The 139,630-nt window shown below is 37.1% G+C and overlaps 17 protein-coding genes and 1 pseudogene across 21 annotated transcripts in view; 9 read left to right on the forward strand and 9 right to left on the reverse strand.

Moving 5' to 3' along the window:
• LOC137743441 (protein transport protein SFT2-like) overlaps positions 1-558 on the reverse strand; it is a 2,654-nt gene extending 2,096 nt beyond the window's left edge. The window contains exon 1 of the mRNA XM_068483331.1: positions 150-558. Within this exon, the coding sequence (XP_068339432.1) occupies positions 150-355 (206 nt within the window). The 5' untranslated portion in view covers positions 356-558. The remainder of the gene's footprint in view (positions 1-149) is intronic.
• A 10,174-nt stretch (positions 559-10,732) lies between these two features.
• On the forward strand, positions 10,733-39,790 carry LOC137741502 (DEAD-box ATP-dependent RNA helicase 20-like). Of its 2 annotated transcripts, XM_068481206.1 has the most exons (16): positions 10,733-11,224; positions 13,470-13,522; positions 13,711-13,803; positions 34,310-34,544; positions 34,672-34,851; positions 35,002-35,160; positions 35,403-35,557; positions 35,789-35,881; positions 36,063-36,148; positions 36,227-36,462; positions 36,789-37,016; positions 38,447-38,493; positions 38,689-38,781; positions 38,904-39,144; positions 39,242-39,362; positions 39,469-39,790. In XM_068481206.1, the coding sequence occupies exons 2-15, from the start codon at positions 13,514-13,516 to the stop codon at positions 39,331-39,333; spliced, it is 1,947 nt and encodes a 648-aa protein (XP_068337307.1). In that variant the 5' UTR covers positions 10,733-11,224; positions 13,470-13,513; the 3' UTR covers positions 39,334-39,362; positions 39,469-39,790. The 2 variants fall into 2 exon arrangements, with proteins under 2 accessions (XP_068337307.1, XP_068337306.1); XM_068481205.1 differs by lacking the exon at positions 10,733-11,224 and having other exon boundaries at positions 13,390-13,522.
• On the forward strand, positions 39,712-43,205 carry LOC137743220 (DEAD-box ATP-dependent RNA helicase 14-like; annotated as a pseudogene).
• A 4,135-nt stretch (positions 43,206-47,340) lies between these two features.
• Positions 47,341-50,430, forward strand: LOC137741501 (heat shock protein 90-2). The gene is made up of 3 exons (XM_068481204.1): positions 47,341-47,560; positions 48,165-48,306; positions 48,427-50,430. The coding sequence occupies exons 1-3, from the start codon at positions 47,438-47,440 to the stop codon at positions 50,259-50,261; spliced, it is 2,100 nt and encodes a 699-aa protein (XP_068337305.1). The 5' UTR covers positions 47,341-47,437; the 3' UTR covers positions 50,262-50,430.
• Positions 50,431-52,121: 1,691 nt separating this feature from the next.
• LOC137741503 (calcineurin B-like protein 3) lies at positions 52,122-55,839 on the reverse strand. 2 transcript variants are annotated; one of them, XM_068481208.1, is made up of 10 exons: positions 55,633-55,839; positions 54,636-54,734; positions 54,385-54,539; positions 54,182-54,264; positions 53,952-54,023; positions 53,698-53,806; positions 53,441-53,493; positions 53,250-53,330; positions 52,996-53,108; positions 52,122-52,590 (listed from the first exon to the last, which is right to left on the reverse strand). In XM_068481208.1, exons 3-10 carry the CDS (start codon positions 54,506-54,508, stop codon positions 52,533-52,535), a joined length of 693 nt encoding a protein of 230 aa, XP_068337309.1. In that variant the 5' UTR covers positions 54,509-54,539; positions 54,636-54,734; positions 55,633-55,839; the 3' UTR covers positions 52,122-52,532. The 2 variants fall into 2 exon arrangements, with proteins under 2 accessions (XP_068337309.1, XP_068337310.1); XM_068481209.1 differs by having other exon boundaries at positions 53,964-54,023; positions 55,633-55,833.
• Positions 55,840-57,457: 1,618 nt separating this feature from the next.
• On the forward strand, positions 57,458-62,963 carry LOC137742165 (uncharacterized). Of its 3 annotated transcripts, none has more exons than XM_068481948.1 (10): positions 57,458-57,788; positions 58,290-58,382; positions 58,979-59,097; positions 59,326-60,005; positions 60,167-61,521; positions 61,682-61,761; positions 61,843-61,935; positions 62,020-62,093; positions 62,258-62,402; positions 62,672-62,963. In XM_068481948.1, exons 1-10 carry the CDS (start codon positions 57,704-57,706, stop codon positions 62,753-62,755), a joined length of 2,808 nt encoding a protein of 935 aa, XP_068338049.1. In that variant the 5' UTR covers positions 57,458-57,703; the 3' UTR covers positions 62,756-62,963. The 3 variants fall into 3 exon arrangements, with proteins under 3 accessions (XP_068338049.1, XP_068338051.1, XP_068338050.1); XM_068481950.1 differs by having other exon boundaries at positions 57,733-57,788; positions 58,290-58,882; XM_068481949.1 differs by having other exon boundaries at positions 57,733-57,788; positions 58,290-58,671.
• Positions 62,964-63,273: 310 nt separating this feature from the next.
• On the reverse strand, positions 63,274-65,068 carry LOC137742166 (protein FERTILITY RESTORER RF2, mitochondrial-like). Its single transcript, XM_068481951.1, has 4 exons — positions 64,957-65,068; positions 64,533-64,717; positions 63,904-63,973; positions 63,274-63,679 (listed from the first exon to the last, which is right to left on the reverse strand). The coding sequence occupies exons 1-4, from the start codon at positions 65,039-65,041 to the stop codon at positions 63,483-63,485; spliced, it is 537 nt and encodes a 178-aa protein (XP_068338052.1). The 5' UTR covers positions 65,042-65,068; the 3' UTR covers positions 63,274-63,482.
• Positions 65,069-70,399: 5,331 nt separating this feature from the next.
• LOC137742655 (farnesyl pyrophosphate synthase-like) lies at positions 70,400-74,801 on the reverse strand. Its single transcript, XM_068482576.1, has 11 exons — positions 74,486-74,801; positions 72,992-73,016; positions 72,794-72,909; positions 72,595-72,681; positions 72,297-72,502; positions 72,142-72,193; positions 71,610-71,705; positions 71,372-71,416; positions 71,189-71,278; positions 71,023-71,094; positions 70,400-70,853 (listed from the first exon to the last, which is right to left on the reverse strand). The coding sequence occupies exons 1-11, from the start codon at positions 74,594-74,596 to the stop codon at positions 70,725-70,727; spliced, it is 1,029 nt and encodes a 342-aa protein (XP_068338677.1). The 5' UTR covers positions 74,597-74,801; the 3' UTR covers positions 70,400-70,724.
• A 1,475-nt stretch (positions 74,802-76,276) lies between these two features.
• Positions 76,277-79,137, reverse strand: LOC137742793 (E3 ubiquitin-protein ligase At1g63170-like). Its single transcript, XM_068482745.1, has 3 exons — positions 77,690-79,137; positions 77,182-77,557; positions 76,277-76,810 (listed from the first exon to the last, which is right to left on the reverse strand). The coding sequence occupies exons 1-3, from the start codon at positions 78,190-78,192 to the stop codon at positions 76,664-76,666; spliced, it is 1,026 nt and encodes a 341-aa protein (XP_068338846.1). The 5' UTR covers positions 78,193-79,137; the 3' UTR covers positions 76,277-76,663.
• Positions 79,138-83,594: 4,457 nt separating this feature from the next.
• LOC137741591 (mediator of RNA polymerase II transcription subunit 15a-like) lies at positions 83,595-92,659 on the forward strand. The gene is made up of 12 exons (XM_068481286.1): positions 83,595-83,809; positions 84,150-84,279; positions 84,478-84,589; positions 84,769-84,889; positions 85,179-86,582; positions 88,348-88,418; positions 88,831-88,905; positions 89,163-90,506; positions 90,627-90,971; positions 91,383-91,577; positions 91,666-91,754; positions 92,100-92,659. The coding sequence occupies exons 2-12, from the start codon at positions 84,173-84,175 to the stop codon at positions 92,305-92,307; spliced, it is 4,071 nt and encodes a 1,356-aa protein (XP_068337387.1). The 5' UTR covers positions 83,595-83,809; positions 84,150-84,172; the 3' UTR covers positions 92,308-92,659.
• A 1,022-nt stretch (positions 92,660-93,681) lies between these two features.
• On the reverse strand, positions 93,682-98,136 carry LOC137743611 (novel plant SNARE 11-like). Its single transcript, XM_068483536.1, has 11 exons — positions 98,042-98,136; positions 97,645-97,834; positions 97,453-97,545; positions 96,745-96,838; positions 96,558-96,595; positions 96,222-96,310; positions 95,253-95,332; positions 95,078-95,134; positions 94,878-94,970; positions 94,710-94,784; positions 93,682-94,102 (listed from the first exon to the last, which is right to left on the reverse strand). The coding sequence occupies exons 2-11, from the start codon at positions 97,719-97,721 to the stop codon at positions 94,013-94,015; spliced, it is 786 nt and encodes a 261-aa protein (XP_068339637.1). The 5' UTR covers positions 97,722-97,834; positions 98,042-98,136; the 3' UTR covers positions 93,682-94,012.
• A 1,091-nt stretch (positions 98,137-99,227) lies between these two features.
• On the forward strand, positions 99,228-102,089 carry LOC137742460 (uncharacterized). Its single transcript, XM_068482334.1, has 8 exons — positions 99,228-99,318; positions 99,946-100,100; positions 100,308-100,414; positions 100,549-100,590; positions 100,685-100,766; positions 101,366-101,462; positions 101,551-101,657; positions 101,769-102,089. The coding sequence occupies exons 2-8, from the start codon at positions 99,970-99,972 to the stop codon at positions 101,890-101,892; spliced, it is 690 nt and encodes a 229-aa protein (XP_068338435.1). The 5' UTR covers positions 99,228-99,318; positions 99,946-99,969; the 3' UTR covers positions 101,893-102,089.
• A 459-nt stretch (positions 102,090-102,548) lies between these two features.
• Positions 102,549-105,334, reverse strand: LOC137742204 (uncharacterized). Its single transcript, XM_068481996.1, has 2 exons — positions 103,343-105,334; positions 102,549-102,895 (listed from the first exon to the last, which is right to left on the reverse strand). Exons 1-2 carry the CDS (start codon positions 105,200-105,202, stop codon positions 102,797-102,799), a joined length of 1,959 nt encoding a protein of 652 aa, XP_068338097.1. The 5' UTR covers positions 105,203-105,334; the 3' UTR covers positions 102,549-102,796.
• Positions 105,335-106,480: 1,146 nt separating this feature from the next.
• On the reverse strand, positions 106,481-109,843 carry LOC137741614 (ABC transporter G family member 26). The gene is made up of 9 exons (XM_068481311.1): positions 109,634-109,843; positions 109,111-109,394; positions 108,819-108,974; positions 108,556-108,739; positions 108,023-108,307; positions 107,656-107,940; positions 107,292-107,576; positions 107,076-107,183; positions 106,481-106,750 (listed from the first exon to the last, which is right to left on the reverse strand). The coding sequence occupies exons 1-9, from the start codon at positions 109,841-109,843 to the stop codon at positions 106,481-106,483; spliced, it is 2,067 nt and encodes a 688-aa protein (XP_068337412.1).
• A 1,288-nt stretch (positions 109,844-111,131) lies between these two features.
• Positions 111,132-114,124, forward strand: LOC137742521 (uncharacterized). Its single transcript, XM_068482410.1, has 5 exons — positions 111,132-111,483; positions 112,272-112,813; positions 112,969-113,115; positions 113,391-113,615; positions 113,700-114,124. Exons 1-5 carry the CDS (start codon positions 111,136-111,138, stop codon positions 113,938-113,940), a joined length of 1,503 nt encoding a protein of 500 aa, XP_068338511.1. The 5' UTR covers positions 111,132-111,135; the 3' UTR covers positions 113,941-114,124.
• Positions 114,125-116,725: 2,601 nt separating this feature from the next.
• LOC137742522 (nucleotide-sugar uncharacterized transporter 2) lies at positions 116,726-119,861 on the forward strand. Its single transcript, XM_068482411.1, has 7 exons — positions 116,726-117,172; positions 117,887-118,038; positions 118,170-118,378; positions 118,595-118,688; positions 118,768-118,934; positions 119,041-119,211; positions 119,394-119,861. The coding sequence occupies exons 1-7, from the start codon at positions 117,076-117,078 to the stop codon at positions 119,674-119,676; spliced, it is 1,173 nt and encodes a 390-aa protein (XP_068338512.1). The 5' UTR covers positions 116,726-117,075; the 3' UTR covers positions 119,677-119,861.
• Positions 119,862-126,800: 6,939 nt separating this feature from the next.
• On the reverse strand, positions 126,801-132,344 carry LOC137742330 (GBF-interacting protein 1-like). The gene is made up of 9 exons (XM_068482171.1): positions 132,076-132,344; positions 130,758-130,801; positions 130,473-130,578; positions 130,175-130,307; positions 129,510-130,033; positions 128,789-129,056; positions 128,258-128,543; positions 127,691-128,149; positions 126,801-127,494 (listed from the first exon to the last, which is right to left on the reverse strand). The coding sequence occupies exons 1-9, from the start codon at positions 132,242-132,244 to the stop codon at positions 127,216-127,218; spliced, it is 2,268 nt and encodes a 755-aa protein (XP_068338272.1). The 5' UTR covers positions 132,245-132,344; the 3' UTR covers positions 126,801-127,215.
• Positions 132,345-139,391: 7,047 nt separating this feature from the next.
• The window catches only part of LOC137743768 (pentatricopeptide repeat-containing protein At3g61360-like), a 1,856-nt gene continuing 1,617 nt past the window's right edge, over positions 139,392-139,630 (forward strand). Inside the window, exon 1 of the mRNA XM_068483710.1 lies at positions 139,392-139,630. This exon is cut by the window's right edge and continues 1,617 nt beyond it. Within this exon, the coding sequence (XP_068339811.1) occupies positions 139,478-139,630 (153 nt within the window). The 5' untranslated portion in view covers positions 139,392-139,477.

Here is a 139,630-nt window from a genome sequence, read left to right on the forward strand (position 1 = left end):
ATATGCACTAAATCGAAAACCCAATTACCAGATCACTTAAAAAAACAGAAATTAAAAAAACTCACTACCAAAATCTCCAACAAATAACTATACAGTAACTAAAATGCTGAGTTAACTAAGCAAAAAACTATGATCAGATACGAACGTACACGCTGAAAGTTCCGGAAACGGTATCGTTAGCAGAACGGACTGCAGATTCGAGATCGAATCCAAGTCCCAAAGAGGAGCTCTCGTCCGTAGATTGTGAAGCGGCGTAGGAGTTCCAATCCGCTAACAAGGAAGACGACGACGATTTCTGCGAGTCATCGACGCCGCTGCCTGTCTGCGAAAACCATTCCTGCGCCATCTTCTGCATTGTGAAGAAGCTTCGCCGGGGAATAGGAAAGTCACCGACTTTGAGCTTTCGGGGAATTTAAAATCCGAAAATGGAAGGGAAAGCACGTTTCTTTTTTGTCGAGTTTCCTTGTCGAAACGTCGAAACGTGTTTTTGGTTAATAGAAAAACGGCGGTGTGCTGGTTTCCCGGGATAATTGCCGCCGTCGAGGCTTACGAATTAGACGTAAGGTTTGTTGCTGGTAGTGGATTTTAATTTCAATTATATATATATATATATATATATATATTTTTTTTTTTTTTTTTTTTGGGTGAGATGGGAATTATTTGGCCTTGTCCTCAGCATTGGGCCTAGAGAGGTGTTTTAAAAATGCGCTATGGGCTTAATTTGCTTGTATTCGAAGGTTCTAAAATCGTATTAATTTTCTTGCATCGAAGTTCTGAAATTGCGTCAATTAGCTTGCAATGTTTGAAGCCTTGAAATTGTACATCTGACTAAAAGATTGTTGCAGAGTTCATTTTTTTTAACGTTTGATGGCTAATGTAGCTCAAGAGAGACAGATGGAGCCGCCAACCAATCGCTATTAGCAGCTTCTGCCTATTCTTTCCTCATAAGTGTAACAAACTAAGAGGATGTGCATTGCCCTAAGAATCTTAAGTTTGACTTTCTTATGAAGGGATTCGGTAGCAAAGATCCCTGCGATAGCTTTCTGTATGGATTCCTTGCCTTTGAAGCAAAGTCTATGCCTCATAGGACCTGAAGTTTTGGGGTTACGGGTCCTTGCAGCTGTGTGAGTGGTAGCTCAAGCCCAAAACTCCTCTGACACAAGTCCTGATGGTTGTGGTGTGGTCTGTTTCCAAGCTTTGCTTGCACGTTTTGTACGATATGCACTTCTGATTGGTTCCATCCATCCTCGGGCCTTGTAGAGTTCATTTTTGAACATTTGAAAACTAATGTATAAGTCACATATGTACTACTAGGACCAAACTATATATGCAGTTGGTTTAGGATATGAAGCAACAATTGAGAAGTTGGAGCATTGTTGCTTCATAAGGTATGTTTTTAATGTGTGTGGTGCGATTGTGACTTTAACGCAGAGCCAGCGCCAAGAATTTGGGGGCTCTAGGCAAGCATTCGAAGTAAGGCCTAGAGTTCTCTTACTCTTGACCCTTTGTACATTAATATGTATATAAAAAAAATTGCTAAATACATGTAAAAGTCTAATTCTACATCAAATATCCATAGAACTTAATATCAAAAAAGGAGCCGCTACCCAATATGTCAAATTCCAATCAATTTTCTATTGTTTATTGTTACAATGTTACTTATTACTTTCAGTAAATAAATGAACAGTTGGATTATACGGACTACAAGTGACGACTGAGGAAAATACTAGAGTAAAGAGGATAGTAATTTCAGTAAAATTATAGTTACACTTACATATGGGAGAGAAAAAAGAAAAAAAAAGTTTGTGGAAAATTATATTATTGCTTATATTATTATTTTTAATATTTTTATTAAATTAGAATTGCAAAAAAAAAAAAAATATATATATATATATATGTATATATATCCATATACATATATAAGTGTGTGTGTGTGTGTGTGTGTATTGGAGGCCCTTCTGGAGTGGCGGTCCTAGGCGGGCACCTACTTCAGCTACCCTTAGAGCCATCCTTACTTCAACGTCAACTTCATCAATTAAACCACGAGTATCAAATAGCAATCAGACATAAATTGATACAATTTTTAAATTTCGAGTTTGACATGAGAAACTTTTTTTTTTAAATAAATATTATCTATACTAAGAGAATGAAGTGAGTTTAGCCTTACAATGGGTTAGCAATAATGTAGTTCAAATTTACCTTTGGTGAAAATTGAACCTAAGACCTATCACTTACAAATGAATAGGAATACTACTGGACCGTAATATTAAATGGCTCATCCGAACCCAATTCGCCCCATTGCCATCCCTACTCATTAAGTAATTTTCATATTTAATAATGCATGATTATTAACATGAGTCATGTTGAAAAAATCATTGCTACAATTAGGTTAAATTTGAGGAATCATTTATCCAATTGGTTAAAATTGAGGTACCATTTATTCAGTTGAGAAACCATTACTACAATTTTTTTCATTTTGCTTTCTATATTTGCCCTTTGATTCAGCCTCACGTGTGTAGGACGTGACTCATTTTGACAGAAGTTATAACGGAGTTGACGAAAAAGACCATAACTATACGTTTTGAAGAGTTAAGAATGGTCATGAATTTTTAGTTGAAAAACTATTACTCCAATTAAATTAAAGTTGAAGGACCATTGCTACAATTTCCTCTTAAAAAAATAGAAAACTTCTCCACAATATATTCACTACATACGATTAAAAATTACCAAACAAGTTTAAAAAATAAAAACCAAAAACTAAAAAATTAAAATGAACGGATTTATCAAACGACCTGTAGATGTTCATTATAATCCTTAAAGATTAGAAATTTAAGAATCTGTTTGATAATTATTTTATTTTCAGGTTTCAAAAACATGGAAATTGAAGACCAAATTTTAAAAACTTAAGAAAATGGTTTCGGATTTTATTTTTTTTAATTGAAAGTATTTATCAAATTTGATTTCAAATTTCAGTTATCAAGAAGGTAAAAAAAAAAAAAAACTGAAAACAAGTGTTTATTAAATAACCCTTAAATATTTTTTTTTCGAAACCCAAAAATATTACAGTAATTCCACTTCAAATTGTACAGTCACTTTCTCTACCATTGTTTGTCATTTCATTCTTTACTTCAATAACTCCCTCCGAGATACATTACATAGAGGTACTAGTTCTACATATTTGATGGAATACATGATAATTAAGAAAAATGAGAATCCAAGTTTAATCAACAGAGCCGTTTGTACAAGGAGGAGGATTCTCTCTCATTCCCTCTCCTCCTCTCACATATTATTTTTTATTTTATTATTTTTATAAAAAATTTAATATAAGATGTTAACCTGACTAAACAGTAACCGTTCAAATAAGAAATGAAAAAAAAGGAGAGAATCCTCATTTTTTGTATTAGCCAACATTGAAGCAAAAAAGTGAAGAAAAAAAATAGAAAATTAATTAAGACCAATATTTTGTTAATTGAAGTTTGCTCTAAATAATTTTGGGATTATGATCAATAATTTTAATTTTTGGGCATTATGATCATCCAACAAGAAGAGTTTAAATTCTTTCAAATCAACGATTTGAAAGCCTGTTAATTCCAACAACTTCTTGCAAAGTTGTTCTGCAGCGTATGAGCATTTTGCTTTGAAGTTGTATATTTTTTTCTGAGAAGTAAAAGCTCCTGCACACCTACCTGACACCCGTACCCCACTCCTCAGGCTATGGTACTACCATGCATTGCATGCCTAACCTTTTTCTGACCCTTCTAGTTTGAAGGAAATCCGCCAGGCCGCGCAGGCCACCTGCAAAATCTGTAGAGGTGAATTATTTTCTGTCGTTAGGTTAGGTTGGCGCCATGATTGGTCGAACCTGCAAAGAGCCCTCTTTCACGGACCTGGCTTCTCTCTCCATTCAGTTTTACACTTTTATCCTTTTTCTATTTTTACGATCACGATCATGGTTAAAACAGATCAATATTTTATATTATTATTACTTTTTATTTTATTATCTTTATAAAAAAATCAATATAAGACATTAACATAAGTTCACATTGACCGTACAAAATAAGAGGGAATGAAAGTATATCTAAACTAGAAGGACAGAGAAGCCGGGTTCCTCTTTCACTCCGCCCCGCTTACTTCACCCCTTATCAAACACATTGCAAATAGGATGGGCAACGGTTATGAGACGGGTAATAGTGAATATTTATCTATAACTTTTTATGTTAATACCTGCATAACCGTTTACCTGTTGAATAATTGTATAAATGGTTATACATATACCTATAATCGTTTATAAACGGTTAATCATATTCATAACCGTGTACCTATTTAACCATAACCCATTTACCCGTTTACCTGTTTTTGAACTTGCTTAATTTTTTTTTTACCCATTTATACATTTTTTTCAGCCGTCTATATATTTTTTTTAACAACTTGAAAATTACAAAATAAAAATTTGTCATAAATTTTGTTTTCTAACAATTAAACACTGTTATAAATACATTTTAACATGCAATTATCTATTTTAATCATTTAAGTCCTCGTACGATTCGAATAATTAAAATAATATTTTTCTGTTACATGCAAGCAAATCTTTAATTATAATCCATGTGATTACAAAGTAAAGCTTTTAAAAATAAAAAATTATTATTATCTTGAATACTAAATGATTGAAAACTTTAAAATATTCTAAAACTAAACATTTTTAAACATTAATACTTTAGCACATTGACAAACAAAGTCTAGAGATCTACAAAATAAATGTGTAAATTCACATAACTATTTTCTGTTCATGAATTATTATCGGTCAACTAAAAACTTGGTCTTTTGACCGTGCACTGTCTGAAAGCAAATCAATCACAATCAGCAGGCGCTTAGGCCATCTAGTCACCACTCCATTAGCCCATCATCTCTTCAAAAGTATTACTACTACAGCTATGATCTACACAATTGAAGACATCATGCAGGGTCCAAATTACATGGATGAGCGGAGATGAGAGAGAAGACGGCGATGAGAGACAGATGAGCAGTAAAGATGAGCGAGAGGGCAGCGAGGAGGGATAAATGAGCAGAAATGGGAGACTCGAGTTTAGAGGAGAGATTAAAAATTTAGGATTTTTTAAATTTAACATATATTAAATTAAATAGGTAAATAAATACCTAGGATAACTGCAAGTAATATCCTTAACCAATGGATACATATTAAAACCGTTCATTTAAATTTTACAAATAAACAGTTATATCTATAACCGTTTGTTCGTCTAAACGGTTATCCATAATCGTAATCTTAAAATTTAAATGGATTGATAATCATGATTATCCAAATCTATGGGTATTTTGCCCATCTCTAATTGCAACTCCGCCTATGGGCTAATACTTTTCAACTCTTTTCCCACACAATTGTGTTTTTACCTATAGATATATATTTTATGTCGGATTTGGATCCCATCAGAATCCTAGAAGTCCTCATGTTGATTTTATCAGTTTATATTAAATCATGGTATATGTAACCTTACTCTTCACTTATTTCGATAAAAAGCGATAGTGAATTTTCATTAACAAAGGATGGTGTGCAAGGGTTAACATATAAACACATTAACTCTTTATGCATGTGACCGTTCATTGATTTGGAAATCATTGGCATGAACCATATTAATATTATTGCTTATGAGCTAGTTATTCACTATAGGTGAATGTAACTTACAAGGATTGCATCGAGATGTTTTGCAATTTACAAAGTTCAACTTGGTCTCATGTTTTTTCACGCTTGCAATAGTATTGTTGGGCAAGTTTAATTGCTCCGTGTTGGTTGTGATATTGTCTAATTTAAGAAATTAGATCATTTCTAATCGAAGGAGGACCAAAAGGATTCCTTTAGCCTTATAATCCTGCAATAAATTATATTTTAATAAATAGTGTCATATCATATTTTATATCATCTTCAACTGAGGAGGATAAAGGGTCATAGGCTAAACATAACTCTTTGACAAAAAATCATCACCAACCGAGAGGCCAAAGAACCATAGGCTAAACATAGTTTGTTATTTTAATTGAATTAATATGGTAAATTAAATTAAACTATCATATTAAAATAAAGTTTTCAGACATATTTTGAGTGTTACTTATCGCCAAATGAATAAGTCTCCGAATTTCTTATCTTTATATAATCTCAATGATTTTTTGGATAGAATTTCAAGTGACACGTGTCGCTAACGTGAGTAACTCTCAAGATTTCTTATCTTTATGAAATCTCAATAATTTTTTACTAGGATTTCAAGTGACATGTGTCGCTAAAGTGAAATGTATGTTAGAAATGGTGTATGAATGACTTAGATATTTATACGAAGAAAAAAAATTAGAATTTTTTATTAAATTCGTCCAAAAAAAAAATTTTCAAATTTCAATGGTAACTTGACGACATCATGATGTCAGTTAGCCATTGCTAGCTAGCATCATGTTGATGCCAGGTAACCGTTGACATTCAAATGAGCTGAGCTGGAGAGTTGGCAAAATGTCAAGTTTTACATTATGGTGCTGGATGGCCAGCTTGCTGGCCTGATTTGGGATTTTGACTCAGTGGGGCGTACAAATCCTTTGACTTAACCCTCGGCCGAAAACTGTTTTCGTATCATTGTAAGTTAATTTGAATCCTATAACCATTTGACCAGGTCGGTTGAAGATAGCCGTAATTTCATGATTTAATTCATAATTTTTATTTCATCAAGAGATTGTAAATTTGTAATGCTTGTTAAAGATATAGCGAATGCTTTTGCAAGTTGAAGTCAAAGCTCTCGAAATACCTTGTTAATGTTGATGTATATATTTACTCTCAAACATCAATTCCATTGTTATACATAAAATAAAAAGGAGCATGCCCTTAATTGAACAAGTTAAAAACCGACCACAAAAAGAGAGCCAGTATCTGCCAATATCCAAACTTTCATTGATTTGAAAATATGGTTCGCAGTAATAAGTGCACCAATACTATTGTCTAGAAATTTGAAGAATAAAATTCTAAATAATTATATTATTACATTGATTGCACTAGCCTTCTGTATTCGATACATTAAAATATTTCTTTATTTTTCAAATTTTTAAGAAAAGCAAAGGGTAGGGTGATCTGTAACCCATTATATATGCAGGAGCTCCAGTCTTTCAAAAACCAGGTTTCACTGACATACGCAACAGTGAAGAGAGAGAGTGAGACCAGCAGTGAAGAGAGAGATTCTCAAATCAAATTTAAAAGACTAGGTTGGAACCCAAACAAAACTGTCCTAAACAGCCACAGAGCTTTTGCTTTGAGTTGAAACGGAAAGGGGAACCTAGGCGAGAACCCCAACCCGCTCTCTCAAAGATGCTGAAACTATGGATTGAAGAGATCCGGGATTCCTTCCTTCTTGGAGAAGCATAAAAGACGTCAATATTTTTTAAGAAACACTAATGAAAAAGATTTAAAAATTTTGAATTTTTACAATAAAAATAAAATAAAATGTAAAATGAATAGTATCATAATTGATTTTTTAGTGTATAAATATGGTTTTTATTAAAATAAACAGTATCGAAAGCTTTTCGTTAAACTTTTCTATTTTTTAACGACAATTGTTTTGATTTTTAACCAACAATTATGGATAGGAAAATGAATTAAGAGACAGATGATAATGCTTACAGTATTCCGTTTAATTGTTGTAATTTTGTTTTATATTTTAATTATTTGTCTCAACCATTCCTGTTATGTTTCGGCTTAGTATAGTGATTAGAGTTTTTAAATAATGATAAGACATAAATTGATACAATTTTACGTTGAACATAAGAAACTTAAAGCTACATAAAATAACAACAGTTTTCGTCTAGCGATCCACAGAAGATTCATTCCCTTTTTACTTTTAAGTTCTCAAGCCTTTTTCTTGCGATCAACAGAAGATTCACACCTTTTTACTTTTTGAAATAATCTTTTTTCCTAATTAGACGTTGTCACGATCTGTGAAAACCCTCTGCTAAACAAGATGTGACAAGATGTATGCATGTAGAACAGTAGATGTAGTGGGATTTTGCCCTTGTACACTGATTTTCGGAAAAAGGACTGAATAAATTTTGATGGGACAAAGGGCTGAAAAAAGTTCAAAGTTACTTCTGCAAGATATTTCTCGAGAAGTGGAATTCTCTCGTTTCTTTTTTTTTTTTTTCTTTTTTCTCTACTCTTATTTGAATGAAAAATATTAAATCACGTTAATATTTTATATTAATTAACAACACTTGCATACTTGAAAATTAAATCAATTGTAATGACACTTTATGTCTCGGTATTTATGACAGAGTAGAAAATTTCTCCACTTTTGCAGCCTTCCTCACAGACATGGTAGTACCATTCGTGCTCTTTCTTTTTCAGCCATTCATTGTTTGATGAAAACCTCCCAGGCCACGCAGGCCACCTGCAAAGTCTGTTAGCTGATTTATTTTTTATCGTCAGGTTAGGTGGTCGCCATGATAGGCGCCTGAGTGCTTCCTCTTTCCCACACAAGTGTGTTTGTACCTATAAATGTGTATATTTTATCAGTCATTATCCATGCATTTCCCTAAATACCATCACACTACCGTTAAACACCAACAAATCAAACATTGGCACTTCATTTTAGTGTCTAAATTTTGTATAGCAAGATTAATTATATTATTGACTAGTCTTGTGTATCAATAAAATTTGATGTGGGTAAAAGAAAAACAAATCAAACATTGACACTTAAAATCATTTTAGGTGTTCAAATTTTGTAGAAAATCATGGTGTATTTATAGGGACGAATCCATTAATGGACTCGGGTAATCTTGGAACCATCCTGGATCCCAAAGAAGCGCATGTGAAGACCTCCACGGACCACCTAACGGTTTGGACATGTGATGGAAGAGAGAAGATCATTATTGTTGTGCAACATAAGCTTTGAACCAAGAAGAAAGATCTAGTATCAGACCAATAGGAACAGAGAAGACCATCATGGCTCTAGTGTTTTTGGACCTTGGTTCCAACGAAGAAGGACTTTCTCCCTCCATTTCCCCTGTGACCAATAGCGGAGTCATGAATTATTTGGTAGGTGAGCTAAACTAGAATTATTACAACGAGATCAAATGGTTAAATTTTTTGTTACTTACATAATGTTACACAATAACAAGTCTGAAAAAAATAATTTAAAATAAGAAATTTAACTATGAATAAAGCAAGTTTCAACTAGATTTAAACAAATAAAACATTTGAAGTTGCAGCTTATAGTAGAAACAAACATACATAATCAATGTTGTCATAACAACTTAACAAATAAAAGAAAAAGTACCTATTCAAGTTGTGCCCTTCAATCCTTAATGGAATTGAATGTTAACCTAACAAATTGAAAAAGTACTTGTTCAGAAGGTATATAAGTCTCTAATTTATCACCATCATCTATTTTTTTATTTTTTTTTAAATGATTCAATAGTTCTTAATTTCTTCTTTGAATGTTAACCTAACAAATACAAGTTTATATAATAAATTATATTTTTAAGAAATCTATCAAACTATTAGAAAAAAAATATATTAAACTTGAAATTGAATTTTTAAAATACGAACTCTTAAAATTAAAACAATAAACAAATAAAATCACCACGACTTAAAAATAAAGTGGCCAAAAACTTAACTATTTATTAGAAAAATAAATAAACTTTCTCACTTACATGCTTGGTTTCTTTAAACAGCAGACGAGACGAAAGCTTTTTGAAAAAATGAAAAACGGCCATTGTTGCACCCCAAAATTGAAAATAAAATAATAGACTATTCTTAGGAAACCTAAAATAATAAAATATTAAACCTACTTTTTAATTCCGGATGACTACTCATAAAAAACCTAAACTAATCACTATAAACTACTTCCTAAAAACTAATCAAACAAAAAGACCTATAGACGTATAGTGTGTATGATTTGAAATATAATATTATTAAATTTTAATACTGATTAAAGTTAATAATTTTTAAATATTTATTAACTATTGTTTTTTTTCTAAAAGTAATCATATTTTTCGAAACTTTTACTTATTAGGTGTGCTATAAAAGTTAAAAATAATACAGTAGTCTAAATTATTAGTATTTTAAACCTTAAACAACTAAAACTTTTTCTATGCTAGAGCTCATCCTAGCATTGTTACTGTCTTTGCCGTTGCCCACGAACTACTCTCCATTTTTTTAATTATTGTTCAATTAGGTTGTGCCATCTAGCATTTTAATTAATAAACTGATTATTTATTACTCAACTAATACTTTTTATACTATATGTTTCACACTGTTATTTATTTTAATTCACTATAATTCATACAGCTTGAGAAATAATAAACTCGAATTATCAATATAAGCATAGCTTTTTTAAGTGTAAATAAGCAATCTACTTAAATCAGCCTAGTAGGCTTAGACCTAGATCTCATCTAAGCGTATAATTGCTAGGTTCCAACCCGCTGTTCAACTAGCTCATAGCATACATTAGGTAGGACCAACCGATATTAAAATTATGGACGCATGAATGTGTATTTAATGTTACTCTTCATTGAATGAACATTGAAGTTATTCATTGTTGGTTGGTGTACGTAGTTTGGTTCTGTGGACTGCATGGAGACTTTTCAGTGCACACTCACTATATATACCAGAGCTCATTACATTAGTTTAAAGAAGGCTTTCCAATTGAAGTGTAGAAATGAATAGTCTTTGGACCAGAATATCACTTTATTGACGAGGCTAGGGTTTCGAACGGGTTGGGTGGGATAGACTTTCATTTCCTTTCTTTGTGAGCTGCAGTGGGACTCGGTGAGAGCATGCCGTCGGGAGAGAGAGAGAGAGCGAGCGAGCAGAGAGAGAAGAAAGACAGGAAGGGAGAGAGAGGGATTTGGTGAGAGGAAGGCATGCGGCTTGCAGGCAGACAGAGTCACAGGGCCTGTACGATTCGAGGGAGAGAAAGGGGTTGGTTTCGAAAGCTCTACCTAGGGTTTGTTCCTGCAAGATTTCAACAACATTTTCCCTCTTCTCCACTATTTTCCTTCATTCCCTTTTCTCGGAACCAGAAAACTAGATTCCTCTTCTGGAGTCTCTCCCAGTGTGGAACCCCCACCACCACCAGGCGCCAAAGCTGCGTCAAAGGTTTGCGTGTTGAATTTCACATCGACGGCATCTCCCTATAACCTAGGAGCTTGTTACGGATCGAGCGATTCCGGAGGCCCTGCCATCGAGGTTAGTCTTAAGCGATTCCTATCCTATTGACTTATTGCATGTCAAAATCTGCTTCAAATTTTAATATAATTGGGCTTTAGAAAAAAATTCATGATTTTGTCTAATCCAATAGAATGATTAGAAAAATTTTCATTAAATTTCTGGGTTCTTGGGGGGTTCTGAATCGTGATATTGAGAGAGCTTGGTTGCGTTAATTGCTAATGAAATTAGCTTCTAAACGTACATAATTTGCCTTTTTTATGTTCGTTCTATATTTTCTTTGAGCTCAGATATATATATCTATATATATATATATATATATATATATTAAAGAAGCCATAAAAAAACTGGACATTTTTATCATATTATGATATTCTCTGAAATATTAAAGAAGGCATAAAAAACTGGACATTTTTATGAGATCTGGGTCGTACGGGTGAAAAGTGAAAAATTACATGTGAATTTTTGACTTCCGATTATTTATTTATTTGGGTATGATACGGGTATGCAAACATATTGTTGATCTTCGACTTCCGATTATTTATTTAATTATTTAGGTATGATTGACAGCGAAACATATTGTTATTACATGTGAATTTCAAATTAAGGCATAAAAAACTGAATATTTGTTTTAGGTCTGGGGTTCTCTGTTAATTGTTGTAATTATTTTTATTTTCAGCGGTATGCTTTTTTAGCAGTGTTTGTAGCTGCGTATCAGCGCATATATGTTAGAGTACATGCCCACCTAGAATTCTCGTTGGATAGTATAGACAGTTATGTTTTTCATGAGCATGCTATAAATGTCTGAATGGAAGTTACTAAAAAAGATAGAGAAGATGTCCTTGTAAAAAATGGGTAAGATGTTATCAGATTGCGATGTTAGTGTAGTGGACGCACTTCGCTATGCATCTAGATTCGGATTTCCTTTTGAGGACTGGTCATTTGTTAAACAATCACCAGTTGGTGAGTTTCTATGTAAATCTTTGTATTTTTGTCATAATTATATCTGTGTACAAACTATAACAAATTAGATTAATATTTAAATTTTGTTTTTGTGAGGGATAAACTGCAGAAATTCATGGTTCATTATTACAGGGAGATTGAGGTGGTGATGAAGTAACTTTAAAACACATGGTGAAGCAATTCCCGTTAATATGCAAGAATTATCTGTCAGATGCAGTATTCGAATAAAAATCCTAAATTTATTATCTTAAATTTAGATTAATGTATAAACTCTTTAGATAAATGTTTTAATGCTTCAAATAAATTTCACCTGTATCATAACACCCATAACATTGTTCTTGTCATCTCGTCTATCTTCTACACTTTTTTTGCGGGACAGACCCGCATAAAGCAGTCTGGTTTTTCATTACACTATCGAGGTTGCTACTGTAATGGAAAATCAGACTCATTTGTGCGGGTAGTGCTGCTAAACAAGTATATAGATAATAGGCGCGATGTATAGGATAATGTTATGGCTGCCATGATGCATGTGCGATTTTATTTCAAGTATTAAAATATTTATCTAAAAAGTTTAAACTTTAAATTGAATTTCGGAAAATAAACTTAGGGTTTGTATTCGGATACTGCATCTGAGATAAGCCTCGCATATCAACGACAATTGCTTTAGCATGTGTTTTATGGTTACTTTATCAGCACCCTCAATTTCCGTGTAATCATCAACTTCTGCACTGTATCCCTCAAAAGATTAATTTAGTTTGTTGTAGTTGGTACAAAAGTATAATTGTAACAAATATAGAGAGATTTAACGGTCATACTGGTGCTTGTTTGCCAAATGATCAATCCTATTCAACAGGAAGTCTGAACCTGGATGCATATCGAAATGCATCCACTACGCTAATGTCGCAATCTGGTAGCATCTTCTCCATTTGTACGAGCACATCTTCCCTATCTTTTGTAGTAACATCCATCTAGGCCTTTATAGCACGCTCATGAAAAACACCCTTGGATATATTCTCTAACGAGAGTATAGGTGGGGCAGGTCCTCTAACACGCATAAAATAGTGCGTTGATACCAACCACAAACATTGCTAGAGACACATACTGTTGAAACTAAACTTAATTGAGACAATTAAACAGGTAAACCCAAACCTAAAACAAATATTCAGTTTTTTATGCCTACTTATGAACTTCACATGTAATTTACACTCTCATCCAAAAAAATTTATGTGCCTACTTTTGAACTTAACATGTAATTCATCTCTTTTTTGGTTTTATGATATGGGTATGAATTGATGTCTTCCAGGAACCTACATACCTTGTACGTGGCGCTACGAGGCTAACAACAAAATGGTATATGTGAGTATGTGCGCGCGCTACTTGGCTGCAGCTTATTACTTAACTGTGCATTTGCTTAAAAGAACAGTAAATAATGGCATGCACCATCTTTGCTAATACGCAGTGTACTACACATGTATTTGCATATAGGACCAAAAAATAAGGTCTATATGTTGTTAACTTTGTTCTGCTTGCCTTTATTTAAACAGACTGGATATGGTCATTTTTCTCCAATGTATCTGCCTTACCCCAATACTGAAAAACATGCACATTGCGCCCTGGAGGAAATCAGGAAAGTAAAGGTTCTGATCTGAATTTGTAATAGCTGCTGCCTACTTCTTACGTTAGGATGTTCTGTTTGAGGAGTAATCTTTAATAGCGCACTTGTTTTAATATAATACTCTGCATGACTTTCTTTTTTAGGGCCTCCAAGCGCATTTTGTGAGAGTGGAGGCATACCAATTCACTATGAGGCCGCTGACCCCGCGACTATGAAAAGAAGCTTTACCAAGCAATAGTTGTTAAGGCGAATGGCAAAAAGGAAACGATGTTGTTTGGTCTGGTCAATTCTGATGGCCGTTTGTGAAAAAATGCATCACACTAGAGAGGGAGTTGAATATCAGTTTTTGTATAAACTTTTAAATATATCCAGAAATAGGAAAACGCCGCCCACAAAAAAAGAAAACGCTGTCCAAGAAAACTGAAATCCTAACGATAACTAGGTCTCTAGTTGTTTTCTGTTAAGTTTCTGTAATTTGAGAAATCCTATGTTGGAAGCAAAGGGAAAACCGTTCTAAAAGACCCATTGAGCTTTGGGTTTGAGTTGATTCGGAAAGGGGAACCATAGGCGGGAATAACGAACGAGATAAAAAGATTGGAGAAGTCTATTTGAATGGGAATATTATTAATAATTTTAATTTCTTTTATGCAGGAAAATGTATTTGAAGAAAATGGAAGGTTTTTGTTGACGAAAGAGTGACAATAATGTATGGATGTGGTGTGGAGATGTAACGGAAAGGCTAAAAGTGTAGAGAATTCTTTCACCTGTTCAGAAGCATATTTAAATGTAAGTCTTTTTTTCGATATTTTTTGTTGTGCAATTTATAACTAGCTAAATTGGAATTCCCTTAAAAATTGAAGTGGACGAATTTGGATATGTGCGAAGATTCTAGTGGGAAAATATTTGAAAATTTGACATTAAAGTTAGATGTGGTGAATAACTTTGGGATTAGGTTGATAGGGCTTAACATATCTGTGTTTGTTGTTTAGAAATTTGTGTTTATGGTCACTTGATTAGCATCTATGGTAGAATTTTGGTGTGGAAAATTCCTGTTAAAAATTTATTGTACTGGAATATACTTCTATAAAGGAATTTTTGGATGAGAGTGTAAATTACAAGTTCAAAATTTTTATGCCTACTTTTGAACTTCACATGTAATTTACACTCCCTCGTCCAAAAATTCTTGTACGAAAGTATATTCCAGTAAAATAAATTTTATACTCCAAAATATCACCATATATGTTAATTAGGTGGCAATAAACTTAAATCTCTAAACAACAAAAACAGATACGGTAAGCACTGTCAATCTAATCTAAAGTTTATCCACCGCAGCAAACTTCAATGTCAAATTTTCAAATATTTTCGTCAATCTTTGCACATATCCAAACTTTTCCATTTTAATTTCCAAAGAGATTTCAATTTAACTAGTTATAAATTGTTTAAGAAAAAATAACAAAAAAAAGACTTACATTAGAGGAAGAATCCCTCTTTTCTCCAGTTTATGCTTTTGGCCTTTCCGATGCTTCTCCACATTGTTTCCATATATTCTTGCCACTCTTTTGTCAACTGAAGCTTTTCCATTTTCTCCAAATACATTTTCTCACATAAAAAAATTTAAAATTATCAATAATATTATTCTCTCAAATGGTAATGCTTCTTCAATTGTTTTATCTCATTTGGAATTCATGCCTATGGTTTCCCAAATCAACTCAAAACTATAGAAAACAGGAGTAGAGAGCTAGTTACCTTATTAGGATTTCAGTTTTCTTGGACGGCGTTCTTTTTATCCGGCGACGTTTTCCTTTTTAAATAGCAGTTTTTATATAAACTTTTAAATATTTCAAGAGTATTTATCCAATATTGGCTCGTAATAGATATAAATGCCTTTAAACTTGAAAACCAAAACCTTATTAGGTGGAAAATTTTGGCGATAGAATCTTAAGAAATGGTGGAGAAATATCGATGGCATTGGCTACTGGTCGAGACTTGTGTATCCCTAAACGAAATTGAATGTAGATGGTTATTTTTTTTCTCGTTTACGTTTTCTTTTTGCTTTTGTTGTTTCTTCCTTCGCTTGAAATATTTTTTTAAATTTTACGGAGTAGAAACTCTTTAGCACATGTTAGAAAAATTAAGTCTCTTGTGTCAAATGGAAGATTGATAAATATTATAGTATTTGCGAATCGGTTGGAGGCAAAGGTAGTATTAAGTCGGTGCAGGTTAGAAAAATTAGGGTTTGCGGAATAGAAAATTTTCATTCTTTGTGGTTTGGAAATTGTTAATTATTGTACTAATAATCCGAGCAGTATTAAAAATAATCTGAGCAATATTTGATTATTTATCAAAAAATAAAATTAAGAGAAGCCTATGGTCTTTGTTTGACAAAGAAAATAAAAAAAAATAATTATTTTGGTTCTGGTTTTTAATCAACCTAGTTTTTAGACTGAATTCTTGTTAGTATAAGTATTTTGAGCAAGATCTTTATTAACATTATTTAAGAGATTTAACTCATGCATTTATGTATTTAATGTTCCATAAATTATGAAATTTAAACAAATTCAAATAATATTTTTCAAGTATGATACTTAAAAATAAATATTAGTGAAATATTGTTCTTCACAAAATTATACCAAGAAAATAATGTATCCACATAATTATTAACCTATTTTAAAAAATAACTAATGATATTTTTTGAAACATAAAATAAATCCATATAATTACCATGTAAGAATGGGTACAAATAAATTTAAAAAAAAAGAAAGAGTTTTAACGAAAAGCCCGTGGTATTGTTCACTTTAACGAAAAACTACATTTTTACACTAAAAAGTCAAACCTGGTACTATTCATTTTACCCTTTATTTTGTCTTTATCGTTAAAATTCAAAGTTTTTATACATTTTTCATTAGTTTTCCTTAAAAAAATATGGGCACAAAAACAAACTTGGGTTCAAATTAAAACTAAAAAGAAAATTGGTACAAATTAAAAAAGGGTTGCAAATTAAAAATGGGTACAAACTAAAAGTAAAAATATATGATAAAATTTTAGAATATTTGTGTGACATCCCACATCGCCCATAGGAGTGATCCTTGTATGTATATTCCCATCCCTACCTAGCACGAGGCCTTTTGGGAGCTCACTGGCTTCGGGTTCCGTTGGAACTCTGAAGTTAAGCGAGAAGGGGGCTAGAGCAATCCCATGATGGGTGACCCACTGGGAAGTTGCTCGTGAGTTCCCAAAAACAAAACCGTGAGGGAATGGTAAGCCCAAAACGGACAATATCGTGCTACGATGGTGAAGCGGGGTCGGGAAATGGTCCCTCCCCGGACGGGGATGTGACAATTTGGTATCAGAGCCTAACCCTGGTCGCGTGTGTGTCGACGAGGACGTCGGGCCCCTAAGGGGAGTGAATTATGATATCCCACATCGCCCAGAGGAGTGATCCTTATATGTATATTCCCATCCCTACCTAGCACGATGCCTTTTGGGAGCTCACTGGCTTCGGGTTCCGTTGGAACTCTGAAGTTAAGCGAGAAGGGGGCTAGAGCAATCCCATGATGGGTGACCCACTAGGAAGTTACTCGTGAGTTCCCAAAAAACAAAACCGTGAGGGAATGGTAAGCTCAAAGCGGACAATATCGTGCTACGGTGGTGGAGCAGGCCCGGGAAGTGATCCGCCCGGGCGGGGATGTGACAATTTATGTCTATTTAAATGATATTTTGAATACATTTAAAAATTTTATAAAAACTGACATTTTTAAAATTAAAGATTAATATTTGACTATATTTGATAAATTTCAGCCGCACCAACACCCATGCCTTATCTCATGCCACCCTTCGCAGCACGGTCGTAGCCTCACAACCATCCATCTCCATAGAATTAGATTAAGGCTGCAGCCCATCATGAGAGAAAGGGCATTTGATGAAGGAGGAGCTGGCATCGACGCCACCGTGAGGGAGGCGTGCGGGTGTGGACTGGTTGGGTTTGCAGAGTAGGGTGGGTTTTTATTTTATTTTTTTTCTTTTTCTTTTCTTCTATTTCAACTTACGCTGATATGGCAAAATGTTAGTGGTTATTGTGTAAGGGATGTGACATCCACATAACATTTTTTACTTCTCACACCCCTTTTTACTTCTCTCACATTTTTTATGTTTTCAGCTGTCGAATCAGATGAATTGAAGAAGATCAACATACATAAATTAATAAGGGTGTGTGGATAGCACACCCCATTGTGTAAGTCCTTAAATGTTATTTTATAAAAGGAGATATTTGTCGTTGACATTTATATTTCAAAGTGGATGGAGTGATATGACAATGAGGTGGATTTAATCTCACTCTTAATATTTAATGTATAGAGGCATTTATTTATTTTTCTTCATATTAATTAGTATATAGGATTTAGATAAGTAGTATATAAAATAAATTTAATTCAACTAAGGGCATTTTAATACTTATATAAATTTTCATTCTTGGTTAATTAGTAAACAGTTTATGTAAAAACTATACAAACTATTTCAACTCCATAAAATTTTACTAAACAACCTCAACATGAATTCAATTTTAACTCCTCCATCATGATCTCCAACAGTCCACCAACCCCATCTTCAACTTGAAGAAGCTCCGACGTGCCTATACCTCCATCGGCCGCCTCGACTAGTCCATCCCATTATCCACAGCCGCCGTCGAATCCATTAACATCCATTTGCATTATCCCCGCAAACAAAAATATCTTTTTCTTGATAAATTGCAAAAAAATATGTTAATTTTTAAGGGCTCATTTACGTAACCGTAATAAAAAAAATATGTTAATTTTTAAGGACTCATGTTTTATTTTGCGCTCCTTCAGGACTAAGGAACGAGGCATACGATCCGAGTTACGAGGTATTTCCTTACCAGTGATTCAGTGTCATCCTCTGCTCTTGACATCACTTGTAATAGCACTTTTTGTTATATCCTTCACTTGTATTATGAATTAGATGTATGCTCTGAACATGTTATACATTATCACTATCATTTTATTGACGGTTGAATATTACTATATTATTTTGGTAAGGTTTATTTGAATATTACATTGCATAGTTCGCGTGAAATTTTTATGCATGTTTCCCATGTTCTTGGCATATGCATTCATTAAATGGCTTGCATCATCCTCGGATGTCGGCCAACACGTGACCATCCTGCTGTCCTCTAGACATCAGGATCGGAGCGTGTCACCATCCCATTATGTTGATTCAAGAAGGCTGCAGACTTTGCATTATGGAAGGTCTGAGAACTAAACGCACACTACTTGACTAATTAATTACCACATCTTTCATACAGTCTTTGTTAAAAAAAAAAAAAAAAAAAAAAAAGTCCAGGGATTAATATTGGTAGAACCATGAAACCAACAAGCAGAGGCCGAAACATTTGCATCTATTAATTAAAAATAGAGGCAAATATAGAGATTTCTACACCTAATATGAAGGAGGGCCACATTTAAACTTGTGATGACGTTTCAAACTCCATCAGGACTTTCGATGACACTCGGTTTCGGGGTACATACTTTTTATTTTTTCTTGCATTAAACAAGTTAACTTGTCATATAATATAACAAACATACATCTCCATTGAATATACATATATATGACATTTTATACAAAGAGAATGATGATGTACCGATTTTCAACATTCAGAGCTCAAATGCCCCCAAAACCATTCCCGAGCAGATATCATTTAATGAATAGAGGCATTTAAATTTTTTTTTTCTTCATGTTAATTAGTATATAGAATTTAAAAAATTAGTATATAAAATAAATTTCTTTCAACAAAGGGCATTTATTACTTATATTGATTTTCATTCCAGGTTAACTAGTAAACAGTTTATATTGAATCTGTACCAATTATCTTTCGATTCCATAAGGTTTTACTAAGCAACCTTAACATGAATCCTGTTTTGACTCCTCCACCGTGATCTCCACCAGTCCACCACCCCATCTTGAACTTGAAATACTGGATTGACTAAGGTTATGCTGCTCCCTGCCCGAATTCTTGCGGTTACTGGATGCATAACTTAAATACATTACAGTTTTATAGCATAAATTGAATATATTATGTTATTTTTCTAGAAGATTACTGAGAGGTACCATCCGCTGGGTTTGATCACTACTTGTTAAGCGAACACTATCGGTCTCCTCTCAATTGCTTGATTGATGAACGAAAGGACCATCGATCTTCTTCATGATTAAACATTCCCGCAGCTCGAAATTGGATCATATGCTAGCTCTTTATACATTTATCAGGTACAAAGCTTAAATTCATGCAAAAGTGCGAAATCGAGATGTGAATCTACGATCATGCCATGCCAATAATAAATCACGCCAACCACGTTACATGTTAAAGTGGGCCCAAGCCACATATCAAGCCTTGCCAAGTGAATTGTGGTTTACGGAAGTTTATTGAGCCTACGCGGAAACTAGAAAGGATCCCTACGTCTATAAAATTGGATCCAAGTCGGCATGAAGAAGAACGAAAAAAGAGGGACAAAAGGAAAGGAGAACCAAGGCAAGATTGATTTGGCTTAGTAACATTATAATGTAGTGAAAAAGTAGTGATATTTAGAACAGAAAATCACATGAGGAAAATCCACCCAAGCTGATTGTTTTTATTGAGAGGAGATTCGATGATTGAATAAAACTACTGGAGCTTTGCTTCTCTCTTTGTTTGTGTGATGCAATGATGAAGGACAATAGAAATAGATAGGATATAGAAGAGACCCAGACTCACTCCGGCCCTTGGCAACAGACCCAAAGTGTATTGGAATCACTCCAGTTGAGAAATTAGAAAAAATCTCGCATCGCACCAGTGTTCAGCCTCACAACGAAGGTGCATTGGAATCACTCCAAGATTGATGTGCCTCTCAAACACGAGCAGGAAAACCAGAACTTCTTTCACTAACACTTTACAAAGTAGCCCTTTCAATAATATGTACCAAATTACTTGGAGGGTTTTTTTTTATTAACATCCCACATGTTATTGAATACACCTCACTTAAAAATGTAATACTAAATAACTTGTAACTCTAATATGAAATGACTATTCGAGCTCTAGTTGCTCTTACTCTTCATTGTAAGACAAAACCCTAAAAACACAAACAAGTTATGAACGTATATCTTTTGATGAACGGAACAAAAAATCGAGTTTTGCTTCTCGTTCATTCGTTGGTTTTCACGTTCAAGAAATTATTTAAATAATAGAATAAAAATTTGACTTTTTGCAAAACCTTGCTCTAATTGGAATTCAAGAAATAGGAAGATAAATGGAGAATGTTGAAAATTTTAAGATGTAATTAAATGTAATATTCTTGTGGTTGATTGATGATGAAGAAATTCAATGTTTTTTGGCTAGTTGGAACTAACATTGCCTTATAAGAACAGTTCCTACCATTTGTTCATCAAGCTTCTTAGAATCCAACATGAATCCATGATTGTTCAAGAAAATTTGACGGATGTTTATAATCAAACAACAAGATAAAGATTTTATACAACAATTTAATTCATCTTTCTTGTCTTTAAAATGTGGATTATTCTTTTGTTTGAAAGAGATGAAGAGTTTGAAGTGTGGTTAATTAGTTGATGATTGTGGGGTGTGCGAGATGTGAGGTGTGAGGGTGGTATTGGAAAATACGTGGGGTGTGCTAAGAAAACTTTTAATTTAAAAAGTAAATATGATATTTATTAAGTATGTGGGGGTGTAATCAACAAAATATGAGGTGTTAATAAAACAAGCCTTACTTGTATGCTAATTTTTAATATATCCATGCATGTATATAATATATTGGAGTACATTGTTACAAATTTTTTTTTTTTTATACATCGATATTTTTACACTAGGGAGAGGGGGGTTCGGCTAAGCCACACCATAGGCAGCCTAATTTGACATCGAATTTGCCATACACGAGATTCGCACCTAAAACTTCTCGCTTTGATTTTTTTGTTTAAAAAGACATCGGCTTTTTTGCACCCACAATTCAACGTTTTTTTTTAAATATTATTATTATAGAAATTTTATTGTTTTTGTCTTTTAAAATATCTCTACTAATTAATAAAACACTCATTGTCAACCAAAACTCTATGAAATTACCAGTTTAACCTTCTAATTAAAATAGAACATGAATAAGAAATATGGTGCATAAATGTAATTTCACACAACCAAATTTTGCTTTTTTTTGTTTTCAAAACCTCATCTACATGTAATCCTAACATATCTCTAATTTTTTTTTTTTAAAAAAAAAAAAAACTTCGCACTCTCACATTCTCTATCACTCTCTTCATCTCTCCTTCTATTTCAAAAATAAAAATAAATTTAGGCTATTTTTTTTTTGTTAAAATAAAGAATGAATTTGTTAAACTTAGCACTCTCACAATAAATTTATTTTTTAAAATTTTAGGCTATTTCAAAAAAAAAAAAAAATTTGTTAAACTTCGCACTCTCACATTCTCTAACATATTTCTACTCCAACCATTCTAACCTAAAATTTTAGCCCGAGATTATTAAAGAATGAATTTAGGCTATTTTTTTTTGTTAAATTAATTTTTTTAAAAAATAAATAAATATGTAGACTATCGTAAATTAATTTTATGAACATTTTAATCTAAAAAAATTTAAATTCCGATAAATGCTGGGTGGAGTCCACTCTAATTTCTGGGCTAAATTTTGGGGGGAATTTGGCATTGGTTTAGCATTTAGCCCAAAATTTCCCCTTGAGTTGGAGTGAGTTTGGGGAGAAATTTTGAAGGATAATTTGACTTTTAGCCCACCATCGGAGATGGTCTTAGAAGTTTGGTATATATTAGATTTAATTAGTACATTAATTAAAAGTGTAGAATAGCAGTTCGATCAAATCTCTAAAAAGCCTTGCATGTAAATTAATTAAAAGTGTAGAATAACGGTTTTTTTTTTTTTTTTTTGAACGCCCAACGAAACCAATTCATAAAGAGGCCTACAGAGAGGCAAACACCAATACAACAACCAAGCAGTGACAAGGGATAAACCACAAAGACCCCTCCAGCAAGTAGAGGCGTCACCCCCAACACCACCACAGCCAACTTAATGAGGACAAGGTAGCCCGTCATTATTCAAAACAAAGACCAACGAAGATGGGGGCCTATCGACCCAAACGACATCACTCATCTCCGTAAAACCAACAGACGCAATCTCGTGCGCCACGCCATTAGCAGTTCTGGGCACCCAAGACCATCGGCAATCAAGGAAATCCCCCCCCCCCCAACTGCTTAACCCGAGCCAACACGGGGAAAGCCTCCCAACTACCCATAGATAGCGAGCTAGAAAGACAATTTATAGCTTCAAGGGAGTCCGATTCCAGAATGACATACCTTACACCCAAATCAGCTCCTAACTGGCACCCATGCAACATCGCTGTGGCCTCCGCAGCAGCAGCAGAAGGAGCTTTAATAGCGTACCTCGCGGCAGCCACAAACTTACTCTCCATGTCCCGCACAATCACCCCGACAAAGCCCATCTTTGAGGCCTTGGACCAGCTAGCATCCACATTAATCTTCACAAAAGAAGAGGCCGGAGCACACCACCGCGAAACCTGGGTATCCCTCCTCCCGTCGCCCCCTCTTCTATCCCCAACCACTGCCTTCGCACCAAAAAACGAACTCACTGCCGCAGAGACAGCAGCCAGGACTTTAGAAGGATTAATGAACACCCCGTTGAACACAAAATCACAGCGAGCCTTCCAAATACACCAACATGTAAAAACAATATAAGATTGCCTCCACTTTGTATCACCAGAGTTGCATAAATTCAGAGAGAAGACCGCCTGAATCCAGTCCATCCAAGCTGGGAGAGAAAGTCGATCCACTTTATAACCCAAAGCCCCTCCAACCCAAATTGGTTCAACCCAAGAGCAAGAAAGGAAAATATGCTCAATGGTTTCATCTTGGCAGCAGCAAATAGGACAAGTAGAGGCCTGAGAGGACCTTCGTCGGAAAAGGGCATCCTGAGTAGGAAGACAATTATGCACAGTAAGCCACAAGAAATGTCGCAGCTTGGGGGGCACCTCCAGCTTCCATATACCCTTCCATAAAGCCCTGGGAACCCCGCGAACAGAAGGCCGACGAGTATCCCTCACTGCAAGCGATCTACCTTGCAACCATCTGTAGCCCGACTTGACCGAATAACACCCATTCTTACTCAAATCCCAGATAAGCCTATCTTTAAGACTTAAATCCCCAAGAGGCGTCTCCTCAATAGCCTGCATAGCCTCCCCCGATATGAAAGGCTGTAAAAAACTAAGGTTCCACCGCCACGACTCCGGACAGATAAACGCACTGACCCGTAAACTGGGAGTAACCGCAACCGGGCCAACCGGCAACGGGTGTCCAAGGGGCAAGGATGGCAGCCACCTATCCTGCCACACCCGCACCTCCTGACCCCCCAAAATCTGCCAATGAGAACCCTCCCTGATCAAGTCCCTGCCACAGATGAGGCTGCTCCACGCCCAAGATACATGACCACCCTTCTTCGTATCCCAGATCGAGCAATGGGGAAAATACCGAGCCTTAATCACCTGAGCCCACAACGAGTCCGGTTCAGTGATTAACTGCCAACACTGTTTAGCAAGCAGAGCATCATTAAATTCCTGAAAATTTTTGAAGCCTAAACTTCCCAAATCTTTAGGCAGACCCAAAACATCCTTAGAAACCCAATGAATCTTATGGGCTCCCTCCTTGCAACCCCACCAAAATCCAGCCACCAAAGCATCCAATTCCTGACAAACAACGGCGGGGAATTTGAAAATGCTCATAGGGTACGCCGGAATAGCTTGGATAACAGCCTTAATTAAAACCTCTTTGTCGGCTCGGGATAGTGTACTTTGCTTCCACCCCTGCAGCTTTTCCAATATTCTCCCCTTCACATAAGCAAGACCACGCTGTTTCGACCTACCCCATATAGCAGGAACCCCCAAATAGGTCCCCGGATTGTTTACCACAGCCATACCAAGAGAATTCCCCATCTGATCAGCAATCACCTTCGGTACATTTGCCCCAAAGAAGACACTGGATTTCATTACATTTACCTTCTGCCCAGAAGCCACACAGAATTTGTTCAGCAAATGTCTAAGATTTTGGCAGTTTTTCATATCAGCACGCAAAAACAAAAGGGTATCATCAGCAAAGAAGAGGTGAGAAATTACGAGTCCCGAGCCGCCCAACTTAACACCCTCCAAACGACCCTGGTCCACCGCACCCTGAATCAGTTTGGAAAGAACCTCCCCCACCAAAATAAATAAATAAGGAGAAAGAGGATCCCCTGACGGAGACCCCGCGAGGGAGCAAATGACGCCCCAACCTGCCCATTTAGGAGAACAGCGAAATTCACAGACGATATACAACCACTAATTAGCGATCTCCATCTACTACTAAACTATTGAACCCCATTCTTTCCATAACTGCATCCAAAAAATCCCATTCAACCCGATCATACGCCTTCTGCATATCAAGTTTAATACCCATTTCAAATCTATTCCTTGCTTTCCTCCCCTTCAGATAATGAAACATCTCATGGGCAATGCCAATGCAGTCCTGAATTTGTCTACCCGCCACAAAAGCATTCTGAGAAGGAGAGATGATTTTTGGTAATAATACCTTCAACCGGTTAGCAAGAATCTTGGAAAGAATTTTGTACGAGTAGTTGCACAGGCTGATAGGCCTGAATTGCGGCACAAATTCCGGATTTGGGACTTTGGGAATCAGCACAATATGAGTCCGATTTATCAAACCCATACCCACAGAGTCCTGAACCAAATCTCTGACCAGAGCAGAAATATCCTCCCTCACAATCTCCCAGTAAGTCTGATAAAAAATCCCCTGGAAACCATCAGGGCCAGGAGCCTTAAGACCTCCCATTTGCACAGATGCCTCCTTAATCTCATCATCCGTAACCGGCGCTGTTAGCGCCTCATTCATCTCTATAGAGACCGAGGGATTAATGCAATCCAGCAGCGAACCCCAGGTACGATCCCCGGCCGAGGTAAAGACTGAAGTGAAGTGATTATCCACCAATTGGCGCACCTGAGACGGACGTTCCACCCAGTTCCCATTCTCAGTCCTAAGCTTCACAATCTTATTTCTCCTACGCCTATGAAGGGTGGAAGAATGAAAAAACTGAGTGTTTGTATCCCCCTCCCTCAACCATTTAACCCTTGAGTGCTGGCACCAATAACTCTCCTCTTGAAGCCTTAACTCATCAATCAACCGAGATTTCTCCCTTATCTCATCATAGTTTGGACCCCAATCTCGCTGGAGCGTATCTAACTGGGATAGAATATCTTGGATCCTGCAGCCCCGCCCCTTAAATTTAGTGTGATTCCACCTACTTAAACGATAACGGCAGTCGTTTAAAGTTCTCACCCATCTATTCACAGAACTGCCATTATGCCGACACTCCCAGCAATTTTCCACCAAATTCTTACACTCTTCCTCCGTAGCACAATACGCCTCAAACCTGAACATCTTCCTTCCTTTCGGCCTATCAAGATTAGAATTAAGAACAATTGGGCAATGATCCGAGGCTAAAGCCGTTCCATGCATAACATGGGAGTTCGGCCAGATGTCCTGCCATCTCTCATTCGCAAGGACCCTGTCTAAGCGCTCCTCCACCCACTCCCCTCTTCTCAATCCTTTCCACGTAAAGGCCGACCCATGGAAACCCAAGTCCAGCAACTGAGAGGAAGACATAAACTCTTCTAAGAACCTGGGCCTGTTATACAACACCTCGACTCCTCCAGACTTCTCATGATCCCAAATATATTCGTTGAAGTCCCCGCCACAAAACCAAGGTATATCCGTGGGGGTAAAGTGGTTAACCATCCAGTCCCAGTACAGATTTTTCTTAATTCTATACGAAGTTCCGTACACACCCGTAAACCGACTCCATTGGGTTTGCCCTTGAACTCTCATAACAGCATCAATAATATGCTTGGACGAAAAGATAATATTAACCTCCAAGTTGTCCTCCCACCACAAGCTCAACCCACCAGATTTTCCAATTGGCGAAACATCAAAGCCATGTAAATAACCCAATCGCCTCCTCACCCCAAGAATTCTATGATCTTTCATCTTAGTCTCAGATAAAAAGATCATAGAGGGTCTCTTATTGCGAATAAGCCCATGGAGAGCCCTGACTGTCGTGTCCGACCTTAGCCCACGACAGTTCCAGAAAATATAACTCATGGTTGGCCTGCGGCTGTTGAAGGCCAGCCGCCACCGCCCCGAGCCATCTTGCCCGCCTTCCTTGTCACCATCCTTCCTTTAGCAGTATCCGACCCCCTTCCAATAACTCATTTCTTTCATGATTCTCACTTGTTTCTTCCTTATTTGCACCCGCAGTAAAGACCGCTCATTCCACCGTTAGACACCCTTCCTTGAAGTTTAAGCTCCTCCATAACTCAGCCACCTTACCTTGGCAGTTCTCCTCCGTATCCGGGCCCCTGAGTTTCTTCTGTGGAGCTTGAATTAACACCATATCCTGCGCTTCCACACTTCTTTTACTACCCCACATTGGGTCATCACCCTGGGCAGACATATTTTCATTGGCCCCCTGAAGATAGCCCGACTGCCCTCCACCCACTGGTTTGTAGCTTTCCATAACAGAGCTTGACGACGTATCCTCTCCATCCACTCGCATTCTTCTACGCCACTTCTTTTGACCTGTGCCGTGACTCTTAGATGCTCCCCCTGTCTCAATGGTTTGAGTACGCTCCATTCCCTGCAAAATCGAAACCCGTAAGCTTCCTTGATTCTGAGCAGACGTGATGCCAGGTCCGCGCATCGCACCGGCCTGCCGGCGTTCCCCCCTTCCCACGCACTCCGCTCTCGTAGATATCACCACATCCCTTACCGGCGGCGCCTTTATCCACTCTCCATACGCCACCACCCTTTCTCCAGACACCTCAACGGTGCATTCTGTATTGATATACCCTATCCGTCCACACTTGTAGCAGAAGTCTTGGAGCCGTTCATATCGAAATTCAACCCAAGTGTCCCTATTTGAATCCCTCCGAATCCAACATCCTTTGAATAATGGCTTCTCCGTATCCACTAAGATTCTTATCCGCACAAATGCACGAGCGTGTCCGGGATCCTCCATGGCTAAAAATTTCCCAGCCTCTTTGGTTACTCGCTGAACGTTCTCGAGAGAAGCTAAACCCAGTGGAATTTCCCGAATTTGAACCCAAAATGGTACAACATCCAGCTCCAGTTCCTCTAAAGCGAGCTCCGGAGGCCATTTCACGACAAAGAACACCTTCTTCATCACTGCCCAGGGTACCTGCTCAATGATTTTTGAAGCTACATTTTCATCTTTGACCGATATAATAAAGACATTCTCCCTCACCCATTTTATTTCCACCTCACCCAAATCTTTCCAAGCCACTCTGAGAATATTCCTGACTCCCCATTTATTCAATGGTTTATGCGTAAGGACTTTCCCAACCAATTTAATTCCCTGCTCCATAGTCGATAACTCCAGCGTCTGGTTCAGTTGTACCACCAGCTTATCCACCCCACTATTCGCCATCACATTGTAAAACAGCTGCCACACTCGCCCAGCCTGAGACGCAGATAACCCTTGAATTCCTGTACACGACCTCAGAAAGCACATATAAACCACCCAGTTTACCATCTGATTCCTTTCTTCGATTCGGCCAAGTAGACAACTCATCACTAATATCCTCATAAATGCATCCATTCGACCATATTTAACTCTGGTAAACCAAACTTGTTAGGAAAGACCACCTATGTGCAAAGCTACGATGGGCCAGTCTACATCATAATTAAGAGCAAGTCGCCCCCTTGGCAGTTTCCCCATAACTCCCCAACCACCAATCACTCCTCCCAGTCACTGATAGCCCCCACCCCCAACCTAAGAGCAACTCCAGCGTTGGAGCCCTCCCCCCTGACAATACACTATTCAATCCACCTAATGAATAATAACTGCCCTTAATGAACAGTAAGTAGCCCTGGCAATAGAATTTGCATCTCTACCGTTACACTTCAATAGCCCTGGCAATAGGCAATAAAATATTAGTATTTTTTTTATTTATAAAATAATACAAAATAATTTTAATTGTAATATCGGATAAGATTTTTAATCGTTCTCGTTGCGCCACGTGTCATTATCCGAAGTATTATTAAATAATACAAAATAATACAATTATTGGTGATGGATTTCTGATAAGATTATTAACCAATTACATCGCGCCACGTGTCATAATCTGTTCACAATCTTTGAGGATAGATTTCCATCAGATTTTTAACGAATGACGGCATGCCACGTGTCATTATCTGTTCACAATCTTTGAGGATAGATTTCCATCAGATTTGTAACAAATGACGGCATGCCACGTGGGATTCTGCACAACCTAATCCTTTCTGAATCCTCTATATAATCCACCATCCATCCTCACAAATCTCACACCAAAATTCTCAAGATCTCTATCATTATTCATAGTTTCTGCTTCCTTATTCACAAAAATCTGTATCATTATTCATAGTTTCTGTTTCTTTCTTTCAATGTCTTCTTCTTCTTCCTCAAGGATGATGTGGGAATTCAATCAGGAAGAGGAAGAATTGTTTAACGAATCAGAAACAATCTTCAATCACCAGGGGGTAAGAAATGAGAGGGAAGAGGATGAGGAGCGTCAAATGAGAGATGACGAAGTAAGAAGGGGCAGAGCCTCACATTCCCGTCGAGTCATCCAAGCTGCGGCTCAGATCTGCAGGCCCAGCCGTTCCGGAAACCTTGATAGAAGCAGGCAACGACGAGGTATGGAACTCTTGGATGATTATTTTGTTCCTAATAGTGCATTCCCTGATACGTACTTTAGACGTCGTTTTAGAATGGAACGACATTTGTTCAACAAAATCATGATTGCTGTTTGCAACCATGATTCTTATTTTGTGCAAAAGAAAGATGCTTTTGGTGCTATGGGTCTACTGCCTGAGCAAAAAATTACTGCTGCCTTGCGGATGCTTGCATATGGAGCATCTGCAGACCAAGTTGATGAGATAACGAGGATGGGGAAATCAACCATTCTTGAGTCCCTGATGAGGTTTTGCGGAGCAATCGAATCTATCTACATCGCTGAGTACCTCCGCAAACCTACACACATGGACTTGGAGCGGCTGTTGAAGAAGGCGGAGATGCGTGGCTTTCCTGGGATGATTGGAAGCATTGATTGTATGCACTGGACGTGGAAAAACTGTCCAAGTGCATGGCAAGGCGCTTACGGGGACAGAAAATGAGCAAAAAGTATCATTCTGGAGGCGGTGGCATCTTTTGATACATGGATTTGGCACGCCTTTTTCGGGGTCCTGGGAGCTCAAAATGACATCAACGTCCTTGCCCAATCCCCAGTGTTCAACGATGTCCTGCAAGGAAAGGCACCAAAAGTTACGTATGAGGTCAACGGACGTATGTACGACGGGCCATACTACCTAGCTGACGGCATCTACCCGCGCTGGTCAACATTTGTCAAAACAGTGTCACGTCCGCGGAGTGCAAAGGAAAAACACTTTGCAAGCTGTCAAGAGGGGTGCAGGAAGGATGTGGAGCGTTGTTTCGGTATCCTCCAAGCTCGCTGGGCGATCGTTAGAGGTGCTGCCAGATTGTTTGATGTAGAGTCGCTTCTATCCATCATGATGACGTGCATCATTCTTCACAACATGATTGTGGAAGATGAGTACGATTATGAAGCTGTTGATGAATATGAGCCAGACCCAATGAACAATTCAAGAACACGTATATATTGTGCTCATGACGCCACCGATGAGCCCGTGCAACATGAGCCATTACAAAGGGATGGACGTTACAATGAAAGGCTCATTCAACAATATACTGCATTTCAAATGCCAGACATGCACAATGCCCGACAAATTGACTTGATAGAGCACCAGTGGGCATTGAAACAAGCTGAAGATAATTAAGTTCATTTAGTGTGTTTTTTTGAATTTGGTATGTTTATGTTATTTTATTTGGTGTGTTTTATTATTTGGTATGTTTATGTAATTTTTTTATGTTTATGTTTATGTAATTCTTAGTATATGTAATTCTTATTATGTTTATGTTTATGTTTAATATTAGAAAGCCAGATGAGTATTTATGTTTGGCTTTTAGTGTTTGTTCAAATTGCTTGCAACCTTAAAATTGTGATTGTGCATAATTCTCATCTTAATTAGTTACACTCTTTATTTTTAGTGTTTATGTTTATGTTTATGTTTATGTTTATGTTTATGTTTAGTGTTTTATTATTTGGTATGTTTATGTTTATGTTTATGTTTAGTGTTTGTTTAATCTATGTAAAGGACTTTTAATTAGAACGATGGACTTTTAATTATTTTATACAAGGACTTTTAATTAGAACGATGGACTTTTAATTATTTTAGACAAGGACTTTTAATTAGAACGATGGTCATGGTCATGGACTTTTAACAACATAAATAACTTACCAAATTAATTCTTAGTATAAATAACTTACCAAATTAATTTGAATAAATATTCAAGAAATTGGAAACAACATAAATAATACAAACAATAAATAATAAATTACAACCCAAAGTGATTGGAAAATTATGGGCTCCGATTACAAAAAGTACTCTATTCATCATCACTTAACCAATTTGTGGTGCTAGGATGATCTTCTCTTGCGGTGCTAGAACCACCTTGGCTTGCTATTGTTTCTCTTGCACGTCTCCTTCGCATCACGTCCGCTTTCTCTGACTTCCAAAAATATTTAGAATTTGGAGACTTCCCTTCTAAAGACATGTTCATAATCTCACGATCTTGTTGAGCCCGTCTTTCTTCTCTAACATGTTCCCTTTCTTGCCTAAGTAGCTCTCTTTCTCTCTCATTAGCATAAAATTCTCTCTCAACAGCTACTGCTTTTGATGCCTCTCTAGCCTTATCAGCCTCATCTTTCGCCAGTTCCCTCGCCAAAGTCAATTCACCTTGGCGAGTAAGTTCTTCCATGAACTTTGCATAATCGTTCTTCGAAGCACTCCCTTTTCTCTTTGAAGCCTTCTTACCTTGAGGCCTAATTGGAAAACGGGTCGAACCCGACGCTTGTTCAGGGAGGGGCGTTTCGGGCACTTTTTCTGCATCATCTTCATGAACATGATCGGGTGTAGAGTGTAGAGGGGTGCTGTTCATGTGCACTTCTGGACCGACTGGCACAACTCTAAATTTAGGACAATCTTTGACAATATTCCAACATTCCCACCGGTTGAATGATTTATTTTTGCTTTTGGTTTTGGCAGCGTACCAAGCTTGTGCTTGAACTTCCTACACAATAAAAATAAGTAACAAATAAATAATACAAATAAGTAATTATAATGAAAATAAGTAACAAATAGGGGCATTACAATTCAGAAGTTAAAAATGGGATTACAAGATGATTTTAAAAAGAAACATTCAGTTCCATCAATCAACCCAAGTTTAAGTTTCATGCAAATGTATACCTAGCAAATATATATATATATATATATATATATATATATATATATATATATATATATATATATATATATGTCATGTTAATCATAACATGGGGCTAGAGTTCCAAGTTTAGTAAATAATTTTAACCTTAAATATACACATTTTTTTTTCTTAATGTAAGTGATATTATACATTAATTTTAATGAAAATAAGTAACAAATAAATAATACAAACAACATAATTATAATGCAAATAAATAATTATAATGAAAATAAGTAACAAATAAATAATACAAACAACATAATTATAATGTAACAAATAAATGTAACAAATAAGTAACAATAACATAATTATAATGTAACAAACAACATAATTATAATGTAACAAACAACATAATTATAATGTAACAAATAAGTAACAATAAATAATAAATTTTGTACGTAACAAATAAATAATACAAATAATAAATAATAAATTATGTAGATAACAAATAAATAATATAAACAAATAATTATAATGTAAATTTGGGTATCAAATAAATAATATATTGTTACCTGATCCGAGTAATTTTCCCCACTTCGAATATTACTACTAGCTTGTGCCGAAGCGTCTCTCCACGTACTAAACGATTGGCTAAGTAATTTCCAACGACTGGACATCGATTCTTTGGTTCTTTTCCCACCAATTTTCTCAAGAAAATTGGTATGAATAAGACTCCACATTTCTCGCAACTGCATCTCATTACCCGTAAGGGAACTATGAGTAACTTCAACCCAGCTAGTACACAATGCAACATCTTCAATAAGCGACCAATTCGTACCTGCACCAGTGGTCATTTTATTGAAAAAAAATGGATTCAAAATTTGAGACAAAGAAAGGAATGTGATTGAAAGTAGTTGAGAAAATATGAAATTGTTGTGTAAGGTAGATGATAATGAGAAGGTATTTATAGAAAAGTAGAAAAGTAAAAACAATTTTTTTTACAATTTTTTTCAGATTTTTCAGATATTTTTTTGAATTTTTTTGAATTTTTTAAAATTTTTTATTCAATTAATTAATCTCTGCCGTTGGATATAAAAAAATTTGAATTCCAACACTCCAGATTGTGCCACGTGTCACAACGGTAACTTTTCAGATTTTTAAAACTATTTTTTCATTTATTTTTTAATTTATAAAGCAATTTAATATCCACCGTTGATCTCAGATCGAATGGTGGATATTAAATCTGACTTAATTTTTTTTTTTTACCGTTGAGATCGAACGGTCCACATTAAGTGACCGTTAGGATCTAACGCACCGTGGGAAGCCACGTGGCTTCCCAACGGTAACTGACGGCTTCTGTTTTTTCTGATTTTTGTGTCGACGACGCGCCCCCACGCGCGGGTGGGGTCCACGCGCCTGACACAAAAAAATTTAAATAATGCGCTGACGCCACCCTGGCGTTAGCCTTACGTCACCCCCACCTCGGGCTCAAGGGCTGGCAATCCCCCACGGACCCGAAGCTCGGGCCTCCCCTTTTCATCGGGCTGGGCTACGCTGGACCACATCACCTGGCCCTCAGGCCCCTTGTTTGTCCCCTGTCCCCCGAGCAATACCCAACGCTGGGATTGCTCTAATTGAACGAATTTATCACCCCCAACTAGAGCCACACCAGCAATCCCAACAACCCTCGAATAGGATAGCGGTCAAAATAGAGAAGCCCCAACCCCTTGCCGTCACCCTAAGCCCTGCCCACACAAACCCAGATTGACAGAATTTATTACCCCCAAACAGGTCAAGGCAACAACCCCAGCAACCCTCGTAGAGAAAATCAACCTAATTTGAAAAGCCCCAACCCCTTGCCGTCACCCTAAGCCCTACCAACACAAACCCTCCTACTTTCCAGACTCACAGTTACCCAACACCCATCAGAAGATAAATACAAGAGCTGAATCCAAGAAAAGCACAGAACACGCTTTCGATCACAAACCTGTAACCACGCGCACAGAGGCGGAACTCACAAAGGAGCAAGCACTCTCACACCAGGGAGCAGTTTGCTCAAGGCACCGCCGCCGAGGTCAAGCAGTCCAGGAGGCAGTGGAGGAAAATTGCTGCTGAAGGCGGCACGCCTGATACGCAGGACCACCACAAGATGGATATTACTACTGATGGCACCTCTTATACGCCCGAAGACGTCGAGGAGTATCGGCTACGGAGGGGAATCCGTGTTGTAGGCTGGGATGATATTCCAAACCCCATCAGGGCCTTCGATGACACTGGGTTTCCGGGTACCTATGTTTATTTTTTTCTTGTATTAAACAAATTACCTTGTCATACAATATAACAAACATACATTTCCATCTGAATGTATATACATATATGTATTGAATTCTTCAATTCTCTTGACCATCGCAGAAAATGTTATACAAGAATTTTCAAAAGCTGGATTTGTCAGACCTACACCAATTCAAGCTCAAGTATGGCCAATGGATTTGGAGGACCATGACCTCATTGGTATTGCTAAACCAGGATCCGGGAAGATGCTAGCGTATCTGATCCCTGCAATTCTCTATGTAAACTCCCAGCCAAAACGATGTGAGTATTATATATGTTAGTTATCCTTAAGATAATCAAATCCAAGCTCTTTGAATCATATATTTGGTTATATATATATATATATGTATGTATGTGTGTGTGTGTGTATGAATCAGGAATAAAGTTTTGCATTTTATAATTTTCCTTCAGCTCGTGGTGGAGATGGCCCAATAGTATTGATTTTGACTCCCACAATTCAACGCGCTGAACAAATCCAACAGGAGGGTGCTAGATTTGCTGCAGCTTACAACATTAAAGTCTTATCGGGCTTGCACCTGCTAAAGCATGAAAATTCTGGTCAGACTTGTGGTAGGTGGTGGTGGTGGTGGTGGCGGCGGTGGCGGTGGCGGTGAACTACATTTTACTATCTATTGCTATTGTTTTGCTACTGTGACTGAATTTTCATGTGTCGGACGTTTGCTACTTGTTTTTCTGTTATGGGCTTTGGTTATGGTAACATGCAATTTTGTGTAGGTGGTGATTTTAAGGGGATTTCTTGTTTGAGTTTACAGTTATTCTACTTATTGATTGCATCTAATATTTTGGCTCAGGAGGTGGGATTTTAATCGACACACTTAGTAGCTTGCTTGTTTTGTTAAAGAGCAAAAGTACGAACTTGAAAAGCGTCACATACCTTGTGTTGGATGGTGCTGATTGGATCCTATCAGACACGCATGAGTCTCAAATACGAAATATATTATCTGAGGTTTGACATGTTACCCTTACTTGGTTCTTCATACCTGCAGTGCTATGTTTTCAACGTCAAACTCTTGAAAAGCTGGAAAACATTATTGGATTCCATTAAAGGGGTCAGATGAACTCTTTAGCATGTTTAAATTCCCTTACACACACGTGTGTGAGTGTGCGCGCGTGTTTATATATCAAAGTTTATGTTCAGTTGAAATTGTCTTGCTATCTGTGGGTTTGTTGAATACAGATTCGCTCAGACTGTCAAAAATCATTCTGGAGTACTGGCTGGCCAGAAGAGGTTGATAAACGGGCAAAGCTATTCCTTCACAACGCTTGCAAAGTAATATATCTTACAAATTTTTTTCCACACATATTCGTTTTTAATTATTGTTAGTGGATGAAATTGGTAGTCACATAATGTCCTTTTAATTCTATCTTGTGATTGCAATAGTACTCTTGGCGAATTTTCTCATGTGCAATACCCAATACATGTTTGATATTAATCTTCGGATGTTCAACAGGTTCAAATAGTTTCTCCAGATCTGAAAGTGACACCTCCGGTTGACCAAATTGTTTACGTCCTTACTGAAGATCAGAAATATAACAAGTAGGGGACATTCTAATGGTTGACTCCGTGCAGTTTGTTTGAGGTTATATATATCTCTGATTTATTTCAAATTTTCAGGTTGGTCGCGCTGCTATATGGTATATCGGATGGCAGCAGAGTAGTGATATTCATGGATACAAAGAAAGGACGTGAATCACACGATCAGATCGCCCTGCAGCTTTGCACGGCGGGCCTGCCCGCAGCCTCGTTTCATGAAAACAAAAGTCAAGCTGAAAGGATCGGTATTGCCTCTGAGTTTCAAGCCGGGAAGGTCCCTATAATGATTGCAACAGATGTAGCTGCTCGTATTCTAGGTATTAATAGAATTTCTCTTCGTTTGTGAAAGACTTGAAATGAACTCTTTTTTGGTTGTGCCTCAACAGTTGCATCTATTATTACTATTATAATTTTATTTGGAAAGAAATTTACTTTCTTCAATCTCATCGCAGTTGAAGGCTTTATTTGATTTACTAGTCGACATCCCCGTTTCCAAAATCATGTCCTGTTAGTAACCTAGGGTTTGTTTGTTTACTGTGGGGGTTGAGGTGTGTCAACCTGGCAAATTTTTGTTGAATGCGTTTATCCTGTGAAATGGCCAGAAGCCTTGTTTCTAATCATCTGTTTTATGCTTAATTTGCAGATCTGAAGGATGTGAAATATGTTATCAATTACGACTTTCCAGGATCCCTTGATGATTATGTTTACCACATTGACCGTTTTGGAAGTGCTGCAGCAGAAGGAACAGCATACACATTCTTTACAACTGCTAATGCTGGATGCGCAAAGGAACTTACCATCTTACTCAAGAAAGCTGGACAGTATGTTAGTTCTGAATTGGAACAACTGGGGCGTGATGTAACATATCCAGGTCAGTAACTACAAACACTAGGGTAAATAATGTTGCACACACATTGTCATATACACACGCGATGGACTATGATGCACGGATACTTCTGTTTGGTCCCTTATCCTGTATTTGATACTTGATCGGATATTATACTTGTCCGATACTCTCGGATACTCATCCAACACGTATCCTGGTTGATGGACACGAATTTGACATGATGGATACACGTATCCGGCTTTTAGGATACATTTACACTTTCAAAAAAGGTAATGAGGAGGAGAAAATTAATAAGAGACATCCATAATTGAAAGTTGCTGAATACAAAGAGTTTCCCTCTAATTAAAACCATGAATACGACTCTCACACTTCTTATACAGTTTAAAGATGATTAGATTTCGAACTTTTCTTCTCTAACAACTTAAATGTACTTGAATTTGAATGATGAATTATGTTGTAAAATTATATATTTGTTGCTATATACATCTTTATTTGCCGTATCCATAGCGTATTGTATCTTAATTTTTAGAGATTTTCCGTATTGTCGTGTCGTGTTGTATCGTCGTATCCATGTCCATCCTTTATAGGCGATGGGTAAATTATTCAGTTTCAGGTTCAGTTATGGTTACTGTGGTATCCACCTAGAACCCTTACCCGAAACGAAACTGTTTCCATTTTTTAATGAAAGAATATAAACATTTATTATATGGAGAACTGGTTATAAATAATCATGTATTAAAAAATTTGGAAGTTCATGCTGGTAATTATATGCATTATATCATTACTAGTATAAATAATATGCTTATCAATTATCAGTAGTATAATTATTTTCTTGGTAACAAATATTTAAAAATATTTGTTATATGCATATATATCAATTTTATTAGTATTAGTAGTCTATTTAATCTCATTTTATTTAAAATCCACTATCTAATTAGTATCTAATAAATATAAAAATACCATAATGGGGAAAACTGTTACCCAATGAAAAATCTGTTATCTGATGGGTTGGGTTACGCGATAACCCATTAAGGGATTCTACGGTTTTGTGTTCGGAAAAAATAAACGATTTTGGGTATGGGGATGTGTGTCATCAAAACCCGATCCACCCCGTTGCCCTCCGGTCCTACGAACACCCTGTATACTAGATGCTTTAATGTGATTTCTTAGGGTATTATATAAATTTTGTTGCTTTGATCTCACATCTCTTGTCGCCATTCTTCATTTAAGCCTAAAACTTGTTTAGCTGCCCTACTCCAATGTTGATGGTTGGTAATTTTTTTTTTTTTTTATGGTTTATGATTCGGGATTGCAAACATATTGTTAATCTTGGACTTCCGATTATTTATTTATTTGGGTATGATTGATGGCGAAACATATTATCAAGATTTATTACTTTTCAAATTCATTTCTTTTTTGGATTTATGATATGGATATGAATTGATGTCTTCCAGGAACCTACATACCTCGGACGTGGCGCTGGAAGGCTAACAACAAAATGGTATATGTGAATATGTGTGCACGCGCTGCTTGGCTGCAGCTTACTTTACCGTGCATTTGCATATAAGAACATTAAATAATGGCATGCACCATCTGTGCTAATACATAGTGTAATACACATTTGCATTTGCATATAGGACCATAAAGTAAGGTGTATATGTTGCTAACTTTGTTCCGCTTGCCTTTATTTAAACAGACTGGATATGGTCATTTCTCTCCTATGTATCTGCCTTTCCCCAGTACTGAAAAACATGCACGTTACGCCCTGGAGGAAATCAGGAAAATAAAGGTTGTGATCTGAATTTGTAATAGCTGCTGCTCTATTTCTTACGTTAGCATGTTCTGTTTTACGAGTAATCTTTCATAGCGCACTTGTTTTAATATAATATTCTGCATGGCTTTATTTTTTAGGGGCTCCAAGCGCATTTTGTGAGAGTGGTGGAGGCATACGAATTCTCCACCTTGTGTATTTTTGTTAGCATGACTTATCTAACTTTTGAGGCCGCTGACCCCGCGACTTACGAAAAGAAGCTTTACCAAGCAATAGTTGTTAAGGCGAGTGGCAAAAAGGATTTGATGTTGTTTGGTATGGTCAATTCTGATGGCCGTTTGTCAAAAATGCATGACATCAGAGAGGGAGTCGAATATCCAAGTAAGTGTCAGCTGCCTGAAGCGCTTAAAATTTAGAGAACTTTCAAATTAGTGATATCTGGGGTTCTTAATTAATTATCATGCATTTCATTTGTCAGTCTATAGTATCTGGCGAGAAGACGATGAGGACGATGAGGACGATGAAGTAGAGGAAGATGACGATGAAGACGATGAAGACGATGATGAATGATGGGGCACGAGTCACATTGACAATAAGCGGTAAATTTGATGTTTTATTATGTTTGCGATTTTATTTTTGAAACTTTATAATAAAGAAGAGAATATTATCTGCACTGATGTATATCATAAATATAATGATTTGCAGGCAACTGTTATTGCAATGATTAAGAATTTAAGAGAATGGAAGAAGCCGGCCGGGGCGGGGCTACTGCAGGCTAGGGCAATCTAACATGACTGTAGATATTGATTAGGCTTGTTTTGGAGACCGTAAATTACGTAATATGTGGTTGTGTTTGGATATGAGAGTTGGAAAACCCAATGACTATGTATTATACTTCAGTAGACCTAAGCTAACTAATTTCGACGTTGATATCAAAACTGGGTGTCAATGGTTGCGTCATTTGCTATGTCGCGTTTGCACAAAGGTAATCCGAATCAAAATGCAGAATTAGTTCTGATTTGGAATACGTCCATGTCTAACGAACATTGAGAATCAAAAAGTTGACGGGACTCACTCGAATTTTAGAATTCGTCTCCATAATTTGGAGGAATTGGAGTTCCTATGTTTAGCTGGTATTTAAATTCTTGGTTTTTTGGAGAATCGGAATGGATTTTTTTTTCCCTATTATACCCTTCACTTATTTCTAAAGGGATCATTTTAGTTCCGGTCTCTAGCTGACCTTATTGTTAAAATGAATTTGTTTAAATAGTTTGATTGAAGTCCCTAAAATCATTTAAGAAAATTAACTCCTGCATTTATACATTTAATATCCCATTATGAAATTTAAACAAATTCAGATAATATTTTTATAATATAATAATTACTTAAAAATCAATAATATAATAATATTGTCCTTCGTATAGTTATTGACATACCTCGATCCAGAATGTCTATTAGGATTCCGAATCGAGCTGAGCTATCTGACACCTGAAAGGTGACGAAGCCATAAAATGTAGTGATGTAGAAAATGTGAATAAATTTAAACCTCTGGTGGACCAAATTGTTTACGTCCTTACTAAGGATCAGAAATATAACAAGTAGGGGACATTCTAATGGTTGACCCCGTGCAGTTTGTTTGAGGTTATATACATATCTGATTATTTCCAAATTTTCAGGTTGGTTGCGCTGCTAGATGGTATATTGGATAGCAGCAGAATAATGATATTCATGGATACAAAGAAAGGATGTGAATCACATGATCAGATCGCCCTGCAGCTTTGCACGGACGGTCAGCACGCGGTCTCGTTTCATGAAAACAAAAGTCAAACGGAAAGGGTCGGTATTGCCTCTGAGTTTCAAGCTGGCAAGATCCCCATAATCATTGCAACAGATGTAGCCACTAGTGTTCTAGGTATCAATAGAATTTCTCTTAGTTTGTAAAGACTCGAAATGAACACTTTTTTGGTTGTGCCTCAACAGTTGCATCTATTATTACTTTTATAATTTTATTTAGAAAGAAATTTACGTTCTTCAATCTCGTCACATTACTTTTATAATTTTATTTAGAAAGAAATTTACGTTCTTCAATCTTGTCACAGTTGAAGGCTTTATTTGATTTACTAGTCGACATCCCCCTTTCCAAAATCATGTCGTGTTAGTAACCTAGGGTTTGTTTACTGTGGGGGTTGCCTGGCAAATTTTTGTTGAATGCATTTATCCTGTGAAATGGCCAGAAGCCTTGTTTCTAATCATCCTTTTTATGCTTAATTTGCAGATCTAAAGGATGTGAAATATGTTATCAATTACGACTTTCCAGGATCCCTTGATGATTATGTTTACCACATTGACCGTTTTGGAAGTGCTGCAGAAAGGGAACAGCATACACATTCTTTACAACTGCTAATGCTGGATGCGCAAAGGAACTTACCATCTTACTCAAGAAAGCTGGACAGAATGTTAGTTCTGAATTGGAACAACTGGGGCGTGATGTAACATATCCAGGTCAGCGTTGGGTAAATTATTCGGTTTCAGGTTTAGTTATGGTTACTGTGGTATCCGCCTAGAACCCACAACCAAAATGAAACCGTTTTCATGTTTTAATAAAAGAATGTTATTATATGGAGAATTGGTTATCAATAATCATGCATTATTAAATTTGAAAGTCCGCTGGTAATTATATGCATTATACCATTAATAGTATAAATTATATGCTTATCAATTATTAGTAGTATAAATATTTAATAATATTTGTTATATGCATTATATCAAAGGAAAACTAATGAAAACGCTTTGAAAACTTTGAATTTTAATGATAAGGACAAAATAAAGGGTAAAGTGAATAGTATCAGGATTGATTTTTTAGTGTAAAAATGTGGTTTTTCATTAAAGTGAACAGTACCGTGGACTTTTCGTTAAAACTCTCTTATATCAATTGAATTAGTAGTAGGAGTCTATTTAATCTCATTTTTATTTAAAATCCACTATCTAATTAGTATATAAATAAATATAAAAATAACTGTTACCCAATGAGAAATCCTTTATCTGATAGGTTGGGTTACGCAAAAACCCATTCAAGGATTCTACGATTTTGGATTCGGAGAAAATAAACGGATTCGGGTATAAGGATGACACGTCAGAACCGATCCACCCCATTACCATCCTGTCCTACCTACACCCTGTATACTACATGCTTTCATGTGATTTCTTGGGGTACTAAATAAATTTTGGGAGCTTTGATCTGACACTTCTCTTGCCGCCATTCGTCATTTAAGCCTAACTTGACTAGCTGCTCTACTCCAAATATTGACGTTGGTTCTTTTTTTTTTCTTTCGGTGGTTTATAATTCGGGTATGATGCAAACATATGTTTAATCTTTGACTTCGGATTATTTATTTATTTGGGTATATGATTGATGGCGAAACATATTATCAAGATTTAGTACTTTTGGAATTTATTTATTTTTGGACACTTTAACGGAAAAACTCATTTAACGAAAAAATTTATTTTTACATTAAAAAGTCAATCCTGATATTATTTACTTTATCTTTTATTTTGTCTTTATCGTTAAAACTTAAAGTTTTCAAACTATTTTCATTAACTTTCCTTTTATTTTATGGAGTGTGAACTGATATCTTCCAGGAGCCTACGTACCTCCGTTGCGGCGCTGGGTGCCTAACAACAAAATGGTATATGTGAATATGTGTGCGCGCTACTTGGCTGCAGCTTATTATTTAACTGTGCATTTGCATATAAGACCATAAAATAAGGTCTATATGTTGCTAACTTTGTTCCGCTTGCCTTTATTTAAACAGACTGGACCTGATCATTTCTCTCCAATGTATCTGCCTTCTCCCAGGCCTGAAATACATGCCCGTTACGCCCTGGAGGAAATCAGAGAAGTAAAGGTTCGGATCTGAATTTGTAATGGCTGCTGCAGTATTTCTTACGTTAGCATGTTCTGGTTTAGGAGTAATCTTTAATAGCGCACTTGTTTTAATATAATACTCTGCATGGCTTTCTTGTTTAGGGGCTCCAAGCGCATTTTGTGAGAGTGGTGGAGGCATACCAATTCACTACCTTGTGTTTGTTTTGCTAGAATGGCTTATCTAACTTTTGAGGCAGCTGACCCCACGACTTACGAAAAGAAGCTTTACCAAGCAATAGTAGTTGAGGCGACTGACAAAAAGGAAACGATGTTGTTTGGTCTGGTCAATTCTGATGGCCGTTTGTCAACAATGCATGACACTAGAGAGGGATTCGAATATCCAAGTAAGTATCAATTATCTGAAGCACTTAAAATTCAGAGAACTTTCAAATTAGTGATGTTTGGGATTCTTAACTATCATGCATTTCATTTGTCAGTCTATAGTATCTGGCGAGAAGACGATGAAGACGATGAAAACAACGAGGACGACGAGGACGATGAAGACGACGATGAATGATGGGGCACTAGTCTATATGAACTGATGTGTGTGTGTGTGTGTATATATATCATAAATTTAATGGTTTGCAGGCAACTGTTATTGCAATGGTTAAGAGAATATGGAAGGAGCCGGCCGGGGTGTGGCTACTGCAGGCTAGGGCAACCCTAACATGAATGTGGAGATTGATTAGGCTTGATTTGGAGACCGTAAATTATGTAACATTTTTTTTTTCATATTAGTTAGTATATAGAATTTAACCAAAAAATTATATATAAAATAAATTTATTTTAACTATAAGGCATTTTAGTACTTATACTCATTTTCATTTCGATTCTAATGAATTAGTAAATCGTTTATATGGAATCTATACCAATCTTACTTCGATTCCATAAAGTTTTAATAAACTTCAACATGAATCTAGTTCTGACTCTTCTTCATTCCAACTCCTCATTAATTCAAATTATTCCAATTTTAATTGCGATTCAGTGAACAAGTCACTAGTGTCCCTTAGAATCCTGCAAGTCAAAGTTAATCAAGATTCTTCACAACCGTCTTGAACCTGAAGACGCTCCAACGCGCCTATGCCTCTCTCTGCCACCTCGACTACTCCATCCCATCACGTCGAGTCTTTGTTAAAAATAAAAAATTCAGAGATTAATATTGGTATAACCACAAAACGAACAAGTAGAGGCCGAAACATTTGCATCTATTAATTAAAAATAGGGGCAAATATAGAGATTTCTGCACCTAATATTAAGGAGGGCCATATGTTGTAATTCAAAACGATGACGTTTCAAACTCCATCGGGACTTTCGATGACACTCGGTTTCCGGGTACATAATTTTTATTTTTTCTTGTATTAAACAAGTTAACTTGTTATATAATGTAACAAACATACATCTCAATTGAATATACATATATATGACATTTTATACAAAGGGAATGCTGATGCACCGATTTTCAACATTCAGAGCTCAAATGCCCCCAAAACCATTCTCGAGCGGATATCATTTGGAGTCGCATGAATTAATCTGCACAATCTGTACGTTGAATCCTGACACCGCTGGGAAGCTTTACGGTCCTGAATGCTTCAATTTCCAAACAAAAATCATATATGAGACTCATATAATTTTCCAATATAAGAAGCTCAACATAACCGTTGCATCCCAAATTATGACCTAAATTTCATGTAGAAATCGAAAACACAAAATGGAAACAAACAAAGACCGACATACAAAATTTTGTCGAATGATTTCAGGCTCTTTTATCTCTGGCATTGGTGCCGCAAAAACGAGATGTGCTAGAACTGGGCACAATCCCATGAACTGCAAAAACAGCCTTCTTGGCAATGTTTTCGCCGGAGGTGAGTGAAATCGTTCATGCAAGGTCCTGGCCACGTTAATTTTAGATTGATCTTTCTCAACATAACTGGTTTAAGCAACAACAACATGATCAACCAACTCCCTCAAAATTTAAACCAAAATATCAATTGCCAGATGACATAAAATTTGGTCACTGCAATCTGGAACTATTATAACAGTGAAGACTGAAAAGGAACTTCCTTTTAGATTCAGTAAAGTGGGAAAGATCACATAAATTTAGTCACTATCATCTTCAAAGAGGAGGTCACTGCAGAAGTATTCCGAGTCCATCACGCATAGTCAAGTGAAAGAAATTGAAACGCACGACAATACCAAAATGATTTGATATATTACCATTTTAGCATATTATATCATATTGACATTCCTGTGTAGGTAAGTTTCTCCCGAGAAACCAAATATATATGTCAAGATGCAGAAACTTTTACCTTGGAATTGTTCTGTGAGAAGAATGGAGGAGCTGGAGTAGGGTTTGCAATGAGAGAGCTTCCATTGGCAAATGGAAGTTGAAGAACTTGGAGATAACGGATGAAATGTGGGGAGCTTGAGAAGGCATGGAGAATTTTCCTACTGAGTGTCAATGTCCATGTAACACCGGCCATATGGACCGTTCTTTTGGAGCCATACAAAAAAGTAGGTATAGTGTTAAGTTTTGTTTGAAATATTTTTAAAATGAGTTAAAGCATTTTTAAAGTAAATGTTTTTGGATTTCAAAAGCGTTTAAAGTACTTCCTACAAGAAATAATAGTTATATGCTTCTTGCATAAAACAATAAAAGGCTTTTTTTAAAGATTCATTTGTCATTTTACTAAGACTTGGTTACAAAAATTTTAACAACAAAAGAGCTTTTAGCTATTTCCAAACGAACGCTAAGTCAATGCGAAAAAGAAAATAATTATATCTGTGAAAAAGATCAACCATTAATTTCAAAAAGAAGAAAATTAACCATACTTTAAGATCTAATGTTGATTGATATGAAATGAAATTGAATGATAAAATACAAATTAATGTTTTGATTTAGTGGTATTTTCTTTGTTAATGTCGGAAATTCAAGTACGAAGATGTCATTCTCTCTATTTATAAAAAGAAATTATATTTTCACTATCACAAATGTAATGAGTTTGAGTATAACGTAAAGTAAGATTGGAAAATTGCGTATTTCATGAAAGAACTAAATCAAATAACGTAAAAAAGATTTTTCTTTTTTTTTTTTTTGGGTCAAATGATAGATTTGTATAAAAGAAACTTGGGATTTCACAATTTTGTAACCTTCAACCAATGAATGTACATTAGATTTTCTTGATTGATTAGATTTTGAAAATATCATTCAACCAAGTCTTTCATATTAATTGTTTTTTTAACTAGATAGTGTTAGAAGGTTTTTATTTATTAAATATTTGACTATGAGACTAATAAATGTTGTTAACTACTTAAACTACAAATTCTTATGAAAAAAAGGTTGCAATCTTTGTGTCTAGGTATTATAAGTACTTGGAAATTACCAAATCCTTTTCTTATAAAAGAAGAAAAAAAAAAGAAAAAAAAAAGAAAAAAAAGAAAAAACGGGGATTTCATCTGTATTACATGTGGAGCTGCTTGCAATTCGAGCAGGTTTGCAACTGGCATAGATGGTTGGATGCAATCTGTTACAGATGGAGTCTGACTCTTAAGAGGCTGTGGCTGCCTGCAATGGAGGTACAAACGACCAGGGCAGGCCTCGAGAATTTAGGGATCATGTGCAAAATTTAGACGGTGGCTCTTCATTTTCTAACAGTGTATTTTTTTTTAATATTATTTCTTAAAATTGAATTGAAATATTACAAATTAGTGAACCAAAAATAAGTTTGTTTTATTGGAGTGTTTTTTATCTTCAAAAAGTCTTGAGTTCGAAACAAGTTGAATGTTTTTGTGTAAATTTATCTGCTCAATAAGTTTATAATATGCAAAAATTAGAAATTCCAAAGCAAAACCATAGGGATCGAACCCCGCTCTTAGGTGAAATGGTAGGAAGCCCAAAGCACAATCCCCTTATTTAATATATTTATATGTATATGTGTACATGTAAAGAAATTTTGGGTGGCACCCTTTACACACCAACAAGACCGGCTTTGATATTAAGGAGTTTACTTCTGAGTCACAAGAGTATAGTATTTTGTATATTTCGCATAATTTTAAGGGAGCGGTTCGTCACCTCGCTAAGTTAAGGTTATATAATTTGAGGAACTTATGTTATAAAGGATAAGTTTTTCAATGTACTAGGAATATAGGATTTTACGTCATATATTATATACCAGTGATGAGAATTATTTTTTAAGTGTTCTCAACTTGTATAATAACATATAACGTATGTGTCTATATTCTATATACACCTAAAAATCTCTCGTTATAAAGGACATACTCTACCAAAAATTTGTATTCTAGTCGAAATTTCTTCGTCACTAAGGCTATCGTTTTTCAAAAAGTAAAAGAAGAAGAATCATTCAAACGTGAACTTCTTGGCAAGTTTCGGATTCAAACTCCCCTTTTTCCTCTTTGATTCTCTTATTGGGGCAACTTTTCAACACAAAAAGCCAAACCCCTCAAATTCGAACAGTCTAGACCCGACACGTGGCACTGCAACAGCCCAGGTCTAACGGAACAGGAATTCCCAACCCGTACGCGAACCGGACCCCGAAAATTCCTATCAAAAAATAAGATCCAATTAATTGGCGAAAAATAGCAATCGAAGGATCTAGAAACCCTAGTCAAGTCTCCTATATAATCCCACGCCTCCCTCACTCCAGGAACCACTCTCTCCTACGCTCCCCCTTTCTCTTTACGACGTCGTCTCCAAAACCCTAGATCTTCAGAAAATCCTTGTACGTGAGATCAATGGCGGAGGCTGAGACGTTTGCCTTCCAGGCCGAGATCAACCAGCTTCTGAGTTTGATCATCAACACCTTCTACAGCAACAAGGAGATCTTTCTCCGTGAGCTCATCAGCAATGCCTCTGATGTGAGTCTTCGATCCTTTTGCTGTTCTATTTGCTTTCAGTTTTGGTGTTTTTGGGGTTTCTTGTATGAATCGTTGTGTTGTATGTTTGCATTTGGAATTGGGGCGTTTGGATTCTGCGATTGATTCTGTTTAGGTTAGATTAGAGATCTGAACATGTTAATTTCGATGCTAAAGTTTGTAGCTTTGTTAGGTAATCTTCGATTTTGTTCTGTTTATCTGAACTTTTTTATTACTGTAGAAAGAGTTTTGGGTTAGTTATCTTGTTATGGCCTGACAATACTGTGAAATATGTGATCAAGGGTTTCCGGGTTTCGATTTATGTTAGGATTTTGATATATTCTGGATTATGTTGTTCATCCTTAAAGCCAGTTATTAAGTTCAATTGGGTATAAAAATTTAATATCGCTGTATGAAGGATTCGCCTTTAATCTTGGTATGTTTTTGAAACTGTTTTCGTAATTTATACAAATGGTGATCTTGGTTTTTAAAGGTGTGGAAATTGTGTAGTTAAATATTTTTTTGTATTTGCCTTAATGTGAGTTCTTTTGTTGAGATAGATGAAATTGGCACTGTTTTTACTTGTTTGTTTATGTTATGTATACAGGCTCTTGATAAGATCAGATTTGAGAGCTTGACCGACAAGAGCAAGCTCGATGGCCAGCCAGAGCTCTTCATCCATATCATCCCTGACAAAGCCAGCAACACATTGACCATTATCGACAGTGGTATTGGGATGACCAAAGCTGGTACGTTGGTGTTCACTATTTAATTTGTTATTTGATGTTGTTTGATTTATGGTTCGTTTATTTGATGCTAATCCAAATGGGATTTATGCTTATGCTTTTAATCTTGATTTGTGATGTCAGATTTGGTGAACAACCTCGGTACCATTGCTAGGTCTGGCACCAAGGAGTTCATGGAAGCCTTGGCTGCTGGTGCTGATGTTAGCATGATTGGTCAGTTCGGTGTTGGGTTCTACTCTGCATACCTTGTTGCCGATAAGGTCATTGTTACCACCAAGCACAATGACGATGAGCAGTACGTGTGGGAGTCTCAGGCTGGAGGCTCATTCACTGTGACCAGAGACACGACTGGTGAGGTTCTTGGCAGGGGTACAAAGATCACCCTGTACCTTAAGGAGGACCAGCTTGAGTACCTTGAGGAGCGCCGCCTCAAGGATTTGATCAAGAAGCACTCTGAGTTCATCAGCTACCCAATCTCTCTGTGGATTGAGAAAACCACCGAGAAGGAGATTTCTGACGACGAGGATGAGGAAGAAAAGAAGGAAGAGGAGGGAAAGGTTGAGGAAGTTGACGAGGAGAAGGAGAAGGAAGAGAAGAAAAAGAAGAAGATCCAGGAGATTTCCCATGAATGGTCTTTGGTTAACAAGCAGAAGCCTATCTGGATGAGGAAGCCAGAGGAGATCACCAAGGAAGAGTACTCTGCTTTTTACAAGAGTCTCACCAATGACTGGGAGGAGCACCTTTCTGTGAAGCACTTTTCGGTTGAGGGTCAGCTTGAGTTCAAGGCTGTCCTCTTCGTCCCGAAGAGGGCTCCATTCGATCTGTTTGACACCAAGAAGAAGCCCAACAACATCAAGCTGTATGTCCGCCGTGTCTTTATCATGGACAACTGTGAGGAGTTGATCCCAGAATACCTTGGCTTTGTTAAGGGTATTGTCGACTCCGAGGATCTCCCCCTTAACATCTCAAGAGAAATGTTGCAGCAGAACAAGATCTTGAAGGTCATCCGCAAGAACTTGGTTAAGAAGTGCATTGAGATGTTCCAGGAAATTGCTGAGAACAAGGAGGACTACAACAAGTTCTACGAGTCCTTCTCCAAGAACCTCAAGCTCGGAATCCATGAGGACTCCCAGAACAAGACTAAGCTCGCTGAGTTGCTGAGATACCACTCCACCAAGAGCGGTGATGAGATGACCAGCCTTAAGGACTACGTGACAAGGATGAAGGAGGGCCAGCAAGACATCTACTACATCACTGGTGAGAGCAAGAAGGCTGTTGAGAACTCTCCATTCCTTGAGAAGCTGAAGAAGAAGGGTTACGAGGTTCTCTTCATGGTTGACGCCATTGATGAGTATGCTATTGGTCAGCTCAAGGAATTCGAGGGCAAGAAGCTTGTCTCAGCCACCAAGGAAGGTCTGAAGCTTGATGAGAGCGAAGACGAAGCCAAGAAGAAGGAAGAGCTCAAGGAGAAATTCGAGGGTCTTTGCAAGGTCGTCAAGGATGTCTTGGGCGACAGAGTTGAGAAGGTTGTGGTGTCTGACCGTGTGGTCGATTCTCCCTGCTGTTTGGTGACCGGCGAGTATGGCTGGACTGCCAACATGGAAAGAATCATGAAGGCGCAGGCTTTGAGGGATAACAGCATGGCCGGCTACATGTCTTCCAAGAAGACCATGGAGATCAACCCCGAGAATCCGATCATGGAGGAGCTCAGGAAGAGGGCAGATGCGGATAAGAACGACAAGTCGGTGAAGGACCTTGTCCTCCTCCTGTTTGAGACTTCTCTTCTCACCTCCGGGTTCAGCCTCGACGATCCCAACACCTTCGGCAACAGGATCCACAGGATGTTGAAGCTCGGACTGAGCATTGATGATGACGCCGTCGAGGGCGACGCAGAGATGCCACCATTGGAGGACGCTGATGCTGATGCAGAGGGCAGCAAGATGGAGGAAGTCGATTAAGTTTCTGAGTGATTTAACCCCCGCCCAGCCAGCAGTAGTTTTTCTTACCCCACCCCCCCTAAGTAGTTATTTTTCTTTTTAATTCTAAGTTTTTGTATTTTTGGATGGTTTACTACTGTTTGGTATCGGATATTATAATTACCATTTTTATTAATTGCGTTTGGAACAATTATCTCTTGTGGCTCTCTCTGTCCTTTTTATATATTATATTTTAAGAAAAATTAACCAAAGGTGTGGAAAATTTTTTTTTTTAAATTTTTTTTATTTTGGAAAAAAGTATGGAAAATTTTTAATTTTAATAAAAAAAAAAAAAGACAAATAAATGTGTAGTGAATAGTATAAAGAAAAAGTAAAAAATATAATTTTTCGTTATAAGTAAACAATATTGTTAGTATTTTATTAAAGTTCTTTATATTTTAATTCAAAGTTTATGTACTTTAAGATGGGCGTATCTGGGTTATTGGTTTCTTAATTTCTGTAAGTAATATTCTCTTACAAATCAGAAGAAATTATAGCAGTAGTTAAAGTTCAATTAAAATCTATGATTATTTGTCTTTTTAACTCTATCAAATGTGTAAATACAGTCTTTGTTAGAACATGCGTTAAAATGAGTCACACGTAAGCTGAACTAAGAAGCAAATATGAAAACAAAATAAAAATTTTGTATTAGTGATTTCTCAACTTTAATTCAATTAGAGTAATAGTTTCTAAATTTTAACCTAATTGGAAAAATGTTCTTTCAACTTTAGCCTAACTGTAGCAATGATTTTTTTTTTTTTTTTTTTTTCCAATGACTTATTTTTTACTGAAGTTTTGACGGAGTTGACGAAAATAATCATAGATGCACATTTTAATCAGTTAAAAAACTAATGGACATTGATTTTTTTGTTAAAGTGTTATTGTTCTAATTTTGTTAAAGTGGAATATTCATTACTATAAATTATAGACGGACTTGCATAGACGGGGTGACATTGTCATGATGTTTTCGCCTACTAAAAGCAATGTTGATTTGGACGCTACCATATGGTTTCTTGGATCGAGAAGGTGGATGCGCTTTCATTAAGAGAGATTGGGGACAATTGGGTAGCACTAGATTTTGTTTTACCAACGTTTTCATTTTGGACTAGGATTCTCTCCCTTTCTCTTTTCATTCCCTTCCATTCCCTCATTTCGTATTCTCTTATATTGTTTCTCTTACTATAAAAAATTAACATAAGATGTTGACATAACTTAACCGTGACTGTTCAAATAGAAGGGAAGAGAAAAAAAAAAGAGGAGAGAATCATACTCCAGTCTTTTTAAATTAATGGGACAACTTTCCTTCGTTAGAGGATGTTGTTGAGTTCAAATTTCATGATTGATAATTGCTTACGAAAGAAATAACGTATTTTCATATTTAAGTCTATATTCAAACATAAGTATCGGTGTCGAATATGAATTTAGATAACAATCTTATGGTGGTGTATTCAAGCCTAAGTATGTTAACTTTTTTCAATCCAAACTTTGATTATCCCGTAAGATTTCTTGATCGATTTGCCAAAAAAATCCAAGAACGAAAACCAACAGTTTGATTTATTAAGTTCAAATCGAAGATTCAGAACAAGCAGTAGTCAAATTGATAGAACAGTGTTCTTCTTCTGCAATCAAGTTTAAATTTCACTTTCTCGTAGATTAGTGCAAGGAAGCTTTGGCAGTCTTTAGAGTTCGTGTTATGTAAAGATGCCCTTTGCTTTCCACTAGTGGTCTTTGTCATCAGGCACCAATTGCAACTTGAGTTGTTAACGGCATGACAGTCACACTCGTTTATTTATCGGAGCGTGACAACTTTGTCGTCGTACTGCATTTTCAACATCAAAAGCAGATAAAAAGGCAGAAATTCTTCATTGGGCCAAATTATATCGAGTGGACAGATACTTTCCAAAGTACCAATGAATGACAAATTGCAAGATAGCGAAGAACTTGCACTTTTCCATCTTTTTAAGTGCCAAAATCATACTAGTGTGCCTCTCTACAATTCAAATTCAGTCTCGAAAGAAGCCGAAATCGGAAGCCACATTATACTTAACAGGCAACTTCAGTCGTCGTCGTCGATCATAAAATACACAGCCAAAAAAAAAAATTTCAAAAGAAACGACAAATATGACGGTGTAAAAATTTTCTACTTGGCCCTTTTACACAATAGTGAGCCCCTCCCATTCTTCAGAAGCATGCAAACCACAACCGAATCAAAGAATGACGTCTGTTGGAGCTTAAAATCGGAAATTTTCGACTTCAGGTGTCGTCCACTTGTGAGTGAAATACGAAGCTTGGGAATGTTGTGGTGATGTCTCTGCTCAGAACACAAAACACCTGATGGTCAGAAGTGTATGGTAACACGCAGTTGAATCTGCTACAATGAGTTCAATTAAATCTCAAACTTAGTACTTGTAAAGATTTCTAACGTATTCAGTTTAAAGTTTTTAGTTGGCAATGATCGTTTGCTGGCTGTTCATCACAGGAAAATCAAAACCAAAGCAGATATCGTGGATATATCTTGAGCCCTGTGGCTATAAGCATACACGAACATAACAACGTTGATTTACAAGACCATGGAGTTTCAAAATCATTTCCACAAGAGCTGTCTTTGTATGGCCGGAAAATTTTATCTTGTTCTCAGCAGGCATATAAAGTAGGGTCATTTGTAAGAACAATGACTTGTGGGACAACTGCAATGCGTATTATATCTGAAACTTACTTGAGGTATTGGAGCGTCATATTTTTAAGAAGGGACGGGTGTCGCAAAACAAGGCTTCTCCACTCTTCCTTGTCGATCCTCCCATCATGTTTTGTATCAGCTTCCTCAAAGGTCTGAAACAAAAAGTTCCAAAACAAGAAAAGCAAAAACCAAATCAACTTCAGTAACAAACCAAGTACTCTTCCACGTAACAAATATATCCAGGAACATCGTACACCAAAATATCAAATACTAAAGTTGGGTTGAGAAAGCACCTTATCAATTATACTCTCTATCACATCATCCGAAAGATTCATGCCAGATTCTGCAAGAGTAGCCACAACCATTTGCTTCACCTAGATACAGAAAGACAAATAAGAATAAATGAACTGTTAGAAAGAAGCAGATCGAATCTCAACAAATAAAGTGGGAGATAACAACAGTTTACTCGGAAATAAATTATTACCTCCTGCCTTTCAATGAAGCCTTGCTGCTTGAGATCATATAATTGAAACGAAACTGGAATTTGAAATTTTCAAACTTAGTATTGAGAAAACAATAAAAAACGATACAAGACAAGGCATAATTGATTTATTAAAGACTTAACTTTCAATTTCATGATCATATTTCACGAGTTACAATTCAGGTTGAAACATTAACTGAGAGATATTACAAGTATATAACTAACAGCATGAAAGAAATCGTCAACTACAGACAACGTACACTCAATCTTGTCATCAATAGGGGCGTTGGGATGAAAGACAGAGAGAGCTCGAGCAAACTCTTCAAAACCTAGTATTCCATTGTGCTTTGTGTCGAACAAGTCAAATACCTGCAATGACAAATCAATAAATAAGCAGCGGCTTATCCAAGCCACTTAAGGCATGACAAATGCCTTAAGATGCACAAGTGATGAAATTTAGATGATGGATTTAAAGAAAAGAATAACAAAATATGATGAAGATGTAATATCTCACAGAAAAACGTACACGATCAGCAAACAAACTCTCTTTCTTGTTTGTCTTGAATAATGCCAGTTGAAATTCCTCCTACACAATGGCATAAAAGAACAACTTGAGAGAAAGATATAAAAAAGAATGGAATGGAGAAAAGTAAACTTGTAAGAAAGTGCAAAATCACAAATACAATTCTGATCCAAATGCATACGTGAAAAGCATTGGCTAAAGAACAAAAAGATTATGCAAACCTTGTTAATCAACCCGTCATCAATCACTGCACTGCTGATCTTCTTAAATAGCTCGTAAAGTGCCTCTATTTCACTCACGCTGACTGCATTTAATAACAAACAGTAATTTGCAGTAGAATGAGAACCGATTGTTTAGATCTAGAACTAAAATAATGGGTATTTAGACGCATTAAAAGTTAAAAATTGCTCATTTATTGACATACACACTGTCTCCCTTGCTAGAATTTCAGGGTCTTCTAAGCCTCTCGATTGCTTGTACAAGTCAAGATCACAGCAACTCAGTAGGGAAGCACATAAATGCTTTAACCCGCCTATACACTGCAACATGATATTTTCCGCAGATCAAAACACTCCATACCTGGTTGACACGAAAAAATGAAACCACAACATGAGACTACCTTTAAGTGTTTCTACAAAAGATAGGATTCTACAGCATGTAAATAACAGAACAAACCTTTTAACCATTTCCTGCTTCTAACTCACGGCCCGAACCCCAAGATCGTAAAACTTGAGGCAGCCAAAGCTATATCTCCTGTGAAGCTTGTGATAGTAGCTGAATCAAACAAGTAGAATGATAGATTAGAAAGCGTTTTCAAAAACAAGTTTTCCACTCCTAAAGCCCAAAAACAAGGGTAAACACACAATTACTAAACAAGGAATCGCATATGACTCGATCAACGAAAACTCTCTGACTCAAGAAGAACAGTCCGATCACATGTGGCAACCGAAAAAATGATCATAATGAAATCCTTTAACATTTTAAAGAATCCTTCCATCATAAAAAGAGCAAAAACTTCATGACATAGGCATCCTAGGAGTACAATTTACAATACCTGACAACTATCTTCGATTTCTAAATACCACAACGTTTTCGGAGTCATAACATCTAATGGGATTTGAATAGAACTAAACAAACACAAATTCTTCTACCGATTACAACCCACAAAATTAAATAAACTTTCAATTTAGACCATGAAAACGAAATTACAATTATGAATCTTTATTCAGCTCACTCAATTCATACCCCCATAAACATTTCGATTGCTTTCGAAACACACGACTGAGAAACAATCCAATAAGAAAACATATCCGAGTGCAGAGACGAATAAATGTGCAAAATTTCGCACTAAATTTCGGCTTAGAAATCACGGAAAGTGATTCCTAAATCCACAATTCATTTCCATAACCAATCACACATCGATAAATAAGAAAATTCACAGCAATGGACAGAAACATGAAAATAAGCTCGCAATCCTCGAATCCGATTCCGAGATCCAACACAACCAACCGAAGGCAATTGGAAGACTCAAAATTTATACAGCAGGAGCTCAACGATCCGTTTGGCGCCCGAGAAAATCCGAGAAAAAAATTGAAAACAGATTCGAAGAAACGAAAAAACAAGTAAAGATTCGAAATTTGGAGAATTATATGACGAAAGATGGAAACTTTACTTTGTGAGAGAGAGGGGGGGGCAGATGTCGCGGTGGCTGAGCAAGCTTCGCGGCGGAGGAGGCGGTGGTTTGGGATCTCCGTGCAACTCGCTGTGGTTGTAGCGAAAGAGGAGTTACGAATGTAATAGAGAGGAGAAGAAAAGAAGAAGAGCACGACGTTGTTAGAGTTGTTTAGAAACACTGTTTTATGATGCGAAAACCATTAGCGACGACGTTTTGATGTTGGATGGGCAGATTGCCACCCGCCGCTAGAGAATTATTGGAGGGTATTTGTTTGTTTTGTTTTTAATTGTTTTTGGAAAAAAAGATAAGGATATGTTATTTTTTGGGTTGGCAATCATTCCAACTTTTACAAAGTTTTCCACCTGTTATTTGTTTATTATAACATGCTTTTTGAATATTTAATGACTTTATTTATGTGGCTTTTTGATAGGCGTTTCGTTTTTCCATTTGTTATTTTTAAGAATCTAATTAATTTTTATTTTATAATTTTATTAGAAATATGTTTGATTATCTATAATATTGGTGTAAGTGATTTTATGATACATTTGGATTATTGGTATATTTTGTTCCTTAATAATTTTAAAATGTAAACGTACCATAAGTCAGCAAAAATCAGTAGGGTTATTTACAAATATAACATAAGTTTTAAATACATTTTTTAATACAATTATACGTAAAGTTTTAGCAAATATTCATGAAGTTTTCTTATGAAAGTATACGTAATATTTAACAAATATTCATGAAGTTTTGTTATGAAAGTATTAATGACTTTTTCTAATGAAGGAAGGGCGTAATTCCTTTTTTGTTCAAATTGAACATTACTTTAGTTTAGCCGATCCCGTTTAATTAGGCAAGCCTTGATTATTGTTTTTTACCATTACTTTAGTTTTTTTTATTAATAATAATGTCTTGTTGTTGTAGTTTCCTTGTAAAACAATTAACAAAACCTATTTGGCATCATAATCTCTAAACGACCCTCTTACTAAGCGCTGGTCAAATTAAGGTTTAGAGTTCAAATCCTGCCTTCTTTGATTTAAAATTAATCGACAAAAAAAAAAAAAATAGAAATATATATAGTCCCAAAATTTCCATAAATATCTGAACAAAAGTTAAGATCCATTGGGGCTAGCAGATGAATTTACTTTTTAGGTTAATTGGGCTTGCGGATGAATGATCCAGCACCTATATGCATATGAAGTGTTAATAAAGTGTTAATCTTTTGGTGGAGTTCGTTATCAATCGTAGTTCAAATTAAAATTTCTGTCAAAATCTCATCCGCATTCGAGGGTAAAAAGGTCATTTCATTCTTTTTTCTTTTCTTTTTGGAAATTGCACTTTTTTATAATAAACAAAAATATAAGAAAAAAAAAAAATATTCCCTCCCCAATCCCTATCCTTATCAGCCATAGCCAAGGCCGCCCACCACCTATCCCCCTCTCTCTCACATAACCCTAGTCATACCGTGTTTTTCTTAAAATGAAACTAAATTCAATGTATGCATAATAACTTATATTCTAACCTAAACACGATAAGGTACTTTGTGATTTTTTTACATCTTGGATTTGAACTCTTGACTATCTTGAAATGAGAAAGTCTGATAATATGAATCTTTTAATTTTATTGTTTATTTATTTTTTTATTGTAGTACTAAAAGTTTTAGAAATAAAAAAAAATTCATGTCTATATGACATTTTATGATTAATCGGTAAAATCAATAAAAATGAAAATAACAATTTTAAGCCGACAAAATAATGAGAAAAAATTCAATTTAAACTATAACGAATTTCACCGCAAAATTACAATTAATAACTTTCTCACCGCGTGTTCTATTTAAATGTATGAATCACCACAACGATCACGAAAATTTTTTGGCCTAAATAAAAAGAGCGAATCGCAACGCAGTCAAAATCCTTAAAAAATTCCGGCTGAAATTTGTCTGTTCAAATCGGAAACTTCAAGATCCAATTTTTTGGAATTTGGGAAAAATCCGAAGGAAATCGGAAGGAAGGTCGCAGGTGTTAATAGGCTATTTGATTGAAAAAGAGAAGCACTCAGAGAGTTGTAATCGATGGGGAAGAGGAAAGAGCGTCGTCTTGCAGCTAAGACTAGCGCTGGTCGCAGAGTCAAGCTCGATCTCTTCGCGGAACCCTCTGGTAATCTTTCTTTATGTGTGTGTGTATGTATGTATGTATGTATGTATGTATGCATGTATAATTGTGTGTGTATTTGTGCTTGAAATATTGAGACTACCCATTACCCTGTTTAGGAATTTTTCTAAAGTAACTATGTATTGATTAGCTTGTCTGAAAAGTGTGCTGAATAGTTGAGGTAAAATTTTATGCAATTTTGACAGGAAAGAGGTTTACTTTAGATTAATGGTGGATTGAAGGTCTCTTATTACCAACAAATTCGATATTCTGCTTATGTAATGAGTATAAGTGCTTTTGCTAGGAGTGCTTTTCTTATAACCATGTTGAAATTTTTATTATAAAGGCAAGTGCTTAGCAGTCCCAAACAGGTTCTAAGTATCGACATTATTTTTGAGTAAAGATGACATCTTGTGTTGCGGGATTGGGTGAATATATAAATGGTTTGTTTGGAGTTTGTATGGATATTGGGGTGTTATGTTGAGGAGCTTTGTTTTGCTTTTATAGGAGATTTGGGTGGCTCTGCTGGACATGATGAACATGGAGACGAAACTAAATCTAAAGGCCATGCTGGGTTACCCAATTCACCATCTTCTTCAGGTGGGTTCCGTCAGTTTTCTTCAAAAAGGACTTTGTAGAGAGGACATGTGTGCTCAACATAATGTAGATCGGTGGAATTTGGATACTATATGTGCAAGACATGTTATGTTATTCGCCCCCCCGAGATTTTGTTTCAGACTGTAGGGTGGCTGTTGTCATGTTAAGAACATTTGTTGTCAGACCATCTCGGACCCTGCCACAGTGAAATTATGAGTCATTCCCATTCATTATGCCCTTTCTGGCAGCTGCAAAGCATTTTGGCGAGTTCGGCTGGGAATTTTTTCTATCGGTTCGTATGTCCTGGCTTTATTTTACATTGTACTTGCTGACATTTTTCTTCCTTGTGTAACAGGTGGCTGCAATGAAGAGATCCTAATCTTCTTATTTCAAATTTACATTTTGCATTCTTAGACAACTTTTTCCACCACAATCTTAGTTGCTCTTACTTCCATTCTACATTAGTACTCCAGCTGTTTGTTTGTTTGGGTGCTGATAAGTTGGTGATTACTAAGGATACATCTCTATCAAAAGATTAGTAAGTAGATAATTCGATGGATTAGGTGGTGTTTGACATGCTAGTATTTTTATGTCTGCAGATCAGAAACCACAAAATCCGCTGCTATTACTTGGGCAGTATAGTGATGACGAGTTGGATGATGATTCAAATCATAGCAATGCTTCTGTAGAAAATTCTTCCCCTGACAAAAATGATGAGGTAATTAAATAATTTTCTCTATTTTCTGCCATTTCTGAGAAGCTTGGTGAGCAGTTCTTTACACTGTTCTAGGATTTAGGGTTTAGATGTCAAGATGTACTAAGTTGGGTTTCACTTTAAGGCTTTAAGCAATAACGCTCAAGCTAGGTACTAAAAGTAAATTCTGTCCACCTCACAAACCTGTCTTTTTGTGTTTACTCCACATGCTAAATGCTGTGCCTCTTTCAGGTTAAGAGTTCGCTTGGTGAATCTCATCAGCATTTGGATTCCAATGCTAGTGAAGACCTTGCTTCTCAGAAGGTTGAGAAACAGGGAGGTAATACAAATTCTGCCCGGCAAGATTGTGACAAGAACATGGAGGACAATGATCAAAGAGAAAATGATGATATTGTCTCTAGTGATTTACGTACAGAATCTGATTTGATTGAACAAATCTCTGTTCCTGAAACCTCTAGTGTACAAGTCATTGGAGATGTTAGTTCAGGTTGGAAGATTGTAATGCATGAAGAGAGTAATAGCTATTATTACTGGAATACTGAAACTGGCGAAACTTCATGGGAAGTCCCTGATGTTTTAGCCCTGGAAACAAAGTTCGGTGACCAGGAAATGGCTACTACTGCTGGAACAACAGATAATGTTCCTGTTGGTACAGAAGGGTCTAACGCTTCTGATGTGAAGTTAGATGGTTTCTCTAATTCTGTCACAGTTGAAGGGGGTGCCAATATAATCCATCATGGAATAGAATTGCATGGGCATGGGTCCCAAGTGGACAAGTGGAATCTAGAATTCAATGAAGGAGCCACTCACGATACAATGGCTAAAGAAGATTCTGAATCAGCGATTGATCTCTCCTCTGGTCTCATCAAACATTGTGAGGTGTTGTTAGAAAGATTGAAGTCACTACAAGGGTACGCATGTTTTGCCCTTCTTTCCCCAACCCACCCACAACACAAGCATCCAGTTTTCTTAAATTTATTTGTTTGATCATTCATTTAGATTCATTTGTATGTTACCCTCTGTTTTTGTTCTTTTCTTTTAGATGTTTAATAAATTAGTCTATATGCTTCAGGTCGAAGGACCCGCTGCCAGGTCTCACCTGGATCTCAAAGTACACTATGGAAGTTGAGATAAGGCTATTTGATATTAAGTCTCTTTTATCTCATGGTCCATCTCTGCTTCCATTTTGGATGCACTCTGAAAGACAACTTAAACAACTAGAGAGTGCTATTAACGACGAAACGTCCAAGATTGTTAAATCTCTACGGTCAAATCAAGTTGAGACAACATATCCATCTTTCTGCCAGGGAGAAAACAATTTTCAGGAAAGCATGGGGTATAAAACTGAAGTAGATCGAGTTGGAACTCTGGATGATCGTCATTTTACTCATATTGTTGATACATCAGCGATGGTTTCTAAAGATCAAGATGTTAAAAGTTCTGGTGCAAATTCTGAGCATGTGTCTGCATCTGTCTCTCCTACTAGACATATGAATAGTGGCGAAAGTGAACAAGTCAATGGGGTGGTATTTCCCGATGACTCGACTACCAAAAATGAGATTTGTGCTGGGGAAGAGGTTGATATGGATGTGGACATGGAAGTTGAAGAGTCAAACTCTGCAGGAGATACAACTATTGAATATGCATTGAATTTCAAGGAGTTTGCTCCACCAGAGCAGCCAGTTCATCCTAGTCCACCTTCTATATACACATCTTCAGTGTCAGAGGATATGTTCACTGTTCCACCTCCCCCAGATGAGGAATGGATTCCCCCACCACCACCAGATAATGAACAAATTCCTCCGCCCCCACCTGATGAGCCGCCACCTGAGCCCCCATATCCTCCTCATCCATCTTACCATGAAACAGCTCAACCTCCTTATGTAGAGCAATACAATTATTCCTATCCAGCTTCCAGTTTTGGGTATTATGGACATACCGTCACTGAAGCTTCTAACACTAATTTTTTTGGACATCCTGAAGGATCGCAAGTAGTTATACCCCCGGCACCACTTTACTATGGGGCAGTTCCTAGCACCTACACGGAAGCTGCTCAAGTTGCGGTTAACCCTGTTGAGTCTGTCACATATTATGGGCTTCAAGATAGCACTGTACCTGCTGCTCCTGTAGTCAGTAGTGTAGAGCCGTTGCAGTTTCACAGCGAGTCTGCTCCTCTAAGCTATGGAAACCTGGCATCTGATCAGACTGGATCCATGAACTCCCATTCAGGAGCAGGCAGTAGCACTTCAAATGTGAATATTGAGCATTTTTCTGTTGATAGTGGCAATGGTGGGGGATGTATCGAGGTTTCTTCTACCACAGCCACAATTCAAGCACCTGCAACTGTTTCTGTGCCATCAACTAATTCTGTCCCTACCGCCGCATCTATTTCTGCCACATCAGTGGCTACCAAGGTTCAATCTAAAGGTAAAGATTTTGAAACCTAATTAAATGGGGTAATTTTCTTTTCATGGCATTCTTCTTTGTCATCCTACTTCACGTGAATGATGGATTTAATCTCTGACAGGTCTTGGTGACTCGCGTATGATTATAAGCATACTCATTACTTTCCTTTTCTCTTATTCAGTTCCAAGGACGAAAAAGCGGACAATTGCTGCTGCTTCCTCCTTGAGGTCTAATAAGAAAGTGTCCAGTTTAGTAGACAAGGTATGTTTTTGTCTATTTCTTTCATATCCCTACTTGCATCATATAATGATTGATCCCCTAATTTGGTTTCAATTTAACCAGTGGAAAGCAGCAAAAGAGGAGTTGCTTGAAGACGAGGAGGAACCTGAAAATGCATACGAGTTGTTAGAGAGGAAGCGACAAAGGGGAATAGAGGTTTGCGCTGGACTTTATTTGTACAGTACTGTGCTTTGGGCCTCCTTTTGGCTCATTCTGGTTTCTTACGTTCTATTGTTGCAGGAATGGTATGCACAACAAATTACCAGCGGAGAGGCCAAAGATAATGCTAATTTTCAGCCTCTGGGTGGCGACTGGTATGGTGACCTAAATTATTATGTTAACATGTCACTGTAAATTCTAAGTTTGCACTTATATTCATTTATTTTTGGGATGACTTGGTCACTTTCACCGATTCTTTAGACACTGAGTTTCATGTTACATCAACTTTCTTCTGCTGTGATAGTTCTGTTTCCTGCAGGCGTGAGAAAGTGAAGCGAAGAAAAGCTCAATTAGCCCGTGAAGCTGCAAAAACTGCAGCAGCATCTGCATCTGAGGCTCCTACTGATGGGAACAAGCAGCCTGATATGACCGAACAATCAAACGGTCTCCCACCCGGATGGCAGGTATGTCTTACTGAGCACATCAGGAGTTGTATTCCTTAATAGGCCTTGATGTCTGCTTTAAACAAGGGTTGTTGCTTATCGACATTTCTGTTAAGTTGATCCTGGTCGCGTTGAAACCCATAAGAAAGAACTTACACCTAGAGTCTTACTCGCTTTCCTGGTTATGTGCTTATTGTTTAATCCGTTAAATGTGACGCAGTTAATTTTCTCTGGCTTAGACCGAAGGGAGTTACTTGTTCAAAATCTGATTTTCTTTTCGACTTCTGCAGGCCTACTGGGACGAATCCTCAAAGCAGGTTTACTATGGAAATACCGTGACCTCGGAAACTACATGGACGAAACCAACAAAATGAGTCTTCAAAATTTTGTGGGATTTTTAAGTAGATAGGATTAATTACAGTGATTTGTTACTGCTTTTTGTAATCTAGGGGTTGGATTAGGAATACATTCTGCTATACAATAACAAATTTTTGCCAATTTATTGTTCGTGTCATTTTCATGTTATATCCTTTATTTTAACATGTTGTGTCATGTCAAACTGTTATTGTAATGGGTTATTAATACGTAACCTGGCAATGAGCCGATTCGTTAACAGGTCATGTTGGTCATGTAAGAAATTGTCATGCTTAATATCAATACATTTGACAAACGATATCTTATCAAGTTTGAACAGGTGATCCGATAACTGTCTGACTTGTTAATGAGTTCTTAATGAGTGATTTGATAATAATTCAATTCGTTAACAGATGACTTGAAAACTGTTATTTCGTGTCGGTTTGTATTGAGTTAATAGGTCATGCAAGAAGTTGCTAGGCCTCGCTTCCTTGTGGAAAAATCGTTGACGACTCCATATTTAGCAAATCGATTATGCTAAAAACTAAAAACGAAATGTTTATTAGATCGTGTTGGTCAGTGAATGAAATATGAAAAAGAATACAAAGCTGTGTTGAATGTTGATGCCTAAATACTAGGCAACCGTACATTAAACAGATCTTTTTCGAAGTATAAAAGTTGATTATTATTCATTGGCGCAGAAAAAATACAATGCAAAATCTTCATAATACGTCCCCTCAAATTCCATCACCTTCTCCTATTTTCTCGATATGAACCCTCACTTTCTTTATCCTTTAAGAAGCTTAGGAAAAGAAGAAAGCCGAAAAAGGCAAAACCTCCGGACCAGTTGCCTCCACCGCCGCCTCCACCACCACCGCCATCGCCATCGTCACGAGGAGGGAAGCCACTCCCGCCATCATCAAGCAGTGGGGACTTCTCCTTGCCTGCAGTTGCACACACCCAACTGTTAGATGACTTCATTTCAGAAATTCAGGCAGAGAAACACGGCTTGCAAAGTACATGCACATTTCTATGTGAATTCTAAATAACTATTGAATCCAAGACTGCAAAAGAAGCATTTACGTTCAATAAACACTCATCTCTAATGTTTCAAAATGATTTTTACCGCAGCACTAGTAAGAGATTAATACAAAATATCGGCCCTTACCAGGAAGATGTGTAATTGTTGGAGCCTCACGTGTAACAGTCTGCGTTTGTTCTGCACCGCATCTGGCATTCTGCAAAATAAAAGAGCAAAATCAAAACTTCTTTTCCTTTTTGTTCCTTGACTGAGGAAGTTAGGGAAACGAACAACTATAAGAAGCAAGAACAAAATGTAGACTCATAATTTGAATAACGTTTTAAACAGCTATGCAAAAACAATTTCTCGATGCTTATTTTAGGTTATGCAAACGTAAGTGCAAAATTTAAAAGTAGTACAAATAACTGGACCAGGTAACTGATTAATTCCAGCCATTTGTAGCCAATAACTCAACTCAGGTTTGACCAAAAAAAAAAAAAAAAACTCAACTCAGGTGAATGAATTTTAAAAAACCATGCCCATATCTTGCTTGCATCACCAATATGAAAAGGAACAAAATGCATCGGCTTATCCTACAGGGTCACCATTATCGGGGTTCAAATCAATGAATTCATGATCCATAAATGCTTCAGTTATCTCAAATTGCAACAGAAGAGTATAGGATACATAGTGATCCATTATGCAACAAACCAAAATTATATTCCTATGTAAAGGCAAGGTAAGAAATGATACTAGATATACGAGAACAAACTAACCAAAGCACTTGCGCATATGACAGAAGCAGACTGTGTTCGACTGGAAACCATGACCAGATTTCTCCTCTCGAGTGGAAACTGTGCAAGCCCCATCACTTCCATCTTAAGATGCACCATTTTTCCATCAAAATGTACCTTTTTCGCTCCACGGCTAGAAAGCTTAAATTGTCCACGGCATCGGCCTACTGTTCTCACATATACAACCAAACATCACAACAATCACATGCCATTCGCAAAAGAAAACCCTACAAATATCATCAAACTGAAAATTCCGACAAACACAGTTATGGAAAAAAGTTCTTCAAAGAGAAACTCTTGTTACAAAATCCCATAAACCAGCAATCAAAATCGATAGGAAAATCAAATAACAGAATCTGTGAGCCTTCAAAACCTCATAAATTTAGGAATTGAATGTCATGAGTACCTGCTGGCAATACAGGCGAGTTAACGATTGTACTTGAAGCAGTCAACATTGACATCTTGGTGATAAATATCACCTGAAAAAACATAAAATTAGGACATAAACATTCATAGCAGCATACGATTGGGAATTTGCCAAACCCTAATTCAGCTAAAGCTACAAGTTCTTGATTAAGATTAAATTGAAGGGAAAATGAAAATGAAAATGGCAAACAAATTTTAATCAGATCATTTATATCTAATAAATAATGGGTTATGTTTGTTTTCATGAATTCGGGCCACAAATATGAACTACAAATAAATAAAATAAAATAAAATAATTTAATTAATTTTGAGGTGAAATTTATCAGAACCCAAACTTCTTACCCGATAAAGACTCCTTCTTTGGACCTCAGAAGCAGCAGAAAACCCCTTTCAAAAACCCTAACCCTAAATTGTCTGCAACTCCGAAACTGGAGGAGGAAATTTTGAAGTTATGTGGAGGTGGAGGTTTGGGTGTTGATTTCGGTGTGGGCGCCTATGGAAACCATGGAAGGCGGTGAAACAACGGCCGAAATTCCCAACGGTGTCGTTTTGTCTTCAGTTTTGTTATCGTCTTGGACAGCAGGACTGGGCCTAATCCTTACCCATATCTTCTGTTCGGCCCGCAAAACAAAAGACTTAGGCTCACTTCAATACACACCAAAAATTTAATTTCCTTGCAATCCCAAAATTCGAAAGCAAAAATAAAAGGAAAACTAATGAAAATAATTTGAAAATTTTGAGTTTTAACGATAAGGACAAATAAAGGGTAAAGTGAATAGTACCAGGATTGACTTTTTAGTGTAAAAATATGGTTTTTCGTTAAAGTGAACAATACCGAGAACTTTTCGTTAAAGTTCCAAAAAATAAAATCAATTAAAACAATGAAAAGGTTAGGATTTAGGGGGAAATAAAGAATAAAACATTTTTTTTCTTTTTCAGATTTCATCTTGCAACCGAATTGAATTCAATCTAGTTGGTTTCAAGTTTCTTTGATGATGTGGGGGCGATAAGAGAAAGGAGACGATATTCCAAATTACTCTAATTTACGGAAAAAAAAATAGGTTTCAAGTTTCTTTGATGTTGTAGGCCGTTGTGAGTAGCCTAAAGTTTTGACCAAGACAACTCTGCAGTCGACCCACCCTCAAAGGAGGCAAGGAGAGAGAGGAGATTTGGTTTTGTGACCACAACACTTTAACGTAGTATTACTAATTCACGTACAAATTTTTAGAGTATAATATTGATAAATATAAATTACATAAATGTACTGTAACATGAGTTTGTTAATAACACCAATTAATTATGATGAGAAGAAGAAGGTGGGTGACGGTCAAATGACGTCTGCATAATTGGCGTTACATACATGTAAGCTTCTAATCCGTATGGCTACTTAGTTCTTATTACATGCGGATTGATTAGTCAAGTTGTTTTACACGGATTGTTAGGGTGAGTTCAACTTCAACTTGATGGATTTTATCTCTTTGACGGATTCCATATGATAATGTTATGAGTTCGATTTCTAATGCTGGTAAATTACATTATAATAGCTAGAGAGAGACTGAAATACTTATGAAAGTTTTTCCATCCCCAAAAAAGATGGGTTGATGTGACATCATTAGCTGGTTGTGTTTTTTTTTAAGAAAACTAATGAAAATGATTTGAAAACTTTGAGTTTTAACAATAAGGACAAAATAAAGGGTAAAGTGAATAGTACCAGGTTTGACTTTTTAGTGTAAAATTGTGGTTTTTCGTTAAAGTGAATATTACCGCAGACTTTTCATTAAAACTCCCATTTTCTTTTTTTTTTAAGGAAAAAAAAAAAAAAGATGGTTTGTTTGCGTGTTGACATCATAATTTGGCAAAAAAAAAAAAAAATAAATAAAAACCACCAAGAGCCAAATTATAACTTTATTATATATCTCCAGAACGAAAAATGAATCCCTTTACGATTCGGAATTCAATTACAATTTTGGGTAGGATTAAGAAACTGGCTCAGTACTATATATACGTGCTCCGCCTCATGTTTTCTTTCACCAAACTCTCTCGTTGAAAGTAACCTAGCTCTCTCTTCTCCCATGGATCCCAAGTTTGCACTCCGGTTTCTTCTTGTTCTTCTTCTCGTTTCACCTCTCTTTGTTACCAACACCATGCAAGCTGAAGCTGTCCAACCCTACGAAGAAACAAACCAGCGCAAACCATCGGGGACGATCAATGGCGGTATGGTGTCAGCCGTACTCTCCGACAAAGGGTATCATGCCATGTCACTTACCCTAGACAGGATTCTTGAAGCTATAAACCCTAACAGCACTATTACCCTCTTTTGCCCACAAGACAAAGCTTTCTTCAACTCCAAGTACCCACAGCCTCCGTTGACGCTCCTCAAGTACCATGCTGTGCCATTCAAGATGAACAAAGATTCCATGGAGGCCTCTTTTCGCCACGGTTCCAAGGTTGACACTCTTCTGCCGGGTCATCCTCTTGTTGTCACTTCCTTACCTGCCGGCACACATGGATATGCTTCTCTTAACCTAGTCAAAGTCACTGAGTGGGATCTCTATAACAACGGACGGCTGATCGTTCACGGGGTTGAGGACTTCTTCGATCCGGCTTTCCAAACCCTAAGGTATCCACAGTTCGACGTGGTTGCGAAAGATGTTAGTTCTGGTGGATCTTGGCTCAAGAAGGCGACAGAGAGTTGGTTTCTTTTGTTCTAAGCCTTCGAAGACGAATGATGTTCACTATTCTCCTTTGTATTATTAGGTTCTTGGTCATGTATCAAGTTAATTGATTAAATTTTTTTAACTATGTTTGAGTTTTGATGAATCTTTTTGTATATTCTGCTGGTTCTTTCTTTCTTGTTCTTATTTGAGGAATAAGAAATATGCACTAAAAGTGTTGATTACAAAATTTTAATCAAAGATAGATCCTCGAGTGAATGGTAAAGGGTACTAAACCATGATTTATATATACTAGAATTGTTTCATCCCTCTGAAACTTCTAATTCAAGTTCATATATAATCTGAATCGCCAATGTCCCTCTACATTAATCCACATTTCACGTTTGTTCGGAGAATCAATTTTCAATCACAATTAGGTTTAAGTTATTTTCTCCTTCCCAAAAATATTGTGGTTGAATGTTAGGCCTCATAGATTAAAATTTTTCTTGATGCTGGTTATTTAGTGGTTAATCCGAAGTTCTTGAGTCGGAATCCTCATCTCTCAACATCGTCTTACGAAATAAAAGGAAACAATACGTGCTTTATCATAAACAAAAACAATTTGAATTAAATTCTTAATGTTTTACTAATCAATAAATACTAACAAATTTATACAACACTCATCACATGTAAGTTCGTTTTTTCTTGATACCCAACATTCATCAGGATCTTAGTTTTGGTGTTGACAGTATATAATATATATTATTTTTCTTATGTTGAAGAAGCTACACGCATGCATGCCAAATATTCACTCAACTCAACATTTTTCCATATGATCAGAAGAAGTTACTGAGCAGGGACTGAGTCATTAAGGGGACTAGGCTCTACTTTTCGGTTCTCGAGCTCCGAGAGGTTGGAGCCGACGGAGCTCCCTACACGGCTGAGGCCCGACCCGAAACTTGATGTCCGGTGGTGTCTGCAGCGGAATGAGCCAACATGAGTGGTTGGGGAGCAGAGGCAGTTCTTCCACCTTGCTGATTTTGGAGTACCTCCTTGTGATGTTGGTGAACCAAGCATGTGATTATGCTTCCTGAAATCCTCTATGGTAAATTCTGGTATGGTTAGGTTTTGACCCTTGCACTTGATCGTCCTTGGGGTTCGGGGATTCTGCTCCACCTTTTCAGCCATATTTTCTGTCAAACTTCAACCAAAAAGAAAAATAACAACCGTTATTATACATGTATTCACCCATGCACTCGAGATTTTGAGTCCAACAACGATTTGTTTAAAGAGAAAAGGTTCTTAAGATACTAGATTTCCAACGATACATGTACTTTTCTGGCATGTTTATTCACATAGAACGCATACTGAAATGATTAGGGATGATTCTCGACTTTCTGCGTGTTTACTAACACACGATCATCAAAATTATACCGATTCATGACTTTTTCCGTAGTGTCATTCATCGAACAATTCGATGGCTGAGATATATAAAGCGATCGAAGGACGGCAATAATGCAAGCATCGTGTTAAACTCATTATCATATATTCAAAATCGATTAGAAAAAACAAACAAATAGAATCAACAAAAGTAAACTTTTGAAATCAGAAGATCTTGGCAAGAAAAGTATATATGTAAACCTGCAGGAGAATACTTGGAAATGGCAGAAGTTCTTCCCCAATCGCCAGAAAAAATGTTGTCTGGCTTCTTGCAAGGAGAGAAGGGTGAGATGGTGAAAGGAGGTGCTACCACATTTATCTTTCAACCCACCCCCTTGACAAAATGGAAGAAAATCTTGATTTGAAATATGAACAAATTTGACAGCAGTCACAAATAGCTGAATTTTTGGGCTTCAAGTTTCAACCGCTTCTTTTTTTGGAGTTGCAAGTTTGTGGTATCTCCTTCATCACAAGTTTGTAGCCACTAATTTCCATTTTTTCCATGCCTAAATATTTTTTAATTTTAACTAATTATTGTGCCAAGAAAAAAGAACAGAATAACAACTTTCCAAAAGCCAGAAGTACCATTGGCTAATTGTACAACTCAATATTTATTGATAAAATAAAGGGCGATCCCAAGCCAACAAGACTTTCCGCTTTGTGAGGGTTAGGAGAAAACTTTATAGTATGCAGCCTTATTATCGTTTCCATGACTCGAACCTGTGACCTTTCAATCACAAAGAAACAATATTTCTATAGCGCCAAGGCTCGCCCTCACAACTCAATATTTGTTAATTCATAAAATGGGTAATCACCTTCCATTCTAAAATTAACCAAAATGGTTAGTAGTTCTGAATTTTAATAAGAAAATGATAAAAAAGAGAGGAGGGTATACAAAAATAAACGAGTCTCAATGCTACTAGATAAAACTGAAAATTACTTTGCAAGTGGATTGTAGTTCAATTGGTTAAGAGCATTTGCCCTTGCACCCGAGGTTCCTGTTTGAATTCCCCTCCCATGGTTTACTATTGATTATCCTATTGTTTGTCAAAGAAACTGAAAATTAAGTTCTGAATGTCAAATTATTGATCATAATTTGGTTGTGCTGGATATATGTCTGCATGCATATCTCTATGTTAACTTGAATGCTTTCTTATGTGTACACACTACGCATCAGTCATGCAAGTGCAGGAAATTACTTTTACTGCAACATTTTTGTAAGAGACGAGCATACTAAGCCGGGCAGGAATCTGCACAAGAGCTGCAAAGTAAGAGTGGCATTTGCTTCAGGGAGGCATGGAGTCGCAAGGAACAAAATTGACCTCTGAATACAATACAACACAGCAGCTTTGAGTCCTTTGTTTTTTCGATAACGGCAAATAAATTAACTTATGAGTCTAATTTCTTCAAGGCCAAAACGCCGAAATCTTACAACATAAAAATACAATTAATGAAAGTCACCAAAATTAAAATAGTTTGGCCTAACATATTCAGCAGGGGAGTTTTTCACAGGAAATCCGAAGCAGGAAAACCAGAAGAGAAGGGATACAAACGTGTTTTGCTTTTTCTTCTGTCCTTTGTCGTAGTTAATTATTAGAAAATGAGGCAGTAACATTGCCGTTGTTAAGCATTCGGTATCTGCTTCCTTCTTTGCTTACTTCTGCCTCTTGTATATCTTTGCCAAGAATGATTTCAGCACTGCCTGTACTGCTTTACTTGAATGAGATTCAATCAATTTTGTAAGTTTCTGGCAACTGCTGCTCTCATACTCCAGAAACACACCCTAAAAACCGCAAGTTAAATAAAATGGTAATGTTAAAACCTTTGGTTCGAAATACAGAAAAAAACGCACAAGAAATAAACCCTTGATGTTATGCAATATGTTTTCCAGGCTTCAAGATGCGGTTCCAGAAAAGAAAAGTAAAGTAGAACAAGAAGACGGAGAGAATAACCTCAAGATCAAGGACTTTGTATAGTTCTTTTACTTTTGCAATACATGTTTCGTCATCTTTCCCATAATTCTCCTGGTAACATAACACAAACACGAATAAATGTAATCAAGAACTATGACACCGGGACTAGTATACGATACATTAGAATATAGATTTACTTGCTTACGTGTAATAGTTTCTTTTGTTCCTCACTAGCAATTTCTAAAGCTTTCACAACCAACCAAGAGCACTTGAAGTCTTGAATATCAGTCCCAACCTAATATTTCAAATGACAAACAGTTGGTTCACAATGCTTCGATGGTAGGGAATTGCATGACCAAAAGCCAAATGAGGATAGCTTAAAATATACCTTTCCTATCACTTCGGGATCACCAAAACAATCCAAATAATCATCCTACAAAATACATCAGCATATCGTTCGGTTAAAATAAGAAAGAAGGGGCTTATAAAGAAGGAAGACAAAGAAAACTGGTGGTCATAAATTGATTGGGGAGCTGTGGGTTTGGCAATCCTCCATTTCTTTTTCCCTAGTCATCCTACATCAGCAATAAAATAATAGAGGATTTATACGTGAAATTAACTATTACCTGTACTTGGAAATAAGTTCCCATTTCAATAAGAATAGTCTTCACATCAGTATGGTGTTCAAGATCTTCGCCTGCCATTAGCAACGCGCATGCTACCTGAGTGCATGGATTGGTTAAGCATGATTATGTCAAAGAAATTTCATCAAATCCTGGGATGAACATTAATTGTTTCATATGGTTTCGGGTGTTCAGGAAGATAGAAACACATGAATCTAAACCAACTTCTTTTACGGAGGAAATCAAGCAAATAAAAACTCCTTCCTATAGAGGTTTTCGGCTATTCAAATATATGATCAGAAACCAAAAAATCTTCAAAATTTTCAGTTTCATTCACATGGAAAAGGACTAGGCCTAACAGCCTTTACATTACATGCCAATTAGAAAGCAGACTTTCTACCTACGTAAGGACCATGGTTGAAACCTTCTCTAAAGCAAAATTGACAATTAACCGTTTTAGAGGGGGTTTGACTATAAAGATGAAATGAATCTGAGAATCATGAGCTATGAAAGCGTAAAAGAAATTTGTACTCACTGGAAGGTAAAAGGAGTAATAAGCGGTCTTGTACTGAACAATGCGGCGGTGACTGCATGAAAAGACAACCACTTGAGCATTAGAAACAGGAAAAGGAAATAGATTTAATTGGGAATCAATCATATAAATTTGAAACCGTCATAATATTTACTTACAGCGACAATGAATACTTTGATAGATCTTTCTCTCCTTCATGAGTGGTAATTAAATCTATCAATTGTCCATGAGCTGTTTGAAACTCCACCTCATTAAATAAATCCAGCAGATCCACATAGTAGGGCTTTCCCCTAAAGTGCTTTTTGAGAATTCGTGGGATATGGTTGCGAAGTAGTATGCCATCATTCACAGCAATCATGCCAATCTAGGATTAACAATTATGAACTTTAGAATATTCATAGCAATTAAAAAGAGAAAGGCACAAAGAAAAGCATCAGTCGTGTTAGAGGCTCTCACCTTTGGTAGTCTGAACCAGCACAGCTGACCCCTACGTGTATGAGAGCCATCCATGATATCATCAAGAACAAGAAAATATGCTTGAAGCTGCAAAATTCAATAAAAATGAAGGTATGAATTCTGTTGTAAGTTTGTAACCAATGCAGACGAGAGGTGTGGAGGTATGATAAACAGTAGGAGCCATTATGTGTTGTCCTACCCATTCAATACACCATCCAAGTGCGGATGAATGAAAAAATTCATCATCCGTTAGGTCCTTTCCATCCTTAAGTAATTTTAAGCTGTCAACAACGGATAAACCTCGATTCAACTTTCCTGCAAACAGCAAAAGCATTATGAGCAGAAGTTCTATCACAAAGAAGTCAAATAAAAATTAGAAATCGTGACATTTCTATACCTCCTGGCACAGTGTAGTCCAGCATCTGAAACAAACGGGGCACAACGATTCAATTAGGACATACAAATATTAGTATGAAATAGGAATTAAGGTGTTCAGAACATCAGTAAAATTGAGAATAAACTTGTGCCATTGTAAAAGACAGAGACTATATTTCCGTAATCTGTCAAACACTTTCTTCAAATTCACGGCCTTCTCAAGCTCAAGACTTGTTTATACATACATTGGCCTTCAACCCAATAATCTAGGTGCGGAAGAACAACTACTAACCCAGACACATACACATATCCACAGACACGTATACTTATACAACAGTGTATTTTAGATTTACAAACTGCTACTATAATTTCACCTTATATATGGATAAATCAAATCAGATACTCTTCCATATCAGTTATTTGACATTCACATTAACTAATCAGAACTTATCATTGGCACTCCAAAACCGTCATTCTACATTCCTTTACACTAAACAACAAGGACGAGTGTAGGATAACTTTTCTCAATTGCAAATAGCAGCTCTCTAATCATATTTCCTGATAAGTATGTATTCCATCTTAATCGTATTTTAGTCATTTTTCTAATCTTTGGCTCTTCTAAAGGCAATGCCTCGATTCATCAAGCCTCTTACCTCAGAAGATCACTGGTACAACTTTTCTCCTATTTTTCGTTGTTCCCTTTTATTTCGACCATCAACATTCACAACAAGACAAAGGGCGTTTGGAAGTGTTTTTTTTTTATTTTTTTTTAATCAAATTTGGAGGTGTTTTTAAAATGATTGAAAGAGCTTTTAACGAAAAATTTGGAAACTAAAATCACTTAAAGTGCTTCCTGCAACTGCAAGAAACACTAGTTTTGTGCTTTTAAAATGATTGAAAGCATTTTTAGCAGAAAGTTTTTGGGTTTGAAAAAGCACTTAAATGCTTCCTTTCCAGGATTCACTTGTACTTTTACTAAGAATTGGTTCCAAAAATATTTGCACCAAAAGCACATCCAAATGAGTTCAAAATCATGCGATAAATCCAATCATTCAATCTAAACTAAATCATGGTAATTGAATGTCTCTAGTACTATGGGATTGGGCAGTTCATGGAGAATACAAGCAAAACAAACAATTGCAGCAATGTCGTCTTACTTCGACGAAAAACAAATGCTTTCGAGCCAATTAAGACTACCAAATCAGATCGGAACCAATACTACTACAAAATTTCAACAGACTCTCACCAATCTAAGCCTTAACAAGCAATCCCATAAAAATTTTACAGCCAAGATTAAATCTTCCTCGATTTAAACACTTTCCTTTCGACAGAGTGAAGGATCACCCCCCCCCTCCCAAAATCCAAAGCAGAAAATCTTACAAAACTCAACTGGGTGTAACAGTAACACCAACAATCAAAATATTAAAAAAAAAATCATTGAAAAAGATTTAATCTTTCACTGCTATGCACATTGACTTATGAATTACAAACAGATTAAAGGGATAGATGGAAATACCCGTTCGACCCATTGACGAGAAACGTCCGTGAATTCAAAAGCCGGATCATTGAGAAGCTCAGATTTCAAAACAGAGTAAACCCCCAAGAACTTAGACCTCAAATCACCCATTTTCTCTGCAGATTTAGAGAGAGTAGAGAGAGAGAGAAGGGCGAGGGGTGAGGTGTGAGAAGGAGAAGGTATGAGCTTTTAAAACGAGAGTGGAAGAAAGAGGAGGAGGAGTTGGGTCTTTAAATGCCAGCAGGAGAAGGAGTTGCGTCTTGAAATGGCAGCCCCAAGCTTTGAACTCTAGAGAGAGAGAGAGAGAGAGAGAGAGAGAGAGAGAGTGGCAACAACTCACGTCTGGTTGGCTTTGGAATTACCATTTTTTTATATCAGAAAAAGTATCCAAATAAAAAAAAAAAGGAAATTGAGAGAAAGAAAAAGACAAATTTCTTCTTTATGTTAAAGAGATCAGGTGATAGTTTCGTCATGATAGTTTATTTTTATATATGCAAAAAAACTCACAAAAGTATTTTAACATTCTCTAGTCACCGTAGTATGATTTTCTAGTGCCAAAATCGAATTCAAAATGTGTCATAAAAATACGAGCTTGAAATTCATTTTCGACCACTAAATCGTGATAGTGTGGTTAGAAGAAAGACAAATTTAGGAGAACATAGTTTTTATCCAAGTTGTGCCCATCAATAATAATCCTAAATAAACTTCGATAAGATTGGCATCTACCAACCACCCCCTACCTCCCTACTCAGTCAAAGTAGGTGAGCCAGGAGCCAGCCTGCCAAGTCCAATTGCAAAAGTCAACCCCCAACCCACCTCTTCAAGACGGTGCGGTGACTCGGTGGCATCTAAAGGCTATAATATGCATGGGCTCGTTGTCCGGCCTGCTTCTCATAAAAGAGCCCGTTTCAGTTGTAGTCGCATGTATTGGGCTTGAGTTGGGATGAGTTCGAAATATTGAGAAATTAACTATTATGGGTAGTTTAGTGGTTGATGAATTTGAGGTCCGTATATTTTTTTTTGAACAAATGATATTTTTTACACTAAAGAAAAAGGGGATGTGTTTAACCTCTTAATAAGCTAGCAATAATGTGGTTCAAATTTTCTTTTAGAAAGAATCGAACATAAGACCTCTCACTTAAAAGTGAAGAGGAATAAGATTAGACCGTAGTACTAAATGGCAATTTCAGACCCGTATTTAACACTGCATGTTCTGTGTTAGATTCTTAGCATTGGTGAATCATGCAATGATGGTCAAGAGGAGGCATAAAATGCCTCTATGAGTCTTCTTAGCCCCCGAAAGGGTAGACTGTCATGACAAAATCACCCGCTGATCTTCTTTTCTGAAAAAAAAAAAAAAAAAAAATAAAAAAAATTATTGGGAAATTGGATTAGGAAGATAACTGGAGTCCTTATATTCAGGATAGATTTTTCATTGTAGTAGTCACCATTCATATTCAACAAGTGTAGTTTGTTATTTACAATTACTATATTTTAAGTTCAGAAAGTATCAACCACGTCATTCATAACTTTCTCGAAAAAGCAGATTATAATTACAAGCAATATTACTTTTCTAAGCTCCTCTAAAAAAAGCGGATAGTTTGAACTCAGAATGCGTTAGTTAAAGAAAAACCCCATCTTGCAGAGCCATCCCTTCTATCTAACAACTCCATCCAATCTAAAGCCTTAAAGTCACATTTTCCGAGCAGTAATCAGAAAAGTAAAGTATTAAAGCACAAGCTTTTAATGAATATTACGAAGGTTTGATACATTCTTTAGTACATTTCCATGTACATATATTCCAGAATATTAAAACAAACAAAGTCATAGAAATTTGACGTGAAAAACGGAGTGTCGACTGTTGACTATCTGACACCTTCTCCCTCCTCTGTTATCCAGCCTTAGACCAACAGTATAATATAAACTTACACAAATAGAGTTATTCCATAATATTAATAAAACTTAGAAAAAGAATGTGTTTTTTTTTTGGTATACATACGGGAGAAATTTGTAAGGATACCAACATCATTCTCTTGCTACCTATTTGTATATTCAACCACTGTAAAATTTGGGTATACTTTAGTTACTGGTGAGCTCCCCTGTACAGGCAAAATACTCGCTCGAGTAACCGCGTAAGAAAGAAGAAGAAAAAACTCAACCATTTTGTTGGTGTAATTCCTATCTCTGCAGTTCTTGCTTACAAAGAGGACAGCAAGATATGATTCTGAGCCAATGATCGACGCAATTGAGGTGAAACATATGGGAACATGGCAACTGCCGTACTTCTTCCTTGTCTCGGTATTTTGCCAGGCAAATGCAGCAATCCTGCGAGCACACGAAAAAGGATTAAGAGACGAAATTAATGAGCCGCCATGTGAGATTACAAGGCGTTTCTTGACACGATATAGTTCAGATAACCAGTAGACCTCAAAAGTTAAGTTTGTACCGCATATAGGTATAAATTACAACCCCATTCTCTACTTTTCAGATTATGTTGACAAATACATGGAGAGGAGAATCGGAGGTTTCGATTCCAAAAGCTCTTGATTCCAGAAAGTTAAGGGATTCAACTGCTAGGATTGTACATCGAAGCAAGAAAAATGGAGATTCTCGCGTGTAAAGAAACCGCAAGCAGAACAAAGATTATATGAATATAACAAGGCCAAATTAGCTTTTTATGTATGACTATGACTTACTGGATCATCATTTAGGGATCCTGAATCGCAATCATTTCCGAGCTCTATTTTGGCGTTAACTTCTTTGTATCTCCAGCTGGGAAGCTGAGAAATTTGGTCATCAGAAGCCCCTTTATCGATGGATCCCATGTTCATGTTGTATCCAAGGAGGCTGCTAATTAGGGGTACACAGCAACATAGCAGCACGAACAGCAGGAAGGGAAAGGAGTAGCTAATGGCATTCCAAGCAAGCAGAGAGATGCAGAGCACATGGAGTTTCGGGGCACCAGTAAACGAACTAAAGCGAGAATCGAAGACCCAAACATTACCCATCACAAACCATACGGCAAAGAAGAGCTCGAGTGAGGTTCTACACCTGTTCATCAAATGTGTGGTCCTGTACACATATACATTGTACTCCATATATCAAACTCCGAAACGTAAAAAATTCCATGTGATTTACTCTGTATATACTTGCAGAAATCTTTCGTAACTATATGGAAGTAACCGAAGCCAAAAAAAAAAGTACCTGGAATCTTCAGTGCTTCTCTGCTGTTCCAAATCGGAGAGGTTGAAACCATCACTTTGAGTCAGATAAAGTAGCCTGTAACGCCCAAAGAGCACCAACGTATTGAGAACACAACCAATATCATACCCAACAATCCAAATTCTCATAGGCCAAACCGGCCTCTCCTCCTTCGAAACAGCCAAGGTAATCGTGGTCACGCCTATTTGAACAACCAAAGCCATGAATTCCAGCATCATCCAAGTGCTGTTATCGAAGGGATTTGATCCAAGATTGGACCTCGAACCATTTTGGTAGTGGTAGACTCTTCTCAAGAAGGTGAACCACCTTGCTCTAGATATTCTCATAGCCATTCTCATTAAGAATGAAGGAGGAGCTCTAGAGGACCTTGTCCTGACCAAACTAACTGCCGCACCACCATCTCCCGGAGAATTTGAGGAAAATGAAACCGCAGCGGAAGCAGATTGGCACATGAGTTCTGGTTGAAAAATGTAACGGCTATCCATAGAAGAATGATTCTATGATTCTATTGGCAACTATAAATATGGCGCTTTATACAAGTGTTATATGGTGTGAACTGAAATTGGGAGGCTGTCATGAAATATATGAGAGTTGTATCACAAAAGTTGTGCTGGGAGTTTTCACAAATGTGTGGTGGGCTGCAATTGCAGTCGGGTTTGATGGAAAGCTTGTGTTACATAACATTCATGCAACTTTCATGTTTTTTCATGTTTTCTTCAAGTATAGTCATGAGAGTTAAATGAAGCAACACAGGTGAAAAATACCATTTGGGTTGAGCAGCCAAAAGCACTTTTGGATCTGAAAAAGCTTCAGCCTTCAGTTTGCAAATGAACTGCAAACCTCTGAAAATCTCTCCCCTCCAAAACCCAACTCTTAAATATTCCAAAATCCAAGAAAGCTTACAGCTTTATACAAAAGCACCTGAAATTGAATAACTTTATTGGATCATACCATAAAATTAATCAACTACACACCAGAATTTCCAAAAACCCAAAAACTTCCAAGGCCAAAATCTCTCACTCAAAAGCACAAATCAATCATCTTTACACCAAAATCTTCACAACCCGAACAACCGAAATTTTCCAAGGCCTAAATCTCTCACCCCAAAAGCACAAAACTTGCAGAATGGGTCAAATTCTTTACTGGGTAGACCTCAAATATAAAAAACATGAACATAATTGAAATTTATAAGAAGGGGGATATTAAGCAATTTGAGAAGCAAGAGAATGGTGCAGAGAGTACGTCAGGAAGGTGAATCTGGGTTCAGATGGTGACCAGAAATCCAACTGCTAAGGGGGTTTAGCTTTGATTCCAAGGGAATCACAAGGGTTTGGAGGGAAGAAAGCTAACCGTTGGCCTAATTTCCTTCCTAGTTCCTGCTTTTATTTATTCAGCAAGCAAAAAGCTGCAAATCTCTCTATCTGCATCTTTATCTTTTCTCTAATAGAAAATTAGGAAAAAAGCAAAAGATTTTAATAGACTTTTAAAGTTGATTAGACAGGAGATAAAGTGATAATTTGACCCTTAAGCAATTTGTTAATTTGAGTTTTTGGCGGGTACGGAGCCTCTTTGTCCGTGACACATTTTCGTGTTAAGCAGTTGGCCAACTAATCTTGTCAGCAGCTGCATTATTTTGGAGCTTCATGGCACTCCCCTTTGGGTTGTGTTTGTCACGTAGGCCACACCAATTTTCTGACCTTGTCTAACATCCTATCTTATGCCATTAATTATCCTGCTACATGGGTAGTCATATCTGAATTTGGGTGCTTAGTATCCGAAACTTAAAGGATCAGAAAATTCGAGTCCATGATTTGTGTGAAAGTGAAATCGGAACCCTTAGTTTGTTAAGATGGACCAACATAATGAGTTAATGAGAAACGTCGGATTCAATTTAAACGGTCCAAATTGTCTGACCCTTAGACTTCGGACAGTGAGATCTGAAGTGAATCTCTCTCCGTCTTATTTGATTTGATATTAATTATCATGCTACATAGGTAGTCTTATTTGATTTCTCCAAGGACAAATCAAGAACATACGTTCAAATTTCAATAGAACCGTATGGTTATAATACGAACACATATTCAATATCAAAAAATTACATTTGTTTGGTGTATGATTCATTGAACGACACGTTTAGCACATTGAGTTCGCGTTCTACACCATTTGATTATTTTATACGTATTTGGACAACAAAGAAACTAAATTACACATGATGATTAGGAAGAAACATAGTCTTTTTTTTTAAATAAGAAATAGGGTCATTTTCTTGGGGTTTTTGTGTCTATGAATTGTGCTTATATTTCAAACATTGAATTTTATAGAAAAATAAATGATAAAAAAGAAGTTTAAACATACCTAGCTTTGAACACAAGCAAAACTTAAGAGTGCAACATCATAGAGTTTTAAAATGATTTCCAACTTGCTCACATCCTTTAGCAGCAAACCACGTGGCATTAGCCCTCCATCACCTTTCCCATGCAAAAGATACCTTGTAGGATCTTCAAAGGCCTTTGAGATTTTGTTCTACGTTTCAAATTTGGATAAGACTTCAATTTTTTTAATATAGGATGTAATTGTATGAGGCGGCAATGTACTTTTACCTTGAAATCAAATGGCGTGCCAAAACCGAGTTTTGTGATACCAAAAAATGCATTTGTAAGAGTTGAATAAGAAATTACAAACCTTTGCTTGTTTTAATCTTATCTCATAAATAAACTATGAAAAACAAATTATTTAAGGGAGCCCCCAAAACCAATAGGCTTTATATTGAATCAATTTTTGTGGGGACACTTACATGTGAGTGAGCCCCCAGAATTGATAGCCTTGGTCTCATTGTCTCATCGTCTCATTAAGCTAGCATATGCAGCTCTTGATGTATATATGGTCACCGGCGGATCCAATAGGGGGCAAAGGGGGTCAGGTGCCCTCGTGAAGGTCGGAAAATTGCTGCGAGAGGCAACTCCGATGGCCCCTTGCTCGTCTGGTTCGTGACCCTCTGTGCCCACCATCTGTTCGTGGCCATTATTTATCACTAGAAAGGAAGCAGCTTTGACAAGTAAGACCCATCTTGTTGCCTTATTCCATTTGAATATTGTTGATGCCTATATCATATTGTTTGGCAATTACATAAATTGATTTGATTCTTCCTTGTTTTGGGGATTAAGAGAATAAGACAGTTCTTTTTTAATTTAATTAATTCATTTTTCCTTCATTGATTTTAAGGAAAACTAATGAAAATGACTTGAAAACTTTGAGTTTTAACGAAAAGGACAAAAATGTGTTGTAAGTGAATAGTATCAGTATTGATTTTTTAGAGTAAAAATGTGGTTTTTCGTTAAAGTGAATAGTACTAGAAGCTTTTCGTTAAAGTTCCCTTGATTTTAATGGCGGCTATTCATACTTCCATTTTTTATCTCCACACACAGGCAACATATGTTGTACACTAAAGTATGCCATTGCATGGGAACTGCTCGAACTAGGGAGGACAGGGTCACTTTCCACTGACGCTCTTAAACACAAATAGAGACTATTTAATCAAAATCTACTAAAATGATAGAATTTGGGAAAATAGACAGCGGATTCATATTCGGCACGTCGAATAACCTAATGAGGGACCTCGGGTTCCCCCACGCGCTGCCATGGGGTGGCAGCCCAGGGGGCCACACGTTGCCATGCTCCGAGTTTGGTCACTAAAAAATTCGCCAACACCGCCATGGACAACGACATAGCATAATATATCCTGCAAAGGTGCGTGTACTTCACGCGCGGGCCATGGGCTGACCATGGAACTGGGTTAGGTCTGTGTTATTGGATTTGATCTGAGTCGAATTTAGGCTTTGGGTTGCTGGGTTGGGCCAATAGCTAGGTTGGGCTCAGGGCTTGGGTTACATGGCCCAAAGGTTTGGGCTGAGTTATTGGATTGGGCCTGACCATTGGGTTGGGCCTAGTTATGGGTTGTGGGTCGGGTTTGACTCGTTTGGGCTCGTGGGTTGCCAGACCGAACGAAGAAAAAAGCCAGATTCTGGAAAAATGGTGGGGAAGGTTCCCCGGCTCCGTTTTGGGGTTAAAACTCAACCAAAACCAACGCATAATATATGGTTTTAAAGCTGGAGAAACAAGGAAGAGGAATATACCTATCTCGTGGCTAGCCGTCACCGAAGTTGGTCGGAAAATGGCTCGAAAGCTGTCGGACCTCGTCGAAAAATTTGGGAAATGTTTCCCCGAGTTGTTTTCTACATTATCTTACCCAAAGCTCATGTGTAAGCTCGAAATCAAGCTAGAAATCGAAACTAAAACTAAATGGAATGACGTGAGTCCTTACCGAGGCTGGGAAATAAGAGGGTACCGTCGGTTCTCGTCGATGATGACAGATGGTTTCTGCTTCTTGTGCAGCGTGAACATACAAGGAGGAGAGATAAGGGAGATCAAAGAGCGACAAAGGGCCAAAGGTGGCTAAGTTGATGACGTGGTGGTGGGTGTTGTTGTCGTTGTTGTGTATGTTGGGCTCGGAGAGGGGAGAGTTGTAGAGATAAGAGAGATACAAGAAGAGAGAAAGTGTTTGAGAGGGTCTGAGTGATTGGGGGAGGGGAGGACAAGGAGAAGAAGGAGAAGTGGGTTGTGGGCCCCATGGCTCACAAAACAACACACAAAAAATATCTCTAAACATAAAATTACCAAATTGCCCTTCACGTTTGTGATTTCGTAAAATCTCCATCTTAGCTCCAAATTTGATTTCGTTTGCGCCCACGTGTTCATAATGACGAGTCCTACAAGGATATGCCAAGGAAAAGAGTCTTATGCAATAAAATTATAAAAACCGAAATATTTGGGGACATGTCTTTACATAGGGGATATCAAATGTATTGACTTTTGTTAAAGAGAAGAAAAATTGCAATCCCTAGGGTTTGGTTATGTTTTCTGTTGAGTATAAGTCCCACATTAGGGGGATTGAGAAAATAAAACATAATAGGTAAACATATGGTTCACTCATAATAAAATTGAGGTTTTTGGTAATAAAATCTAAAACCTAGTAATAAATGGTTAAGTTGAAAATATTGGTGTGGTCAGAGTAGGACAATGGCCCGTCTTTCATAATATCTGACATTTTCTACCCTTGTACTAACGGTCATTTGGATTCTTACGTTTATTAACACATGAAAATGAAAGTTGCATGACACTCTTACTATATGTGATTTAATACCTAAAAAGTCAAGAATTAGATTAATTGAGAAATTGTTAATTGCATTCTCATTATGTTCTTCTTCCAAAAAGAGTAAAGTGTAAAGTTATATAATTATGATAGTGATCTTTGGACACCCATTTTTACTTCTCACACTTCTCTCAATTTTCGATTGTTGGATCAGATGGATGATTGAAGATTAAGAGCCAAAATTAACAAAGGTACGTAAGAGGTAAAAATGTGTGTATGAATAACACTATCCGTATAAATGATAAATTTAATAATTTAATAAATATAAGAAATTGAGTCTATTTAGATACACTAACTTATTACACCAACAACTAATACACCAATTTCTTATTTATTATGAATAAATAAGTTTCAAAGCGATCAACTAAAACACAAAACTAGAGAAACACCACCGTATCAATTGCAGTTTAAAAGTCAGTTTGCACGCTTGAGCGCTTGCTGAGAAGCTAGTTATCTATAACCACTGGAAGGGTACTACTATTTTGTTCTTTTGACTCAGTTGGAAGATTTCCTATCCTCTTGGGTTTTTTACTAGAAAGCCTAGAAGGTTTTAGAATAAAGTGGCAACTGGTAACTTACAAAGACCAGGGACAGTGGGTTTATTGTCTTTTTGTCAATAAGATAAAAAAATTAAAAAATAAGATAAAAAAACTTAAAAAAATCAGACATTGGCAAAAATAGAATCTTTCGTTGTTTCTCCCTTCCTACTTTAAACGAAAATAACAACATTCGGACGCATCAATCCATTCAATCTTCTCAAAGTTTGAAGCTTTTGAGCAAGAACCCTCCTTCCTTTCCCAATCCTTAGATTTCCCAGTTCGGCAATTTCTCCATTTCTCACTCCAAGGTGCCTGGACCTTCCAATCTTTAACTCTCCTGTTGAAAGAGAAGAGGTAAATTTTCGATCAATTTTTGTTGGGTTTTTTTGTTTCAGATGTTGATCGATCGAGTGTTATGTGTGAAATTCGTTTTGTTGTTTTTTTTGTGATCTGATTGGCGTAAATCGTATCAGGTTTTCGATTGTATATGAATTTCAAGGTTTTGATTTTTCATGCCTACCTAAATCGATTCGTGTTTAGAATCAGCTTGAATGAATGCAATTTCTGATGCAAAAAATGCTTGCGTAATTATAAACTGTATCGTCGTTCGAATATCCAACTTTTGTACGAATTTTGTGCTCTTTTCGTAGGTTTTGGTTGAAATTGCTCAATCCTGTGCTTTTGTGTTTGGCAGTTTTGTTGGGTTCATTGGATTTGATGGATACCAACTGGAGGCCTCCTCAAGGTGGAGAGCCTGCCATGGATGCCGGTGATTGGAGGAGTCAGCTGCAGGCTGATTCAAGGCAAAGAATTGTCAACAAGATGTAAGTGTTTTTCTTTGTCTGGAATTTTTTTATTTGAGCGGTAGTGTAATCTAGCATAATCTAATCGAAACTAAGGGGAGAGGAATTTGAACTTAAAACAGATTTTAGGGGATTGAATATGATTCCAGTTTTGATATTATCAACGCTACCCCCATGCATTGGTAGTCAGTAACTTATGTTGATTTATTGCATGTATAGAATGGATACGTTGAAGAGGCATCTTCCCTTCTCCGGACAGGAGGGATTACTGGAACTCAAGAAAATTGCTGTAAGGTTTGAGGAAAAGATTTATACTGCAGCCACAAGCCAGGTACATCCATGATATTGGGTTTTAATTTTTCATTGTGCATGACATGTATGCGTACTTTAATACGTATTGATCTATTACTTATGTCATTTCTTAAATAAATGTTGTCTATGTTTGAACTTTCATTGTTTTTGGATAGAATTGTATTCTAAGTTTAGCATGGATTTCTTTTATTTTTACAGTCGGATTATCTACGGAAAATTTCGCTGAAGATGCTCACAATGGAGACCAAGTCTCAGAATTCAATGGCCAATTCCTTACAATCTAACTCTGCTGGTAACAGCAACAGGCCTCCGGATCCAGGTAAAAACAACTATTGAAAACTGCACTCCTATTTGATGCAAATTTTAATTATGCTCTCAGCTACCCTTTTCTCTCCCAGGTAGCTTTCTTCGTGATCATTAATTAGTTGCTAGAAACATTCTTTGTTTTTCTTAATTACTTCCGCATTTCTTAACTGAAATGATTCGTTCTTGATGTCTTTATTCGCTCGTATTTAATGGGTCAAATGATGAGTATAAATGACATTTAATGTATTCTTGTTTTGACGCTTGTTTATGTGATGTTTATTCTTTCTATTTTACTTGAGTAGGGTCTTTTGCTATGCAACCCCAAGTCCCCAATCAAGGGCAATCACTCTCTATGCCGTTGCCAGCTAATCAATCTCAAGGACGCCAACAACTTCTATCACAGAACATCCAGAATAACGTTCCGCCTGCTGGAGTTCAAAGTTCGTCTGGCTTATCATCTGCACTACCTCCTTCTTCCGGTTTAACCCAGACTTCTATCCCAAGTATTGTTGGACAAAATCCAAACATGCAAAATATGTCTGGAAGTTCACAGAACTCATTAGGGAACTCCATGGGCCAGGGGGTACCCTCCAATATGTTTGCTAATTCAAGGCAAGTGCCAGGAAGGCAACAGGTAGTTCCCCAACAGCAGCAGCTGCAGCAATCCCAGAATTCGCAGCAATATGTGTACCCACAACAGCTGCAACATTCGCTTTTGAAGCCCAAATATCAGCAGGGAAATATGCCACAACTTGTGCAACAGCAACAGCAACAGCAACAGCAGCAAAACCTATTACAACCGACTCAGCTGCAGTCTTCACAGCAATCTGTTATGCCAACATCATCTGTTATGCAGCCTTCGGTTCAATCATCGCTCTCGAGTCTTCAGCATAATCAACAATCTGTTATGCAACAGTCATCACAACCCATGCTTCAGCAGCATTCACAGCCAGTTCTCAGGCAGCAACAGCAGGCTCAACAGCCCGCTGTTCATCAACAGCAAACACCAATGCCACAACAGCCAATATTACCCCAGCAACAGCAGCAGCAGCCGCTTATGGTGCAACAGGCAACTGCTTCAAACTTGTCCCAGAATCAGATGATTGGACAACAAAACAATGTCGGTGATATGCAGCAGCAGCAGCAACAACAGAGGTTGCTAAGCCAGCAGAATAATCTTTTAAACCTGCAACAACAACAGCAGCAGCATCAACAGCAAAAGCAACAACACCAGCAGTTAATGGCTCTACAAAGCAACCCTTCTAATATGCATCAGCAACAATTGGGCCCTCAGAGTAATGTTACCGGGTTACAGCAACAGCAGCAAAGCAACCCTTCAAATATGCATCAGCAACAGTTGGGATCTCAGAGTAATGTTACTGGATTACAGCAACAGCAGCACCTCGGAACTCAAAGTGGTAATTCTAGCATGCAACCAAATCAGCACTCTGTACACTTGTTGCAGCAACAACAACATCAGAATGCATCTAACATGTTACCTTCTCAAGGACAGCAGTCACAACCTCAGGCATCCCAGATGCAACAAATGAGTTTGCAACAGCAGTCAAATCCACTGCAACGAGATATGCAACAAAGACTTCAAGCATCAGGTCAGATATCAGGAACCATGCTTCAATCACAAAACGTAATGGATCAGCAAAAGCAGTTATATCAAACTCAAAGAGCCCATCCTGAGACATCATCGAGTATGGTTTTTTGCGCTTATGCACTTTCCTTCTTATATGCATGTGCTTTCATGATATCTGGATTATCATAGCTGCACATTTTGGACAGAATCTTGTTTTATATTTTTATTTTACTTTCATATTATGTGCCATTTGGATCAGTTTACATATTATATTATGAGTAAATAACAGTCATTTTTATGTGATGATCTGATTTTGTTACTAAAAACGGTCTTCATTATATGTTTTTATGGGGGAACAATTTTTTTGCATGACTTTGGTAATATATTATTTTGTTATGGTTGCCAGATGTAGGAGTCTAGACTGTCTATGGAAAATAATCTAGTTTTGGAATTTTATCTTTACCATATGTAACTTCTTGTATTAGAAAATAACATGGATGTGCATTGGACTTGGTCAATAGAATTTTTTACGCATGGCTATCATGCCAAGTAGGTGTATCCCACCTTCCCATCACATGTTCGTTGTCACCATCACTTTTAAAGAGATGCATCATCCTTCTCTGTCAAACACGATAATTTCTGTTCTTTGCTAGTTCCTTCAGCATCTGGCCATCATGGAATGGAGAACCAGATTCCTATGCACAATATGTGGTCACATGAAACTGTAGAGCTAGAGCAAGCCTTGGTCTTTCTTGATTCCCTGCTTTTCTTTGTAGAGGTTGATATGTGTAGTGGACTTGAGATTTATATTTGGTAATTGGATGATCAGTGTGGTTTAAGTGTATATAAAAGGAACAGAGGGCATTGACTACTATTATACTATATGTTGCAGCACAGTGGAGGAAAAATAAAAGAAGTTAAATACAAACTGAAAGAAAAATAAATTCAAAGTTAATCTTGTATTCTTAATATCCATAGGCTGAACTAGGGTTGAGTAATAGAGATTGACGTGGTTATATAATCTAAAGTAAAACCCCCAAGGAAATGAAATAATTATAGTAAATAATAGTCCACGAGGATAAGGACATAGTTATTAAACCCGACTAACAGAATAGAATTTATATAAATAGCCTAGTTATGAGTTTTGCGTCTATGCCTAAAATTAGGTTTATGGACCACCGTAATTACCATAAGTTTACCTTTCACCTCTGGTGCTACATGTTTGCCATCAGAGTTCTTTCGAGCAATTTACTGGTGGAAGCTGAAGCTTCTGTTGCCTTTGACTTTAGTTTTGCATCTTTGGCTTTTCATGAGCTATTGTGATAGAGAGGCTATTCTTATGTTCTTACATAATGTTAACCCTTTTTCTCTTGATAATTAACTCCACAATTACTTTTAAACAAAAGAAATAGAACCTTTGAAAATCTTCCTATAAAAGAAGTAATTGCCTTCATAAGCATAAAGTAGGAACAAAATCGCATCTGAAGTGCCTTTCATACCTTTGGTTTTGAAAATATGGGTTTTTATTCTTCAGTCTTGCTTCTATTGGTTTATAGATAAAGAGCTTTTGGTGGACTTCTATGTTTACTAAATGTCGTTGCCTATGGATGTATCATCTACAATCTTGTGCATGCATGGTCCTGTTCCCTTTGGCTCATGAAGCTTCTAGTCTGTTCCTAGGTTGCTTATGATGTTGGAATGATATTTATATTTTGTTTTACAAAAAATACATGTTCAACTGTTTTGGGAACGATTGTTTTCCATTTTTGTCAATGTTTGAATGCAATGCTTTTCTTTTTTTTTTTTTCTTCTGATTTTTAATCCTCGTGCCCAAAGTTATTTTCATGTGCAAACATTGACATATATTCCTGTGTATTTTGTAGCATCTCTAGATTCCACAGCTCAGACTGGACATGCAACTGGGGGTGATTGGCAAGAGGAGGTCTATCAAAAAGTAAGATGGCCAGACTTCTTGCCTATTGATGGCTTTCACATACAACATTTTAACATAAAATACAAATAATTAGGTGTGGGGGTTGGGAATAGAGCCACTGGAAAATAATTATACTAATGCCAAAATTGCCTTGATTGGGGATTTTAAAGAAATACATACTACTTCAGCTTCCATCTGTTGGGAGTTAGCTAAAACTTGATTGTGGGGCAGCTTTGTTAAGCTTCCATCGGTTGGGAGTTAATTAAAACTTGCTTCATTAGACACAAGCATACATTATCTCATGCTGTCTGAATTCATGGTTGCATACACGGGATCTTTTCCATTGACATTGATGATATGATGGTGTTGGCAAGCATGTAGATGCAGCAAAGTTCTTTCTCATCATCTTTGTACTTATGACTTTCATTTGCAGATCAAAAGCATGAAGGAATTGTACTTTCCCGAACTAAATGAAATGTATCAGAAAATTGCTACCAAACTTCAGCAGGTATGTAATCAATTCAATTTTTTTCTTTCTCTCATAATGTTGTTTGAACTTTTACCAATAAGCGGGCTTTCCCTGCCAGGTTATTGTGGTGATGTTCTCTGATAGATTCTACGTAGATCTCCCTTTTAACTATTGTAGACAGTCAACATGTGATTGTTACCTCACCAATAATGCTAATAACTTTTTGCAACAAAGTCTTGTTACTCCTTATATTGCTGTTCTTTTGCTTACTGACGTCTGTTCTTTCTGTTTGCCAGCACGATTCTCTTCCACAACAACCAAAGTCAGAGCAGCTTGAGAAGCTAAAAATGTTCAAAACCATGTTGGAGCGCCTCATATCAGTCTTACAGATTCCCAAGAGTAACATTACACCTGGTTTGAAAGAGAAGTTGGGTACATACGAGAAGCAGATAGTAAATTTTATCAATACGAATAGACCGAGGAAGCAAGTTCCTCCTCTGCAACAAGGGCAGCTCCCCCCACCTCATATGCACTCCATGCAGCAGCCGCAATCCCAAATTACTCAAGTGCAGTCGCATGAACATCAAATGAACCCGCAGTTGCAAACAATGAATTTACAAGGTTCTGTGCCAACAATGCAGCAGAACAATATGACAAGCTTGCAGCAAAATTCGATGTCTTCTATATCTGGGGTTTCAACAGCACAGCAGAACATGATGAATTCATTGCAGCCGAGTACAAATTTGGATTCTGGACAGGGAAATGCACTGAACTCTTTGCAGCAAGTTCCGGTGGGATCTATCCAACAAACTCCTGTCAGTGCTCCCCAGCAAGCAAACATGAATGCCTTGTCATCACAGAGTGGGGTTAGTATGCTGCAGCCAAATATTAATTCCCTTCAGTCAAATTCTGGTATGCTTCAACACCAGCAAATGAAACAGCAGGAACATCAAATGTTACAGAATCAACTGAAGCAACAGTATCAACAGCGAATACAGCAGCAATTTATGCAGAAGCAGCAACAACAATTGCAGCAAGCAAAGCAACAGCTTCCGGCACAGATGCAGGTGCACCAACACCAAATGCCACAGCTTCATCAAATGAATGATGTAAATGACTTGAAGATGAGACAGGGGATGGGTGTTAAGCCAGGGGTTTTTCAGCAACATATGCCCGCAGGCCAGCGTGCTTATCCGCAACAGCAGTTGAAATCAGGATCTCCATTTCCTATTCCATCAACAAACCAACTCCTTCAGGCTGCATCTCCTCAAATTTCGCAACATTCTTCTCCCCAAGTTGACCAGCAGAATATACTGACTCACCCGAAAGCTGGAACCCCTTTGCAAACTGCTGGTTCACCTTTTGTCATCCCATCTCCTTCAACTCCCATGGCCCCATCCCCCATGCCAGGGGATTCTGAGAAACCTTCCTCACTATCGAATGCTGGGAATATTGGACATCAACAAGCAGCTGGGGTGGGAGCACCGGTCCAGTCCCTTGCAATTGGCACCCCTGGGATATCAGCCTCTCCTTTGCTTGCTGAATTTAGTGTACCAGACGCTACTCATGTTAATGCTTTGTCAACTATTTCTGGCAAGTCGAGTGTTACCGAGCAGCCTCTTGAACGCTTGATTAAGGCGGTAAGTAAAGTGATTTATTTTACATTTTTCTCTTTTTGAGTGCTATAATGATGTTTCAGTATTTACTACGTTTCCTTCCCTCACTTGTGCTTAAATTAAATCTGCATTTTGAACTTGCAGGTGAAATCGATGTCGCCTAATGCATTGAGTGCATCTGTCAGTGACATTGGCTCAGTAGTTAGTATGATTGATAGGATAGCAGGGTCAGCCCCGGGTAATGGATCTAGAGCTGCAGTTGGTGAGGATTTGGTTGCAATGACAAAGTGTCGTCTGCAAGCAAGAAATGTTATGACTCAGGATGGATCAAATGGGACTAGGAAGATGAGGCGCTACACTAGTGCCATGCCCTTAAATGTTGTGTCTTCAGCTGGTAGTATGAATGATAGTTTCAAGCAGTTGATCAATTCAGAGACATCTGACCTGGAGTCAACTGCAACATCTCGTATTAAGAGGCCTAGGGTTGAGGTATTTATCTTTCTTATATACTCCTAGAAAATATAGCTGTTGCAATTGTTAGAGCAGTGGTTGGGGAAACTTGAAATAGTTAAAGTTTTACATAAAAAAGTGGAAATTTCCAGCAAGACTTCAAAGCTAATTGTTTTGCTGCGCACCTATGCATACACTTTATGTGACTGGACTGGCGTGCTTTGACAATTGGTACATTCTGAGTGGCATTGCCTGCATGCGAGTTAACTGTTCAAGATGATAACTTTTGTTGAATGATTTTTATTTCGGGTGTGTGTACGTCTCTCCATTGCTAATCTGGACTCAATGTTTGCTTATTTAAGGAATTTCTAACTCGTAGTTTTTCATTGTCTGATAAAAAGGCTTATTCCTGCTTCTTCATTGAACATAATTGTGTGGCTTATCTTGCAGGCTAATCATGCTCTTCTGGAAGAAATAAGAGAAATAAATAGGCGGCTTATCGACACAGTTGTTGATATCAGTGATGAAGATGTTGACCCCAGTGCAGCCGCTGCCGAAGGGGGTGAGGGTACTGTTGTCAAGTGCTCTTTTGATGCCGTGGCTCTCAGTCCAAGCTTGAAATCGCAGTATGCTTCAGCACAAATGGTGGGCTCTCAAACGTTAATGCCATGATTTTTTACATTTCTCCAAAATACTAAATATATGGTATTTACTTGGCTTTAATATTTTGCAGTCACCAATTCAGCCATTAAGACTGCTTGTTCCTACAAATTATCCCAACTGCTCTCCGGTTCTCTTGGACAAGTTTCCAGTTGAAGTCAGGTGAGAAAACAAGGATTCTGACTTTACATGTTGCTGCTGTTACATAGATGTTTCCCAATGCGCATTCTCAGCCATACGGGCTTGTGCCCTTTTTCTTTTACCGCATTCTGGTGAAATCCTTATTCAAATGTCATTTTTCTCGATGAAAAAAATGTGCTCATTAGATGCATGCCCTATTTCCCAATTCAATTTATAGTTTGTCTTGGTAAAAGTATGTGGTGCCATGACGATGAGACAGAGTCTCTCAATTATTTTTCGTTCCTCTTTTGAGTTTCATGTACTCCTTTTGCTTTCATGTGCCAAATTTTAAAGCATAAATTCGCTGTAAATGTTCTACTTTTGCAGTAAGGAGTATGAAGATCTTTCTGTGAAGGCCAAGTCGAGGTTTAGCATATCTCTAAGAAGCATTTCACAACCCATGTCCCTTGGGGAGATAGCAAGGACTTGGGATGTTTGTGCACGTGCAGTTATTTCTGAGCACGCGCAGCAGAGCGGTGGAGGAAGTTTCAGCTCAAAGTACGGGACATGGGAGAACTGCTTGAGCGCTACTTGATCGATCCTCTGTTTATTCATTGAACAGAGTTATTCCAAGGGTTGTCGTGATAACCGCGATGGTATTTTTCTGTGATGATTGAAGCATTTTTATGGGCAGGCATGTATAGGAGGAACTTACCTTAGTATGTGTGGGGAATAATCTTGGGGGATGTTATTTAGCTTCTTGGTGGTGAATTTATCTGAGGTTAATTCTGCGTGATTTACTTGAAATACTGTAAGTCATCTCAGAATTGTCTGTATGTTTCCGTTTTGTTGAAAATGTGGCATCTTGCCGTGTTCTGCAGTCTGTTTGTAAAGAGTATTGTGTCAATATTTTCCCAGGTTATTTATAAGATGGAGATATCCAGGAATGTCATCTCAGTGGCGAAAGTTGCATTGAGCTTGGCAGCATGGAGTCGGGTGAAATCAAAATACATGGAGTCTGTTTTTGTAAAATATCCTCTCATGAATGACGTCGTTGAACTCATCATCCAAGTTTTATCTTTATCTGGTAACGAGAAGTACTAGCATTAGCGACGCGTATCACAACACGTCAACTACGAGAGGTTTTTTGGTAGGGAATTGGATCTGCTCGATGGAGCCTAGGGATTAAATCATCTAGGCCGTTGATTGGTGTGTAAAAGAAATTAGAATTGTTGGTTGTGGTGGACCAGGAAAATAAGTTAATGGGGACCGTTGGATTTAATTTGTGCAGTTCAAATGAATTGATCCCTAAGCTTCGGACCTTGTCTGGAGTGGATCCAATTCCCTTGGGTACGACACACCCCCAATCTGGATTGTTTGAGAAGAAAGAGGGGTGAGACGGGGACTAAAAGTGGGCCAGGTTAGCATGACAAATCAGGAAGGTGGGGTAGGTGAGTGTTTTTTGTTTTGGCTCGGGTCCGTATTGGTGAGTTAGTCCGAAAATTGAATCTTAGAGTTTCTCGTCAACTACAGACACAAAAACTAAAACACAACAGAGAATTGAGTCCTACATCGGAGATATAACAAATTAATACAGTTTAAATGGGAAAAATTCATTTCTCATATTACCGGGAACTTTTGTGATATAACCACTAGCATTAAGTGAAGGATGGTAATCAAGGATTCTATGACACCAAATTCGGTATCTTTCTTTTTTGGTTTTTGATTTCAGCCACCATACAACATAAGAGGAATTCAGAGATCACTCATCATCCATGTTTTATTCATATCCCAACGCCACAAGAATGCAAATCATCTCTGATCGCCTGTATGTTTTCGTCGGCTTGAAAATGCCGCACAATGCGTGCAGTATTCCAGCGATGTCTACTGGAAAGTTTGCAAGGAGCATTGAGTCAATGACTGAATATTCATGAAAAGGTATCTAAATCGACGAACGATGTTAGCCAGAAACAAGATATTAATTTTGGTACATGAAATAATTTACCAAACAGTGTGATTACACAATTACAAGGTAATGTATGAGAATCGATACAACCTAAAATACACATCGTATTACAGTCACGGAAGAAACAATGATAAGAACGGCACAACAACAGTAGCGAGGCTGCTTCCTAGAAAACCAGCCCGTCTCCAAAGCAAAACTTGAGGGGATAAAGTTTTCATTTCTGCTCCGTAAAACAGCGCCAAGAACGGCATCACAAGGTGAAAGTTTAACATTCATTTGAGTATGATGCGAACCATCTTGGCAATCTCATGACACGGTCTATTTTGAGCTCTCGTCAATAAGAATTCCACAGCAGCTTTCGAGTCATTGCGGGAGGGGCTAATCCAGGAATATCTCGAATATCCTTGTTGTTTGGATGAACCAGCTGAAATTTAAGATATAAAAACAATTGAACCATGTATCCACCAGGCACTCTTGTTAATAAACGGGAACTAAGTTTCTCAAATTCACTTAAAACTCTACGTAAGTTAAAAGAAATAGAAGAAACAATTACTCCATAATCAAAGGCAAATTAGTTCATTGCCGAACTAGGTAACTAGGAAACTCAAAATCTAAACAAAGATTTAGTCGGAAATTATTTCAGAAGAATACTTGCAACCAAGTAGAGACATTCAAGTACACCTTATCGCTTCCAAAGTATTACTTGCTTTCAAGTCTAGGATATGCTGCTTTCAGAAGCATCGTATGTACTTCTAAAATTTCAAACAAACAAGGCATACTTCAAGTATTTAGAAAAAGAAACTGCATCGAAGCACTAAAAATGTTGTATGCAAATGAAGATCGGGGATCGATTTTCAGCATACAAAAGCAAATAACCTGAGTGGTGTCAGCAGCAATAAAGGAGGCTAAAAACAATACTTCTCTAGCATCTATCAGGCTACACTTCGTAAAAAAATTAAGAACACAATTAAGTAGATGGAATTTAATTTAATACACATTGGTAACAAAACTAGAAGCAAGCATATTCATACCTTCACAATAATGATGGCTATGACTCCGACGACAATCAAGAAGAGTAATCCCATAATACATCTATCAGTTGCAACCTAACAGGAAAGAAAAAACAATCATAATGAGTAATAAAAGTAGCAAATATCATCAACATATGGAAAAAGAAAGTGAATAATTCAGAAAATGACCTGCCTACCAATTTCCCTGACCAGCTTAGAAGCTTTCTTGATTGAGAAATGTATAGAGTCCAGCTCGTTGACTATCCTGCTCATTTGTTCCGTCTAAACACGTAAAAAATAAAAAAAAAATAAAAAAAAAAAAACTTTAGTTACCATGCCTCTCCAATTTCTACAAGGAATATGAGGAAACATAATTGAATACTACATACTTGAGCCTTGAGAGCTTGTGCTGTCTCTGTTCCAACATTGATGGTTTCATGAACAACCTATTACAAAACAGGAACACAAAGAAACGTTATACATGAATCACTTTTAACAACGCCTGATAGCAGGAACAAAGGTTTTCTTTGAATAATCAAATCGATCTTTTGCAGATGCACCCACCTTCTTTGATCTCTCAATGGCTTGATCTGTCTCATCCACCATTTGGTTTCCATTATCAATAAGTTGTTGATTCGTCATAGCTGCCAAACATATGGACTCCAGTTAACAAATAACTCATATGGAATATATGTTTATTGTCTTTCAGGTAAGACAACATTGTATGACTTGTTATATCAAGCAGAGTTTCCAGAGTTTCTGAACGTTCAACAAAATGCATCATTCATTTTCAGCATTCCATCTAAACAAAATACTAATGTCAGAGTTATTACCTAAATACATTTCTCTTAGGAACTTCTCTAAAAGTTAATATGCTTAGTTTTTTTTTTATTTTTTTTTATTTTTTTTTATGATATCAAGTTTAACCTCTAACCCTATACCAAAGGCACATGTGTAATTGGTTACCAAAGGCATACATCCATTATGCAGTCACTGTTTTCAATGGTGAATTACTGCATACAATTCATTCCAGGATGGGAATACACTTCCTACTATTTCTCAATGTTATCAGTGAATGTAGACAAGACAAGTACTTTGGTATTCAAATTTATCTACAATTGATTTAATGAGCTCCAACTTAGAGTTGTGACAAAGCACATACATAAAGACCACCAAACCATATATATAATGAAACCAAACAAATAGAGGAAAAGAGGTAAAAGGTTGTATGTGGTGTCCTTTTGAGCCCCTCAAGTGTCCCTCAAGTGTATAAGGAAATTTTGCATTTCAATTAGTGCCCCTCAAGTGTGTATTTTTTCCTTTCCACATCAACTATGCAGGACGTTATGGCATCCACTATATAGTTGTATGAGTGTCTGTATGTGTGAGTGAGCACATGTGTGCATGTACAAGAGCATTCTTGTGAGAGCTATATATAAAACCATAGCATCTCAGCAGATGGGTAATATGTTGATAGTGAATTGTTAAACCCATAATTAGTGCAACAGTATACGGGGCTGGATTTCATGTTACCCGAGGCTAGCAAGACATTCTGTTCCCCCAAGTCTTCGGCCGGTCCATCAAAGAGATCAATTTTCTTGTTGTCAAGGTTTGATGCATACCTGTACCAAAGGCACACCAAATGTTTTTATAAATTCTTTTAAGAAAAATATATATCTTCAATTTAGAAAACAACTTTGACCCAAATATAAACCAGTACTTTGATCGTCCAATGGGACAATAATATAGTTCTTTTTCAACAAATAATAAAAACAAATTATTTTCCTGTATAGTACAACTTAGGCTTCTTCTTCTATTAAAAAATGATGGTGAATCAATTAATGTAATTTCTTGCTGATGCTAACTTACTGTTTTTTCAGAGCCACATATGAATTCAACTCTTTAATCTGCATAAAAGTTAAAACTATTAACACACGTGTAACGTGGTAAAAACAATTAATAGATACAAGATGACAATTACAACAAAGGAAATTAGAAAAGGAATAAAAAGTAAGCATAGCAGACTCCAGAAATAAAGTAAGGATTGAAAACACACCATCGACTGCTTTTTCTCATTCAGCATTCTACTGGTATTTGGATCATTTATTCTTTCCATATTCTTCACTTCTCTGTCAAATTCTTTGATAAGCCTGAAAACAACACAACATATAACCTTATTAACAGAAAGAACTTGAATTGGATGGGGACGTAGCGGGCAATTGGCCTCGAGACATTGAATAGTGTCAGTTTATGTTAGGCACTCCTTCTCAAGCCGCATCTCCTACAGATGAATGCCAGAAAATCGATGGCAGGAAACCCCATATGCTGTCCAAAAGAAGTAAACTAAGCAGGGTTCCATAAGATTATAGCACTTGTTTCTCAAATGGCATGTCAATACATAAGTCAAAATCGAACCCTTAATATTGAAATGAACAAAATTCTATAACATCAAGATCTAATGGAGCTTAGTGGACTGAAACTCATTTATTTCTTGGTCAACTACCCATCTGCTGATATTTAAGCTAATTCAATTGCATTACCTCCCATCACAATCAAAAACCCAATTTACCATTCAATAACTCTCAGCACAGAAATTCACCAACTTATACAATAACAACGACGACAACAACAACCAAGCCTTACCCCACTACGTGTGGTCGGCTGTATGAATCCTAGAACGCCACTGCGCTCAGTTTTGCACCACATTAACCCACATTAAGCGAGACAAGAAACAAAGAGGATGAAACTGTGAAAACTAAATTACCTCTTACAGTCTCGCATCTTTTCAGTGAGCTCTTCCAGTTGCCTACTCCGCCTATTTGAGTCCTTAATCTTCTCCAGCTTCTGAAACCCATTTCTGCCATAAATTCAAACACGTAAGAGTATTAGAAAGCCTGTACTCTTCAGGAACCATAAAATAATCAGAAATTCGATCAAAAGCCAAACAGATGCTTACGATAATGCGCGCAAAATGTCGGTGATTTGTCCGTCGATCTCCGCTAGCTCTTCGCTGATTGAAGATAACGGATCCATCTCTCTCTAATACAAAATAATCCAATCCAATCCAATTTCCCAAACACCTTCAAATCATTACAAAACTCAGATCCTCAGAAATTTCCCAATCAAATCCAATCAGCTTCGAACCGCTGACCAAATCAAACCGAATGTTAAAACAAAGAATCAAATCGCATTCAGACAACTTCCAAGAACAGTCGAATCAAAAATTAGAAATGCGGCGGTGGGATCCGGGGCAATGTGGGCTGCGACGGGGATCGAGGACACAAAACGATTGAATAGATAGGTAAATTTCAATTGGATTTGAGTTCCTACTGATTGGAAATTAGGGTTTTTACCTGGTTGAAATTTGGGTTCTTCGATTTGACTCGGAGCAGACCAGAGAGAGAAAGCTTAGCTGTTTCCGAACAGAAACAAAAAACGAACAAGAGCGCGCAAATCGAGGGACCTCCAACTGTGTTACCGGAGCACCAAATGCGCCAAGTTTTTTAAATGATCACGTGTAATGCACGTGCCTTTCCCATCAATAAAATGGAGGACGGAAATGGATCATCTCCGGATTCATTCCATTAAATCTACCAATTCGAGTCTTTGAAATTTAATCTAACGGTTCAAAACATAGGCCATTTTTAAAAATTATAATAACTTTAGCCGTTTGATCAAATTTCAAAAACTCGGATTGGTGAATTTAATAGAAGGGATCCAAAGAGGATCCCTTTCCATGGAGGACAACCTGCATTCACAGGTGGTCGGTTGCAAGGATATTAAGGTTGAAAATAAGAAATTCTAAGCATATGAACTTATACATTTTTTTTCAATTTGTAAAAATAGAAAGTTGGAGATAGTGGTGGTACATAAGGAAGGGCTATAAAATTTTAATTTCTAGTACTTTTCTAATTCTAAAAAAGAATTTTTATGTTTGTAAAAAGAATAATGGATAATGCTTGAATTTCCTTTTAGATAATAAATATATTTTACCACTTTTAAATAATTTGTCTTTCAGTAAAAAATTTATAGTCAGTGGGCGCAAAAGAAACAAATGTGAAAAAAAGGAATGAGGTTCATTTTCCCCCTTATTCCATTTAGTTGTGCATTGTGTGTAGAAGTTTCTACTCGAAAAATTATCACATGTAACAATAACACAACAAGTCTTACTGGTTGACATTGCATTTTAAAGCTCACAAATATTAGATGTATAACGAATTTATAGTATCGAATGAGAATCATCTCTCAAGTGTTTTTTTATGTTATGGTGAAAATCAAGCACCTTTATGATCCTCTTCACTCGAATTCAAGACTTCTCACCCTCTTTCCCACTCAGAATTCCACCTAACTGGTACAGAAAAAGTGATTCGGAAATGACTAAAATGACTAGGAAAATGATTTTCACTAAGAAGGCCCATTGGAACAAGGTTCATTAAATAGAAGTAAAAGAAAAAAAGTATGGCCCAACCCGAATAAAAACCCGGGGGCCTAACCCGGCACCGCCGCCATTCTTTCTTATATGTTTACAAACTACAAAACGCTTCGTTTTCTTTGTTCTTCCTCATTTGTTCGGAAACAGCTAGCTTCTCTGTCTGGTCTGAGTCAATTCGAAGAACGAAAATTCAACCAGGTAAAAACCCTAATTTCCAATCAATTAGGAAGTCGAATTCATTTATTTACCCATGTATTCAATCGATTGTTCGTGCCAATTTTTGTACTTTTAAAATTATTGAATTCTAGAAACAAATCCCGATTTTGTTTAGGTTTACGTTTGGATGCTGAGAAAAAAAACCTGATAGAAATTCAAAATTTTGTTCGAAGAATTGGGGAAATTAAGATGGGATTGTTAACCATCTGGTTACTTTATATAATCTTTCATGAATTTGTTTGATTGGTTGCTGAGAAAAGCATGAAAACGAAGAGAAATTGAAATTTTGGGTTTCATTAACTCGAATTTGGGTTCGGTTTTTATTGGGTGTTTTGCTAGAATCATTCCGCATCATCGGCTTTGTTTTTGTCGTTCCACCACTAGGAAAAGAGCACCATTGTCGAATTGGTGTGTGTTTTTTATTTATAGGAAATGAACTTGAACTTGAATTTGAATACTCTCTTTCCCGTTTATATGTACGAACGTAGTCACTGTATTTTGATGTGCTCGTTGCACTCAGATGTATGTGATGAGCATTCTGCGAGTGTACGAAGTCATTGCAGGCTTGTGGATGATTGTTGGATGTTGTGCTTATTGTTTGGTTATCAGGTGTTGTAAAGACAGTTAGAAGACATGACGACGGCTGCTCGACCCACGTGGGCACCTGCGAAAGGTGGTGATGAACAAGGTGGTACTCGGATTTTTGGACCATCACAGAAATACTCATCCAGGGATATGGCTGCCCATACATCTCTAAAGCCCAGGTAGATTTGTCATTGTTACTGATTCTTATGCGTGTTAAACATTTTTAGAGTGCATCATGTACAATGCAACTCTGCATGTGTTTATACCTCTTTTTCCCCTCCAAATTTCCGTTGTTCTGTTTATCTTTCTGGTTATGGTAATATGTGAGTGGGTTTTCCTGGGATTCTAATTTTGGACTTTGCCTTTCTTGGTATGCGTGTATACAGAAAGCCGGGGCAAGACACCCAGGATGAGTTGCAAAAGAAGAACCTCCGGGAGGAACTGGAAGAGAGCGAAAGAAAGCATTATTCATCAAAGGATAAATCTTATAGTTGTATGATATCTTCCTCAGATTTTTTACAAGCACTTGGGGGCGGGTTGACTAGTTCTTTTTTTTCTATTTCTCGAGTCTATAGGGGATGTGATGTTATTTCCTCATCGTTTCTAATTGATATGTGCATTGTGCAGATGACAGAGATCGCAGGAGGGGAAACCAGCTGTTGTTGGAAGGTGTATATTCTAAATCTTATATTTTACATTTTGAGGTAGCAAGTTGATAAATAAGTAATGCTCAATTACTAACTAAAAATATTTTTGCTCATAGGGGGCAGAAGGGACACTGAAATTGTGCCACGTAATATAGATGCTGATGATTCTGACGTGGAAGCTCAAAGTGATGATGAAAGGTCAGTATTCTTTGCAGATATATTCGAATCCAAATGTATAAATAGTTTCGGTCAAGTGCTAGCGTAGCTTTGATGTTGAATTATTAAAGTTCTATCAAATCTTCTGATGCAAGACATGCTTGGATATATAAAATATAACTCTAATGGTTTTGTGAATTTAAGCAAGAAGAATTGTTTATAAGGCATTATGTATTGACTAGATGAACAGTTATGTGTTCCAGTTTGTTTTTTTCATGGTTGCGATGGGCTTTATTAGCTTAACTCCAAACTGGAGAACAATGCACAGAATTTCATGGTTTATTACAATCACTCATGACTTGTCTGCTTACAGTTTAGTTTGGACTTTTCTATGTAAATATTACATCCATTTATGGTAGGGGTTCGTTTGTGTAGTTATGTAACTTCATGGTTGCCGACTTTCCATTTGAAACGATAACAATATCGGCATCTCAAAAATAGATACTTACAGACTAATAACAAGCCTTTAATTTGTTGGTAGTAATTTTACCTTTGCTTTTATAGTTCAACCCATTTCTTGAGGTGTAATGATATTACTACGTGTTTCCCTAATATATGTGGAACAATTACTTTGATTATAGTGGTGAAGATGACGATGACGAGGAGGATGACATGGAAGCTCTACTGGCTGAGCTTGAACAAATAAAGAAGGAAAAAGCAGAGGAGAAGTTACGGAAGGTGAGCTTTCAATGAAGTGATGTGACGGAATTATCAATTGCTTTGATATCACTGAATATAACAAAAATTGTACTTTATGCTTCCACAGGAACGATTAGAGAGGGAGGAAGAGCTTAAAGTCAAGGAAGCAGAGCTTCTCCGAGGAAACCCATTGCTTAATGGTGCAGCACCCGCATCGTTTAGTGTGAAAAGAAGGTTAGTCAAGATTCTACTCCTAGCTTGTTCTGTGATCAAGTTAGGATTTTCCAGTGGTTCCATTCGGTCACTTCTCTAATAGCTCTCTTCTTTGTGGATCTTTTGGCGCAGATGGGATGACGATGTGGTGTTCAAGAACCAGGCCCGTGGTGAAACCAAGACTCCTAAGCGCTTCATCAATGATACCGTCAGGAGTGACTTTCACCGCAAATTTCTGCAGAAATACATGAAGTAAGACCTTGAAATCAATCGCTCTCTTGAGATGTAACCCTGAAGTATCGAAGACCAAAGAAACTTTTCGTCTTTAACGGTTGTATGTACTGTAATGTTGGAATTGAATGCACATTAAAGATGCAAGCTGGATCTTGAGATTGAGTGTTACCTGCTTATGAATTTCTTGAATTTGGTAATGCGATTGTTTATACTCGCTTCTATTTGTTTGTATATCTCTGTTTACGTAAATCGCTTTTACGAAACAGTGTCCCTAAGGACGCGTTTATGAGTTTTGAGGTCCCGAAAGTACTGATAAACACGAGGGCTCGAGTTTATGAGTTTTGATGCGCCAGGGATGAAATGAATGGTTTATAAAACAGCACCAATCAGCCCCCATCTTCGTTGGTTCACGTTTTGAACAAGGATGATCTTCCCTGTCCGCATTGATTTGTTGGGGTGGTGTTTGGAGTGACGCTCAACTTGGTTGATGCGTCTTCTGGTTGTATCCCCTTTCATCGCTGTCATTTTCGTTCTGCCTTCCCCTTGGTGTTTGCCTCTTTGTAGGCTTTCTTGTACTTTTGGCTTCTTGGTCTTGGAATGTTATTCCTAGTTTCCACAAAAAAAAAAAAAAAAAAAAGCTCAACAGCAAAGGATATCATCGACCCGACGATACTGGTATTAGATAAAATCTACAAAATTTCATTCCATTGCCAGCAATTGATAGGATACATATACAGAAACCAATCCGATAGAGATGAACTCATAAATATACAGAAAATACATATGAAAAAGAAAAAAAAAATTAACACACAACAGCCTGCCTCAGATGGCATAAATTAAGATACAATGAATAATGTGCTTGCATACTTCAGAGTAAGCTGCCAACAAATAAATAGAAACTGCGGGAAAAGGAGCAAACATGCCTTCTACTCGGCTTTATCCTTGGTTTCGTCCAGAACAAATTCCACGTACAAATCCTTAATAGCAATCACGACCGTTGTTATGAGCGGACCCATAATTGCACCCTGCAAACAATACAGTCCAACATTCATCGGGAGCATGTTAAGAAGTGAATGGATGTATCGACAACAGAAAATGGACTAGGTATCGACAACAGAAATGGACTAGGTATCATCATGTAATGGTCAAGGATGACAAAGTTGAAAAGGTTATGTGATCTGGCTAAATATATGAACCTTTAACCTATCTGGTTATCAACATTGCATGAATCTCCCCAGTGTAATGAAGATTGTTTCAAAAATTTTGTTCCAGAATGATGAACTTAAGTTTTTGATTTGTCGAAACTGGAAAGAGAATTTCTTCCTCGAATCCAGTTAAAAAAACATGTAAGTTTGAAACTAGCTAAACACTTCAATTCGCGTATTTGTAAAGTAAAACTCGAAACTAGCTAAACACTTAAATTGGTTTATTTTGTAAAGTAAACCCAAAGTCATCATCCATGGTATATTTACCTCAAATGCGGATGGGAACAAAGTCATTCCACCGATGATGCTGAGTCCGGTAAGATATTGACTATGGCCCCCAGGTATGTCCTCCTGAATTTCAGACGCTCCGTAATCCATAAGCACGAGATGAATAACGGACAAGGTAATGGCTACTATATATCTACCTTCCAGCACCAGTTGCAGAGCTGCAGGGATGGTTGCAAACCACAATGGAAAGATTGGTAGCACAGAACTGAGGATTGCAAGAATGGTGGACGTGTACAAGAAATGTATTTTGAATAGCGTCAATAAAAGCCATGTGAGACATCCCTGAAAAATTGCAATCTCGGCTGTAGCCAAAAGAACACCGGATATAGCATTATCAAGAACTTCAACACATCTAACCCTCGCGGACTTTGAAATTGGAAGCATACTCATTGCTTGTTCAGTCACTCCGCCAGATTTGGATGTGATCAGATAATACAATAGCCAGAAGAACACCATTAACTGAGACACAAAATTGAAAACCTCAGCTGCTCCAGAAACAATGGAACTACCGATAGAGAACATGAATTTTGCGCTGCCTCCAAGGACTGATGTACTGCTAGCAAGTATGCGCTGTGATACATCCATACCTCGCATGGCAAACCCTTTTGCCTTCTCAACTAAATCCTCTCTGGTGATTACCAATTCCCTAACAATTGCATCAACCTCTGTGTACATAAGTCCCCATTCCCTCTTACTAATCCGATCCCTCAAACTCACAAGTTTCTCTGTGTACTGAGACGGGCTAGCTAAAGCTGTTGAAGGCTCGGAAGAATTAGCAGACTGTCTTACTACAAAATGCTTAATTCCAGTTGCCAATTCTGTCATATTATAATGCAACGCCAAACTATCTAGCTGGTCCGACACAGTTTCATAAAACTTCGAAGTGTATCTATCCACCATTCCAGGCACATCATTCTCCTCCATCCACTGCTTAACGCCAATCTTCTCCGTGTAATTGCTCTCTTCCACATGTAACTTCAACGAAATCACTGCATCTTTGCTCTCGATCCCAATCTTATATGAAAAAAAGGTGACACCAACCAAAAACCCTAAAATCATAGCAAACATCAACCCAATTGCAACGATGGTCTCCAACCTTATCAATATCCTTCTGGTGAAAAACGCACTAATCGGGCTACGGCGAAAGCTACTGCATCTCAAGGAGGAAACAGTTGACATTGTCGACTCCACGCCTTTGGCACTAAACATAAAGCCTAGTCCAAGAATTGCCAGAGAAGCAACACCACCAATTTTCTCATAAGCAAGTATAAGTATCCAAAACGACACCAACCACCTCAACAACTTAGAGAACTCACTCCGGTGCCTCCTCCTGTAGTCAGATTTCGGTTTTCGGAGAAAAACCCGAAAGCAAACCTCCCTAATTTCGATAAGGGTACCTACGAAAACCCGAAAAATGGCCACCGGAACTGCCAGAACAGTTTCAGTGAGGCCAAGCCTCAAGGGCTCCGACCAAAACCCCACAAGGGTTTGCTGTATTCCTCTCAGAGGGATCGAGCAGAGCACCGCCCATTGAATTGGCCGCAAGTATTCCTCTAACAGCTTGCCGACGGCGTAAAATATGAATATAGTAAAGGCGAGGCCGGCGTGGGCCATGGTTATGTAGAGGGCTAATCGTACCTGGGGATCGCCGGAGATGGGGGTTTTCTGATCTGGGTCGGCGGATTTTGGCGGGCCCTTGGGCGGCCGTGCCTGGGGTTCGGACGGCTGGGGCTCTGGGGTTGAGGATTTTCGGATTGAGGCTGATCGGAACATGTCTTGCCAAGCAGGGTTTGCTGAGGGGGGTTCGGAGCTTGGGTCTGAGTAGGCAACTAAAGCCATCGTTTTAGAGAGAGAAAGTCAGAGAGAGAGAGGATAAAGTTTGAATCTTTGAAGCTCTAAAATGTTGGGTTTTTTGTTTTGTGTTGGTGGGCTGGATTGGAGAGCAGAAAAACAGAGCTCAGAGAGAATAAGAACTTCAGGTGGGGAATTATTGGGCAGTTAAGTGGATGACAGAGAGAGAGAGAGGAGAGGGAGAGAGAGGAGAGAGAGAGCTCAGGTGGGGTGTGGGAGGATGAAATGGTGGGGTATTGACCATAAACTGTGTGGAAGAGGAGAACTGGAGGAGGATGATGTGTGACAGTGTCAGTCTGTGTTGTTCTTATAGTTTGTGGAGGGCGTGTCAAAGAGGCCGACTAAAAAGAGTAAAGTTGTTGTATAACTCAAATCACCATCCTAGATTTTTTTAATCTAATTATAGAGTAATCCAAGGGTTAGAAATTGATCATGGATTCCTAACTGATATGAGGTTAAGGTCAATTTTGTCTAGAGAAGAGGACTTTCATACGACAGAAATGTCATTGTAACGGTATTTCAAACCAATCACGCACTGTTACGTGAAGAAGTAAAAATTCATAACATTGAAGTTGGAATACCACTACAGTAACATTTTTGTATATAGGGAAGTGTCTCTCACAACATTGTCGATGAGGAGAGAGCTCTAAGCTAGAGACACTATTTTATACAACACATCAGTTTCTCTCCACATATCAATAATTGTTCTAATATTGGAGAGGTGAGAAATCAAACATATGGCTCGAGTGCAAGGTTAAATATTTTTAATATTTGAGTTATAAGTCTCTTATTATTATAACGATAAATTAAATAGGATATCCATTTGATCAAATTATTGTAATAATTAGAAGTTGATTTGCTCAAAATATATAAACCATATTGCAATGGCAGCCCCAAGAAAATGACCGGCTATCTCATTAAACAACACATCCATAAAATGATGAATACATAAAGAAAAAATGGAAGTATATGACATTGGTGGCTATCTCACAAATCAATGGAACTAATAGGCAAAATATAACTTGTGGTTACAATGCATGAGAAATTCGATTTTGAGATCTCTTTTTATAGTTGGGATTTCTTTATTTGGTTTTGGTTGCGTCAGAAAAATAGGAAGGTAAATTAATTCAATTGATACTCAGAGATTCCATTAATCAAACACCAAAGGTTCATCTTTGAACCTTTGCAATTGGGAAAAAAGGTAGATTCTTGGGTTCATGACGAGAAATATAGAAAGATGGAGATATATCTCTGGAATTTACACTGCTACATATTGCTTATGCTAATTCTTCTACGAAGGCAAAAGTAGGCACAAATTCTGTAACCTATTGCCATGGCCAGCAAAATCCAGACTTCATTCATGTCACCATCCAAGTTCACCGTGTCAAATGAAGGTGAGCTCTGCAGCTTCCTACACCCTCCTTTGCTTTCACACTCATATAACTTGTCTCCAGAATACTGCACTTTCAGCAGCAGCCGGAACCCGTAGTACATAAACGATAAGTACTTCAACCATTGGATAAATTTCGGTATATGCTGCAACCATAACAAACATGTAGCATCGCGTGACATGTTCAAATATATGGACGTACAGTTGTTAAATAAAGAAACATGTATATATGTAGTTAATTAGAGCTTCAACCACTGCATAAATTTTTGTCTGATGTTCATGCAAGAGGCTATGTAGTAGGTTACTTGTAGTGCAAGCGAGTTGGCAGAAGTTAAAAGTTTGCCCTTGAAATGCCAAACGTAGAGACCAGATTGACAGATTAAAACCACGGTGGATGTGATTTCGGGACAAAACACAATGACTGCCCGAAAATGCAGTTCATCGAAATTAGGTTAAGTTGATTTAGATTACCTGCACATAGTAGCCTCCTGTGAGTAGAAACATCATTAGCACCAGAGAGGCAACCATTCCAGCTCTTCTAATACTCAAAACTAGAGATCCAAACAGTTCTCCAGCCCCCTAAATCGGAAATAATTAAACCAAAATTAAATAACCAACTAGCTCTTAGTCTACTGCTACCTATCTCCGCGATGAAATAACTTAATTTTGTTGGATAGTTTGACTTACTTGGCTTGTGACAGCTACCAATAATATGGCAAACAATGTGTAGAAGAAGCAAGGAACTGTTCGTATAAAGCCGGCCATGAAATACACGATGGTCATGAAAAATGTTGGATACAACACATGTGCCGTCATGTCACACAGAGTGCTGCAAACATAGTATACACTCAATCTATACATGTCTGCTTTCCTTTCTTTCACCAAGAAGACCTTTTCGAACGGAAACACATATACTGCCCCGAAAATTGATGAAGACGTCCAGAAAATGCAGATGTAAAACAGTAAGCCAACCTGCACGAATGTTTTACATATTGAGAGGTTTGTATGTTTTTCTAATTTCTTTTGTGACCAGGATCATGGAGAATTTTACCTGATCTCGGAGTTGAGCCTCGGTGTCAGTATTCGATTTCCACCAAAGAAGACCTAATAAGATTGCAACTCCGACAGCTTGAATTAGCCTTAGTTTATCAAAGTAATCCCTGCACCTCTCTCTATATGTTCTCTTGAACAATATGGTGAACTGTTCCCACCAAGTGATTGTCCAATCTTTCTTCGCCTGAATACCCACTCGTAGATGTTCGGGTGTTTTCGTTGCTCGATGATTCTCTTCCTTTTCTTTCGTCTCCAGCAGTGTTTTGTACTTGAGTTGTAGGTACTATAATGAACATAGAACAAATGTTGAGAGGAAGATACAAAGATTTTAGTTACGTGAAAGTTTGAAGTAGTAGTTATCATACCTTGACAACAGCCTTTTCGGAGTCAAGAGTCCCTTGCTCTTGAGGCACCAAGAGATCTTCAGGAACACTGATGCCATTAACTTGTCCAGTGGCTAAATCAATTAAGAACTCTGCAGGATTCATGGGAATTTCCGGGATGAATCTCAGAGACGAAAAATAATCCAAAGACTCTCCTGCCTTTCCATAGTACACAGGGTAGCCTTCTGATATTAGCAAAAGTTTGTCAAATGTGTGAAACATTCTGCTAGATGGCTGGTGGATTGTTGTGATTATTGTCCTTCCACCCTATAAACCGCCAAAAGCGACTTTTAGCACTTCTTCCAAAGTTCAAATATTCACAAGGATCATTATGTCACAGTGGAGAAGGAATTTCCATGTAAGGGGGATGCCACTATGACAGTATTTCAAGTCAATCACACATTGTCACGTAGGAAAGTCAAAACCCAAAAGGCAAAGCAGTGAGTGATTGGCTCCCAGATTTAGGTTATTTTTTCATCACAATGGTACATGAAAATAAACTTAAACTATGTTACCTTTGCAAGTCCTTGAAGAACCAGAAGAAGTCTATTTGCTGAGGTCGAATCGAGGCCGGAAGTCGGTTCATCAAGCAACAACAATGAAGGATCAACAAGAACTTCATAACCTATGCTGGTTCTTTTCCTTTCTCCTCCTGATATGCCTTTGATAAATCCTCCACCTACTCTCGTGTGACGACATCTAAGATCATATGGGAGAGAAATTTAGAACAAAAGTAAAGTTCGGAGGTTCGCCAAAATTTCAGGCAGATATAATCTACCTTTCAAGACCAAGCTCCTTTACAATCATCTCCACCCTCGCATATTTTTCTTGTCGGGTCATGGTGCTTGGAAGCCGAAAAAATGCAGCGAAAACTAAGGTTTCTTCTACTGTCAATTGTGGGAACAGCACATCATCTTGTGTCACAAATCCAATCCTGTTGAGTTTAACCAAAAAAAAAAAGAAAAAAAAAAAACCAAATCAAGATCACAACATTGGTACATCATCTACGTGTTTCGAACGAAAAATTTTATGCCGTGAGCAAATAGAGGAGATTCATAGAGTTGGCTAACCTCCTTTTCAGAGCTGGATTATATTGGATATCGTTGTAAGTTACTTTTCCCTTGACGTTGTCTAGTAATCTTCCTCCTATCACTTTCAACAAAGTAGTTTTCCCACTGCCAGAAGGACCCATCAGAGCAAGAATTTCCCCTGGCCCTACACTTCCTGTTATCCCCTTCAATATCTGCTTGTAGTTATGTTCCATGTTAAGCTGCGACACTACTTTCGACACCATTGCCTTCACCGTGTTGCTCGAAGCTTTGCTGTTTCTCACCTTAAACTCCACATCTTCAAACTGCGTTGCAAAAACAGGCACATGAAAGATCATAAGCAACAGAAAAACATGCACCATAGTTTTAACTGGACTAAAACGCGGTGCTAATTAATATTCACACTCCAAAATAGTCATCATGTAGCCCTTCCACTCGTCTGTTTTTATTAGGGAGAAGTGCAGTATGACTGTTTTGGAGTACTGATAACAATTCCGGTCTGATCTTAAAAAATCGAAAGAGCTAATTGCATGGACTTTGCTACCTTAAGAAAAATCGGAAGAGGGCCATCTCTGTTGGCATTAGAAGTCTCGTCTTCTACAATATCGATCTCCGTGTACCTATTTCTGAGGTAAGCTTGGGACATGAACTCTAGGTTGTGACCAAAGCCACTGCTCCCTGCAATCTGCATAGACCCCAATGTTGGGGGTGACATTGGAATGTCTTCAATCTCTTCTTCTCCCCTAATTTCCATGTTTTCGGACCACCGCGCCCACCCGGACCAAGCTGAGCTAGGTAGAAGATCAAACTGTGTTTTTATGGAAGGTGAATCAACTGTAACAAACCAAAAGCTTGCCTATATAGTTTCGAGGCAGGGTGTTGTTTGGTGAGCCACATGCTTTCAGTGCTTAGTTTTTGGACATGACAAGCTTGCTTTATTTCTTACCCTTATTGCAACCAATATGAAATTTTGCTTTGGTAAACATACCAAGAACATGACTAGGAATTAGCTCTTTGTGGCACACCGTCTTTTGGGAGGGGATTTTATTGCATGATTTATTACATGACGAGAGAGATTAAAAAAAAGATATACAACCGTGTTATAAGTAAGTAAAAGTTAGAGAGATAATATTTTTTAGGGACAAGAGCAAAGCGGGTGCAATGTATCAAACTGTTTATTTTCGTAATGATAACATAAAATGATTGCAGGTAAAGAGAGGAAGGAAGAGATATTGATATTATTGTTTTTTTTTTCTTTCTTTTCTGTGTATTGTGATGATACACAAAATGTTCCTTATATAAAGTCATATCTGTGAATAATCATAAAAGTGAAATGAGTGTTTTTTGAAAAACATCATACAACAACAACAATGCTACTATTCTTAAGTCTTCCTCACCTTTCATCTTTGACTAAAACATATGAGCATTCACACCTATAACTTTTACAACTAACCGGTTGTATTTTAGATTTTGCCATGGTATAGGAGAAACGTCATTTCCTTCTCAGGAATCTAACGTTCTAGTCCCTTGTATTGCTTAATTTCTCCCATTTGAACTATGATTTTCTGATTTGTTCCTTCTATAATCATACCCTAAACCAAATAGATATACACGGCCCTTATAATTTCCTTTTAAAAAGAGACCAATTGACGGCTTCGTCATGACAATCTACTTTTTCGAAAGATCGAAAAAACTTACAGAATGATGGACAAGCATTCACGAAAGATTCACTAGACTATGTTAACTTATTCAAATTATAAAGTGTGAATCACACGATTGTTGACAACGAAGATTGAAAAAATTCTTCTGTCCCGACCCCAAGAAGGGTGAACTGTCATAACCTTACGTTCCCTTTCTAAGAAAAAAACGTATCAGATTCGACTCTCATTGACGAAGCGTTAGATACAACACCATTACAATGGACTTATTATGTGACCTAGGCCAAATTCGTAAAACAATTTTTTTTTAATTAAGAAAATACGAAGTTGCTTAAGAAACGACGCCGAATCACTTTTCGGGCCAAACGAACAGAACACCATAAGGAACATGTACAAAGAAGTCAAACAACCACTTAACACTGAAAACCCGAAATCCAAGAAAATCTCATCAGATTTTCCCTCGAAAATATCGGTGATGGAAGATTCGCGGGAAATACTGCTGAAGTCGTTGGAGAATTCCGGCGTCTGCCTCCCGGACGACGTGTCGTCTGTCAAGGACCTGACGCCGGCGACCTTGGTCTCGATCTGCGCCCAGTCTCTCAACCTCATCGGCAGGACCGCGCCGTTTCCCACCTCCCTCCCCGACTCCTCCGTCGGCGACCAGTTCAAGCTCTGTACGGACATCGCTTCCGGGATCAAGAGCCTCGGTTACCTCGCGGACCTCAGCTTCCATCAGGTAAGAATCGCATCGTTTGCTTGCCAAGTTTCGATTTTTAGGTTCCTTGTTTGGTGTTTGTTTCCCGAGAAAATGTGATAAAGTGGAAGAAAAACTAACAGAACTGAATTGGATTGAATTGAATTGTGTTTATGAACTAGAAGCATATACTGACGTCATAATGTTTGTGTTATGGTATGTAGATGCAAAATTAACCATGAAATTCAGCCATGCTTTTCTTAAAAACTATACAAATGAAGTGACGCTGAACTATATATGTAAATTCGGGACCGGCATTTGGTGTGGAGTCATGTTTGAATTCAATATGCAGTCTTGATTAATTTCCAAGGCGTCTTGGAACTGCCAGTATATGCAGCTGAGTGATTGTAATTGCTTCCTGTTTGAGTCAAAATTTGTGTGTGTTTTGTTTTGCTTCCGATTGTAGTTCTTGTCATTCTTATGTGTGTTGCTTACGGCAGTTCTTGTTTCGTTGTTTGTTTCTTGAGAAAATGAGAGAATGTAAAGTAACAGAAATAAAGCATCCAGACTCTCGTTTATGACCTTTGTGATTGAGTGAAATCATGTTTAACTTTGCGGTCTTGATTAAATTCTGGTTTTGGTTTATTTGTATGGTGACTGACTAACTGCCAGTATATTAATTTGAATCTATATGAAATATGTGAGATTGTCTAATTTGTTTTAAGTTTTGTGTTTGTGTGCGCGTTCTTTTTCTTCTGATTGTAGTTCATGTCATTCTTATTATTCTGAAATTATGCTTAGAAACAGACTATATGTGTTGCTTACGGCAGTTCTTGTATCCGTCTGAAGAGGACTCATACAAGTTAATAAGATTCTTGGTGGAGAGGCTTTCAGATTTGTCTGAAGTTGGTGAAAAAGCTGGTCCCAAGGGTGTCAGTGATAAAAGGGAAGTGAAAGAAGATGGCTTTCAAAGCAGTTTGGAGGACCACAAAACTCGTGATGAGGGACCAGATCTTAGTCATGAAAAATCTCGAACCAAATTGGACAAAGTCACATTGATCGGTGAAGTGCCTGAAATCGCTGTCAATGATGTGTGCAGCTCTAGCATGGAAGGATTCAACAAGGACAGACGAACTAATGTATTTAGCGGGAATCATTCGACTGAAAAAGTGCAAAATCAGGAGCAACTGCTCATGGAGGAGGTTAAAGCAAAAACTTCAGAACTAGAACACCTTGAAGAAGAGTTGAAATTGTTAAAAGAAGCAGCAGATATGGCATTTGATGTCCATCATTCTGTTGAATTTCACCTTGAGAAACTTAATGAGCAAGTAGATGTTCGAAAGCATCACCTTGGGGAGTTGATATCACAGTGGTAAGATGTAAATCTTTAAATTGTTCATGACAACTAAGTTGTATATCGGGACTAAAATCTACCTTTATAAAAACTTATAAATATTGGAAATGGTACTACCTTTGCCAGCATATTATGTATGTATTGTTTCATCTGTTACCGATGATTTTTCGCAGGGAAGCAGTCAGAAAGCCTTTGGAAGAGAAAATGAAAAGTCTTCAGGAGTCTGTATATGCAAACAACCCATACGCTCAGGAAAAGCTCCAAAAGCTGAAAGATTATGAACTGGAAAAAGAATCCATCTTATCTGAAATTCAGAAAAGGTACGTTTCTCAAAATTAAATAATTGCATTTTGGGTCATATTTGTATATGCTCCTGCTGTCTTCGGAACTTCTGTGATTCATGATAAAGTTTGGGAATCTTTACTTTTTTAAAAAGTAACATATTTCTTTATTAAAGGTACAAGATGGAGGGGATATTTAGAACTTTCTTGTATAAATTGTAATAAAAGATTGCCCATTGTCTGTTTCATCGACTTACTAATCAGTTTCACAACTTCAGTTGCTTGCTTATCATTGATGTCTTGTCTTTCGGTAGGGAGGAGGAACTTTCTAAACTGTCTACGGATCTAGAGAAGCAGCCTAAACTGTCATCAAGAAGGTCCTACGTTGAAAGGGTAAAGGAGATCACCAAGAACAGTCGGAAGCAAGAAGCTGACATAGAGCAGATCTTAAAAGACACCAGGGAGCTTCAGTTAGAGAGTAATTCTATTCAAGAACGTCTTCATCGAACGTATGCTGTTGTAGATGAAATGGTGTTCAGGTACGAGATTTACCCATAAACCGTCTGTGCCTTAAAAGTACACAGTTAAGACATTGACAAGTCCATCCCGGTACTTATTTGCAGAGAAGCAAAGAAAGATGCAGTTGGGAGGCAGGCTTATAGGCTTCTCACTAGCATCCACGAGAGCTTCGAACAAATTCGTGAGAAAATCCTGGCAACCGATAGAACCCGACGAGAAGTGGGTGAGCATGAGAAGAAGCTAGCAGCCATGGCTTCGCGAAGCTTAAATGTTGACAAACTACAAGCTGATCTCGATGCCATTAGGAGGGAAAATGAGTACGTAGAGAAATGTCTCAGAGGATAAATAAGTGCACTCTTTGTAACTATAATCCTTTCTTTCAGTTTTGAATTTATACACAGTAATTACTTGATTGTATTCATTTATTAAGAGGAAGCATTGAAATATTTGTACTAATTCTTCCAGCACAGTGACCTTACTAGGGGTTAGTTTGGGGTTGCTGTGTTGTGAAAAAAAAAAAAAAAAAAAACGCTGTTTTAAGAAGAAGAGGTAGAGTTGTTTTTGCTTTCTGTTGTTTTGGACCCACGATTTTGATTAAAAAAAAAAAAAACTTTTTTTTTTTTCATTTGCCAAACACAATTTTAACCCTAGTTTTTTTTTTATTTAACAAACAATATTATCTACACGAGAATGGTAGACTAAGCTTCATAATAGATCGGCAATAATGTGGTTCAAATTCATCCTTGGCAAGAATTGAACTTAGGACCTTTCACTTACATATGAAGAGGAATATCATTAGACTGTAGTACTAAGTGGCGCCCTAACTATTCTAAAAAGCTGCTTTTGAAATAATTTTAGTAATGTCAAACCAACTCTAACTACAAGACAATGGGTCGTACATTAACCACGGTTTAGCACCCATTTAACAAGATTTGCTTGTAGGCTAATGACAAGATATTGTCCAACAAAGACTTCTATTTTTCTTCTTATAATCGAGTTTCAGCTCATTTAATCTCAAGCCTAAACTTTCCTCCCACTCACTTAAACATATTTAGTTGGATTGCTACCAACATATTCTAAATCTATCTATTACGCAAATCTCGAACTCATCTAAATTTTTAGTTTCGGTTAAAAGTTTGTAATTAGTTTTACATATTTATTTTCCAAAATTTTGAATTTGCCCCAAAGCCGAGCCTAAATATGAACCTAACAAGTCCATGTCAAAAATGACCCCGCCCAATCTTAATTGAAAAAAGGAATAAAAAATAGAAAAAAAATTAGGCGAGAAACAATCATGCACTCAATTTTCACCAAGCACAATAGGTTTTGTGAAAGAATTAGGATCCTCCCCTCTCCACATTCTCTCCCCCTCCCTTCCCTCCTCTCCTTTCTCACATTCATCTTTTTCTTTCTCTCTCTGTAAAGAAGTCAACATCAGATGTTAACATGATTTAATTGTGACCGTTCAAATAAAAAGAGATTAAAAAAAGATAGAAGAAAATTTAAAGGGAAAAAAATCATACTCCTTCGCAAATGGGAGGGCAGAGAGCCCACAAGTAAGGTGGAGCGTAAAATTTGAAGATGGTGCTGCATTTGTTTACTAACTAATGCTTTGGTAGTTGGGAAAGCAGAAGAAGTAGGGACAGTTGAACGTATAACTTGTTTCGTTGGAACTTCAACGTTAAGGATGCCACCATCTCACTTTTCCGTCTTTGGATCCATGTTGGCTCCAAATCATACAAGTGGTACGAATTGTGATGTTGGATAAATAACTCCCACAGCCTGATCCATGTTGGCTCCAAATCATACAAGTGGTACGAATTGTGATGTTGGATAAATAACTCCCACAGCCTCTGTGAAATACCCCACAGGTAGTTGGATTAAAGATTCCATTTGGGATTGTTGTTGTAGAAAGCACTTCAGAAAATGCTTATGTAATTCAGAAGAACTTTTAAGTTGTTATGCCAAAAATATTTTGAAGCGCTTTTAGTTGTCATAAAACACTTTTAGCTCTTTCGAGAAAAAACTTCAAGCAACCTCTAAGCTTATTTTAAAATTAATCATTTGACAATCATTGATTGACACGAACCTCACCCTATCTACAATAATTAACAGCTCACAATTACTTACACATGCGTGAATGACTGCATTCACCAAACGTTATGATTTCCGAATTTGATATAGATTAATTTCTCTTCTAATGCGAAAGTTTGTCACTTGCATGAAAATTTTGGGTTAAGATGTCATGCTATCATATCCAGCTAACGTGAAAGCTTCCCATCTATCCGAAAGATTGATATTTGGCTTAAAAGATACCCTTTTGTATGTATAATATAACGTAGCAGCAAATTAATTCTACCTAAACTCGCTTCTTTTATCAGTCAGATGATCATGACTTATAGGTCATGTTAATTAGTAGTTAAACCAAATTATTATTTATGTGAAAAAGTTGATGATTATAGGATGTGTCATCAAATTCAATGATATATTTGATAAATTTAAAAGTAAAATTAAAACTAAAAAAGGGGACAGATCAGTAGCACAATGTTTTTTTTACAGAACTTTTGACACACTTTTTTTGTAGAGCTCACTTCGTAAAATATTCCAACGACCCGAACTGTTTATTTTTTAATCTTCACTCAAAGATCATATCTACCAAAAATCATCCAAGTATGAAACCATATGATCGATGGATTGAGAGTTTAGGGTTTCGTTGTAGAACCGTATTTGTCCATTTTTTTCACCACAAATGAATGTCTTAATGGTTTTGGATTTGTCTAATTTTTTGCAAAGATAATATATGAATAGTGTTCTAAATGATAGATGACTCGGATCGTTAAAATACAGTATAAAGAATGCTCCACAAAAAAATTATATAAAAAATGTGATGCCACGCTCTATTAAATAAATGATAAAGATCCATCTAACGTATGCTCTAGTCCATGAGATTAGGAGCACTCCATGGCTTTCTAACTAATGAGAAGCGAGCACTTGGCGGGCACTCTAGGACATGTAATATTATGCATCTTGACCATTTCGTCATTATTTATACAAATCTCTCTCCCTATTGTTTCCTTTACTTCTCCGGAAACCTACATCATTTCGAATTCTCCGCCCGTCGATACTTATATGCTCCCCCACCTGTCCGTCTCGGAGCATGAGATCAAATCTTCTGCATACATACATTGCAACTGAGTAAAAAGAAAAGCCTAACAAACTCATTTCTTTTTTCTTAAGCATCATTATTATTATATTAAATTATTTTGTTTTACGTGATCATATATCATTAAATTAGAAAGAAAAAATATTAGGTAGAAAAATATGAAGGCCAGTGTTTATAGGATTGAAGAACTCTAATGCAACTGGATTTTCCTCCTTCTCTTCCACGTTTTTAGCAGAACCCTTTTCGTTTTCCGTGTGGAGAAACAATTCTGAAGGGTTGCTGATTATTTTTCTGGTGATAAATTTGATGGCTGCTGCATGATCCCACCATTTGGTATGGGGCTGTGGGATTCATTGGTGGGGAACGAAGTTAAGAAGTTCCTCAAACGAAAAGATAGTGATGCAGGAGAAGCAGGTTTGAAAAATCTAAATGCACATTATTCTCAGCTGCATCATAAATATATATATATATATTTTTTTATTTTTTTATTTACATATTATATTTCTTTTGTGATCGGTTCTGTTTGCTAACGAAAGGCTTGGTGGAATGCCGAGTACAGTGGCATTCGAGTATTCATACAACCGATACCCTTTAGTGGGATAACGCTTGGTTTCTGTTGTTCTTTATGATTGGCTCTGTTTCTGGTGTGGCTATTGCTGCTTCAGTTTTTCATTCTTTTCTGATGCACATTGTTTACTGGGTTTTGTAGTATTTTTTTTCCTTTAAATTATTCTTTCCTTTTTAATATATGTTGGTTAAATGCACTTTTTCATCTGTTTGTGCTGTAATTACAATGGTTTGTCCGGTTTTATTTAATATAATAATTTTCTGTTTATTTCAAGAAAAATAAATAATAGACGCTCCTTCCGACTCTCGCAAAGGGAGAGAGCCTTATTGGCGTTTGCCTTTTTATTTCAAGAGAAATAAATAATAGAAGAGTTTGATTGAATGCTTTGATTTGGATGAAAGTATTCAACAAGGCAACAAATTGTTCTTTGTGAGTACTGAAACAATGGGCAGGACTCACCAAGCAATATGTTATATCTTGATGTTTTCTTGTCAAATTAGTTAAATTGACGAAATTTCAAGTTCTTGTAGTTCTCTTCTCATATTACTGCAAATTATCAGGTCGAGCGCTCGAAGAACTCCGAGGCTCTATCTACAATGACCTCCGAACATCAGAAGGCGCCAAGCGCCAACAGCAGCGTTTTTGTGGTCCGGTTGTGGCTATGTCCTTCAATTTCACAGTCTCTGTGGGGATCATCCTTGCAAACAAACTAGTAAGATCCTTTTTTCAGTCACTATGCTTTGGCAATTAAGCAGGGTCAACAGGCTTTCGTTCGGAAAGAGTTCCCGAATATTTATGTTTGATAATCGATCTTATGATTAAGTCGCATTTCTCTGCTTGCAGATAATGGGGAGAGTTGGATTTAAGTTCCCAATCTTTCTCACATTGATCCATTATGTGACAGCATGGCTGCTTCTCGCCATTTTCAAGTCGCTCTCAATTCTTCCTGTTGCTCCTCCTTCGAGAACCACTCCTTTCACTTCTCTCTTCTCCTTAGGCGCGGTCATGGCTTTTGCATCCGGTCTTGCAAACACCAGCCTAAAACATAACAGGTTCTTTGTGAGCTTTCTTTCATCTTTTACAAAAATGGTAGTGATTTCACACTCCCGTTTTCTCCTTCTGCACTCCTCCCTTTGTTTATGTCCCTAGAAAAAAAAGGGACAAGTGCAGAGAGAGAAAAGGGAGTGCGAGAATCAGTTCCCTCACAAAAATCAGCTTGTTAGAAACGTATAATGTCCTGTTTCCTCACCTTGATCTGCTTCCTCCAGTGTTGGCTTCTACCAGATGGCTAAAATTGCTGTCACTCCTACTATTGTTTTCGCCGAGTTCATTCTCTTCAGAAAAACCATTTCTTTTAACAAGGTGAGTAAAATGTTTTACGATTCAAAGAAACATATATTTTTGGATTTCAATTTCCTATCTCAATGGTTGTGTTGAGCAGGTTTTGGCTCTAGCTGTAGTCTCGGCGGGTGTGGCAGTAGCAACTGTAACAGATTTAGAGTTCAATTTATTTGGTGCTTTGATTGCAATTGCATGGATAGTCCCAAGTGCTGTAAACAAAATCTTATGGTCTAACCTTCAGCAGCAAGGCAATTGGACTGCGCTCGCGTAAGAATTCTCTCCTTAATTACTTCCTCCTTAAACATGATCAATGAAGCAATCAGTCAAATAATACACCCCCACGAAAATTACAATTTCTAATGTGGAACTGTAGGCTGATGTGGAAGACAACCCCGGTCACGATATTCTTCTTGCTGGCTCTGATGCCTTGGTTGGATCCACCAGGCGTCCTACTTTTCAAGTGGGATTTCGGTAACTCAACCGCTATTCTTACATCGGCAGTCCTTGGTTTTCTCCTCCAATGGTCCGGAGCTTTGGCACTCGGGTGAGTCTGTTTTCGCCCTTTTTTTTCCGCTTACATTGGTGAAACTCATCCTAATCTTAACCTGACCCATTACCTTTCCTCCCTCACCGCTAAATCTAACCGCGAGGGCTTCGTTTCTGCAGTTTGGATTTACTAGAATTGGCTTGAAGTTTAAACTCATTCTTGTTCTGTGTTATATGCAGGGCAACCTCAGCAACTTCCCACGTTGTTCTAGGGCAGTTCAAGACATGTGTTATACTACTTGGGGGCTACCTTATATTTAACTCGGATCCAGGCTTTGTGAGCATTTGTGGGGCTGTCGCAGCTCTCTGCGGAATGTCTGTTTACACGTCGCTAAACCTGAAAAAGCCGCAAGACAGCACGAGCAAACAGCTCCCAAAGCAAAGCTTACCGACGTCAAAACCCAAAGCCACTGACGGAGGAAGTGTAGAGTCAGAAGTAGAAGATACTGCAACTGTTGTCTGAAGACAGAACGCCAAGCATCAGGCCTACAAAACCATTTTTTTGGCGTTTGAGAGATGGAGAGGACACCACAACGTACCGTTGTCTGAACTTGAAACCGAAAGAAGAGGCTTTTAAACTTTTTTCATGTGATGTAGGGAAGAGAGATGAGGCAGAAGAGTATAGTTAAGCACAGTTTTTAGATATAATTGACCAGAATATCATATTTGTTGATTAACAATTGACGCACTACGAAGCTTAAGGATTACAGGCGTAAATCCTTGAAGAACAGGTAGTCCGGAATCCATTAGTTTTTTAGAGAAATCCCAAATGGGGTTTTGATTAAGATTGAAAATGATGATTCCAATAGGAGCCGACCGATGATTTAAATAACATAATTACAACACTTTGGGGTAAAGGCCTTACGAAATTAAAACGACATTCATCAAACGACCAACAAAAAGTCTGATTATAATTACAGAAAGCATAATGCGTTTTTGGAAGTCTAAACGACCTCGAATGGCTAAAACGAAGATAGGACGCTAAATATGTAAATTTCCGTTGCGTTCTCCTACATCAACAATGAACGTTACTGTATGTCCCAAACAATTTACAGGCATAAATTTAGTCCCTAAAACATGAGATTTGTGAGACATACAAGCTCAAATCATGCCACATTCTTCAATAGAAGGCTCAGTTTGCAGAAGAGTGATTTATAAATCAATGAAACGCCGTGAATGAGTGAGCCAGAAGCGTCTGCCAGCCTACCTCGAGACTCTGCCTCTCCCGAATTGCAACAGTTTGCTCATCATGAAGCATGTCTTCAAGTCCAAGAGTTCATATCTTCCTTGATTTATACCTGTAATCCTTGCACAAGATGACATATAAACCGTGTTAATCTTCTCTGTATCGTTTCAAATTTTTTGAACGTTCCAAATTTCACAAAAGTTATTTAACTTTGTACCACGTAAGGGTGTAACAATTAGGGAGGGGGCAACACATTTTTCGACAGTCTACTTTCTTAAAATATTATACATTCTTTCATTTTTCTTCCCTTCGCTAATTTTAAGCAGCAGTTCATATATACACTCAGACTCGTAACATATTGCCTGGTTGGAAAGGCAGAGCAGTTGGACCGCGATTGACAAGATAAGAAAGTGGACTATCTCTAATAGGAATTACCTTGGCTATTGAAGATTAAGGAGGAGTTCCTTCTCAAGATAATCTGTAACCGACTCACGAAACTTCGTGATTATAATCAAAATCGTTCATATTATAAATCACTTTCTAAAGAGTATCTCCGCTAAAAAAAAAAAATTCATAAAATATGAGATCTTTTAGTCATCAAACTATATAAAAACATATGGACAAATCAAGTAAAAGAACTATGAAGAGTCTATCTATTTTTTTGCAGAGATAATCTTTACAGAATGATTTATAATATGAGCGGTTTCAATTATAAACACAAAAATTTGTAAATTGGTCACAATGTATCTTGAGGAGGAACTCCACCTCAATCTTAAGGAGCCAAGCCTTTCTCTATCTGGTATCCAGTGATATAATTGGACCTATTTGAAATAACTGGCTTTTTTTCACAACTTATTTTACTATTGATCACTTTGTGGCAAATAATTGGAAATAATATACATTTGGTACAAATACAGTTTGAAATTTTAACAATTCCACAAATGTTTTATCTTTATTTAATAAATAATTTCAAGAATATAAGTCAAACCTAGTAGCGTGTATTTATAACTGAGCCGGGCATTAAAGCGATTGGTTTTATTTGATGAGTCAATGATTCATTGTAACTTCATATTGAGGTCAAATTAAGCATACCCTAAGTCCTTGAAACCTAGCCTCCAATAGGTGGGTAACAAATCACGTTGAAGTGAATGACATAAAGATTATACTTGGTAAATTAGCATCTGTACATATGCTATGCATGTGGTTGTTAAAATTTTGAAAATAAAATTTATAAAAGAGAAAATCTAAATGTTTTGGTAGCTAAAGCTTTTTGGTGACGACTTTTAAACAATGTTTGGTCGCTGAAGAGGTTGTTCATATTTTTAACAATTGTTTTTAGGTAACTATTTCATCACTAAGAGTTTATTTTATTTAGGAGAAAAACATGGAAGAGAGAGGGAGGTGGGAGAAAAGATTGGGACAACTGATATGGTTACCTGGGTCTGAAGGAAAGAAAAAAACAGTAAAATTATTTTGTGTTCAGTTTCATATAGGTTATTTTTCTTTAGCTTAGTTGATGGGGATAGAATTGTTGGTTCACCTTCTTGCAATTAACAAAGAGAATTCTATTAAATAGTGGAGATAAGTAGCAAATCTCGTTTTACCATAGTGGCAGAAAGCATCAACGTCTATTCACTATGATGTGGATATGATCTCCTCCCTCATAACAACGAACAAGATACTCGACAACACTATCGTTTGTAAAAAATAATAATAAAGATAAGTAGAGTGGAATGACAGTTGTAGGAAAAATAAATAAATAAATAAAGGACGGTAATTACCCAAAAAAAAAAAAAAAAGGTTAAGCACCTTGGAAAGTTGAGTCACCTTTTGTTCCCTTTGGCTTTAATTGGGTGTTCATGACTTTGTTTACATCTTGTCTGCAACTCTAAGCCTCTAAGTAATCGCTCTCTATCGTCTGGATCAAGGCAAGAACATGTTTATAGTTGACTTTTTATTTTCTTAGTTGGTTTTTTCCATTTGAATTTTGTCTTGAAGTCTGATGATCGTGTTTGGTTGGCCAGTTTTGATGGATATCAAACCATCTTCAACCCTTAGAGTAAAATCTAAAAAATTTAGTCCAAAAAATTTAAGTTTTAACTCAAAAACAGTTTTTCCGTTCTAACCCTTCTGGCCTATAATTTTAGCCCCAGATTATAAAAGAATGAATTTAGACTTTTTTTTTCCTTAAAATTAACTTTAAAAAAAAAATTATGTAGACTATCTTATCCTAAAAATATTTAAATTTTGATAAATATGGAAAAATCACTAAATCGATACATGAAACTTGTGAAACACTATGGAAGAATATGAAAATCTTGATACAAATGTATAAACACAAAATACATGAAACACACAAGACACACATAACACATATGAAGCACATATAAAACACATGATAGGAAGAAAAATTTGGAAATGGGAAGAAATGGCAGAAAGAAAAATTGGAAGAATTGTAGGAGAAAAGTGAGTTTTGTGTGGATGTTTGAACAAATACATAGGTATTTATAGAGTTTTTGGGCGAATTTTGAGTTAAATAATTTTTTTAATTATTTTAGATGGATTTAAATTTCGGCCATTAGGTCCTTTTTATTATTATTATTATTATTTTTTTACCTTTAGATTTAATTATATTCGATTTTAGCCGTTGGATTCAATAAATATATAAATATAAAACTAAAAAAAAAATTTGAATATAGAACGACTCAGTTGATTTAAGTCGTTCGATCAAAAAAGTAGCTGTTACCTGTTGATGCAAGTGGCCGACATGCCCAAGTGGGTAAGGCCATGTTGTTGCTTGCCCTTGACGCATCGCTCGCATGCGCATGTCCGACCTTTGCATCTAGCATTCAGGCACCCATTTCCACTCTCACTGGTGGGCCCCACACGTTTCTTTGGGCTATTTCTTGGCCTAAATCTAGCAATTTTTCCGGTTTTAGCTTCTAACTTCAAATTAGAACTAGGGTTGGAATGGAATGGGGGAGGGGGAATAGAAGGGAAATTATAGGTTTTACTCCAAGGGTTGGAGTTCATCTTAATAACCAGAGACCTGCTCAAGTGGAGGCAGGTGATTGGAGAAGCCAATTCCAGCTAGATTTACGACGCAGAGTTCTTAACAAGCTATAAGTATTGTTTCAAGTAGATACATAAACAAAATTGGTTACAAACTTTTAATCCAAAATTTATGGAAATACAATACAAGGGGTTCCAAATCTTGTTATATATACTGTTTATTGTCTTTTTCGTGTCCCGGTTTCGATTTTTATTAGTAGCTTGTGATTAGTTACGTTTGTTCATGTTTCCCTATATGTTTCATCACGTGAGACAATTTAGTCACTAATTTATAGCCCATTTGGAAGTCCATTTAATATGGCTGAAAACGTTTTAAGTGAAAATATTTGGAAGCAATCCTTATTAAATATGCAAGTAAATTCTACAAAAGCACTTAAAGTATTTTCTAAAGGAAGTATATAATTAGGGTGTGTTTGTTTGGCCTCACTATCTTTCACTAGACTAGACTGGATTAGCTATCAAGAAAATCCCGTGTTTGTTGCGTGCACGGACTAAAGTTAATGAGACTAAAGGGGATTCGCTCCGACTATCTCCCTCGCTAAGAGGTCTTAGCGAGAGCGCCCCGCGACCATGGGACTGCTAAGCCCTTCGTCCGGTTTGTCCTCATCTCCTCCTTGTCCACTCTCTGCTCTTTGTTTTCTTGAGCATCGACAGCCACCATCACATCACCACTCCCAACTTCAGCGAGATACACTGCTAGCCCAACACCAGTCTCTCCCTCTCGCCTTGAACCCAAAATTTCGAATGAGGAAGATCCCGCTTTCTCTGTCGTCTGTCCTGCTCTAGCAGTCCTTTGATTCACCTCCGAGGAATATCTCGTTCTAGCACTCCTTGATTCAATTCCTCCGTGTTTCTAAAGGTTAATTCTTTGATTTCCTGTTTTTTTTTTTAGGGGGGGGGGGGCGCGGTTTAATTTTGTTTGGTTGGTAGGAAAGCTGAGAAATTGGTTTCTATCGAGATCCAAGGAAAGCAAGCATCGTTGGCAATTTTTGGTAGAATTGCAAGGGAAGAAGAAACGAAATGAAAAGGCTTCAATTTGTTGCAGGACAAGATTTTTTTTTGGGAAATCGGTGATGAGGGTTTTTTTTTTTTGGAGAAATCTGGAGATCATGCAGCTTATGGAACTCTCTAGATTGAGTCAATGAAAATATCTGAATAAAAAAGTAATAAAATATTAATAAAATAATTAAAAAGTAGTAAAAAAAATATTTAGATTCTAAAAATAATTTAATCCATGACTTAGTCTGATACTGCACCAAACGCTTCACTATTCTTGTCCTGCTTAGTCCATGCCAAAACAGTCCAGCTTAGTCCCTTAAGCTAATCCAGTCCGAGATAGTACAGTGCAACAAACGCACCCTTAGTGTTTCTTGCATAAAGCAATTCAAGTGTTTTTGGAATGCAAAAATATTTTTTCTAAAAGCTCTTTCAGTCATTTCAAAAGCATTTCGAAATGAGTCCTGAACTTTAGTTTGTTAATCATGGACAATAACTTATTGAATATATATTACACACAAAGAGTTGAAACGTTTAAGAGGCTCATTCCGTCCGAGGGCGAGGAGCCATTTTCTTGAACTCGAGAGGATTGCCGGAGGGCTTGAGGAAAAGATATATGTTGCTGCCTCAAGCCAGGTACTTCAAGAATTCCTGGACTTCAAATCTCCCTTGTCTTTGCATTGCAATATTACATATGCCTAGATCTTTATTTTTCAACTTTATTTATAGGTTTTTTAGCCAAAATAGTCACGAGATTGTCATAACTTCTCACTGTGGTCCTTGAGATTTAAAATTGATAGAAGTGGTCTCGGAGATTGTCCACCTTCAATTATTTTGATCATTTTGTGAAAAGTTTACGTTAAATTGAAGAAACCACCATTTCAAGTAAAAGGGTTCATTTGACAAAAATACCCTCAATTTGACGGAGATTTTTCACGGAATGATCAAAATGATTGATTTAGATAGCTTTATAATCAAAATTGTGTGTGAATCTCTCTGTTTTTTTTTTCATTTTTTCTTTCAGCCGGATTATCTATGGAAAATTTCTCTCAAAATGCTCACCATGGAGATGAAGTCTCAGACCGCACCACCCCCCTCCAACCTGAAACGCCATCGCGTCTTTGCTTGACTTTTGTAGGTACCCATTTATAAAAAATGGTCCCCTAGCAAATGCAATTGTGCATGAAATAAAATAAAAAAAATAAAAATAAACCTTTAGATTTCAGAGTTTCAGAAGCTCAAATGATGCATATATAGTAGCAAGAAACATCTGTATGTAATATGCATAAATATTAATTAATAGAGTAGTGTTTTTCACACACCTATTTTTACCTCACACACTCCTCTCAATTTTCAGTCTTCAAATCGAATGAATTGAATACGATAATTAACAAGAGTGTGGAAGGCAAAAATAAATGCGTCGAGCACCTTCCAATTAATATTCTTGACGAGCAGTGCTGGCTTCTCGATTGAGTTTGAGGGCGAGCAATTTGTGCAATTTGATTACTTTGTTTCTTGTTCGGGCTTAGAAAATGGAATTAGACACATGGGATTGGTAATTATGTTACAAGAGGCTAATCACAGTGTTTAAATCATGTCCCACACTTTAGGACAGACAAAGTGCAATTGAATTCTTAGTCAATGAAAAAGAGTGTTGACAAAACAATGCATTGTTCTTTAAGGTACTTGCTTGGGTTCAATAATTAAAAGGCTTATTTTTAGCTAGATTTTTAAAATTTGATTTTGATCGCTTGTTATTATATGTAATTCAAAAGTGAACTCCCTATTTCTGAAACTCAAAATTCTCTACTTTGACTTGTCTCTCTCTTCTCCGTAAAACTCAAAAGTTGTCCCTTCCTAAAACATGTGCGCTACACACCACGAAATAAAACTATGCCACACGTACCAATTAATTTAATTATAAATCTTCATTATACCTTAATCTTCAACAATAAAAAATACTAAGATGAAAAGAAGAAATTAAGAATTAAATTTTTTTTGGTTCCTGTGCTTGAGTTACAGAGATAGAAAAAAAAATTGATTAGCTTGAAGCACCAAATCAAACCCATGTAACGGAATTTACAAATTAAGACAATATGAAACAAATTTTGAGTTTAATATAGTACAATGACAACTTTTAAATTTCAGAGGAAAAAATCAGATCAAAGTCAAGTTGCAAGAGACAACAAGTAAAGTGAATTTTGAGTTTCATAAGTAACGACGTTTGAGTTACAAGGAGGAAAGTATGATTAAAATCGAGTTCCAGAAAACGTAGCTAAAATAAAAACACCACATTTCTAACCAACCAAACAAATAGAGAAGCCAATTCTCAATGTACAAATTACAATCGTATAATTCGACATTTTTCTTGCTATCATCATAATATATCATCATAATATACAGGTGAGACATCAGAAAAGGAAAACTTGATAAATCCCACCCACCTCTAAACTCTTATCATCCTCCTCAGTTTTCCCACCAAAATATTACTTTTCGAATTAAAATTATAAAAGGAAAAAGAAAAGACTAAGAAAAAAAAAAAGGATAAAAGCTGACCACTGGGAAAACCCAAACATCCTATCTTCTTTCAACTTCAGATGGTCACTCAAGCAGGTATTCCAAAATTTTCTGGGCAGCATTTCATATATACACTCAAAACATGCCCGATATCAGATACCCAGTTTACACGTGACCCTCGGAAGATGTATCGTCGCCTCTCGCATGTATTTCTGCCAAAACAAATGATACCTAATTCCAATTTGTCTGTGTTTGTTGAGCCTGGTGATAAGGAGCGGACTGGGGTCCTATCGTTTCAGCAGCTCCCGCCACAGCTGGAGACTGTTGTTGCAGAAATGTCGGAGAAACAATAGTTTGCCCTGGTGGATACATCCCAGGCATGCCACCGTGACCAGCCTGCATAGGTGAGAAGGTGAAACGCGGCCCCTGAGTAAGGTTGTACATGGAACTCATCTGCAAGCCGGATATATCTTGTCCTGGAGCAGGTATCCACACAGATGAGCCTTCTGTCTGCACACACATTACCGAAAGGAACTGTATTAGTCAGAGAACCCAAAGGTACACTTTATAAGAAAAATAAGACGGAAAATAAGTAATATGACGGTCAGTCTAATATATTTCATAAAGATGACACCCCACACAGATTCAAGCTTTCTTGTCCTGCAAGGAAATTAAAAACTTCATTTATATGGAATCAAAGACCAACCAGCTGTCCAGTTGTGTAGATATGATTTTCCTTCGGTTGAGATGCTCCATGATCTTCATTACCAACAGAGCTTCCAGATGTAACTGTTGGACCCGGAACATAACCACCAGCGGTGGTGATAAATGGACCACCAGATTGAAAACTGTATTGTGTTGGATTTCCAGCATTGGCACCAGGCTTGAGATGCGGAAGAGAATACTTAACCCCAGAAGCAGCCGCCCCTGGTGGTGGCAATGGTAGAAAAACATTCCCAGTGGAAGGCTGTGGAGGAAAGCCGCCGTTGTGACTTAAGAACTGCTGCATATGTGGCATATAATATGGAGAGAGATAGTGACCGTATGGGTAGAAATTTGGGGGATAAGTCTGCCTGTACATAGGAATGGACTGCTGAGAGACAGCTGCCGAGCTTGGCAGGGGTGGAGTTGAGTTCGGGCTAGGCACAGCAGCAGGATTGTCACCCTACAATATGAATTACACAGATCAGAGCATACAATGACAACAAAAGAAACTTTCTCCGGAAAGCTACACTTCAAGTACAAATTTACTCTTAGTAATTGAAGGACTTACAACAAAGCTTGGAAGGCGGGCTGTTTCATGAGCCGGATTATCATGCCCTTCGACTTGTAAAAGTTGGCTCCCTAGCATAGGGGGAAAGAAACCCAGACTATAAGTCGGGGTATTTAAAGCTGTTGGGTTCTGGTGACCTTCTGGTGGCAACTGCAAGTCCTGTTTCGGCAGTTCAAGTTTTGAGTTTGTACTTGAAGATACATTATCCAGAGGTGGTAAGTTTTCAAGCGCGTCAGCTAAACTTTCAGAATAATCTCCTTGAACAGAAGCGGATACAAGATTATTGCTGCATAAAATAAAATAAAAAGCGAGATAAGTAAAAATTTCTTAAGAAAATAATTCCACAGTTTAGAAAGGGTCCTGTTATAGATAAATATAAATACTTTATGCTATGGAAGATAAACTGTGATTAAAATATTTGGATAAAACTTTCAAACTTATGTTCTCTTATCACCAAGCAGAAGAGAAAAGCACATAAATCGTACATCAAACAAGCCAAAACAGATATAGGCATAAGCAAAAATCACCAACCTAGGAGACGGTTCTTTAGCAGTTTCATCAGTATCCTGGGAAGACTCAACTGCACCCATAGAGAAATTATCACCACCAGTACCCTTAACAGAGTCTACTCTCACTCCAAAAGGAGCATCGATACTTCCAAAGGTCAATACATTTTTCAAAGCTTCAGGCACTTGGATATGATTTGGGAAAGTAACATGTTTTGCAACTGAGGCTCTCAAGTCACGAGGCAAGTGAGAAGTAGCTTCACCGGCATTTGTTGCAACCTCCGGTGCGACCACTGTTTAAGAAACATAAGTGAAAAACTTACTTAAAAAAGCAATGAAAGATACTTAAGCACAAACAAGGATACCAACAACAGATACTAAACACAATGAGCATTGCATAAATGTGACAGCACATACTGAGCACACACACAAGGATAGCAATAACAAAGACAAAATAATTGCTGATAAAGAAATTACAGATGCAGCACATGCAAGGATACAAATTATGATTGACTAACAAAATTGAGGGGAAAAGAAGGAAAATCAAGTCTGAAGAACTTTCCTTACAGTCTAAGGTAAATTGATGCAATAAATACAGTGGGGCAGAAAACCAATCTAGAGTTTTCGGGGACTTATGCAAGCATTGCCAGGGAGTACATGATGAATTAAATCACTTTCAATGCATGCACAATACGTGAAAGCATGAAGATAAAAAGCAACTCTTAGTCTGTAACATATCAAAATACCTTTGGCAGGAACATTAGGCTTTAACTGTGACTGTTTATCACTATTGGAAGGCATCTGGGCCAAGGAGCCATCATGCTTAATATCTCCATAGTTTTCAGCCACCTTGCAATCATTTGAAGTTTTTCCGTTTTGCATAGAATTAACAGATCTTGGGGCCGTTTTTTCACTTTTGGACAACTCTAAACCAATAGCATTACCAGAACCTTTTTGGATTCCTTGAGTATGATTTGACAGAGCAGGATCAGACGCAGAGGAAGGAATGGTTGAAGCAGGGGCAGATGTAGCAGAAACTGGGTTCTGGTTAGGCATTGACACAGACTTCTCATCATCCAGTGAGCCAAAGGTAGGTGTAGATGCCACAACAGCAGGAGGAGGTGCTGCAGCCCCTGACACTTTTACAACTATAGCTGAAAATCCTTCATGAACATTGTTGTCAACATCCGTAGGGGATTTGGGGGAACCACCATGAGTAGAATTTCCATTTGGCAGGTTTTTTAGCCCATTTGGTGAGCCAGTTGAAGCTCTATAGATAGAGATGTATATCATAATTAAAAGGAAAAATAAGACCTAATATTCTTCTTATGCATGCAGTAGGGTTAGGTCCAGGACACAAAACAATTCTTCAAAGATTCAAAAAGCATTTAAAAGATTGGCAAAAGCTTACTTTGGGCCTGGAGCTGGAGCAGTATTTTTTGTTTTCTGAACTGGCTTAACAGGAGAGGGCATGGGACCTCTATCTGCAAAGTGATTGGCCCCATTTTCCCTCCGAGCAGAATAATTCCTCCCACCACCAGCATCTGAAATTTAATTCATAAAACAAGGTAATAAATACCAATAAAAGCAACTTCACATCAAGATAATGAAGAAATCCATACCAACAACAATACCATCACAAAATCTAGAACTAGCAAGATATTACACAGAAAATATATATGTATGTATTTAACAGGTCGAAAGTTTACCAGAAGAGAAGTTAGAAGAATAATTCCCTTGGCCACCACCCCTAGACACTCGCCTCTGTGTGCCTGGTGGCATTCTAGAATCTTCAGATGCTCTGCCTTTTGAATTCTGTAACAGTAACAGCTCTTCATTATAAACTAGCCTAGCTAGCTTCACATAGTACATGTGCACACAAATGAAAAGACGATAGAAACATATTAACTATTACTATACTAAAACAGCATTGATAAATAAGGATGCATTACTGGATGTATATATCACCTTATAGATGAACTAAAGATATTTACCTCCTTTCTCCGATCTTTTCTGCTTTTGACCTCATGAAAGGTATCTGCCAACAGAAACAATATGTTCATTAGTTTCAGGAGTTAGGTAACTTTTGGTAGGTGCTTCGTGCATGAAGCATGAGTGTTATGCATGACAACTTCTACAAAACAATGATGAGGAAGGACACAAGTAGAGATGGACAAGGTAATCCATAGGCAGTAAGACAACTAAAGGGAGAATCCAACTCAGGCGATATGCAGTAAGACAACTAAAGGAGCAATCCGCCTCAGACATGTAGATATCAAGTCAAATTCCCTAAGGATATATGTGGCCCAAGTTAATCGTGAATTCCAAATATTTCAATCACTTAAAACAAAATGCAAGAATAATTTACATGCAAACTAGGAATCTTATGCAGTAACAAGTCACCATAAATAATTTAAGGAAACACATGTATTAACAAAGTAACCCAATTTACTGCCACAGAAATGAGTCCACAAATAAGAATGTCCCATCAAAACCAAGGTGCATTATGTGACAAATAATACCATATCTTACTCGAAAACCTATACTTCACAGAACTACTTTGCAAGATTAAGATACAAAAGAAACCAACTAATGAATTCAACCCCGTGATAACCAGAATTTCGAAGCACACGCGTTCATACAGATAAGCGAAAAAAAAAGCACAACAGCATTATTAGCATAGTCGTAATGGTCAATGCAAAAACAAAGACATTACAAAAAGTTATCTTGCACTTTGAAAACAATTTTCTTGTCAGTGTATGCTTTCAAATCTTAGTGAACCGTGAAAAATAAACATTCCGCGAAGAAAATAACATGGTGAAAATGATTCTCATTAACTTTTACCAATTTTTGTAAGGGGGAAAGCTAAATTTCACGTTTTTACATTTCTAGGGTCAGAATTTCATATCTTTCAGTGCAAAAACTAGCATTAAAAAAAACACAAACTTTAAACACACTCCTTCCCCGACCCAGTCCGCAGCAGCCAAAGAGAACCAAAACCAGAAAAACAACAACGAAGCTTCTTTTCAACTACTCAAACACTTTTCCACTTCATAAATTTGAAGTAAAGGTTTTCAATTTTCTTATCGTATCTTCAATTTTCTTTATTTTTTGTATCTTCGATTTTCTCCGAAAACAGAGATGAAACCATTAAAGAAAAATCAAAACCCAGAAAAACCCATTGATCACAAGGCAAAAAGAAAACAAACCCAATAAAACTATGCGCCAAAAACACAGAACCCAGAAACCCATCGACCTAAAACTTAATGCAAAACACAAAACCCATGCAGAAAAATAGCCCCTTTTTATTACCTAAATACAAGAGCTTTTGAGCGGTCTCGTTGGGATCCATAGAGCACTCCCTGAGCACGGCGTAGATTTCATCGTCGCCGTGCTGCTTCCCGGTCATATCTCTGATGTTCTGGATCGTGAGCTTTACATTGTCCGTGATTGAAACCCTAGTCTCCCCACCGCCGCTCATGGTCTGCTTTGCAGACAGAGATAGAGATAGAGAGAGAGAGAGAGAGAGAGAGAGTGTTTCTTGTGTTTGTTTTGGTGTTTTGGGAGAGACTTTGGGTGAGAGAGAGAGGCAGCTCAAATAATAAATAGGTGGGGTTTTTTATTTTATTTTTTATAACAAAGGTTGGTATTTACAATATGGGTTTTATCTCATAATAATAGTAATAGAATGGTTCAAATTTACGTTTTTTGTATAATTAAACGAAAATACTAATAGCTTGTAATATTAAATGATGAAAAAGTTTCTAATATTGAAAATAAATAAAAAATTATATTGGTGTGCGGAAGGAATTGAGAAATTTATTTGGACATGGAGAACCTTGGGAGACACGGATTTTGGATTTGTGTGTTGTTTGCTGGGGAATTGAAAGGAAATGGGCAAAAAGGGTAAGAACAAAGAGAGAGAAAGTGACAGGAAAAAGTGTGATTGGATGAGAGAGAGATATGTCTGTCTTTACTTTGTGACTAAGGATTGAGATGTAATTGGGATTTTAGGGGAGGTCCAAAAGGGATCGTGAGGAAAACAGAGCACGTTTGATGTGGGAGAATTAGGGTTACCCTACTAAATTATATAGATTAGAATTGTTGTGATATTCTTGGATTTTTATGTATTTTCTCTTGTGCATTCTAGATTTGGTATAAATGACTTGCTAGTTTAGGGTTTAATTATCCTAACTACCTATACTCATAAGTTACGATATGGATTTTAACTGACGTGGGTTGAAAGATGCAAATCTCGTGAGAATTTCTAGTGTATTACATAGTTGTCCGTCTGTGTGCATAACTTCAACCTGTAAAATGGGTCTAAACAAACCTAAAAGAGTTTCAAATGATTTTGCATATTTTGCCTATACTCTTGAGTTATGATATGAATTTTAATTGACTCACGTGTTACAATATGGGTTTTAACGGACATCGGATGAATCATGTGAATCTCATGAAGAATTACTAGTGCATTTCATAGTTGTATACATCTTTGTGGATAACTTAATCTTATAACAACGTTTGGTGGGTCAAACCAACCTACAAGAATTTTAAATGATTTTGAATATTTTTCATTCTATTGTACAATCTGGATTCGATATATAAATGACAATTAGTTAATGCATTGAATCCTGTCAACTACCTACATTCACATGCCGCAATGTGCGTTAAAACTCACAACTATTAATTGGTATAATAGAAAAAGTATTTGTGGTATGGTATTTCAATTCATCCTCAATCAACTTATATAGATAGTGTGGCAAAATGGTCTGTTGTCACTTTGCCAAAACCTAGCACCCTCCGGCCTCCGCTGCTCCCCCTCCCTCCCTCCTCCAACTATTGGTTTTTTTCTTTCTTGATGTGAGCATTAGTAGGTTTTTTTTTCTCTCTTTTCTTATTTGATGTAGGCCCAAGTTTTAATTCTCCGCTCTTCAATATTTGTTTCTACAACAACAATAAAATGACACTCGGAGGTGTAAAGCATACCACAAAAAAAAAAAAATTTGATACGTCACTTATTTTTTTTAAGTGTAGAGGAAGAGTTTAACTTAAGACTACCTTGGAAACCGTCCCACTTCATTCACTTACATGCGATCCAATATCTTAGTAGATAGAGCATTGGGTTTCCACCCATAATCCCAGAATTGAAACTCTCCCTCCCCTACATTTTGATAATTTTGAATCCTATCCCTCCGTTTAATAATAATTTTTAATTAGATTTGTTTTTTTTTTCTTTTATGAAACGAAATAACACTATAACAACAACAACCAAACTTTATCCTACTATGTGGGATCGGTTGTATGATTCTCGAATGTCATTGCTCTTGGTTTTGAGCCAAAGCTTACATTAACTCTAAGTACTTCATGTTTTTTCTTAAAGTCTCTTTCAAGTCTTCCTAGGTCTTATTTTACATCTTTTGTCCTGAACTTCCGTCTCAAATCATGTTTAAACCACCTTAACCGATTTTCTATGATCTTATATTCTATTTTGGCCACTCTTTCTTACCATATTTACACTCAATCAAGAAAAGTAAATTACCGTTAAACTATATAAGTTCAACATTTATCTTTCCCCGTCCTAATCATAAGTGGTATTCTGAACAATGAAAGCATATTTCCAGCATCATTCCTTTACGTTGGTAATGCTGATTTTTTTGGGCAAAGAGCAATTAATCACAATTTTTTACTCCCCTTTTGGCACGAGTGTTGCCATTATTTGTCTATTGGAAACGTGATTACATATTATTTGTCTATTGGATACAAAAAATGATTTATTTATTCTCGTTGGGTATATGTACGGGTAATTCAGGATCCACATTTTGTGCAGTACATTTCGTAATATATTTCATCGATTAAATCGTTTATTTTTTATATCTTATCTTAAATATTATGTCTATAAAAAAAATCATTTAAATCCAAAATTATATGGTCTTTTGATAAATTTAGTGTTTATTTGTAGAACCATATTCATCTTTTTTTTTTTTCATTACAAATAACTGTCTTAGTGGTTTTGGATTTGTCTAATTTTTTTTAAAAGATGATCTATGAATGATGTACTAAAATATGTAAGATTCGGGTTGCTAAAATATATTCCAAAGTGAGGCTACAAAATAGGTATAAAAATATGTCAAAAATGTGTCTCCGGATCCTAACCATTTATATATATATATGAGAAATGCTAAGGAGACTCTCTCAAAGCGGGACTCTTCATGGACTCTTTACTACCTCATGTTTTTAGCACAATTTTCGTACTAACATTAAAAAATATTGTGTCAAAAACATGAAATGACAGAAAGTCTATAGAGATTCGCATTTTTGAGTGACTCTCTCCTTAGCATTCCCCTATATATACACACATATATCGAACGAGTCAGACCAAGGGAATGAGGCTAACAAGTTGGAAGAAGGCATGAGTACGTTTTACTGATCCGTCTCATGGTCAGTTCTGCGTAATTGGTGTTCAAGACTCGATCAGTCGAATGTTGTTGAGGATTAGATTAGATGCATGTAATAATTTGTTGCAGCCATGTTATAGAGACTGCATGTTAATTTCCTCCTGCTGCTGTAAATTTAGTTTACTGCCTGCAGACTGATGTGCTTTCGACTGCTGCTGCTGATTGTTGAAGGTATACTCTTCTTTGATATTCGAGAGCTTGCCAACCAATTGAATTCCATGGAGTTTGCTTTTGTGCCTCAAGCTTGCAATAGGACAGCTCGTTTGGTGGCATCGTAAACCAACAAGGAGAGTGCTATCCACACACAAATTTTTACTTCTCATGCACCTTTTGTTAACTTCTAGCTATTGATCTTCTTCAAATCATTCGATCCAATAGTCGAAAATAAAAAAGGTGTGTTACAAGTAAAAAGAGGTGTGTGAATAGCACACCCCTACCAATAATAGAGGGATCTCTCGTAGATGGGAAATCTTGTTTCTTGAATTTCTTTTCAATATCCTTGCTGAAGATGTAACAGTGCTTTTCGTATTTGATTGAATAAAAGTTACCATTTGACCAAAAAAAGTGACTCTCTATACCCTTATAAATCCATTAACTGTTAATGTATCGGCCATAGTCGTAGTTTAGGAAGCTAGCAAAGAGTTGGAGCACTCAATTCGAGTTCGAACTCCTACAAATGTATTTTTTGGCGACATTGGTTCTGCTTTGGTGTATGGTTTGACTCATGGACCAAATTTACGCTACCGCCTCATGTGCTACTGAGGAGATTAGTTTGTCATCCATGTACTTCTCATACATGAAAAAAATGAAAAAATGTGTATGTACCAAAGAAATGAAAAATAATGTGCATTTCAGTTTGGAAATTTTGGACTAACCCTTGTCTTGGGTATGGAATATCAGTCTTGACACACCCCAACCGAAATCAAGGCGTGCTAGCCGTCACGTGAGGATGACGTAGCTATGTGCACAGTGCGGAAGCAAAAATAATAATAAAAGTATGAATAAATAAAAACCAAACTACTAAAGAAGCTAGTTAAAGTAAAACGCAAGCGTAAGACTAAGTGTGATAAACAATATTCAGAGCACAGAAAGCCTAAGTGCAGTCCAGAAGAACGAATAGTAATTACACACACACCCATACCCATACCATACACTCCCGTGACCTTTCTCTCTCTCTTCTCTCTTGGATTTCTTCCATTTTCTTTACAAAGTGTACATACTACTTTAGGTGGTTCCGACTCGTAGGTGACCTGCGATTATTCGCACAGTCTTCATGTGATCGTAGCACTTGAGCGTATTTATTTACACCTAGTCCTGTCGTACAGACCACTTTAGGTGGTTCCGACTCGTGTGCAGGTGTAGTGATTGAGTTGTGGATTTGAGCTCTACATTCAGCCGTACAGGTCACGTTAGGTGACTCCGGCTGATATATATTCTGCATTGATTGACATTACCTGGGTTACTTACATCATATGTTGAGTTAGTTGGCATGGCTTACATACATACATATTGTGAATGTTGCTAGTTGACATGGCTTACATACATACATATTGTGAATGTTGCTACTCTTAGCATGGTTATGATATATTTATATATTCTATTTTTCAGAAAATTATACGAGTTTTACGGAGATGGGTTAGAACTTTTGAGATTGAAATGATTTTGAAAAGCTTTGTTTTTGCCCACTCACACTTTCTGTTTTGCGCCCCTTCAGGTTCTAGTTAGAAGCGCTTTGGTGGCTCACGAGGACTTGGGCAGCACGCCTTGATTTCGATCGTGGTGTGTCAAGTCTCCTTGCACATTATTTTAGAATAATAAGGTCATCTCTAACCGAAGGATGTTCAAAGGGCTTCCTTTAGCCCTATAGCTCTGCAAGAAATTATATTTTAATAAACAATGCTGGGCCATATTTTATACTATTTTCAACTGAGGGGGCTGAATGACTATAAGCCAAACGTATCCCTTTGACAAAAAACTATCTCCAACCGAGGGGACCAAAGGGCCATAGGCCAAACATAATTTATTATTTTAATTAAATTAATATGGTAAATTAAATTAAACTACTGTATAAAATAAAGTTTTTGGATATATTTTGAGTGTCACTTATCGCCAAATAAATAAGCCTTTAGATTTCTTATCTTTATATAATCTCAATAATTTTTTGGATAGGATATCAAGCGACACGTGTCGCTAACGTGAGTAACTCTTCAGAATTCTTATCTTTATGTAATCTCAATAATTTTTCGAATAGGATTTCGAGTGACACGTGTCACTAAAGTGAGTAACTCTCTATATTTCTTATCTTTATGTAATCTTAATAATTTTTCGGATAGGATTTCAAGTGCCACTTGTTGAGATATAATTGGTCATGCAAATTTAGATAAGATTCTTATCTACGTGGTACTCCTTATCTTCAGCTTTCAATGTTGTAGGTAATAGGAAAAACAATTAATTTTTTTTAAATTCATCCAAAAAAAAAAATTTCAAATTTTAACAGTAACCTGACGGCAACATAATGTTAGCTAGCTGGCATAATGTTGACACCAAGTAGCCATTGACATTCAAATGAGCTGGAATAGAGGGCTGGCAAAATGTCAAGCTTGACCTTGTAGAGCTAGAGAGCTGGCAAAGTGTTAAGCTTGACATTCTGTCGCTAGAAGGCTGGCTGGAAATGGCTAGCCCGCTAGCCTGATTTGGGGGTTGGGCCCTGGTGGGACCCATAAGCCCTTTGGCCTAGCCCTCGGTTGGAGACATTTTTTGTGTCATTCTAAGCTATTTTTAGCCTTATGACCCTTTGACCGTGTTGGTTAAAGATAGCCTAAACGGTTAATTCTCAACCCTTCACTCGTGAAAAATAATGTTCGGGAGCATTTCCAACGGAATTAAAGATCATTCAATACGAAGAGGCCCAAATTCCAATAGATCCAATACTCAATAGGCCCAATGAAAATTTGGCTAATCAGCTTAAACAAATCTCAGAGCCCTCCTAAGTAGATTGTGCAGTCGATATGCTCGCCTTATTCTCTAACCACCAAAAACGGAACATAACGGAAAAAATTGTAAAAGCTGAAGCAAGTAACACAGCACCAACACCCTTTCCCGGTAAGTGCTACTGCGGGTCTGCCTAGTGTTTGCATTGAACTCCGATTCTTTAGATTTCACTTTCTGGGTTTGTGTTTCTTATAGTTCTTTGAGGCATTTGGTCGAACACATACAGTGCGCCTCATGGTTTGCTTGCTTTCTCTTGACATTGGTATGAAAAATGTGTCATTGGGAAGATTTTGATTACTGGGTAACTCGTATTTTTCCTGCATCAGTATTCGGGCTCATAAAAATATTATCTTTTAGCGTTTATGCCGTTCTGCTTTGGTTTGTATAACAGAATTTTGTGTTTGAATGGTTTGATTCTTAAGAGATACTATGTAAATGTATTTATGTATAGAGTCATACTCTCTCTTGCTACACAAACGTATGGATGCAATAGATGAATTTTCATAGTTCGAAAGTAATAGAATGAAACAAAGCGAGCTAAATTGGTTTTGGAAGGTTTTAGGTGAGGGATTTTTCCATATAATTTTCTTCAAGAGAATGAAATTTGCAAGTCCTATCCAATCATTTTGTTCAATATTCTTACTAGGGTTTCAGGGTATCTGAGTATTTATTTCAGAAATCACAGAGGTAGTGCACGATATGGATGATTGGTTTAGAAAGAATTAGTGCTATACCTTTTCTTGTGGTGTCCAATCTTGTGATTTTTTCCTAATTAATCTTGGATCAAAAAATATACGGCTGATGTTGAAATCCGATGAAAGCACTATTCTTTGTATGCATTGGTCGTCTCTTTTGAATTTATGGGTGTAGCTAAAATCCAGAGTTTTATGAGAGTTTGGATTAATCATTACAAATCATGAGTCTGAAATTAGTTTAGACCAATTTAATAGCTTGTTCGTGCTTGTAGCTTGAGTTAGTGTGTGTAATCACTGTGATGTTATTATTTTTGTGAGTTATTATGCTACGTGAAGTGGTTCATGTGTTTTCAATACTAGTCCTAGAACCTTGGCCATAGGTTGCACTGTTATAGCTGCTTACCACTCATACTTGTAATTGTTTTGTTTTGTCTCGCATTAGGTTTACCGGACCTTTAACTTTTGTTTGCTTGGATATCCAGGATATTAAGGTACCAGTGAGCGTTTCCAAATGGAAATTTCAAATTGCCAACTCAGTTGCGCTTGTCATTAAGTTCAACCAAGGAGAGAATGCTCCATTTGACGAGACTAAAGATATCCAATCAACTTACTGAAACTCCTCAAAAGCTAAATTTTTCTGTCATTAACGTCCTTAAATTATCCAGCCAAATACTTCTGTTGTCAGAATCCAGCATTGAAATTGATACAATCACCAGAATAATT

This window comes from Pyrus communis, chromosome 8, assembly GCF_963583255.1.
Source record: "Pyrus communis chromosome 8, drPyrComm1.1, whole genome shotgun sequence".
NCBI lineage: Eukaryota > Viridiplantae > Streptophyta > Magnoliopsida > Rosales > Rosaceae > Pyrus > Pyrus communis.

Coding starts and splice junctions, on each gene's coding strand:
- LOC137741502 (XM_068481206.1), top strand. Junction 36,149..36,226: donor GAAGATCAGAAATATAACAA/GTAGGGGACATT, acceptor TCAAATTTTCAG/GTTGGTCGCGCTGCTATATG. Junction 37,017..38,446: donor GCGTGATGTAACATATCCAG/GTCAGTAACTAC, acceptor GATGTCTTCCAG/GAACCTACATACCTCGGACG.
- LOC137741501 (XM_068481204.1), top strand. CDS start 47,438: ATGGCGGAGGCTGAGACGTTTGCCTTCCAGGCCGAGATCAACCAGCTT. Junction 47,561..48,164: donor TCATCAGCAATGCCTCTGAT/GTGAGTCTTCGA, acceptor TTATGTATACAG/GCTCTTGATAAGATCAGATT. Junction 48,307..48,426: donor TATTGGGATGACCAAAGCTG/GTACGTTGGTGT, acceptor TTGTGATGTCAG/ATTTGGTGAACAACCTCGGT.
- LOC137741503 (XM_068481208.1), bottom strand. CDS start 54,508: ATGTTGCAGTGTATAGGCGGGTTAAAGCATTTATGTGCTTCCCTACTG. Junction 54,024..54,181: donor ATGACGGGTTGATTAACAAG/GTTTGCATAATC, acceptor GCCATTGTGTAG/GAGGAATTTCAACTGGCATT. Junction 53,109..53,249: donor TAGAGAGTATAATTGATAAG/GTGCTTTCTCAA, acceptor TTTTTGTTTCAG/ACCTTTGAGGAAGCTGATAC.
- LOC137742165 (XM_068481948.1), top strand. CDS start 57,704: ATGGGGAAGAGGAAAGAGCGTCGTCTTGCAGCTAAGACTAGCGCTGGT. Junction 57,789..58,289: donor TCTCTTCGCGGAACCCTCTG/GTAATCTTTCTT, acceptor TTGCTTTTATAG/GAGATTTGGGTGGCTCTGCT. Junction 60,006..60,166: donor AGATTGAAGTCACTACAAGG/GTACGCATGTTT, acceptor TATATGCTTCAG/GTCGAAGGACCCGCTGCCAG.
- LOC137742166 (XM_068481951.1), bottom strand. CDS start 65,041: ATGTTTTTTCAGGTGATATTTATCACCAAGATGTCAATGTTGACTGCT. Junction 63,974..64,532: donor TCATATGCGCAAGTGCTTTG/GTTAGTTTGTTC, acceptor TTTATTTTGCAG/AATGCCAGATGCGGTGCAGA. Junction 63,680..63,903: donor AACAATTACACATCTTCCTG/GTAAGGGCCGAT, acceptor GTGCAACTGCAG/GCAAGGAGAAGTCCCCACTG.
- LOC137742655 (XM_068482576.1), bottom strand. CDS start 74,596: ATGGGTGATTTGAGGTCTAAGTTCTTGGGGGTTTACTCTGTTTTGAAA. Junction 71,706..72,141: donor ATTACTCCTTTTACCTTCCA/GTGAGTACAAAT, acceptor CCATGCACTCAG/GTAGCATGCGCGTTGCTAAT. Junction 71,417..71,609: donor GAACTTATTTCCAAGTACAG/GTAATAGTTAAT, acceptor TGTATTTTGTAG/GATGATTATTTGGATTGTTT.
- LOC137742793 (XM_068482745.1), bottom strand. CDS start 78,192: ATGGATAGCCGTTACATTTTTCAACCAGAACTCATGTGCCAATCTGCT. Junction 77,558..77,689: donor AGAAGCACTGAAGATTCCAG/GTACTTTTTTTT, acceptor ATATGTGTACAG/GACCACACATTTGATGAACA. Junction 76,811..77,181: donor GATCCCTAAATGATGATCCA/GTAAGTCATAGT, acceptor GTGTGCTCGCAG/GATTGCTGCATTTGCCTGGC.
- LOC137741591 (XM_068481286.1), top strand. CDS start 84,173: ATGGATACCAACTGGAGGCCTCCTCAAGGTGGAGAGCCTGCCATGGAT. Junction 84,590..84,768: donor ATACTGCAGCCACAAGCCAG/GTACATCCATGA, acceptor TTATTTTTACAG/TCGGATTATCTACGGAAAAT. Junction 90,972..91,382: donor TTAAGAGGCCTAGGGTTGAG/GTATTTATCTTT, acceptor CTTATCTTGCAG/GCTAATCATGCTCTTCTGGA.
- LOC137743611 (XM_068483536.1), bottom strand. CDS start 97,721: ATGGATCCGTTATCTTCAATCAGCGAAGAGCTAGCGGAGATCGACGGA. Junction 96,596..96,744: donor ATGAGAAAAAGCAGTCGATG/GTGTGTTTTCAA, acceptor ACTTTTATGCAG/ATTAAAGAGTTGAATTCATA. Junction 95,135..95,252: donor CCATTGAGAGATCAAAGAAG/GTGGGTGCATCT, acceptor GTTTTGTAATAG/GTTGTTCATGAAACCATCAA.
- LOC137742460 (XM_068482334.1), top strand. CDS start 99,970: ATGACGACGGCTGCTCGACCCACGTGGGCACCTGCGAAAGGTGGTGAT. Junction 100,101..100,307: donor CATACATCTCTAAAGCCCAG/GTAGATTTGTCA, acceptor GCGTGTATACAG/AAAGCCGGGGCAAGACACCC. Junction 100,415..100,548: donor AAAGGATAAATCTTATAGTT/GTATGATATCTT, acceptor TGCATTGTGCAG/ATGACAGAGATCGCAGGAGG.
- LOC137742204 (XM_068481996.1), bottom strand. CDS start 105,202: ATGGCTTTAGTTGCCTACTCAGACCCAAGCTCCGAACCCCCCTCAGCA. Junction 102,896..103,342: donor TGTTCCCATCCGCATTTGAG/GTAAATATACCA, acceptor TATTGTTTGCAG/GGTGCAATTATGGGTCCGCT.
- LOC137741614 (XM_068481311.1), bottom strand. CDS start 109,843: ATGGAAATTAGGGGAGAAGAAGAGATTGAAGACATTCCAATGTCACCC. Junction 108,740..108,818: donor AAGGAGCTTGGTCTTGAAAG/GTAGATTATATC, acceptor ATATGATCTTAG/ATGTCGTCACACGAGAGTAG. Junction 107,184..107,291: donor TGGTAGCTGTCACAAGCCAA/GTAAGTCAAACT, acceptor TTTCCGATTTAG/GGGGCTGGAGAACTGTTTGG.
- LOC137742521 (XM_068482410.1), top strand. CDS start 111,136: ATGTACAAAGAAGTCAAACAACCACTTAACACTGAAAACCCGAAATCC. Junction 111,484..112,271: donor CGGACCTCAGCTTCCATCAG/GTAAGAATCGCA, acceptor TGCTTACGGCAG/TTCTTGTATCCGTCTGAAGA. Junction 113,616..113,699: donor GTAGATGAAATGGTGTTCAG/GTACGAGATTTA, acceptor ACTTATTTGCAG/AGAAGCAAAGAAAGATGCAG.
- LOC137742522 (XM_068482411.1), top strand. CDS start 117,076: ATGATCCCACCATTTGGTATGGGGCTGTGGGATTCATTGGTGGGGAAC. Junction 117,173..117,886: donor TAGTGATGCAGGAGAAGCAG/GTTTGAAAAATC, acceptor GCAAATTATCAG/GTCGAGCGCTCGAAGAACTC. Junction 118,935..119,040: donor GGCAATTGGACTGCGCTCGC/GTAAGAATTCTC, acceptor GTGGAACTGTAG/GCTGATGTGGAAGACAACCC.
- LOC137742330 (XM_068482171.1), bottom strand. CDS start 132,244: ATGAGCGGCGGTGGGGAGACTAGGGTTTCAATCACGGACAATGTAAAG. Junction 130,802..132,075: donor TCAAAAGCTCTTGTATTTAG/GTAATAAAAAGG, acceptor TTCTGTTGGCAG/ATACCTTTCATGAGGTCAAA. Junction 129,057..129,509: donor GCCTAATGTTCCTGCCAAAG/GTATTTTGATAT, acceptor TTTCTTAAACAG/TGGTCGCACCGGAGGTTGCA.